Raw genomic sequence first — 144,179 nt, forward strand, 5'->3', positions numbered from 1 at the left:
CACACTCCACATAATAGCTGGCAGCCACCATCCCTCTCAGCTCTCAGGACTATAAAAAGCACTTAAGGTTCAGCTTTCAAGACTATAAAAGTGAGAGCCAGGAAACCTGGGGTAGATTCAGCTGCCTTTTTCTTTAATTTTCCAACCACACGTTCACATAAGACTTGGAAGTAAATGGCTGGAGGAAAATGAAACAGGGAAGCCCCGCCCCCACCCCATCAATCTGGCCATTGCTGCAGACCCCTGTGAAGAGTGCTCTGACTGCTTTCTGACTCGTTCCCATGAACTCGCCAGCACGCAGCGGCCAGCCCTCCAGCTCCACTGCGCAGACAAGACCAAGAGCAGTGGACGCTCCCCTCTCCAGCATAATGCTGCGCTGGGCATCCGCCTTAGCAGGGAAGACGCTGCCTGACTTCCCTGTGACTCATATCACAGTGCCTGGGGTTGAGTCCTGGCTTCACTCTCATTCCAGCTTCCTGCTAATGCACACCCTGGAGGCAGCAGGTGACGGCTCATGTAGCTGATTCCTAGCCACCCACTTGGGAGACCTGGGTTGAGTTCCCGGCTCTGGCTTCATCCTGGTCCAGCCCCAGGTGTTGTGGGCATTTGGGAAGTGAATCAGTGGATAGGACACCTCTGTCTACCTTTCAAATAAGCAAAACAATTAAAAAAAAAAAAAAAAGAATGGTGCCAGTCTTCATCCTTCTCTACGTGTTGACAAGGTTTTACAGTGTTGTTAAGGAATGTTTTACAGTGTTAAGGAATGTTTCATTCCTTAAACTTTCCTATTTTCTAACACTGTCTCCTATTTTTCCTTTGGCAGTCCTTTTTTTTTTTTTTTAAGATTTATTTATTTGAAAGGTGGAGCTACAGAGAGAGAGAGAGAGAGATCTTTCATTTGCTGGTTCACTCCCAAATGGCTGAGGCTGGGCTGGTCTGAAGCCAAGAATTTCTTCCAGGTCTCCTGTGTGGGTGCAGGGGCCCAAGCACCTGGACTGTCTTCTGCTGCCTTCCCAGGCACATTGGCAGGGAGCTGGATTGGAAATAAAACAGCCGGGACATGAACCAGCACCCTTGTGGGATGCTGGTGTCACAGGCTGGGGCCCAACCCACTGGGTCACAGCACCTCTGGCAGTTCTGACTCCACCTCTTCCCTCCCTGGCTCCTCTTCTTCCACCAGCTCTTTCCACTTCCTTGAAGGCCATCCTTGATTTCATATGCTCTCCTTCTTCATCCTCTGGTGATTTTTAACAATGTCCACAGTAGCATAATGATCTAATCTACACCTCCAGTGTTTACCTGGGAGCACCACGCCTCTGGTTCTGCTACTGGATGCCAACACTCACAGTCAGCAAACATCTCCAAATCTGCATGCCTCAGACCATACGGCTTGTTTCCTCCAAAGCTTTTCCTCTTCCTGTCTTCCCCACTCCCCTCGTCACCCAGCCTGGAAATGCTGGAGCATCACTTTTTTTTTTTTCCATCTCTTGGTCTCCACATTCAGTTCATCTTATTTCTGACAAAACCCTGAGGATGTGTCTCTCCATAAGTACCTTGCCTTCTCTCTTGTCTCCCTGACTGCAGGTGCCCCTCTCCTTGCGAAGCCACACTGCTACTAGAATCCCTCTGTAACACAGAGATATGATGAGTGTCTGATGCAGTGGTGGGGAACCTTGTTTGTGCCAAGGGCCACTTGGATATTTATGGCATCATTTGTGGGCCATACAAAGTGATCAGCCTAAAAAAATAGCCTGCTATATGTTTAGTGAATTTTAGTGAGTCCCACCTGTGGTCACCTTGGCAGGGCCAGACCAAGTGATTTCATGGGCCATATATGGCCCAGAAGTTCCCCACCCCTCTGGTTTAGAAGTTTCCCAAAGGTAGATGACTTTATGGGCCGACTAACCTGGAACAGTACTGTTTTCTGGTGAGAGATGTGTCGTTCTATCAGGTTAGCATGCCCCTTCACCCTCCAGCATGGCCTGCTTGGATGATAAATTACGTGGTCACCCTGTCATGGCTAGCAGGCTAAAACCTGGCCCCATGCTCACTTTCTAGCTTCATCTTCCTCCACTCCCTCTGTCCACCTGTCACTCCCTAAACACACCAAGCTTTCGCTCACTTCATCTTCATTGTCCATGCTGTTCTCTCTTCCTGAACACCATCCCCCCATTTCCCACTTGTCAGCTTCCCCTTAGCCATCACTTCCCTGCCAAGGTAGCACCTGTTCTGTGAAACTACATGTTCTGTCTGCCCCCAACCCCATCTGTCAAGAGCCCTCCACTCCTCCCCCTGCTCCCCAGTGATCCAATAGCAATTTGTTCAAACCTCTGTCAAGTATCCCACTTTGAAGCTGGCTCAACACCTGGCACATTGCAGGTCCTCAAAGCGTTTCAGAAGAGAGGCTTTGAAGAAGCATCCAGGCAGCCGTACTTTCAGATGGCTCTGATTAGAATTAAACGCTTTTATCTTCCGTTTGGGACTTGCTTGAGAAAATCCAACATGTCACAGCCAAGTCTATTTCTTCTTCATCTGTAGGGTAATAAGAAGAATAATTGCTGCTGCCAAAACCTACCCATGTGAACTCAATAAGGTAATAAAAGCAAGCCCCGCTGTTGGAGAATAACGTGTTGAAATGGAGAGTGAGATGAACGTCCCGCCCCCATCATCTCTCTCCACAGCTGACATGGCCTGCAGGGTGCAGGCACAGGAAGAGAAGTCTGGCAGATGGTTAAACACAGCTGCTGCTCTCTCCTTCCCTCACTCATTCGTTTCTCCTGTGCCCCCAGTCGCACTGAACAGCCTGCTGGGGAGGTAGACAAACACAAGGCCAGGTGAAGCGCTATCCCAAGGGCCAGGAGAGCCCAGAAGGAATTCTGACGCTCAAGTCTGCTTGAAGAAGTCAAGGCAGATGGATGGCTCGGAGGATGCTGTATTGGACATCAGCCTTAAGGATAAAGAGGAGCACTTAGATTTGTTGACAGGGATGGTGAGCTGCCCTGGGTAAAAAGAGAGTTCTGTGCTCGTTACAAAAGTGGGGTCCACAGAATTTTAAGCTGTAACAGATTATAGAGATCTAATGGATCTGGTGGTTTTCAAACTTCTTTTGACTACAGCTCACATTAAGAGACACTTTCTATGACTCAGCTCAGTCTATATATAAAGTTCAGGAACCAATGTTTACTGATTCCCTTTGATATTATCTAGTTTTTCAATGCTATCTCCTTTCATTTGGACAGAAACTGGTCATGCTCAGCTGAATTGATCGCAACCTCTAGTTTGAAAGATCTTGACCTTATCCCTTCAGTTTTTCCTTGAGGAAACAATGACCCTTGAATAGTGAAACAGCCTAACCTGGAATAGTAAAGAAAAAATATGCTCAAATTCCAGTATGAAGAATTGGTGTTAGAGAGAACCTGTATCTAACTGGTTGTTGGGTATTACAGGAGAACTGCCTTTCCTGGAAGTCCTGCCCATCTTCTGGGGAAACTAAGGCACAACTCTAAATGAGCATCTGGGTATTTTCTATTCCCACTAAAATATCCTGGCCAGTTCAATACTTCTGAGTAGGAATTCCGCTTAGCTTGGTTCAAGGAGGGGTGATCCCACCTGAGGGGAATGGAGGGCCCTATTAGAGCCAGCTAGGACCTGGTCTGGATTGTATGACTCTCAACCTTTTTTGTTTGTTTATTTAAAAGGGAGAGAGAGAGACAGACAGACAGACATAGATCTTCCACCTGCTGGCTCATTCTCCAAATGCCCACAAACAGCCAGGGCTGAGCCAGGCTGAAGCCAGGAGTCAGAAACTCCATCCAGGACTTTCACATGAGTAGTAGGAACCCAAGTACTTAGGTCATAGACCCCTGCCTCCCAGGCTTATTAGCAGCAAGCTGGATCAGAAGCTGGTATGGGCTTGGTCCCAGGCACTTGGATGTGAGATGTGGGCTCCCAAGAGGCAGCTCAACTCTCTGCACCTCTATGTCTACCTCTCCCAGCCATTTGGATGCACATCCTCGTCCTCCAAGAGCCCCCAAAACTCCGCTGATAACAAGCTTTTCAACACGCTGGCTAGTGGGGGTTAATCCTATCGCTCCAGTGTATTGGGACAGGGACAAAAAACCAATATAATAACTATTGATCAACTTGAGTAATGGCTTACCACCTTTTAGATTTCACAGATCATTAAGAATATAAAAAGAGTTTAGGAATCATTGCCAGGGAGCCAATTTTTCTTTGTCCCAGATAACACTAAAACGAACAAACTCAAGAATCTCTTCTCCCCAAATTAGTGTGATCTGGGAGTGTAGCTACGCTACGAGTAGGAAGCATATAATCCTAAAGATATATAATCCTAAAGTCTCAGGTGTTGAGTACATTTAGCTTTTTTAGAGCTCACAAAACAACTGCTGCACTGTTCTGATTTTTCTTTCTTTTCTTTTTTTTTTTGTTTTTGACAGGCAGAGTTAGACAGTGAGAGAGAGAGAGAGAGAGAGAGAGACAAAGGTCTTCCTTTTTCCGTTGGTTCACCCCCAAAATGGCCGCCACAGCAGGCGTGCTGTGCCGATCCGAAGCCAGGAGCCAGGTGCTTCCTCCTGGTCTCCCATGCAGGTGCAGGGCCCAAGCACCTGGGCCATCCTCCACTGCACTCCCGGGCCACAGCAGAGAGCTGGCCTAGAAGAGGGGCAACCGGGACAGAATCTGGCACCCCGACTGGGACTAGAACCCTGGGGTGCAGGCGCCGCAGGCAGAGGATTAGCAAAGTGAGTTGTGGCGCCGGCCTGTTCTAATTTTTCTAATTCCACTGTAAAAGCTTCATTACAGAGTGCTGCTGGTCTCCACTCAGTTGCTGGAAGAACGGTTCTGACACACGTACACTTCTTCCAGAGGCTGTTTATTCGTGCTTCAAATGAGGGAATTCGGATTCTTTATGCCTTGCCTACCATGGAAGATATTTTATTTTAAATCATAAAAAAATCCATTAAGTAGTTTGGGAAATTGTACACAAGCCGTTAGCTAGATTACACTAATATGAAAAACAAGATGGTTCTTGTTATTTAGTTTGTCAAACCATCAGCATTTCAAGTCTGGCCTAGATCAGAATTGTTCTAGCGTTGTGTGCATGGACACTGGCTTCCCTTCCCTTCTCTGCGTGTTGAATGAGTTTACACAAATACCCCAGGAGGTGGCCTGGTTTCTCTGAAGTGTGCATGTGTCAAGCTAAGTTTTCCATGAGGTGGAGATTTTCCTTTTTATTTTTGAAAGTTGTACACCCTACATTCCTGTGTGAGCTCCAGAAGAAATTCTTTTGCTATTGAAACTCATGAGCTATTACCAGCAAATAAATATAAACTGACATTTAATTCAGAATGAAAACCCTTATGTATGAAAATGAAATGCTAACAGCAGCTGTCACTCTCCTCATTCACATTGGTCTTGATGGTATTTGTCACTTCTTTGCCCAATCACTGGTATTAGGGGTGGGGATGAAGCAACAGGGTAAGATTTATTATTAGGAGGCCATCTGCTAAAAGATAGACAGAAGAAACCAGAGAGATATGCAGTACATGAAAATGTTTCACCGAAATGTTACTTTTTCCTGAAGAAATTCTAGGTCTCTTCTAATGCTGCCCTGGAATTTCGATGAATCAAGATTTCAATTTATTGCAAACTCTAAAAAGTAATAATCCATCATTTCCAAACCTTTGACTTTTCTGTTTTCACAAGTTGTGTCCTTCCTAAAAGTGAATTTATCTTTTCCTTTTTTTTTTTTTTTTTTTTGCTTGCATTACAGGAACAACTGAAGTCTGGAATTTTTTTTAACCTCTTTCACATGTTTCTGATGATCAAAGCAGAATCAGAAACCTCATGGAGTTTTTTTGCTTCTCTTTTTGCCCTCTCTCTTTTAAACCTGTGTGGTTTTGTGTAGCACATTTTGTTTCCCAATCTGTGTGATTTTCTTGAAGCTTTGAATATTTACATGTCATAAAAAATGTTCTACATGTATGAAGGACAACACATTTTCTTGTAACGTCTGATCAAGTTGTTGCCTGATGCTTAGGTCTGTTTCAAAGAGGGAGACTGTAGTAGTGTTTTTGGCATTAGGATTCTAAGAAGTTTCAATATTTATCTGCGCTTAGTCTGTACATTTTGCCTCTGAGAATGATATGAAAATGTGTCTGCATTTGATCATTTTATCAGTTCCATGGACTTTTCTTCCATTCCTACTGTTACTGCTGCCGTTCAGGGCCTGTACCACGTTTTAAAACATTGTGTTAAGATACCTGCCATAACTTAATATTTGCCATCTAAACATTTTGAAGATGCAGCTCAGCAGCATTAAGCCTGTTCACATGGTTGTGTAATCCCTTCATCATCTCTTTTTTTTTTTCTTTTTTTGACAGGCAGAGTAGACAGTGAGAGAGAGAGACAAAGAGAAAGGTCTTCCTTTACTGTTGGTTCACTCTCCAATGGCAGCTGCGGCCAGCGCGCTGTGCGATCCAAAGCCAGGAGCCAGGTGCTTCTCTTGGTCTCCCATGCGGGTGCAGGGCCCAAGCACCTGGGCCATCCTCCACTGCACTCCCAGGCCACAGCAGAGAGCTGGCCTGGAAGAGGGACAACTGGGACAGAATCCGGCGCCCCAACCGGGACTAGAACCCGGTGTGCCAGCGCCGTAGGCAGAGGATTAGCCTAGTGAGCCGCGGCGCCAGCCTTCTTCTTCTTCTTCTTCTTCTTTTTTTTTTTTTTTTTTTTTTTTGACAGGCAGAGTTAGACAGTGAGAGAGAGAAACAGAGAGAAAGGTCTTCCTTCCGTTGGTTCACCCCCCAAATGGCCGCTACGGCCCACGCGCTGTGCTGATCCGAAGCCAGAAGCCAGGTGCTTCTCCTGGTCTCCCATGCGGGTGCAGGGACCAAGGACATGGGCCATCCTCCACTGCCTTCCCAGGCCACAGCAGAGAGCTGGCCTGGAAGAGGGGCAACCGGGACAGAACCGGCACCCCAACCGGGACTAGAACTCAGAGTTCTGGCACCGCAGGCGGAGGATTAGCCTAGTGAGCCACGGCGCCGGCCCCCTTCATCATTTTTAACTTGAATTACTGCAACCCTCTTCCAGGTCTAGTCTTGCTTCTAAGTTTTCAGCCATTAAGAAAGAACATAGACGTGCTATCTCTGTTGACTCATTTTCACCTGTGCATATAAGAAAACTGGAAAGAGCATTCTTTGTCATTTATTCAATGCTGTTGGCTTCAGAGCCACTGAGTGTTGAGTGCAAAGTTCTCAGGCCAAGGAAGCACAGGGACCTGCTGTTCTGGTTCCATCCCATGCTGCAGGTTGTTCCTGGCTCAGGACATCATAGCCCAAACAATTGTCCTGAGAATATAAAGGAAATATACATGCTCTGAAAAGCCGGAAGCAGAGATGACTTTACACAGTGAAACTTTGAGCTTGAAATCATGCAGAAATGAAGAAGGTGAGAGTCAGCCTGTTAGGCCAACCTCTTGCTGTGCATGTGAAGTTGCAGACACATGAACAGCCCGGATCCCCACCAGGACAGCTGATGGCGACAGCTGAGGCTAGATCCCTCTTGGGAAGTGGTGCTCCAAGAATGAGACGCAGCCCCCGCTCCCACCACGCAGGAGGGCTCACGAGGAAGGCGCCCCGAGAACGAGCAGCCCGCTGACACATGCTGCTGCGCTGGGAGCCGTTGGCAGTGCAGTTTCACATCACTAGATGTCAGTGTGGACTTTGCCAGGCGCCACCTTTCTGCCTTGGCAGCAGGTACACCAGGCATCGCCCAGGGCCCTTCCTCAAGTCCTGGCCAACGCAAGGGCTATTTTTGGAACCGTATTCTCACCAGCATATTTTGTCTACTTACAGATTTTGACTTTGCAGAGTTTTGAAAACCACTGACAGAAACCCTGAACCGAAGGTGGTTCTTTTGAACCCCGTGACCTTCTCATGTCCACTCCGGCATTTGGAAGGCAGCCTGTGGGGATGTTGCAAGGCAGCCGACGGAAAGTTCCACTTAGGGTCTGTTGAAAGCAGCATGCTAACCCGTAGGGCCGGCTTCAGGAAACACAGCAGCCTGAGCACCGTGGCTCAAAGGTAGGAGCAGGAAGCCAAGAAAACATGTTAGATTAGCCACAAAAGGAATTAGTGTCTGTGTTTCCTAGGTTTTTATTTTGAGGCAGTTTGTAATCATTGAGCACCTGAAACCTGAAAGAAGAGCCATTATATATTTTTGTTGTCATTGCTGACGTAATGAAGACTACAAATTTAACCGCTGAAAACGACGTATTTATTTTACAGTCCTAGAGGTCAGAAGTCCGACCTGGGGCTCAGTGGGCTGAAACCCAGGTGTCAACAGGGCTGCACTTCTCCTGCAGGCTGGGGTGGGGGGTCGGGGGTGGAGATCCTTCTCCTGCCTTTTCCTGGCTCCTAGAGGCCACCTGCATTCCTTGACCCTTGGTCTCCTTCTGCCTTCAAAACCCACAGTGGCCGATTGAGTCTTGTTTTGCATCACTCTGCCTCTGCCTCTCCTGCCTCTCTCTTTCACTCCCCAGGAACCCTGCGATTACACCCAGATAATCCAGGATCTGCTTTTTATTGTCAGATCCTTGGCTTCTTTACATCTGCAACATTTCTCTTGCCATGCCAGGTGATCTAGTCACAGGGTCCGGGGTGGGGTTGGGGGATATGAGGACAGGAACATCTTTGGGTGGATGGGAGCTACTGGAGTCATTCAATATGAAGTTTTTTAGGCAATGAACTGTTTGTTTATTAGAGGCGGACAGAGAGATGGGGAGTTGGAGGAAGGGGGAGGGAGAGAAAGGGCTCCTATCCTCTGGTTCTCTCCACAAATGCCCACAACAGAAGCAGCAGTCAGACACCAGAGCCAGGAATTGAACCCAGCACTCAGAAGTGGGACAGCAGCATCTTCTCTTCACCACTAGGACAAATGCCCACTCTGTAACAACCTCCCACCTTCAAAATAGTATTCATTTATTTGAAAGACAGAGTGACAGAGATCGAGCGAGCAAGTGAGAGAACAGGAGAGAGTCCTTCCATTAGCTGGTTCACGGCCAGGCTGAAGTCAGGAGCCAAGAACTCCACCTGGATCTCCTACGCAGGAGCCCAAGTACTAGGGACATCATCTGCTGCTTTCCCAGGCACATTAGCAGTGAGCTGGATCAGAATTGGAGCAGGTGGGTTTGAAATAGCGCTTTGATATGGGATGCTGGTGTAGTAGGTAGCTTAACCTGCTGTGCCACAGTGGCCCCTCAGTGAACTCTTTAATAGGCTAATTCAGGGTCATAGACAACTGCTGTTTGTACAGGAGACTGTGTTGGAAAAATAACAAGGCCCAAGTTGCCTTCACTCATGGAATGTTAACAACGAAGAGAAATAAATTTGCCACACCCAGCATTCATATTTGGTCTCCCTCCAATCTGACCGCACTAAGTCCACTGCCCCTCTTGACCCCTATCATCCTAGGAATAGCAGCCTGTTGGCACAGGAGGGGCACACAGAGAGGGCAGGAGAAGCACTGAGCAAACTGAAATGCAGTGCTGTGGCAGTCAGGCCGGGGTAGCCTGTGTGTGCTCCCATGCAAGTCCAGCACAGAGCTAGTCCTGTGTCTTGCCACAACCCACCCAAGAAATGTTTTATCTGTTGAGCCGGCGCCGTGGCTCAATAGGCTAATCCTCCACCTTGCGGCGCCGGCACACCGGGTTCTAGTCCCGGTTGGGGCGCCGGATTCTGTCCCGGTTGCCCCTCTTCCAGGCCAGCTCTCTGCTATGGCCAGGGAGTGCAGTGGAGGATGGCCCAGGTGCTTGGGCCCTGCACCCCATGGGAGACCAGGAAAAGCACCTGGCTCCTGGCTCCTGCCAGGATCAGCGCGGTGCGCCGGCTGCAGCGGCGGCCATTGGAGGGTGAACCAACGGCAAAAGGAAGACCTTTCTCTCTCTGTCTCTCTCTCTCACTGTCCACTCTGCCTGTCAAAAAAAAAAAAAAAAAAAAAAAAAAAAAGAAATGTTTTATCTGTTAAAGATTTGTTTATTACTTGAAAGGCAGAGTTGCAGAGACTCACTCCCCAAATGGCCACAATGGCCAGGGCTGGGCCAGCTGAAATCAGGAGGCTGATGCTTCTGGGTCTCCCATTGGGTGGCAGGAGCCCAAGCATTTGGGTCATCTGCTGCCGCTTTCCTAGGTGCATTAGCAGGGACCTGGATCTGGAACAGGGGGTTCTCAAACCAGCACTCATATGGAATGCTAGTGTTACAGGTGGCAGCTTAACCCCCTGTGCCACAACATAGGCCCAAGAAATGGTTTTGTGCTGCCCACCTAGAGTTCAGCTCCTTGCTTCTCCAGTGTGCTGTTTCCCTCCACATTGCTCCGCAGCACTGGCACCAGGAACCAGGAAGTGTGCCTGTCACTTTTGACTCAGCCTTCTCGGTCACACACAATAGCCAGTTGGTCTGCAAGACCCATGGAGGCTGCTGTCTCTCGAGGGTGCTGGAATCTGCCCCGCCTTTGCTCCAGTTCAGTTTCTCTTCCCTTCTTGCCTGGGTGACTACATCAGCCTCCTAACGAGTCTTGCATTTGACCAGCTTTCCTCTTTCAGATCAGTCCACTCCCCACAATGCCACCGAGCCATCTTTGCAAACCACAGGCAGGGTCATGCTACTTCCCTCTTTAGGAAAGCTCATTCGCAGCTGAGCCCAGCACAGCAGGCTGGTTACACGGTGCCCAGGCCTCCCTCTCCAGCCTGTCCTCTCACCTCTCCAGCTCTTCTCCCAGCTGTCAGGAACTGCTTGCAGTTCTTCAGACAACACAGCTCACCCCACCACATGTGCCCTTGATCCTGAGCGTCTTGGCCAGTGGACATCAACTGTCTCTCGAGACCTCCTTTGCTGTCACCCAGGGCCTGCTTCTTTGTCCCACTGCCCAGCTCCAGTATGAATTTACCACAGTGCAGTGTAATCACCTCTTTATTTATATCCAGGTCCCCTGACTATAAGTCATAAGCTTTTTGAAGGCAGGGACCGTGTTTGGTTCAGCTTCCCATGCCCAGTGTCAAAGCACATTTCATATGCTCAGCTGCTCTGTTTAAAGAATGAAGACCTCTCCAGGGTGGATCCTAAAGTATCCTGTACACCCGAGATGACCCCGCTCAGGGCCACGTTCCAAAATCTACTCAGTTGAGACTTACATCCCTAGAGTTGGGCCAGAGCCCCAGGAGCTTCTGGGAAACAGGGTGGGGCAAGTGGACCAGTTGCTCTTATTACTTTATTTTCTTTCTTGTTACTGGGGAAAGACAGTCCCTCAGCTACCTTACCTTTCCCACCCTGGTCTGACTTGGGGGCATAGATCGTTCAGTAGCCGCACAAAGGGAATTGGCCCCCTAAGGTATGGACTGCCCTGGCTGCCAAGTGGAGAAGACCGCGGACGTGACACCGGGCTTAATGTGGTGACAACAGTCAGCTATGGCGGTGGTATTACAGCTGCTGGCCTCTCACGGTCCACAGCAGTTACTGGAAGTCTCCTGTGTGCTGAGTGTCTTGGAGCTCTCTAGAAGCACGGTGGGGAGTTTAAAATAAAACAGAAAGAGCTCCTGTGCTTGGGAGGCTTCCAGACCTAGATTTAAAATATGAGCCTTGCCTTTGTTGGAGAGTTTTGCGGGAAGAGGTGGTAAGGCCAATGTCTTCTAGGACCTTCAATCATTCACGTACAACCGTGGTGATTTGAGCAAGTGGCAGGAGGCAGGGAGCAGAGTGCGTGTGCACTGGCAGGGAGACTGTGGCGTGATGCAGCAGAGAGCTATTTTCCTTCTAAGCTCGTCTTTCCCTCCTGTAGGGTGGGAGAACCCCTCAGTGCTGACCCCATGACATGCCTTCCTACGCCCCAGGAAAGAGCTGGGATTCCTTTCAAACACTATTTGTAGAATCTGAGCTTTCTCTGTAATGGAGGAGAGCATTCTAGACTGGGGTGCTCTGTGTTGAGGGTGTTTAAATAAGGGACTTTCGAGGATTTTGAAAAATATGTATTGTTTGTAAGCCAAGGTGAATTGGGAATAGAATATCTAAATTTAAGTTCTTATTAATACCCCATCCCATTTTGATAAGCAAGAATTAAGTTATTTTTGTTGGCAGGTGCTGACATTCTGTTCAAGCTGTTTTCTTTTTTAAACACTGTCCTCTCTGAAATGCATTTCTTGTTACTTAAACAATTTTTAATTTACTTGAGAAACATAAATAGCTAGATGGAAATTTCCTATCTGCCAGTTCAATCCCCAAGTGCCTGCAACAGCTGGGGCTGGGCCAGGCTGAAGCCAGGAGCCAGGAACTGAATCAAGTCGCTAAGTAGCAAGCACTCAGCAACTTAATTCATCACCCCTGCCTCGCAGGGTGTGCATTAGCAGAAAGCTGGAATTGGAGGGAAGCAGGGAATTGAACCCAGACACTCCAGTGTGGGATATGGACATCTTAACCACGATTTCAAACACAAAACAGCTCCTCAAGCTGTTTTTAGATAGCAAAATGATCCCTACATCTGTGTTAGACATAGCATAGGGCTCTGGCAATCAACTGGTTAACATGAAATTATTTTTTTTTTAAAGATTTACTTATTTATTTGAAAGTCAGAGTTACACAGAGAGAGGAGAGGCAGAGAGAGAGAGAGGTCTTCCATCCAGTGGTTCACACCCCAGATAGCCACAACAGCCGGAGCTACACTGAAGCCAGGAGCCAGGAGGTTCTTCCAGGTCTCCCACGCAGGTGCAGGGGTCCAAGGACTTGGGCCATCTTCCACTGCTTTCCCAGGCCATAGCAGAGAGCTGGATGGGAAGTGGGGCAGCTGGGACTAGAACCGGTGCCCATATCAGATGCCGGCGCTTCAGGCCAAAGCGTTAACCCGCTGAGCCACAGCACCGGCCCCATGAAATGATTCTGTGACACACTTAAGCCTATTCTGGACCCTAAAGGCTCTTTAGTCCAAGTGTCTAACCTGTAGAATCAAGAGAAATTAAAAGAAGAAGAAACGCTTTCAGAGCTAGTGATTTCAAATAGCTCATCTCTGGTCTCTTAATGACAATGTCTTTTTCAAATTCCGTCGATCTACCTGTCTCTATACATCTATTCATTTCATAGCCGAAAGACACAGATTTGTCATTATGACATGTAATATTATTATTATAACAGTGATGGACATACTTATTAGTACAGTATGCTAAACAATTATCTAATAACCCATGTCAATAATGCATTAAAATGATACAAAATGATGTAAGTTTCAGTGAGTAGTAGTATACATTAAATAGCACAATATCACAAGCTGGTAGAGAAGAGGTGCAATTTATTACAACCTGCTAGGGATAACAAAATTGAGATTAAAATTTGTTTATGTATTAACAAGTTTCACAGTAGTCACAGGTAGGGACTGAATCTTTTGTGACTCATAACCACCATGTGAGACTGGCATTATGATCAGGTACATTTTTCAGAGGAAACAGGTTTAGCCAGGTTAAGTGGCTTGCCCTAAATCCCTCAGCCAGTGTCAGAGTGAGCTAGGGCCTAACCCTAGTCTGAGCTCACCGACGTCATAGTGTGGGTTGATAATCCTGTTGTGATTGGCTCCTGTTGCTTGTTCATTAAAGAATCAATGAAAGTACAGAGAAGGCAGAACAAAAGTTTGACAAAGACATACAGACTACTGAATTATCTGAGAAATTACCCAACTATGTGATTTCTAAGTACTGTAATTTTAGTTTTAGAATTTAAGATACAAGTTTCTAATCACATTGAAGTCTTTTTTTTTTTTTTAAGATTTTATTTGAGAGGTAGAGTTACAGACAGTGAAAGAGAGAGACAGAGAGAAAAGTCTTCCTTCCGTTGGTTCACTCTTCAAATGGCTGCAACAGCCGGAGCTGCAGCGATCCGAGGCCAGGAGCCAGGAGCTTCTTCCTGGTCTCCCACGCATGTGCAGGGGCCCAAGCATTTGGGCCATCTCCTACTGCTCTCCCAGGCCATAGCAGAGAGCTGATCTGGAAGAGGAGCAACCGGGACTAGAACTGGCGCCCATATGGGATGCCAGTGCGCTGCAGGTGGAGGGTTAACCTACTGCACCACGGTGGCGGTCCCCACAGTGAAGTCTTGCATAATATTTTCTTTTTGGGAGGTGCAGAGAGGGAGTGGAAGAGAAGGGAAGCACAAATTTTTATGCACTCTAAAAAGTGAGCCTGGCTGGGAAGAACCCAGGGCCAAGTATCTCAATCAGTCATTTGTTTGCACACACTTCCGCAGCACTTACACAGCTTCCTTCTTCCTCATCTTCTTGCCTTTAAGTTAATCAACCAGGTTCAAAATCTTTGGGGAAGATGCAAAGCCAGTTTCTGAGTCAATAACCCATTCCAAAGCCTTTCTAAACAGACCCAGTTCATTCTCTGCACAACCCATGGCCGTTGTGGAAACTGGAGTTGTGGCAAGGCTCACCAGCATGCAAATGGGTCTGGAGCCATTTCTGTAACTGGTTATACAAGGACTTCAAGACACTGTTAATGATGAAGTCCTCCTGCATGTCGGTGGGGGCACTGCAGTAATGGACATTGTAGCCAGGCTTCTGCAAGTGCTCCAGGTCCCGTTCCTCCTGCACGCAGTGCGTCATCGGTAGCTGGAGGAACGCCCACCCATGACTATCAGTCACCGAGCTCATTCTTCTCGTACTGCCCTGCACCTGTGAAGAAACAGAACTCAAACACAGCCCGGACTGCTTCAGCAGTGCTTTCTGTAATGTGTATTGAGGCAAATTGTGTTAGACAGTCCATTTATTTAAAAATAAAATATCATAATAAGGGCGAAAAAGGCCTATTCAGGTAATTCTACAAACAGTCCTATTTTGGTGAAGAGACCAGGTAGTGCATAAACGCATGGTGGGTGGGGACATGGTGGGGAAGGACCATGGCCACCTTCTAAACACTGTAATGACAGAAGACAGAATGGTAAGATTTAGCAAAAAATGTAGTCTTGGAGCTGGCTGCAAGACAGCCTCTTTGTGAGACTGGGCCTGAAGGAAAGACTAATTAACATCACAAGCTCTTAAGTCCTATACAAAACTGCTGCCCCACATCTCAAAGGTCTGATCTAGTGCAGCTTTAAAAGAGGGGGTGCAGCAGGTGGTGGCTCAAGTACTTGGGTTCCTGCTACCCATGTGGGAGACCGGCTTAACCCACTGCACCACAGTGCCGGCCCAAGGAAAGCATCATTTAGGACCGGTGCTTCTCCGGGTGCAGTCTGAGGTCTGGTGGCAGCACCACCAGCATTTTGGGATGTAACCTTGAAAAATGAGAACCACTGAGTTGTTGATAAATGACAGTTCAAAATTGCTTACTAAATTTTCGCTTGAAATTAAAGTCACTGACCGTAAGAAGTAATTATAATTCAATATATGGAAATTAAATTTTTGAAACATTTATTCAATAGCAGAGTTACAGAGAGAGAGCTCTTCCATCTACTGGCTTATCCTCCAATGGCCACAATGGTCAAGGCTAGGCCAGGCTAAAGCCAGGAGCCCATAACTCCATCTGGGTTTCCCACGTGGGTGCAGGGGCCAAAAGTATTAGGGTCATTTTCAACTGCTTTCCCAAGCACATCAGCAGGGGGCTGGATCAAAAGTGGTGGGAATCAGTGCCCACATGGGGTGCCAGCACTGTAGGCCATAGCTTAACTCACTGCACACAACACTTCAATGTCATCTTCAGATGATTCCTCTGTGTACTCAAGTTTGCAAAGCACTCATTTAGACCATCATTTGTCAACTGCAGATTAAAACCCATTAGTGGGTTATAAAATCAGTCCTGTGGGTGGTGAGCAGGATTTTACAAAAGTAAAATAGAATGGAACAGAAAATGGAGTGGCTCCATGTGACATGGGCATTATCTCATAAAGCTTGCTTCAGTTCTGCCAAGGGGTGTACACCCCTGTGGACTGATTTGGACGACATAGTACTTCAGTTTTTGCAGAACCGGAAGGGTTTGTTAATGAAGCTATCCATTTTAAGTGAAGTCTGAACCATTTGTTGGATGATGAAACATCTTGACAGTTTCATGGGATTGCCGTTAGGTTCAGGGATTCAGAGGGCTGAGGAGAGCAGAGGGTGGAGACAGAGCGCCCACCACGAGGGAGCCGTCCAGGAGTCCGAAAGTGACCTCAAGGGAGGACTAGGGAGGAAGTACCTGCATGCACTCGATGATTCATTCTCATTTACTGTGCCATCACAGGTCTCAGGCGTTGTGTGAGACAGAAGGGGTACAGATGTGAGCTCCACCCTGGGTCCCACTGTTTAGTGACAAGAGGTCTAATACTGCAATCCGTGCTGCTCTACAGCACTGAACGGACACACAGAAGGCAGTCTGTGATGGTGGGCCGGGGTAGGGGGGCTGCAGGGGCATCTGTAGGGAGAAGATGCTCAAACGAATGACGACCACATGTTAACGTGATATTCCATGTAAAAGCATTGAGTCGCTTTGCTCTCACACTTAGTGTGCATGTGTACATCCATAACCATTCATATATTCTTCATGTACATATATTCTTGTTCAAAAACGTGATTACCATGCCCTTTGAAAGAATGAGAAAATCATTACATAAATGGCTCATTGCAAACATGGGGAGCGAGGAGGGAAGACCAAGTATTTCTGTCATTTGTACAAAAATATTATTTTCTTTTTTTAAATATTTATTTATTTACTTGAAAATCAGAGTTACACAGAGAGAAAAGGAGGGAGGGAGGGACGGAGGGAGGGGGAGAGAGAGAGAGGGAGAGAGGGAGAGAGAGAGAGAGGCTTCCAATCCCTGGTGCACTCCCCAAATGGCCTTAATGGTGGGAGCCAGGAGCTTCTTCCAGGTCTCCCACATGGGCGCAGGGGCCCAAAGACTTAGGCCATCTTCCTCTGCTTTCCCAGGGCATAGCAGAGAGCTGTATTGGAAGTGGAGCAGTCAGGACTCAAACTGGTGCACATACGGGACGCTGGCACTGTAGGCGCCAAACCCATATTATTTTCACATAGAGGATACGTCAAGGCTTTTCAGCATAGGTGGGTCGAATGTCCCGACCACGCTCGGCAGTCAAAATGCCACTCCATAGTTAAGAACACACTGGGAATTTTATTAAATCCCATTTTAGAGAAACGACAGGATTTTATGGCAGCAGACGCCCTAGGGTTTTAACACAAATATTCCAGGCAGGGAAGCTAAAACCCAAAAAGGTTAAAAAAATTGCTCCCTATCCATAACTTAGCCCTAAGGGGCAGGTGGGATCAACCTTAGCTCTCCCAGCTCCGCTCTGCCCCAGGCCCGGGGCTCCTTCAGGTCCGGTGGGCAGCCGCCGCCTTGGTCCTGTCTCCTGATTCCGCTGTTCTGTCAGTGTTAGCAGCATTGCGGAGCCTCTGGTTTTCATCTCTTAAATCAGCGTGTAAGGTAACACACACCCAAGTCAAACGCTCGGGACACAGGCACAGCCTTCACGCTCCAGCCTGCACACGCTCTTCTCCCGGGTCCGCGGGCCACGTGTGGAAGGAGGGGCCGCCTTCTGATTGGCGCCCCGAAGGACTCTATCCTCCAATCGGCGTAGGGCCAGAGGTGGCGGAGGGGGCGCGCCCTGGCCGGCGGGGCGGGGCCGGCGACTTGTCCATCATCGAGTCCGCGGGTGGTGGCAGCACCTACCACACCGCCTTACCTTGTTGAGGCGGGGCCGGGGCCGCGCGAGGCGGAGCCAGATCGGCGGGAGCCAATCCACGGGACGGAGCGAGGGGGGACGGGGGCGGGGTCTTCGCACGCAGCCCAAACACACGGGCCCGGGCGCACCCTGCAGCCGCGCGGTTTCTCGGCCTTCCGGTGTGAAGCCGGGGGAGCCTCCTCCCTCCTGGGCGCCCCCGCCCTACCGGCCCTCCTTCGGCCTGGAGAGGGGAGGGGGAGGCCGGGAGGCGGTTGCCGGGAAGCGCGCGCCGCCCCTCCGTCGCCTCCTCCCTTCACGCGCCACCCGTTTTCCCTCTTTCTCCGTTAATAACAGCTGGGTGGCGGGGGGAGGAGGGAAGGTGGCCCCGGCGGAGGCTGGGCGGGCGCCTCCCACTCAGCCGCGAGCCGCCGTGGGAGCCGGAGGATGGCGGCGGTAGCAGCGGCCGCCCGGGAGGAGGCGGTGCCGAGGCCCAGGGCGCAGAGCGCGGCGGCGGCGGCGGCGGCGGCAGAGCGCGGCAGCGGCCCGTCGTGGCGCACCAGAACCGAAAGCAGCGGCAGCCGCGCGGCCACCTGAGCGAACCCACCCCCGCCTCGGCCGGCGAGCGGCGCCCGCCGCCGGGCCCTCCCTCCTCGCCTCGCTTCGCCTCCCGCGCCCGCGTCAAGTCACCGGCCTCGGCCGCGAGAAGAGCGCGCGCCGGGCACCGACCGCCCCTCGGGGCGCCGGGCGGCGGCCCTGGACGTGCGGGGGCCCCTGTGGGCCGGCCGCGGAGCCTCGGCCCTGCCCGCTCGCTCCCGCCTTCCCGGAGCTCGGGGCGCCGCGCGCGGGCCCGGCCCGGGGCGAGGCGGACATGGGCGCCAAGCAGAGCGGCCCGGCCGCCGCTAACGGCCGCACCCGCGCCTACTCGGGCTCGGATCTACCTTCCAGCAGCAGCAGCGGCGGGGTCAACGGAACGGCGGGCGGCGGCGGCGGCGGCGGCGGAGCTCGGGCCGCGGCCGCGGGCAGGTTTCCGGCTCAGGTGCCCGGCGCGCACCAGCCTAGCGCCTCGGGCGGCGCCGCGGCGGCCTCGGCGGCCCCGGCGGCCCCGCGGAGCCGCTCCCTCGGCGGGGCCGTGGGCAGCGTGGCGTCGGGGGCCCGCGCGGCGCAGTCCTCCTTCAACATCCCCAACAGCAGCAGCGGCCCGTACGGCTCGCAGGACTCGGTGCACAGCAGCCCGGAGGACGGCGGCGGCGGTGGCGGCGGCGGCAGCGGCAGGGACCGGCCGGCGGGCGGGGGCCCCGGCGGGCCGCGCCTGGTGATCGGCTCCTTACCAGCCCACCTCTCGCCGCACATGTTCGGAGGTACGGCCCCCTTCCCCGCGCGCCCGGCCCCGCACGTGGGCCGCGGCCACCGGGTATTTTTGCCCTTCTCCTTTTCGCTTACCGTCTTTGGGTGCTGGGTCTCCGGCGCCCGGGCCGCTCACAGGGAAGGGAGCGCACTTAACCCCTGCGGTGCCGCGGCCGCCGGTCGTGCACCTGCACGCTCACCCGGTGGCTGCCCCCTGGAGAGCCGTGAGGGCGGGGGGAGTGGAGCAGGTGCTTCTTTAAGACCGACCAGCATCTCTCGTGGTTGTGGCTTGCAGCCCCCAGGGAGGCAGGAGGAGACCCGGTGCCAAATGTGGTTCTGTCTGGGAACTTGGTGTGGGGAGCGGCACTAAGGGCCCGGAGTCAGGGGCTCTCCGACATTGGGGGATTCGAGAAAGCGGGGAGTTAATAGCTCTTTGGAGCGAATGGTTTCACCTACTGTGTACTTTTTAGTTGCGTGAGGGCGGTAGCAAAGTGTGTTCTTTAACCCAGCAAACCGCTTCTACAGACTATGGTTAATGTGCTTAATTTGGACGTAAAAAAAAATTAATGGGCTTAATTTGGACGTAAAAAAAATCGCGACCAGTTTCTTAAGGAGGGACGCTAAAAATGATTACCACTCTGCCCACAAGGTGCAGTAGCTGGCCAGGAGCTTTAGGAGAGCAGGGTTGCCTGGAGTTAAGTGGCTGATGAGACAGGGACGTTCTTGCTAGCAAAGCCATGTTCTGGAGGATGCACTGGGTCTCAGGAAACTGAGCTCGGCCTGTCCAGTTGTGTTTTTTGGGCTGACCTCCTTCCAGTCGGGCAGTAGTGTGTGACTGTCCTCCCTGCCCCCCACCCCCGACCTGATACCAGGTAAATTCATGATGGAGTGCGGTGGAAATCTCGTCTGTCCCCCCCCCCCCCCCGCGCGCGCTTTGGCCCCTTGGGGAGCGGAGTTGGTGAAGTGCAGTGTTGTGGTTAGCTACCCTGCCTGCTAGCCTGAGTTAGGATGGGAACCTCGTGTGTCCCGGCTCTGCAGTCCTGCTGTCACACTCACTGCACGACCATGCCTGCCTTGCTTTGTTGTAATTTCTGCGTATGTAAACTGAAGTGTTGGTGTTTACTGAAACTGGTCCATCTTTTAAAACTGTCTTGTTTTCAAGGAGTGCTGCTTGTGTCCTTACGTGATTTGCTCACAGCTGACGCGGGTGAAGGTGCTGTGGGCACCGTGGGGAGGAGTGCTGGTTTCCTGGGAACTGCAGACTGGCTGAGAATCAAGGATTACTGGCTTTTAAAGGGACTTATGTTTTTGAAATGAAAATTCTCACTTAGCAGTTATGATCATCAGAAGATACGGATGTTGGAAACTTGCTAGAGGGGAAAGGCTTGTCAAATTAATAGTTAATAGTTATTCAACATACAGACGATTTTTCACTTCTTAAAGTGCTGATCTCTCCCTTTGGCAGTATATTCATATGCATTTAGTGTAAATATATTCCATTCAGAGCTGGAGACAGTTGACACCCACAGTAAAGTAGCCAGTGACAAAGACCTAGTTGCTGAAAGTTGAAGGAAAAGTATATATCTTTTTTCTTAACTGAGTTCTTAGATTTGTGCACTTGGAAAATAGTTCTTTTGGTGCTGCCGGGCTTAGGATGACTTGAGGATTTTTAGCAGGACAGTGACACTGTCTGAGGACCTCGTGACAGCCTTCTGTGTGGGTCCTTGGAGAGAATTGAGCCCTAATATCCTAAGGTGTCTGTTGTGTGCAGTGAGGTGATTTTTCTCCAATACCATGATGCAGGTGAGAAAGCTAGGTTGAGAAAGGCTGGAAGCAGGTCTGAGAAATTACCTGTTCTTATATGATGGAATCAGATCAAAGTGCCACGGCCTTAAATGCTGTTGGGACAGGGAGATGGAATAAGGCACTGCCTTAATGAGATTTGTGGATGAAAATTTTTTTAATTTTATTTATTTATTTATTTGACATGTAGAGTTATAGACAGAGAGAGACAGAGAGAAAGGACTTCTGTTGGTTCACTCCCCAAACGGCCGCTATGGCCGGCGCTTGCGCCGATCCGAAGCCAGGAGCACTTGGGCCATCCTCCACTACCCTCCTGGGCTACAGCAGAGAGCTGAACTGGAAGAGGAACAACCTGGACTAGAACCCAGCGCCCATATGGGATGCTGGCGCCACAGGTGGAGGATTAACCAAGTGAGCCACGGCGCCGGCCTCCATGGATGAATTGTTAAGGAAAATAGAAACATATTTCTCTTCCTCCTTAGATTTCAGGAGCTAGGTGATAACTCATTTTAAAATTAGATGTTCTTATACTTCAGGTCAGTTTTTTAGTATATGTTATACTATGTGAATGTGTTTATGCAGTTACAAATTGTACAAATGTTTGCACATATATAAAGTAATTCCTGAAAATCGAGGGAGTATTTTGAAGTAATGGAAAGTTATTATTTTAATTTGGAGGTTATTTTGATTTTATTATTAATGGCTCCAAATAAGAAAAATTTAGTGAAAATTAACCTCCTTTTTTGGACTGTCATAATTTATTGAAAATGAAACACTAAAGGTAAACAATACCACTTTTTTTTTTTTTTAAAGAATCTGCCAAGTCAAATTGTTAGTAGCTCCATCTTAATGAATCACCAAATTGAAAAAGAAGGTTTTCTATGTTGGTTTTAAGCTTTGCTCTTATTTAGATATATTTAGGCTGCATGCACTCTTAGTTCTTTCTAGAGAACTGGAACACAGCTGCCTAATTCAGATACTTCAGTTTGCAGAAATTTAGAATTGAGTTATGGGGCATCGGTATACAATTACAAAAGAGTTTTTGGGTGAAGTAGGTCTTTTGTTATTTGTTTACTGGTGAGTTTGATACTATTAAAAATGAACCAGCGTGTTCTCCTGACTACTACTAGTATTTATCTTTGTTTTAGAACAGGGTTCAGTCCAATATTTGTTAGCCTAGGTAGTATCTTAGAATTTGTTTGGCTTTATTGTATGTCTGTTTTTCCCACTATGAAGTTGCTGATGTTCATAAAACAGTATGGGTAGTGAAAGAACCTCTGTTTCTACATCAAAGATGCAAGTGTGCATGTGTTGGACTATAAACATATACCAGTGGAGATTATTTCCAGAGGAATTATGTAGACTTCCATATGGATGCTGGGTTCGCAAGTAAGAAACACATAAAATGAATTAGTTGGAGATAATCAACCCTTGGTACTGTGTTGCTTTTGTCCTCCTAAGTATCTGGCGCTTGGTGGGGGTGTGGTTTGCTTGATTGTAATTGAGGTACCTCCTGTTACTTAGGAAACATTTTTGCTTGTATTGAAGGAGCGTGTATTATTTCTTAAAACTGAGTATGTTTAATCTATTTCTAGAGAAAGATTTATTTCTTTAAATTTTCAAGACAGGTGTCGAATTTTATGGTGTTGGATTATCTCCATTAATTGTTATTGAATTTTTCTCAGTTGTTACTTCTTACTAGTATCAAGTACCAAAATGTTTGAATTTGGGATACTGTAATTAATCTTCCAGTTCTTTTATTCAATTGAAGACTTTTCTGGGGAGTGGCAGAAAAGCAATGTCTGCTTCTGCCTAAGAAAAATGACACTTCTGACCACAATTCCTGCCACCCTTTAAAAAAAATGAGACCTTCAGTGATTAATGTTTCTCATTTGTAATCTGGTATATCTATTCTATTTTTAATTTTTAAAAAAGATTTATTTATTATTTGAAAGGAGAGTTACAGAGAGGCAGAGGCACGGAGAGTGGGAGAGGGAGAGAGGGAGAGAGAGGGAGAGAGAGAGACTTCCATCTGCTGATTCATTTTCCAAATGGCCACAACTGCAAGAGCTGGGCTGATCTGAAGCCAGGAGCCAGGGTCGTCTTCTGGGTCTCCCAGGCAGGTGCAGGGGCCCAAGGACTTGGGCCATCTTCCACTGCTTTCCCAGGCCATAGCAGAGAGCTCGATTGGAAGTGGAGCAGCTGGGACTGGAACTGGCACTTATATGGGATGCTGGTACTGCAGATGGTGACTTTACCTGCTATGCCACCGCGCCAGCCCCCATATATCTTTAGATATTATAGGGGAGACCCCTTACACTGTATGCTGTGCTATGCTAACATGTGACCTGTGTCGTGGAAATTTTTGAGAGTGCTCTTGACTGCAGAGTAGAAAGTGGCCTGGAGAGAGGAACGGCATGATGCACAGGGCAGCCATCATGGGCTCTGAGAGCCGTGTGACCAAAGAACCCGGGTGCTTTGCTGGCTGCTGTGGTGCCTGAGAGACTAGGAGCTCTGTCGTCTTACTAATGGATCATGTGTCCAGTGAGTTCCTTACTTCCCTTTAGTTTGGATGCTTCATCTGCTGACCTCTAAGTGGGTTCTTATTTCTAGTTACCAAAGTGGTCAATTAGAGCCATTTGTTTCATATTGTTCTGTGTTTCTAAGGAGAATTGCTTTAATGTTATTTCATGTACAAGGTATACATACAGTTGGGTGTATTCAAAATAGATTGAAAGAGAACTGTGGTACATGCCTTATATAGCAAAGTACTTCCCAAGTTTTACCTTGTTATGTAAATAATTCTTAGTACTGTTGCTTATTTGAAATGTTTTAATTTTGCATATGCTTGTCTGATTCCACATGTATTTAGGTGTTTAGAAATTGTGGGAAACATCAACTTTGGCGCACTGCGCTGATCTAAAGGTAGGAGCCAGGTGCTTCTCCTGGTCTCCCATGGGGTGCAGGGCCCAAGCACTTGGGCCATCCTCCACTGCACTCCCGGGCCACAGCAGAGAGCTGGCCTGGAAGAGGGGCAACCGGGACAGAATCCGGCGCTCCGACCGGGGCTAGAACCCGGTGTGCCGGCGCCGCTAGACGGAGGATTAGCCTGTTGAGCCGCGGCGCCGGCCCTGATCAGAGAATCTTAAGACTCCATTTTAAATGACAGAAACACATCCCAAAATAGCATTAAGTAGAAAGATGATATTGTCTCAAACCATTGGAAAGGGTTCTAGGGTAAGTGACAGAATTGAAAAACAGGTGCAGGAAGGAAGGTTCCTGGAGCTGAAATGTAGCAGTTCTGTGTGTGTGTGTGTGTGTGTGTGTGCGCGCGCATGCATGCTCCCTAATGTGTTTGCTTCTCTAGTTTTCTGACTCTTCCATTGAATGCAGGCCTTCTTCAGCCTGATGGCCTGCGGCTCGCAGTTTCAACCACAGGTGATCCTAGAGGACTGAAGAGAGTATGTCCCTCTGCCTTCAGCAGCAGGACGCGTGATAGCAGGGTTTGAGTCCTGTGCCTGTTCATAAATCAGTCACCAAAGAACAGGAGATTGGATTCGGTTCACTCTGCTGTTGTAAGAGCAGTGCCTTCCAGTTGGACAGCTGTGAGGTCTTGATTTGGAGTCTCCAGGTTTCCTGTCTGTCAGAGCACTTCTTCAAAATCCGCCCATCTGGTCTCTGAAATCTCAGTTCCTTAATAACTCTCCGCTTATCCAGTCTTTCCACCATTTTGTCATTTACAGACTCCTGCAGAGGGGTGCCGTTGGTTTCTCTGAAAGTCTTACTATTACAAATTTAACTGTCTTTATAGAGGTTGAGCTAAATGACTTTTATCAAGTAATTTATGGATTGGGACAGTTAGTGATTTTATAAGCTCAGTCTCCTTTGAGTCTCATGAGAAGTAGGTAGATGTCTTTCGTCTGTTTTCTGTTGCCATAACTGAATACTTGAAATTGAGCTTATTTAGGTCAAGTTGCTGGAGGCCGAGAAGTCCAGGGACACAGTGGTGGTATCTGGTAAGGGCCTGTGTGCTGCCTCCCAAGGCGACACATGGAGAAAGCAAGCCTGTGAAGTTGGGTCTCACTTCCTCTTCTCATACAGCTGCTAATGCCATTGTGAGGGCCCCACCCTCAGGCCCTCACCTAATCCTAATTACCTCCCAAAGGCCCCACCTCCCAGAACCATCAACAAGTGACTTTGAGTATTAAGTTGGCAACTTGTGAATTTAGGGAGACACACCCTGACCATAGCAGTAATTTCCTCAGTTGTTACTTGGGGATGAGACTCACCAATTAGATGAGCTGCTTACATAACATTGATTTCGTGTTGTAAAGTATATGGAACCTGATTTCTATTAGTAATTTAGAGGCCTGTTCACAGTTGATTTTCTTTCCTATGCAGTTTCACATTTATCTTTTGTGCTTTTTTAAAAATTGACTTTGTTTTTAAAAAAAAAAGTGGTTTTTTTTTTTTTTTTTTTTTTTTTTTTTTTTTTTTTAGATTTATTTGAGGCCGGCGCCGTGGCTCACTGGGCTAATCCTCCACCTGCGGCGCCGGCACCCCGGGTTGTAGTCCCAGTTGGGGTGCCGAATTCTGTCCCGGTTGCTCCTCTTCCAGTCCAGCTCTCTGCTGTGGCCCAGGAGTGCAGTGGAGGATGGCCCAGGTCCTTGGGCCCTGCACCCGCATGGGAGACCAGGAGGAAGCACCTGGCTCCTGGCTTCGGATTGGTGCAGCGTGCCGGCCGCAGGGGCCACTTGGAGGGGTGAACCAAGGGAAAAAGGAAGACCTTTCTGTCTGTCTGTCTCGCTACTCTGCCTGTCAAAAAATTTTTTTTATTTGAAAGCATGACAGAGAAGGAGAGCAAGGGAGGAGTGTGTGCATGCTTTGAGCTGGTTCTCTCCCTACATGATCAGGACAGCTGAGGCTGAACCAGGAACGCCATCTGGGTTTCCCACATGGGTGGCAGGGGCCCAAGTATTTGGGCCGTCTTCTCCTTTCCCCAGATTTATTAACAGGGAGCTGAATTGGAAGCAGAGCAGCCAGGACTCAAAGTGCGCTCCATTTGCACCTCAAGTGGGGCTTCACTTGATGTGCCACAATGCCAGCCTAAAATGTGTTTAGTCTTGCAGCTCTCCCTCAGTTGTGTAAATAAATCCCTGTTCACACAGGTATTGTGTGAATTTCCTGCTGAAAAGTCTCTTCTGGGATCCCCTGGCTCGTTCTTTTCTCAACTATTTCTCCTGAGATCTCTGCTCAACAGCTTGGAGATTACTTTTGCTTCTCTCCTGTTCTGTCTGCTTTCCTGATCTCCTGTCTTTTCTTAATGTTCTACATTGTTTTTGGTGGAACTCAACCCCACCATGTCCTACTGAGAAAAAATGTGTATAAACTAAAAGGCTTTCAGACTATAATGTGTGAAAATACTCTATTTCTGTCCTTACTCTGGCTTGACAACACATTCTAGGTTGGAGATATTACCCTCAGAATCTGTAACGTGGTGCTCTGTTGCCTTCTGACCCTTAATGTTGCTGTGGAACACACCAAAGTGGTTTGTATGGAATCCCCCCAACCCACCTGTTCCCACCCCCCAGGCTTTTAGAATCTGCTCTCCTAGGGTTGGAGCATGTCTTAGGTGGATCTGTTTTCATTCATTGTGTATTTGGTGGGCCCTTCCAGTCTGCTCTTTTGTTTGGGGCAGTTTTTTTTTATTTCTGTGATGATGATTTGATGTTGGTCACCTAGAGTGATCCATTGCTTTTTGTTTTTCTCTTCTGTTTTTCATCTCTTTGCTTTTGTTACTTTTTATAAGGCCTCCTCCCCCACAACATTATCTTGTAAACCTTTAGTTGATTTTCATTTCAGTAATTTTTAATTTTTAATGTTTTTAAAAATTTCCAAGAGCTTTTTATAAAATTGTTTTTTTCATATATGTCCAATTTTGTTCTGTGGCTATAAGATCTTTTTCTGTTTCTAGTATGTATTTGTATATGCATAAGTTTGTGTATATGTATGTGCCTATATATATGCACCTGTATATGTGTTTTTGCATATATGTACCTTTGTATATTGCATGTATGTGCACACACCTACATATATATGAATGTATACATGTATTTGTATCTGTACCTACATGTATAGTTATTTTGCGCGTGCATACATGTGCTGATGTGTATTTGTACATGTTCATACCTGTGTTTATGTGCGTGTGTGTGTATATATGTACTGGTGTGTATGTATGTGCATATATGTACCTGTGTCTGAGTGTGCTTATGTATATGTGTGCTGTTTTCTTTTTCCTGGCCACCCAGTTTCTTAGTTGTGTTTTCTTTTTGCTTGTCCTTAGTCTTTTGTTTGATACTTTTCTCAAATGTTTGCTACTCTTCCGCTGATTATTGAAAGAGGGTCATTAAAAAGCTGACTGGAAGCTCTCTATGCAGGTACAGTTATATGTCTAGGATCTTTGTAATGTTAAATTATTGTCTTTTTCTCCTGGGTTGGTCATATTTTCCAGTGGCTTTCCTTGCCTGGAAGATATAACTTTTTATGCCAGTGTTCTAGGAGCAGAGTGAGGAGGTTGAAGAGTCATACTCAGTACCAATGTGATACCTCTGCCTTCAGCTACCCATTGTCCTCAAGTCCAGAAAGTTTTCCATCTCCAAATAACAAACCTCCAGTCTGATGCTTGGGTCAGGTCGCCCAGCTTCTGGAAGTCAGAGAGGACAACTAGGGAGGTTTAATGGCTTCTTGCACAGCCTGGCGGTGAGTCTTTCTCTTCAGATCCGCCTCATCCCTGCTTCCAGGGATAACTTAATGCTGGGTGTAAATCTGGCTGCTTTTCTGGTTCTGCAGTGGAAGTTATTACACACTTGCTTTCTTTTAGTCATTTTTAGTTGTGCATTTGGGCTGAGCAGGGGCTGATGGATGTGTCCAGCTGGTCAGCTCTAACAGGAAGTACTCATTTTTAATTGCATTTGAAGTAGGAACCTACCTGTTCACTGTGGAATAATAATATTCAGTCAGTTCTCAATCCTCAGGTGATCTATTTTCTTCCCAAATGTAACTGTTGTCATTTTTATATATGTTTCCTAGTTTTTTAAATCATTTACTTGCTTATAAATGCATTGAGGAAAAAAGTAGTTTCATTTTGTGCGTTACTGGCAAGAATGTGGTCATTCTTCTAAAACCTGCTTTTTCACTTCAATTTGTGTGGAGCAGATTTTCCCATGGATGACTATATACATGCAACTCTTCTTTTCATTTGCTGTGTATTTATTGTTCTATAGTATGTACCATGGTTTCTTTGATCATTCTTCCATTAGTAAACATTTGGATTGTTTATACTTTTCCAGTGTTGTCATAAACATCTTTATGAATATGTCTTTGTACATATGTACAGATTCTTCTAGGATGGGTGCTGTTCTGACACTAACAGGTAGATTGCAATATAGTTAGTACACTGACCCCCTGGAGTTGATGTCAGATATCATGGGTTTAAGGGCACCATCTGAAGAAGGCTGCTGTCACTTCGGATGCCAGCCACTCTTCAGGGGTCCTAGGCCATCTGCATTTCTGCCCACATGACTACAGATTTGGGTGGTCCTATGACCCCTCAGGCTGGTAATTCATTAGAGTGACTCACAGGACTAGGAAGGTGCCATTGTTGTGATTAGTTTCATTGCAGGATACTGGTGGATCAGGACCAGCCAGATGGAGAGGCATAGTGTGAAAGGAGGATCCTGAATGCAGAGCTTCCCTTTGGAGTCAGGCTGCCTTTCCTTCCTGGCACATCTCTGTGTTCACAAACCAGGAAACTCCTCTAAGCCTCAATGTCCAGACTTTTTACTTGGACTTCACTGAGTAATTAGCCAAGCAGTTGACTAAACTCAATCTGCAAGAAGCAGAGAATGTAATTTTCCCATTTTACAAGTGGGAAACCAAGATTAAGATATTGAGACTTTGCTTTGAAGGTGATGTAACTCCTAATGGCACAAAACCCAAGACTTTTTTTACCCTTCATTTTACCCCCATTTTTTAGCTTCCTACTGGTGCTGTTAGGAATCAACACAAGCCTAGAGGTTTAAAACTATGTAATTTAAAAAAAAAAAAGATTCATTTAATTATTTGGAAGAGTTATGGAGAGGGAGAGACAGGGCTATCTCTGATCTACTGGTTCACTCCCCAGATGGCTGCAACAGCCATGGCCTGGCCAGGCCAAAACCAGAAGCCAAGAGCTTTATCCTAGTCTCCCATATGGGTGGCAGGGGCCCAATACTTGGGCCATCTTCTGCAGCTTTTCCTAGGCCATTAGCAAAGGAGCTGGGTTGGAAGTGGAACAGCTGGGATGTGAACCCATGCCCATATAGGATGCTGGGTCACAGGTGGCAACTTTACCTGCTACACCACAATGCCAGCCCCAAAGCTACACCTTTTGGGTTTTCTTTTAATTTCTAAGTCAGAAGTTCAAAATAGGTCTGACCGCACTACAGTCAGGGTGTTGGTTGGGTGCTTCTGGAGACTGATGGAGTCCAGGGAAGGCCAGAATGATAAACTTCTTGAATATCCTTATTGTCTAAGGAAAAATGCCATGCTTTTGCTTATATAGTGAGTTATCAGGAGAGAAAGAAAGATGAGATCATACTGAAAGAAAATAATTTTGGTAAACTTTAATGTGCTGTTAGCTTTCTTTTTCTTTTTCTTTTTGACAGGCAGAGTGGACAGTGAGAGAGACAGAGAGAAAGATCCTCCTTTTCCGTTGGTTCACGCCCCAATGGCCGCTGCCGCCGGTGCACTGCAGCCAGCACACCGTGCTGATCCGAAGGCAGGAGCCAGGTGCTTCTCCTGGTCTCCCATGGGGTGCAGGGCCCAAGCACTTGGGCCATCCTCCACTGCCTTCCCGGGCCATAGCAGAGAGCTGGCCTGGAAGAGGAGCAACTGGGACAGAATCCGGCTCCCTGACCAGGACTAGATCTGGGCGCCGGCCGTCATTAGCTTTTCTATCTAGAACAGTTATGAATCCTTTATCTAAAAGATGATAAATGAGAATTCTTTAGAGCGTCCTTAAAATGCAGTATAAATGAGTGGACTTGTAAAAATGATGAGAAAAGAAAAATCAGTGATCATCTAATGTAGTCTCTTGAATGATTCAGAGCAGAGTTGTCTGTTCATTCACACAAGGTAAAATATTAGAACTGTTTGAAGTTACAGAAGGAGGTTCTTTGGAACAGTCACTATATCCTGAAGAGTCCATGGGAAAACTTCAAGGTGGTCCAGAAAGCTTTGAACGTTATGTTTGATTTTCTGGAGGAATAATGTGTATCTCAAAGGTGTTCTGTGATTCTGAATTGAGTAAGAACCATCATTCTAAGAATTTTTTTTCATGTATCAATTTCTTACTTTTGGGTACAGTTCTCTTGTTTTTATGTGGTTCTTTTGTACTTTATATACCAACTAATTAAGCTTCTGCTATGTACTAGTGGGTGATAGTAATAAATGTGATAGCTCATCTTCATGGAGCTCGGTTGTCAGTTTCCTGAAATGGTTTTTTAACGTTGCAATATTTTTTCCTGAGCCTTCTCTGATTTTACCATCGTTGGGCACTAGTCGCTCTCTTTTTTTAAAGATTTATTTATTCATTTGAAAGGCAGAGTTACAGACAGAGGTAGAGAAGAGAGAGAGTCTTCATCTGCTGGTTCAAATGGCTGCAATGGCTGGAGCTGCACCAATCTGAAATCAGGAGCCTCTTCTTGGTCTCCCACGTGGGTGCAGGGGCCCAAGGACTTGGGTCATCCTCTGCTGCGTTCCCAGGCATGTTAGCAGAGAGCTGGTTTGGAAGTGGAGCAGCCAGGACTCAAACTGGCACCCATATGGGATGCCAGTGCTGCAGGCTGGGGCTTTAACATGCTGTTAAAGAGCACTAGTCTCTGAATTGTGGATTAGTTTGCATACAGTGGAATATATAGATGTTAAGTGTGTATTTAATAATTTTGACCAATGTGTAAACCTTATAACCAACACATTCTCAAAAACAATACTTTCGTCACCCCAAAAAGTTCACTTGTGCTCCTTCTCGGTACATCCTACCCTAGTGAAGAGATAATTAATATTGCCTGTTACTGTTACCATAGACATGTTTTGCCTGTGTTGAACTTCATGTAAATGAGTTCATATAGCATGTCAGGGGTTTGTGTGGTTGTAAGTGCAGTTAATAATTGATGTCATTGGAAATGCCCTACCTTTTTTTTTTAACCTCCCAACCCCATAAGTTACTGTATAGACACTGTAGACAATAGAAACAATACACATGCAGGTAGGTAGGTTAGTATATGTGATATTTCAAATAAAAGAGGAACTTAATTAAAATTTAGCACTAATTTATCTATGTTTTGCCCATCCTTTAATTTTAACATCTCATTGGAAAAGTTTTTAGATTTAATGTTTTAGAAAGGATTTACTTAACAAAGTGGGATGTAGCAGTTGCAGATTGTCTGCAGATCCTCAAGAATAGGACAAAGTTCAGGAAAATTTATTTTTTTAATTAATTAATTAATTTATTTAAAATACACAGAGAGAAGGTAGGCAGAGAGAGAGAAAGATGTCAGTCTTCCATCTGCTGATTCCTCCCCAACTGGCTGCAACAGCTGGAGCTGTGCCATACCGAAGCCTGGAGCCAGGAGCTTCTTCTGGGTCTCCCACACAGGTGCAGGGGTCCAAGGACTTAGGCCATCTTCCACTGCAGGGAAATTTATTTTTAGGGTCAGTGTTTCCAAGTCTGGAAATTTCATTTGTCCAGGGAATATAGGGACATGGTTGAGCAAGGATTCAGAAGTTTGGAATTTATTGTTCTTGGTTTAGTCCAAGTCTTTGTAAAAATTGGGTAGATAATGGCTAACTAGCCAGTTTTCTTTTTGCCTATAATGTTTCTTTTCTATTTGCTTATGTAAGCCCAGAAAGTGTAAATGAGTAAGAGATAATGTTACATTTTGTGTATAATTGAAGTGTAATCCAGAATACCAGCTGAGGCTAAGATAAATCTCAGCCTATACAAGAGAGACCAGAAAGGGGAGTTCTTAGGGCAGTGGGGACAGTGAGACTAACTGTTCTGAGTCTTAAATATGAACTCCACATTCAGCCTTCCTTAACTAAGCAGCCTGGATTGAAGAAAGTGCCTGGGATGGCAGAATCTCTGCCTGGATTCTGTTAGTATCCATGGGGAAGAGAGTGTTTTTAAAAGGTAGGAGAGGAGCTGGATGCAAATTTCCAAAAGCAGTCTAGGGCTGCATGCACTTGATGTAAGCAGTCTTGGGAGAGACACCAGTGATAGAACAGTGTTACTTAAGATCAATCACACCAGCTTTATGGCTTTCCTCTTTGATTTTCTTGGGCTTCAGTTTCTAATATGGGCTATAGAATAATGAGGCTTTTTTTTTTAATGTCCATATCTTGGCTGTAAATACACAAATGCAAGGAAAATCTCATTATAAAAGTCTTTGCAAAGGTAATTAAATATGTTAAAAACAAGAGTCCAGCAGCGGCCGGCGCCGTGGCTCAATAGGCTAATCCTCTGCCTGAGGCACCGGCACATGGGTTCTAGTCTTATTGGGGCACCGGATTCTGTCCCGGTTGCCCCTCTTCTAGGCCAGCTCTCTGCTGTGGCCCGGGAGTGCAGTGGAGGATGGCCCAGGTCCGTGGGCCCTGCACCCGCATGGGAGACCAGGAGAAGCACCTGGCTCCTGGCTTTGGATCAGCGTGGTGCGCTGGCCATTGTGGGGGTGAACCAACGGCAAAGGAAGACCTTTCTCTCTCTCTCTCTCTCTCACTGTCCACTCTGCCTGTCCAAAAAAAAAAAAAAAAAAAAAAAAAAAAAAAAGTCCAGCAGCCTGAAGTGTCGTCTCAGGGCTGGGGCACTGGAGGGAGTCCTGACGAGACGTGGAACGAGGGGCCTGTTCAGACAGGGAGCTGGTAGGGAGCTGGTTCTCCTTGGTGCTCTGAAAGCTGTGTTTACCTGTTTGGGAGTTGGGGCTTTGGAGGACTCTGAGAAATCTGACAAGCTTGCTCTTCAGAATGCCGAGGTCTGTTGTCCTCGCCCCGGTGTCCACTGCTCCATTGACTTTTTTTGTTGAGTTTTTGCCGTGTGTCCACATAAGGTCTTAAGGACTTTTTACTTTTTTTTTTTTAAATTAATATTATATGTAGCAAGGTTTAGAGACAAATGTTCCTCAGTCTGCTTATGAATATGTAATAGTGAACTTTTACAAGCATAGGACTTAGATATTCCTTTGTGTTTCAGCTGGCTTTAAAATTGAGCATGGAGGAAACTTGACATGTTCTCTGTCATACATAGTCTGTGTATCAGGTTTTTCTAAGTATTTTGTGTCTGTTGCAGTAGGTTAGACAGGCTTTCTGGGAATGCAAATATCAAAGAAAAACTTTAATCATTAAGAAAAGGATAGACTGGTGGTTAGAGAGCCTTGGAAATAAACCATAGTGATGGAAGTTAATTAAAGTGCCATGGTTCTTGTTTGGTAATTCTGTTCCTAAATTAGTGTGCATATCTGTACTTAAAGACAAAAGGGTCAGAGTTATACACTAACAGTTGGTTCTCTAACGAGTAGGAATATTGACATTCTGTTTTTTCCTCATGCTTTGCTCTGTTTCTATGCACATAGAGCTTGCTGTGGTGTGGTTACCACTGCTGCTCCCATCCTGTGCTTGTAACAACCCTTCCAGAGCTCAGATTCACTCTCCTAGCTCTCTAACTCCCAGCTGGGTCCCATTAACGCTAGGCCCAGGGGGCAAACTCTACTTTGGACAATGTCATTGAAAATGTATCTATAGAGCCGGCGCTGCGGCTCACTAGGCTAATCCTCCGCCTAGCGGCGCCGGCACACCGGGTTCTAGTCCCGGTCGGGGCGCCGGATTCTGTCCCGGTTGCCCCTCTTCCAGGCCAGCCCTCTGCTGTGGCCAGGGAGTGCAGTGGAGGATGGCCCAGGTGCTTGGGCCCTGCACCCCATGGGAGACCAGGAAAAGCACCTGGCTCCTGGCTCCTGCAATCGGATCAGCGTGGTGCGCCGGCCGCAGCGCGCCGGCCGCGGCGGCCATTGGAGGGTGAACCAATGGCAAAGGAAGACCTTTCTCTCTGTCTCTCTCTCACTGTCCACTCTGCCTGTCAAAAAAAAAAAAAGAAAGAAAGAAAGAAAGAAAATGTATCTTATAGACCACTGGCCTCATGTGATTCTTCTAGAAGGAAGGTTTTTGTAGCCAAGCAAGTTTGTAACATATTAAAGTAATGTAATGGAGAAAGCTGGTTAACTCATTTAAACTCAGCATTGCACAAATTTAATGGCAACTTCTTTTTGCTGATGCTCAGTGACTGTCTCTAAAACTTTAGTGGGCTTGGCCCCATTCCTAGACTCTCTGATTCAGTAGGTTTAGGGTGGGGCCTGAGAGAGTGCATTTCTAGCAAATTTCCAGATGTTTCTTGTGCTATTTTGCCTTGAGATGTGATATAAGCTCATAGAACTCTGATGATAGACATTGGTGTTTGCCTACTGAAAGAGGGTATTTTCAAAGTAGGAAATAATTGTGTTTAGGTTTTTTTTTTGTTTGTTCTGTGAGCTTCAACTTAGTCATCTGTTGATGGAAGTAATTATGCCTACTTTCAAAAATTACAGTAAAGCTTAAGTAAAGTAGTGAGTGCTTGGACTAGTCCGGGTCCTGTCCTAAGCACTTAAAAAAAAAAAAATAAAAGATTTATTTATTTATTTGAAAGGCAGTTAGAACGAGAGGGAGAGGAGAGAGAGGATCACTTTCCAAACAGCCACACTGGTCAGGGCTGGGCCATACTAAAACCAATAGCCTGGAACTTCATTTGGGTTTCCCACATGAGTGGTGGGGACCTAAGCATTTGGACCATTTTCTGCTGCTTTCCCAGACCCATTAACAGGGAGTTCAATGGGAAATGGAGCAGCTGGACTGGAACCAGCATTCATATGGGAAGCTGGTGTTGCAGGTGTGGCTTAACCCACTGGGCCACAGCACTAGCCCCTGTTGTAAGCACTTTTACAAATATTTTTCTGTATGGTTGCCCTTTTGTCCCAGCACTATTTATGAACCCCAGATTTGTAGGGTCACCTTTACCATAAAATAAATGTTTGCCGCTTCAGAAGCCTGGACTCTTAGATCCCTCCACACCAGTGGTCCTGGCAGTAGGGTCTCAGAGTAGCATAGCAGTAGCATCTGGAACTTTCTGCATTGATAATCGGGCTCACCCCAGACCAGCCAAAGACTTGGAGGTAGAGAGGGGCAGCCACAGTCTGTTTTAATCCTCCCCTTCCCTTAGGAACCCTAACCACCTAGAAATTACGAGTTCAGACTGTAAAATTAACAGGAACTCTGTTTGTGGTTTAATTCTCAGTAGTCATTTTTGTACCCCTTCCCAACCACCTTGAATTGATTTTTCTTGAAATTGCCTGGATGGCAATGGTAAAGGAGAGGAGGGTTATTTCTAGTTTACTCTGAATAGTGGAATCATGGTCTTTTGGAATACATTCTAGCTCAAGGCAAAAATCTGTTCTTGTTTATTTTATCTGTTTGGGTTTCCAACCTCCTCTCATTTACTGGCTTAAGAATTTGTAGCCTTCTTGCTAGTTTTTTTTTAATATTTTTAAGACATTTTTAAAAACCTTGGGTTTTGAGTTGTTTTTATTAGGATAGTGGACCCAAATTCCTATTCCACTCTATTCCTGAATAGCTTTCTCTATTATTGAATTCAGTAGATTTTCCAGGTTGCTTTCTAGGGAAGTGTAAACTGAAGTAGTAACATGATAGCACTTTTTGCTTGTCAGATTGGCAGAAAATAAAGTAATAACATATCATTGAATTTGATACAGGTTGTAAATGATATTGGTATAAATGTAAATTGTTCTGGTCTCTTAAGAAACTTAAAAACTGTGTGCAGCAAAAAATAGTCTTGATGTAAGGGGAATAGGTGGGGGAAAGTATATTTACAGCAAAGGTACTTGGCCATTGCTTTCATTGTTTGGTGGTAGTACTGGGAGAAAATATGGATAGGTATTGCCAGCTTTTTATGTTTAGTGTCTGTTCTGGGCCTTGTTTGAACACTGAGGATAGTTGGATTTAGGGATCACTCATAATAGGCTTGGGAGAAATCTGGGAGAGATCTGATTGATGAAAATATTATGATTTTTTTCTTTGCTAATACACCAAAAAGTAATAGGAAATTAAAGAGGACTGGGTGATTTTTTTTTTTTTTTTTTTGACAGGCAGAGTGGAGAGTGAGAGAGACAGAGAGAAAGGTCTTCCTTTTTGCCGTTGGTTCACCCTCCAATGGACGCTGTGGCCGGTGCATCGCGCTGATCCGAAGCCAGGAGCCAGGTGCTTCTCCTGGTCTCCCATGTGGGTGCAGGGCCCAAGGACCTGGGCCATCCTCCACTGCACTCCCTGGCCACAGCAGAGAGCTGGCCTGGAAGAGGGGCAACCCGGACACAATCTGGTGCCCCGACCAGGACTAGAACCTGGTGTGCCGGCGCTGCAAGGCGGAGGATTAGCCTGTTGAGCGATGGCGCCAGCCTGGTTGAATTTTTTTAAAGATATATTTGAAAATCAGAATTACAGAGAGAGAAGAGACAGAGATCTCTCTGGCTCACCTCCTATTGGTGCCAACTGCCAGGGCTGGGCCAGGCTGAAGCCAGGAACCAGGAGCTGCTTCTGGGTTTCCCCATGTGGATTATTTTATTAAATTTTACTATTAAAAATTCAATGTGTTTTATCCAAAATGGCTTGGGACCAGAATTGTTTTGGATTTTGGATTTAAAAGACACTGGGAATATTTGCATACACATAATGAGGTATCTTGGGGATGGGACCCAAGTCTAAACATGACATTCATTTGTGTTTCATATGTACCTTATACAAATAGTCTGAAGATAATTTTGTACAGTATTTTTGGTATGCCTGTGTTTTGACTGTGCCCTGTCACATCAGGTCAGGTGTGGAATTTTGTGTTGATACTCAAAGAGTTTGAGATTTGGAGCATTTTGGATTTGTTGCTCAACCTGTATCTCTGTTCTTGAGGCTGTTGATACATTTGTTGTATTTGTGATGGAGATACTGTCTAAAAATGTGCTCAGCTCTCTTCAGTGATGACACAATGGAGATAACCATGAAAACCAGCAAATACTGTAAATCAGTATCGTTGCTGTAACAAAAACGTGAGATAGCTACTTAGGAAGAAAAAGGAGGCTTCTTGAGCTCAGTTTGGAAGTTCCTGGGGGTGGTACTCTTGACTGCGTCACATCAGGTGGATGCAATGGTGACAGCAGGTGCAGGAGGAAGTGATTACCTAAGGACAGACCAGAGACTGGCTGAGGCAGGCTCAGGTTTCTGTAACAGCTCTTGTGAGAACTACCTAGGAGTTGCAGGAGGGCTGTCTTGATTCTTTCCTAGGGTAGGGTGCCCAGTGACCTCCCACCACCCCAACACTACTACACTGGGAATTGAGCCCCCAGCACAGGGACCCTTGCAGGACAAAGTGTCACTTATTTTTTTCACTCACCACATCCAAACCATAGTGGTTTTGATTTTTTGGATCTATAGTTAAGCCTTTTTACTTTGACCAAATCATTTAAACTCTGTAAGCCTCCTGTTCCTCAATATTGAAGTGAAGATGATGATAGTACTTCATACAGTGGTTTTGAAAACTATTTGCCATAGTGTTTGGCTATTAGTAACATGCTCTCCATATGGGAGCTAACATCCTTAATACCAAATTCTTTTATGTATAAGTTGCTTAAAAGGTAGGTATGAGAGTTAGTAGTAAGTGAAGGCATACATAAAATACTTAAATAATGAAAGCAGATGAAGCAAAGGCAGATTATGTGTAAGGTGGGCTAAGTATTGTCACCTTTGTTTGTTCAGAGTAAAGGTTAAATACCAACCATACCAACAAATAGTAAGACTATCTCTTCATTACTGAAATACTAAACCACTGCTTCAGTTATGTAGATAGATTATGGGTAAACATAGATGTTTTTCCTAAAATATTTTGTAGTCCAATTGCTAGAGAATAGAATTTGGATAATGAAGGGATTCTTAGTTCTTTTAGTAGTATAAGTTGCATATTGGCCTCTTAGCCATGTTTAAAATTTCACAATTTCCCTTTTTTGCCTTCTCAAATCTGTTCTTTGGAATAGCTGTTAAGTCATTCAATGTCCACATAATAAAATGGAGTAGGAGGCAGAAAAAGGAGTGTTGATAATCCACCTCTCAGTATTACTAGGAAGTTGTATTTATTTGCTATTTTGTTCTAGGTGCCTAGATTTGATACTGTGTTGCCGCTTTTTATCCCTAGTATTGATTGGGTTTTCCCTCTTTTTTCTACTCTGCTACCTCTATTCCTTCTGGAACCAGTAGTATAATGGTAAGTATATAAATAAAATTTACAAAGTTTTTGACCTAGTGAGGATTTTTTTACCCTCACCTGTTTTGGTGAAAACTTTGTAGACTCCAGATGGTCTCTGTGGTTTCCCAGGTTTTCATTGTTGCTTTGTTTGTGTGTAGATTGGTAAAATTTTAGTTTTGAGGTACTCCTGTCCTTGCATGCTGTGTCAGATAGCATCCGTTGTTTGTGTGTTTCATTGTCATGTTTATCTTGGAGCTTGCATTCTCCTTTTTCCCTTCTTTCTGCTTTCTCTCTTCTAGTGGAGGGGGCAAATGGGTGGGAAGGAGAAAAGACTTCTATTTCACACATGCACTGCTTTTATTTTTTGCCAGGTTTTTGCCAGCTACATCTCTGTGAGACGTTTGCTCTGTACATATTACAAACATAATTGCTGTTATCTTTGAGCAGAATTATAGATTGAGGTCAGCGCCGCGGCTCACTAGGCTAATCCTCCGCCTTGCGGCGCCGGCACACCGGGTTCTAGTCCTGGTCAGGGCGCCGGATTCTGTCCCGGTTGCCGCTCTTCCAGGCCAGCTCTCTGCTGTGGCCAGGGAGTGCAGTGGAGGATGGCCCAGGTGCTTGGGCCCTGCACCCCATGGGAGACCAGGAGAAGTACCTGGCTCCTGCCATCGGATCAGCGCGGTGCGCTGGCCGCAGTGCACCGGCTGCGGTGGCCATTGGAGGGTGAACCAATGGCAAAGGAAGACCTTTCTCTCTGTCTCTCTCTCTCACTGTCCACTCTGCCTGTCAAAAAAATAAAATAAAAATAAAAAAAAAGAATTATAGATTGAGCCCACCATTAAATGATACTTTTTTCATTGAAACCAATTTCACTCTGCTAAATTTTCTATCAAAATCTGTGTTGTGTAATTTCTTGTTTCTAATTTTAAGATTTTTGAGCTTTTAAAGTATTTCTAAGAGAGATGTTTTTAGAATTTATCAAAGCAAAATCTGTTACGCTGTTGCCTTAAAACTTTGTATTTTAATTTAATGAAATGTGATTTACCACCGTGCCTAATATTTCATTTTTAAGACATAGTTTATGAATTATAATTTAATTGGTTAAAGCAATGAGGCTGAGAGCTAGTTGTGGCACAGCTGTTTTTGGTGCTGGCATCCTATATTGGAGACCGGTTTGAGTCCTGGGTACTGTCCATCTGATCCAGCTTCCTGCTAATGTTCCTGGAAACAGCAGATGTTAACTCAAATCCTTAGGCCCCTGCCACCCATATGGGAGACCAGGGAGTTCCTGGCTCCTTGCTTTGACCAGGCCAAGACTTGGCTGTTGCAGCTATTTGGGTAGTGAACCAGAGAGTGGAAGGTATCCCTGTCCTCCACCTTTCCCTCTCTCTGCTGCTGCTCTGTCTTAAATAAACAAATAAATCCCTTTTGAGGCTAGATTTTGAATACTAAAATTCAGTTAACTTTGAGAAGCCTCTTTCATGAAGTTATACCATCAAAGAAAATGTCTTAATGTTATTTTTTGTGAAATACAAGAAATTGCTTAAAAGAGCAGACAGGTACAAAATGGATACTGATGCAGTTCTTAGCAGTGCATACAAGTAGAACCTTGCCAGCATCCCAGAGACACTTCGCTGTATCTGGTTATAAAACTCTTTATTCTTTAAGTAGTCATAATCTATCTTTATGAGTGGTTTCTCTCCTTTGTTTTGTTATTTATGTATGCATTTTTAAAGAATCTTTAATTTGGCTGGCTTGATATAAATGGAATCATTGTTTTTTGTTTTGAGTCTTGCTTCTTTCCCTCAATATTATGTTAGTGAAATTCATTTGCATTATGTGTCACTGTAGTTAATTTTCATTACTATGTAGTATAGAGTATGTAATACTGTAGTCTGCTCTGTCAGTATATCAGAATTTATTTAATTATTCCATCGTTTGGTTTTTACTTCCATTTTGCTATTGTGAATGCTGCTACTGGGTGAATATTGTGTTAGCGTGAATTCTACACATGTGTACAGATCTCTTTAGGACAGTATTTGTGTGTGGTCCTAAGGCCCTTACATTGGTGTTGTCACCTGTGTGAACCTACTAGACATGCAGATCCCTAGGCCCTAGGCTCAGTCAGTATCTCTGGGAAGCTGAATCATGTTCTGTAGATGAGTCTGCTCACAGTTGAGAAAATTTGAGAACCATGGCTGTGGAAGATGCACAGGCCTAGAAGTAGAATTGTTGAATCTTAAATTGGATACCTTTAGCTGCTTCTTCCTTTTTATAATTTTTTTTCTAAAATTTGAGAGGCAGGCAGACACTCCCTAAACACGCACAATGGCTAGGGCTGGTGTGAGGCTGAAGCTGTGAGTGGGGAACTCAATCCAGGTCTCCCAAATGGGTGGCAGGGATCCAGTTATTTGAGCGGTCACCACCACCTTCCAGAGTGTATGTTAGCAGGGAACTGGAAGAGCTGGGGTGAGTGGGTATCCAGCCTAGGCGCTGACACTGATACGGCACCTCTATGTCTGAACACCTGGCCAAAGGCTCCTTTGTTGTACTTTCATTCAGCTTCACGTTGTTAACGGGTTTCCACTGTTTTCTCAGTTTTTCACTTAGCACTTGGAGCCATTTGAGAGTCTATTTCTCTGCATCCTCTGTAATGATAAAAATGATAAATATTGTCAATGGTTTTTTTAAATTAGAATTTAATTGTTTTGTGAGTGTGTTTTTTTTTTTTTTTTTTTTTTTTTTTTTTTTTTGCCAGGCAGAGTTAGACAGTGAGAGAGAGACAGAGAGAGAAAGGTTTTCCTTCCATTGGTTCACCCCCCAAATGGCTTCTACGGCCAGCGTGCTGCGCTGATCCGAAGCCAGGAGCCAGGTGCTTCCTCCTGGTCTCCTATGCGGGTGCAGGGCCCAAGCACTTGGGCCATCCTCCACTGCCTTCCTGGGCCACAGCAGAGAGCTGGACTGGAAGAGGAGCAACAGGGACAGAATCCGGCGCCCCGAATGGTACTAGAACCCGTGGTGCTGGCGCCTCAGGTAGAGGATTAGCCTAGTGAGCCACAGGGCCGACATGTGAGTTCATTTTTAACTACAGTTGAATTTTGGCTTTTCAGATGGACTTCTTAGATTTACTGAGGAGTTTCTAAAGAATATTATAAAAATTTTCATATGTACATGAAAGTAGAAATACTATTATGAACCAATAAACTTCCCCATTATCTATACTCAGTAGTTGATTATAATTGGCCATATTTGTTTTGTCTATCTCTTCTCTAAATTACTTTAAGAATAAATAAAAATCTCAGATATGTCATTTCATCCCTGCCTGCTTTAAGCTTGTTTAAAATGCTATACACTTTATATGATGATAATGTCATTTGCTGAGGATGTTTTTTATTTAAAAAATTTAGAGAGGCATCAATCCAGGTTTTGCTGTTAGGAATAAATAAAATTTTTAGAGTGCTTAGAAATGTGTCACTTCTTTGATAAAACTCATTGTGTGTTATGATCCTGTCCTGGTTAATGACTACAGTAGATAGCTAAGACATTATTCCTAGAAGCAGCTCTTGGAAAGCCCAGGCATACAATCTTTTTTTTTTTTTTTTTTTTTTTTTGACAGGCAGAGTGGACAGAGAGAGAGAGAGAAAGGTCTTCCTTTTGCCGTTGGGTCACCCTCCAATGGCTGCCGCGGCCAGCACGCTGCGGCCGGCGCATTGCACTGATCCGAAGCCAGGAGCCAGGTGCTTCTCCTGGTCTCCCATGCGGGTGCAGGGCCCAAGCACCTGGGCCATCCTCCACTGCACTCCTGGGCCACAGCAGAGAGCTGGCCTGGAAGAGGAGTAACTGGGACAGAATCCGGCGCCCCGACTGGGACTAGAACCCGGTGTGCCAGCGCCAAAAGGCAGAGGATTAGCCTATTGAGCCACGGCGCCGGCTCCAGGCATACAGTCTTTCACTTTACCTCTGCTGCTGGCTTGCTCTTTACTTGTACCAAGTTCAGTACCTTTTTGTTTTGTTTTGTTTTGTTTTAAAGATTCATTTATTCACTTTAAAAGCAGAGTTAGAGATTTTGCATCTGCTGGGTCACTTCCACTAATGGCTACATTAGCCAGCCCAAAGCCGGGAGCCAAGAACTTCATCCTGGTGTTCATGTGGGTGGCAGGAGCCCAAGCACTTGGGCCATTTTCTGCTGCTGTCTCAGGCACATTAGCAGGGAGCTGGATCAGAAGTGGAGCAGCTGGGACTTGAACTGGTGCTCACATGGGATGCTGGCATTGCAGGTGGCAGCTTAACCCACAGTCACAATGCTGGCCTCAAGTTCAGTACCCTTAATTGGCACATCCCCATCTAAATTTGCAGCAGAATGAAGAACACAGAATTTTATAATTAAGTAGTATTTTTAAGTGGATCTACTGTGTTGGACATTGTTAGGTAAAAATGGAAATATAGGAAACCTTCAGGGTAGATAGGAAAGCACAAATTAAATAATTTGCTATTAAACAGTATGGAAGGGTGCTTAGTAATTTTTGGTGGCTTTTGCATTATGGTTTTTCAATTAAATACTAAATCATGCTGATCAGGAAACACAGGTATGTAGTATGTGTTAATATAAAAATGTAAATTAGGTGTTGGAAAGGAATGAGGCTAAAGTTGGGAGAGAACAGATGATACAAGAATTTGTATAATGAATAAAAAGTATGTGTTTTTTAAAAGATTTCTTTATTTATTTTAAAGTCAGAGTTACAGAGAGGGAGGGAGAGACAGAGATCTTGTATCCCTTGGTTCATTCCCCAGATGGCGACAATGACTGTGGCTGGGCCATGCCAAAGCCAGGAGCCAGAACCTTCATCCAGGTCCCATACATGGGTGGCAGGGGTCCAAGTACATGGGCCGTTTTTCACTGCTTTCTCCAGGCGGTTAGCAGCCAGCTGGATTGGAAGTGGAGCAGTTGGGACTTGAATCAGGGTCCATATGGATGCCAGCGACACAAGCGGTGGCTTTGCCCGCTAAGCCACAATTGCTGACCCCTGTTGTGTGTATTTTAAACAGTGGAGTGATAAGATCAAATTTGTGTTTTGAGGATAACTTGTAAGATCAGTTTTGGAGAGAGGGAGGGCAAGGGAAGGTATGTGGTAGTGCAGGAGAGAACAGTAGTCGATACCACAGGGAATAATAGGTAGTGGTGGTTAGATGTTGGGTGGAGATGGATGTCTATAGAAGTGGTTGAATTTGACAGATACTCAGGAGGTGAAAATCCACCAGGTTGGTGAGAGCTAGAGATTAAACAGGTATGGCTACTGAGAAGCAGTGATAATACTGGCTTGACTGGTCTGTCATAGTTTTTTTTTTTTTCTTAACTCTTTGATAGACTAAACTTTTTAATTAAGCTCACTAGCAGTCAACAAATGGAATTTTTGTCATAAACAAGCTTTTTCAAATGGGTTTTCAAATCCTCTTGCCCCTTTTAAATGTATGTATTTAAGAGACAGAGAAACAGTGACACAGAGGTCTCCCATCTATTGTTTTCTCTCCAAATGCCAGCAATTACTGGGACTGGGTTTTGCAGAAGCCAGGAGCTGGGAACTCATTCCAGATCTTCCATGTGAGTGGCAGAGACCCAACCACTTGAGTCATCACCTGCAATCTCCCAGGCTCAGCATTGGCAGGATGCTGGAACTGGACACTGAAGCTAGAACTTGAACCCTGGCACTCCAGTATGGGACCAAAGCATCTTAACTACTAGACCAAACATCTGCCCCCTAGTTCTCCTGTTGAAACAGATATTCAGATATTTTGAACAGTTTTTAATGACTTATATCAGGAGTCAGCAAACTTCTAGGAAAGGGACAGATAGTAAATATTTTAGGCTTTGCAGACCTTTTAATTTCTTTGCCTCTTTGTAATGTGAAGTGAGCCATAAATATATAAATGAATGTATGTGTTCCAATAAAACTGTACTAGTGGGCACTGTAGTTTTAATGTGTCAGTTTTTTTTAAAGATGTATTTATTTATTTGAAAGCCAGAGTTATAGAAGCAAAAAGAGACAAACAGACGGACACACACACACGCGCGCACACATCACACAGAGAAAGATCTTCTGTCCTCTGATTTACTCCCCAAATGGCTGCAATAGCCAGGGTCAGGCCAGGCTGAAGCCAGGAGCCTGGAATTCCATCCAAGTTTTCCACATGGATGGCAGAGGCCCCAGCACTTAGGCTGCTGTCCACTGCTTTCTCAGGTGAGTTAGCAGGGACGTGGATTGGAAGTGGAACATCTAGGACTTGAACTGGTGCTCGTATTGGATGCTTGTGTTGCAGGCTGCTTGACACACTGGGCCATGATGCTGACTCCGTGAAATTTTCTTGTGTTTAAAATATTTTTTTTTCCAACCATTTAAAATGTGGGAAATGTTCTTGATTCAAGGACTCTGCAAAAACAGGCTATGTGGGCAGGTGACCCCTGGGCCCAGACTTTACCAACTCCAGAATTAGTCCATCTGTTACGGCTTTATAAGAAACTTAAGATCGGGGCCAGCACTGTGGTGGATTAAAGCCTTGGCCTGAAGCACCGGCATCCCATATGGGCACCGGTTCGATTCCCTGCTGTTCCTCTTCTGATCCAGCTCTCTGCTGTGGCCTGGGAAAGCAGTGGAAGGTGGACTAAATCCTTGGACTCCTGCACCCATGTGGGAAGACTCAGAGGAAGCTCCTGCTCCTGGCTTCAGACTGATGCAGCTCCGACTGACGCGGCCATCTGGGGAGTGAACCAGTGGATGGAAGACCTCTCTCGCTGCCTCTCCTCTCTGTAACTGTTTCAAATAAAATAAAATATTTTTAAAAAAGAGAAACTTTTAAGATAAGTAGGCTGTTTTAAATATTAATTCCTTTCATTCCCAAGGAGTCATAAGTCCTTAAGTTTATAATGCTATATTTGATTCTTCCACTTGCCAGTTTAGGGGACCCAAGAGACAGGAATACACGTAGAACTAAGGAACTACTAGCAAACCCAGTATAGATACGGGAATATTTAATACAGAGAGAATTTCCCAAAGAACAGTATCTTTAAGAAGGTAATTAACACATTCTGAAGAGAAGTAGTTAGAGGTCAGCCATTGGCGGAAAGAAAGTTAGCATTTGTCAGACAACAAATGTGCTGAGAAAGTAGAAGGAAGGTAGAGTTGGGTTCCAGTGCAGTCGCAGGTTGCTTGATCTTGAGGAGTTGGTATACCTTCTGTTAAACTTGAAAACTCTTGTAGAACCAGCCCTGTAGTTCTAACTCAGTTCTTGACACGATAAATCACAGTTTAAATTATGTATGTATTGTATTAGGAAATTGTAGCAGCATTGTTTCAGTGTAAATAGTAGTACCTCAGGTTTTATTTGTGTAAACAATATGATTACTGTCTAGCCAACTGCTGCAGTTAGAACTGAACTTTTAATTATGATACTAAACTGTTAATGTGGATTTAGCCTTCATGGTCACCTGTTCATTTGTCATGGTACCTCTAAAAAATTAAATTATTGACAGTAACAGAGAGCACTTTTAACCAAATACATATAAGATTGTGAGGCATCAATGCCAAAAGGGTACTAAAGAAAAAAATCTTACCTGGGCAAGCATTTAAGGGTGCTCGCATACCACGTTGGAGTACTTGAGTTTGATGAATGCCTCTGGCTCCTATTCCAGCTTCTGGGAGGCAGCTGGTGATGGTTCAAGTAATTGCCACCTACTTGGGAGACTTGGATGGAGTTCTTGGCTCCCAGTTTTGAGGAATGAAGAGGCAGATGGGAAAACTCATGTTCTCCCCCATCCCCGATATATATATCTGCCTCTCAAATATATACATGAAAAATTTTAAAGCCCTATCAAATGCTAGGGACATTTGCATTTGATTAAATATCTTAAAAACACTTATTTGGTAAAGAATGTAGTGTTTGTGATAAATTTATGTGAAATACACGAAATACTGAATGGAATTTATGGTCAGTGGCAAATCTCTGTCTACAACATCAAAACCAAGTAACTTTCAGCTGAAAACAATTCTTTTAAATTTTAAAACTATTTATTTGAGAGGTAGAGTTACAGAGAGAAAGATCCCATCCACTGGTTCACTCCCTAAATGGCCACAATGGCCAGAGCTAGATCTCTCCAGAGCCAGGAGCCAGGAGCTTCTTCCTGGTCTCCCATGTGATGCAGGGGCCCAAGCACTTGGGCCTTCTTCTTCCACTTTCTCAGGCCATAGCAGAGAGCTGGATCAGAAGAGGAACAGATGGGACATAAACAGGCGCCCATATGGGATGCCAGCACCTCAGGTGGAAGCATAGCCCACTACACCACAGCACCAGCCCCAACATTAGACTTTTAAAAAAAAATTTTTTTTTAGGAAGAGAAAGAGAGCAAGTATGTTCCCATCCCCTGGTTCACTCCCCACATTCTTGTACTAGCCAGGAGTGGGCCAAGCTGAAACTGGGAGTTAGAAACCCAATCTGGGTCTCCTAGGTGGGTAGCAGGGACCCAACCACTTGAGCCATCACTTACTGCCTCCTAGGGACTGCATTTGCAGGAAGCTGGAATCCAGAGTGGAGCCAGGACTTGAACTCAGGTCCTCTGATTTGGGACACAGTCGTCTTAACCTCTAGGCCCAATGCCACCACTTGGTAATTTTTTTAAAGATTGATTTATTTATTTGAAAGGCAGAGTTAGAGGCAGAGAGAGAGAGGTCTTCCATTGTTGATTCACTCCCCAGATGGCTGCAATAGCTGGGGCGCCAATCTGAAGCCAGGAGCCGGGAGCTTCTTCCAGGTCTCCCATGCGGTTGCGGGGGCCCAAGGACTTGGGCCATCTTCTACTGCTTTTCCAGGCCATAGCAGAGAGCTGGATTGGAAGTGGAGCAGCTGGGACATGAATCAGTGCCCATATGGAATGGTGGCACTGCGGGTGGCGGCTTTACCTGCTGCACCACAGCACCAGCCCCCACTTAGTAATACTTTTTGAAATCGTGGTTATTATTTAAAGTTTTAACTTTTATTACTTTTATCTTCTCACTTGCTAAATTAGTATAATAATATAGGGAGAAAGACTTATTTACAAGTAGGATGCCCAGTATTTTTTCTTTAATCCTTTTTTAAAAAGTCTGAGATACTTTTCATTGGGAAATCCAACCATAGAAGTGGGACAAGATTATTTTTGTTCTTTCCTGTGTTTTCATACATGCCTGTACAATTCTAACAGCAATGCTTTTGCCACTTCTTGTTGGTCTTCAAGCCTGCTGAGCTGGGTTTTTTGTTCATTTGCTTCTTTAAGTAGCTGTTCTTGGAGGGTCCTTTCTTCATCTCTACATCATGAGTGAGTGGATCATTAAGATTTACTTGAGGAGCCAGTGCTGTGGCGTAGTGGGTAAAGCTGCTGGCTGCTCCACTTCCAATCCAGCTCTCTGCTGTGAACTGGGAAGGCAGTAGAAGATGGCCCAAGTCCTTGGGCCCCTGCACCTACGTGGGAGACCTGGAAGAAGCTTCTGGCTTTTGGCTTTGGATCAGCGCAGCTGGCTGTTGCAGCCAATTGGGGAGTGAACCGTTGGATGGAAGACCTCTCTCTCCCTACTTCTCCTCTCTTTAACTCTGACTTTCAAATAAATTAAATCTTAAAAAAAAAAAAAGCAAGTCCTCTAAGAATAACATAGTTTCTCATTTCACTCCCTGCTCTTTTGAAGTGCATATGCTTATGGGTTTACTACCATCCAGGGAGAATTTATACTGGGATTGTTTATCAGAAGAACGTGCCTCATTATGTTGCCTTTCTAGGCCTGGTCCTGTGGTTGAGTGGAGTGTGAAAACATTTAAATGCGTATTTTGTGTGGAACAGCAGTAGAAGGCACCGACTATTACATACCAAATAACTAGTGCAGATTTATGTTGAGAAAGTAACAGAGTGGGGTTAGCTGGGTTAAGCCGCCATCTGCACTGCTGGCATCCCATATGGGCCCTGGTTTGAGTTCTGGTTGCTCCACTTTCGATCCAGCTTCCTAGTAGTGTGCCTGACAGAGCAGCAGAAGATGGCCCGAGCGCTTGGGTTCCTGTACCCACATAGGAGACCCAGAATAAGCTACTGGCTCCAGGCTTCAGATCGGTCCAGCTTCAGCTGTTGTGGGGAATGAACTAGTAGATGCAAGATCTCTGTCTCTGTTTCTCTCTCTTTCTATCTTTTTGTAACTACCTTTCAAATAAATAAATCTTGAAAAAAAGAAAATAATAGACCTTGTGGTTTCTGCTCTATGGTTGCCACCTCACCTTCTCCTACTTGATAGAAATTTTTTATTTGTTTATTTTGCCTCTGATTCAGGTTACATCCTGGTAGTTGGCAGCATAATAAAGTCTCCCTAGTGTGTGTGTGTGGGGGGGGCATGGTGAGCCATTGCTTTAAAAATGTCATTAAATTGTTCAGAGCTACCTTTTAAAAAATTACTTAGAAAAAGAGAAAGATCCATCTCCCCTGGCTCACTCCCCGGATGCCCACAACAGCTGGGTGTGGGACAGGACCAGGGCTGAAGCCAAGAGCCAGGAACATAATGCAGGTATCCTACATGGGTGGTCTCCAGTCATTGTGCTGTCCCTCTGCCTCCCAGGATCTGCATTACTGGGAACTTGGAGTCACGGAGACAGTGTAGTGAACCCCCAGTACTCAGGTGTAGGCTGTGGGCCTCTGACCCAGTAGGCCAGGTGGCTGCTCTCAGAGCTACTTTTTGATTGCAAAGGGGAGAATTGTGGAGAGGAAAAAACTCAAATTTGGTCAAGAAGGAAGACCTATTTGTTCATTGATTCCATGAATACTTAATTGAATATCTACTTTGCGTTAGTATAGTTCTATGAAATAGATATTTTGATATGGATACATGAAGATCTCTTTTTGAAAACCTTCCTTATGTTGTTGAATTCAGGAAAATTTTTTAAAAAGTTTTTATTTGGAAGTCTTAAAAATGTTGAATTGGTAGTTTCATTAAGATTATAACTGTTTCTATATATCTTTAATAAGTTTTTTTTAAAGATTTATTTATTTATTTGAAAGGCAGAGTTACATAGAGAAGGAGAGGCAGAGAGAGAGGAGTTGGCCTTCCATCTGCTGGTTCATTCTTTAGTTGGCTGCAGCAGTTGGAGCTGTGCCAATCTAAAGCCAGGAGCCAGGAGCTTCTTCTGGGTCTCCCACGTGGGTGCAGGGGCCCAAGGACTTGGGCCATCTTTCACTGCTTTCCTAGGCCATAGCAGAGAGCTGGATTGGAAGTGGAGCAGCCGGGACCCATATGGGATGCCGGCACTGCAGGCACCGGCTTTACTTGCTACGCCACAGTGCCCCTGTAATAAGTTTTAAGTCTAATGAATTTGTTGCCTGGTTACTATACTAATTTTGCTTTTAACTACTAATTAACTACTAATTTTGCTTTTATTTTCTTTAAAGAGACCAAAGAGTTTCTTTAGTTTCAGTAGTTTTTGAAAAAGGTACACACGGTAAGACTACAAATATAGGAATGATATTTATGTATATCCTATAATATGATAGAAATTATTTATAAGCCTTATGAGCAAAACCTAGAATAAAACAACCAATTGACAACTAATAAAGTATGTGGCTTTATTCCCAAGTTGAACCAGAGCTCATTATTAGTCTTTGTCATAATATTTTATGTAACTGAAGAGAATTGGAAATGGGTGTTTAGAAACAAATTATTCTTGGGTATTGAGCTTAATTGGGAGTTTTAACTGTGGCTGGTACAGATTTTTCATAGAGTTTTGCTTTAAGCCAATGAATGTAAATAGTAATGGCAGTGGTTAGAGTTCATTGTAATGATACTGTGAAGTAGGTAACATTTTTATCTCTTCATCTGACTCAGTAATCTACACACCATGGGAAACTCATGCATTGCTCTTGTTAGACTTAGCTAGCTCTGCAGGCTAGTGGGTGTTAGGTAGCTTTGTAGTGTCTTGGTGAGAAGCTGTGCCTGAAAGGGGCATTTCTCTATCTAGTGTGTGCATTCCCACAGCAGGTGCTATTACTTCTCCCCCACACACTCCACTGAGAGAAAATCCCCAGAGCAGAGGCTATGGCCCCATTGATAAAAAATAAACAAATAGACTGACTACCACTGGGTTCCTTGGATGTGTAGTTAAGTTTCTAAAATTACCCCTAAGAGCAGAGACCTTGGCAGTGAAGCATCTTCCTCCTCTTCTGGAATGAGGTTGTTTTTCACTTCATTGAAGAAGTAAGAGCTCCTTCACCTCTGTGTCTCTGGTGGTCATTCTGTGCCCTGCTTCGCTGGCCACTTTGAGGTTTCTCGTGGCAGAGAGTGTTCAGGGTGCAATAATAGATTTTACAAGTCCCGTTTCTGTTAGTGAAACCCATGGGTCCTTGTTCTGTTATTGGCTTACTTTCACACTTTTATTATAAATCAAGACCACCTTGTTGGTAATGCCACGTGGATTTCAGTTAGTTTTCCGTGGACCTGACTTGTCCCAGACTACTGTACTTGAGTTTCTCTGTGTTTTTGAATAGTCATTTGTTACTGCTCCTATCATCAGGTATTCGATAAGAGCAGTTGTGTCTCCTGTTTGACATTCTTCTGTAAGATGGGTACATTTTTAATACACTCGTGCAAATTCAGGAGAGACGTTATATTATTTGTTCATTTTCCTAGGGAAATAACCATGCTGCTCAGGGTGACCTTTATTTTCTAATCAAGTTGTAATTTTCATTATCGGGCACACATAAATTACAATGACAGGCACACATTCTCTGTCAGTTTGGCACACCATTAAGATCATTTGTAGTTACTGTAATCTGTAGGATTTGCAAGTTATGTATATTTAAAGTATCTGGACAACAAACAAGCAAGGGTATAGGATGAGAAATAAAGCTAATGGGATGTTTTTGGGAGTGGGAGGTGAGGGAGACAAAGTTGATTGATAGGCTAGAAGACAATAAAAGGATATGCGTACTAAGTAAGAAACAAAAGCAAAAAGGTGGTCATCTTTGCAGTGCTATTTTTAGGATTGTGAACATGCTAAAGGCATAAAATGTATGCACGCTGTTCTTGAATTTTATGACTTAAACAGTGGATGTAAAATTATTTCCAATTGGGCAAGGACGAATTATTTGATCTTCAATACTTAATCTCTTCTGGGTTTCTGAATTGTTTTCCAAATATGGGAAGTACATTTGTTAGAGATTGTCCAGAGTTTGCTCCTGGTGTAATTTTTTATATGGTTTTGTGGTACATAGACTTTTTGTGATGGTTGTAGCTTTTTTGTCTATAAGGTATTTTAACCTGCCTGCTCATGAGAGAGGTCTGGTAAACAGATGTGTGGGCTGCAGTTCTGGCTGCATGTCGACTAGTTTCAGGACGGGGCAGGAATTTTACCACCCCAAGTTTCCTCATATATAAAGGGAGATTAAAGTTGTGCCCCACCCCCACCCCCACCCCTGCCGGGCCCCCTTAAGGACCACTTACATTCTCCTAGAGTTGAGTCTGAATGTTGTGGGAGTAATTACAGTGAACATGGAGAAGTAGCTGTTTTTGGGCAACACTAGGGGAGTTGCTAGGTGTATAGTATGGCTTTTAAAATGTCTAATACCATTAAAATTTCTGTTCTGTGTTTGTTTTTATGAGGAACTAAAAGAAGGAAAGGAAATTACTTAAAAATATAAGGAAACCTTTAGTGCATATTTAAAGAATCATTGTAGGATATTTAATGTGTCATTCCAGCATGTTGATACTAATGTGAAGAAATTTGGAGTACCTTTCATTTATTCAAATATGATTCATAATAGGCATACAAGTTGGCATTAGGACTACCAAAATAGATCATAATTTTTACTTGAAATTGCTTCACTCATTTCCTCTTTGGCTTCCCATTAAAAATAGTAGTTTTACCAAAAAATGCCTGAAAAAAAATAAAGTAAAAGGATTGTCAACAAATGGGTAGGTAGAAGGGAATTATGAGTTTTTCTAATGCACTTAAAATACAGTTCTGACATAAACTAAGCTTTTAAAGCACGTCTGTGCCAGTTGGTATTACTGATACTAATTTTGTGTGTTCATTAAGGACTGCTTTTAATGGATTATTAGAGAATTAGGTAATGTAAATGGTAGTCTGGTTGAACAAGGTTGGCATGTATTCTACCTTGTTTTAGAATGTATTCTATATTGTGTTAGGATATTTGCTATTCTGCCATTTGAATTTTGCTAAGGTATAGTTTAACCCTGTCATTTTTTAAAAAGATTTATTTATTTTTATTTGAAAGAGTTACACAGAAAAAGGAGAGGCAGAGAGAGAGAGGTCTTCCATCTGATGGTTCACTCCCCAATTGGCTGCAACGGTCAGAACTGTGCCAATCTGAAGCCAGGAGCCAGGAGCTTCTTCTGGGTCTCCCACACTGGTGCAGGGTCCTAAGGACTTGGGCCATCTTCCACTGCTTTCCCAGGCCACAGCAGAGAGCTGGATTGGAAGAGGAGCAGCCGGGACTAGAACCGGCGCCCATATGGGATGCTGGTGCTTCAGGCCAGGGCATTAACTCACTGAGCCACAGTGCTGGCCCCTAACCCTGTCATTTTTAAACAGACGAGGTTTCACTTAGCTGCTGCTTCTCTGCCCCTTCGGCATCTTTACCACAGTAGCAGAATTTTTTAAAAGTAACCATCATTTATTGTAACTCATGTATCTGTAGGCCAGCAGGGCTTGGCTGATCTAGGCTTAGCTCCACAGGGTAACTCCCCTCCCTACAGATGTGGGGACAGTGAGAGTGATTGCTTCATTTTTCTTAAATGCATGCATTAGATTGGGCTTATACATCATCATTTTTATTTTTAATGACTTTTTCTATTCGTTTGAAAGGCTGAGATAGAGAGGGAGAGACAGAGGCCTTCCATCCACAGGTTCTCTCCCCCGAATGGCCGTAATGACTGGACCTGGACCAGACCAAAGGCAGGGCTGGGAGCTTCCTCTAAATCTCCCACATGGGTGCAAGGCCATCCTCTGCTGCCTTCCCAGGCTCACCAGCAGGGAGCTGGATTGGCAGTGGAGCCGCCAGGACCTAAACTGGCACCTTTTTACATGAGATGCTGGTGCTGCAGGCGTAGCTTAACCTGCTGTGCCACAGCACTTAGCCCTGGTAGCAGAAATTTTACCCATTAAAAAGTCATGATAGTTTAGAGAAGGTAGGAGTGTGCATCTGAGCCTGCTGTGGTTATTCAGGTTAGCATGTTTTCTGGAGAAATTTTTCTTAATAGCTAGTCCCATATGTATTTTCCACAAGCAAATGGGGAGTCTTCTCAGTTTAGACTCCAGACCTTCTATTGTGTATAATGCATCACATAACCATCAGACTTCTTAGCTTATGGCTTATGGAGCTTGGTTATATTTCCCTTCTGGTGGTTGTGGTAGTGGTGTGTTAGAAGCAATTTTACCTTTAAACTGAATTGGAAGAAAAGGTGCATTGTATTCCCATAAGCAATGCTTTGAGCCCTACTAACTGTGGTTGCAACTAGCAGTAATTAGAATTTCCCATTTTGTCTTTAATTGTGCCACTTTTGCCTCTGTTAAACTCACGCTAATGATATATTCATTTATGCATCCATTTAGATATTTATTGGATGTTAACTGCATGCTTGGGCAGAATGGAATATATAGAAGAAGAGCATCAATTTCTGCTCCACAGATACTATCACATTCAGGAGATGTACATGTAAGAAATGCTCTCATTGTTACAGCAAATGAAAATTATCAGTAAAAGGAATATACAAGGACATTTTGGTTTTGAGTTTTCTTAAAGGTTTCATTGAGGTAGAATTGATCTGGGCTTGAAGGAATAGAAGTAGATTTTTTACCATGAAGAGAAAAACAGTCTTTGCTTAATCAGGAGCAGATGCAGAGAGGTGTGAAGGACATGCTGTTGGAGGGAAATACACCAGATTTGTAGAAGGATAATGACGATAGGTGACTGAAAAGCCCCATGTGGGAAGGATGGCCTGCATGTGTGCAGTGATGCGAAAGAGCATCAAGAGCGGCACTGGGAGGGGCTCCAGCAGCTTAAGAACTGGAAGAGCTGAGTCCTGTCACTTTGTGTTTCTCTCCGTTTGTTCTCTAAGTGAACAATTTAAACCAAGAGAGTGTGCCAGCTCCTATTACTATGCTTTATTTCCATTACTGAAGATAGGAAATGGCAGCTACTGTTTTTTTATTGTCGTTAGACGACGTATTCCTTGGTAGAGCAGAGGGAGGCCACCTGCTCTAAGTCTCCTGGACACATTCCTCTGTCATTCATTGCTGTCACATTCTGTGCCTGTATACCTCAGGAATACCTAAGCCTCTGATCCTTTCCTTCTAGAGATCCTTTAACTTAGAGTGCCTGGCTGAGATCACACAGCATAGATGTTTGTTTTAAGGGCAGTAAAAGAAAGGGAACAAGGAGCATCGGCTTCAGGTAGAGAACATGGATAATCGGTGAAGGGGAAGGGGTGGAATATTTGATTTATGAAAAAGGTTAACATAGAAGAGACTGACATCTGTCTAGCCAGCACAATGTAGTACTTGGTCATTTTTCTTTGTTTTTGGATCATGGTGTTGGTGAGAGGATATCTTCTTTCTCTGTTGTCTTCTTCACCGTCAGGGAGTTCTTGTAACTAAGCAAGTTGTGTTTTGATGACCACTTGGAGTGGTAGAATGATGACTTGAAGTGCCAATCCTAAAGTAGCATCTGGAGCTTTCATATTCTGTCAGCTCCAGCAGATTCTTCTTGTAGAAGTGATTTTTCTACCATTAAAAGCCCCTCAAATCTCACCTTTATTTTTCTTGCCAATAAATGTCTTCAGCAGACTCAAGTTTAGGGTCATCTTTTTTGCTTGTTATTGGTCCCTAGGAAGAAAACAATTAGAAATACTGAGAAGGGTTGGACCACTGGAGATATAAAGAAGAACCTTTTGGCCTTAGTCATCAGCAGTGGAAAAGTATTCACATTTATTATGTTGAAGATGTTTAAAGTAGCTTTGATGTAGCAGGTATGTCTCGTTTAGTTGTTGGGGAAAATTTTCCTTTAGTTGGTGGGAGTCTGGATTTTATTATTGAAGAGTACCTATTTTTTGGTTGGTACTGTTTTAAGACTAAGTGCATTGTCTGAAAATTGAGAAGGGGAAACTTGGTAAATGATAGCCATTGTTTACTAACTACCTATTGTACTTCATGCCCTTCGTATACATTGTAGTCTTTATCCTCACCAGGGTGCCAGTGTAAGTACTGAGAAGTCAGGCCTGGGGGCTTGCAGTGCCCAGATCACAAAAGCTTATCATGGAACTGGGATATTTGTAACCAGGTCTTTAGGACTCAAAATCCATATTTTCACTAGACTGCAAAGGCTAAAAAGTAGGTAAAAGTATAAATACATAATTGCCACATTGTCTTGGTGGAAATATGTATGAAGAAATACAAAGGGAAGGAATGATTAAGTCTGCTTTGGGGTGGAGCGTTTAGAGAGAGACTTCCAGAGAAGGGTGACACTTCAGCAGGATCTTGGTGATAGTCTAAGGGATCCTTAGGGACAGGTTTTTGGTGCAGGGGTTCAGATGCCCACATCTCTTTCGAAGTGCCTGGCTTAGGTTCTAGCTCTGCTCCCAGCGTTGGCTTGACCCAGACCTAATGTTGCAAGCATTTGGGAATGAACACCTTTCTCTCTAGAAATATGTAAGTAAATACAGCTCTTTAGGGTAGAAGAGGGAAGAGAGATGACACTGGTTTCATTATTGCTGCATATGCTTAAAAGAGAAGATGATGATCAGGCTCATCTCTGCTGTTGACTGCCAGTATACCGACAGGATCACGTTGCTCCCATCCCAGTGTTAGGTCAGTCCCATTTTCACATTGTGAACATTTGTAATATTTATATACTGTGTTGTAGAGATAATCTCTACAGTGTTTACATTCATTCTTTCTTTTTCTTTAGATAGCATATTTTTATTTACATATATTTCTGCAATTAAAGAGAATCATGTTGTGTGTACTATGTATGGATATTAATATAATTACTTAACCACAGCTTGATCATTTCTGAATTGTCTTTTGATTCAACTCTGGTTGAATCTTGAGTCCTTGAATATTTGCAGATATAGACTTCTTGTGCTCCCTCTCCCCATGAGTTCTGAAGAACCCTGCATTTATTCCGCCCTGTGTCACACAAGTAACATCTGTTATTCTGTGGACACCTCCTAGACTTTCTTCCCTCCTTCCTTTCCTTCTGTCCTCTACTCTCTAGTCACTTCTGGACCTGTCACAGTTACTGTATGTGGACTTCCCTTCAAATTTGTTTCCAAGAGGAATTTGGTTTTGTTTCCTTGTTTTGGTGAAGTGGAAGCTTCTTGAGACTGTATAAGAAGGGAGGTTTTGATGCCTTGTGTGTCTGGGAAAAAATATCAAGTGTGAATATGTAATACTCTGGTTATGTACTCTAAGTGAAATAAGTTTTCTTTCAGAATTTTGGAATAAATGTTACATTGGTTTTATAGCTTCAAGTGCTGTTGAGCAGAAAAATGCCATTCTGATTCTGAAACAGTTGATTCTAGACTCTCCAAAGATATTAATGTCATGAAAGATGAAAGAAAGTCCAGGGAGATATTTTGATGTTTCACTTTGCTCTTCTTTTCATTTTGGAAAACTTGTAGCCTTTATTCTCTATCCTAAATGCCCTGTTACCTCAGAGTAACAGACTTTGGTGTAACTATTTCTTTTAACTTGTTTTACTTATGTTCTTCCAGTCCATATATTCGTGAACTTCAGTTTGGGAAAATATATTATTTCTTTGATAGTTTCTTCTGTTTTCTGAATTCTGTGTTTATAATTGGTTGGATATTAGACCACCTGGAACAATCCTATGATTAATCTATTTTATTTGACTTGTGGTTCTACTTCCTGGGAGATTTAAAAGGCTATGTAGAGTAATGGTTAAGGAGTTAGGTTTCTAGAGCCAGAATTCTGGTTTTGTCAGTTTCTAGCTATACAACCTTATTATACAAGTTAAATTCAAAAGATGTAAATACATGCACGTTAATTCATCCAATGTGCTGAGATAGTTTTCTGGTACATAGTAGATGTTAATTTTCTTATTTAACATCATTATTACTTCAAGTTAATATCCCAACTGGCTATTTGAACTTTTAATTTCTACCAAATTTTATTTTTTAAGAGTTTTCTTCTGGTTTGCTGTTACTGTTTGATAGCCTCCTGTTTTTGTTTGATGGATGCAGTATCATCTTCAGTTACTGGGCTAATTGAGGACATTTGGAAAAAGCCTCTAACATAGAAGATGGAAGCCAAAACAAATAAGTAGAAACAAAATCAGATAAATAAAAAGAACAAAAATTCCAAATAGATAGAAATCTTTAGTAATTAATAAGATTTGTGATAATTATAGAATGGCAGAGGTTATGTTGAAATTTTCTTGTTTCCTGCATTGACTTTTATCATGGTCTCTGTGTCTGTGTATTTTTTTTTTTTTTTTTTTTTGACAGGCAGAGTTAGACTGTGAGAGAGAGAGAGAGACAGAGAGAAAGGTCTTCCTTTTCTGTTGGTCACCCCCTTAATGGCTGCTGCGGCCGGCGCGCTGCACCTATCCGAAGCCAGGAGCCAAGTGCTTCCTCCTGGTCTCCCATGCGGGTGCAGGGACCCAAGGACTTGGGCCATCCTCCACTGCACTCCCGGGCCACAGCAGAGAGCTGGACTGGAAGAGGAGCAACCGGGACAGAACCTGGCGCCCCGACTGGGACTAGAACCCGGGGTACCGGCGCCGCGGAGGGTTAGCCTAGTGAGCTGCGGCACCGGCTGTGTATTTGTTTTGATACCTGTCATAGATATTGGAGACTTTCTCCAGATTTGCTCATGGTTAAGTTCAAATTGGTAAGTATACTCATACATCGTGCATGTCATGTGCTCAGTGCATCACGTCCGTGATCACATAGTGTCATTTTGTCCTTTTGTGATATTAAGTTTGAATATTTGTTTAAGGTGACATCAGCCAGTATTTTCATTGTAGAAGTACCCTTTTCTGTTAATTACGTGATCTTGGGTTGAAGCTTTCAGAATATGTCATTATCTACGTGCACTTTTGTCTTCTTTTTTAAATTTAGTATATTATAGTCTACAATGTCATTACTCATTTTGATTCACAGATTGTCCAAATTTGGCCAACAGGAGCCCTTTGAAGCCGACTCATGTTTATGAGTGTGTCCGTGACCATTTCTTAGGCTTGCAAGCTATCCTGGACTCACCTTATACTTTCCTTGCTCCAAACCTAGAATCAGCCATTTCTCTAACGAGTTGTGCTTTATTTGCTTGGGGGGATGATACTCGGAGATCTAAGATCTGGGCAGCTTCCTGCTACTGGAGTGTCATTGCTTCTAGGCCCTTTCAGTGGAGGGAGGTATGTGTTTCTTTCTGGCTATTTATTTTATACGTAGTTATGTTAATGTGTTTCTTTTTATATCAACTTTAGGTAGGCATTTTCCCCTCATCCTTGTTGATTTATTTTTGAGTCTGTAAATTAACATTGTTCAAAAATCAAATTTATTAAAAGGATTATCTTCTTCCCTGTGTGTTACAACACATTATCTGTGTGAAAGCTGCAGCTCAAGTTTATCCTTTCTAGTTTTCTTGCTGTGATAGCCACATATACCTGCATCCTTGTTTACTCTTCTTTCTTGCACGGCAGCCAACACAGTGTATGCACTGAAGATTGTCCTTTGAACCTTGATAGAATCTGCATATTGCTGCAGAGATACTCCTCATTTCTATCTTTCTTCTTATTTTTTTTTTAAAGATTTATTTGAAAGGCAGAATTACAGGGAGAGACAGAGATCTTCCCATCTGTTGGTTCACTCCTCAAATGGCCACAGCGGCTGGAGCTGGGCCCGTCCAAAGCCAGGAGCTTCCTCTGGGTCACCTATGTAGGTGCAGGGGCCCAGCACTTGGGCTGCCATCCACTGCTTTTCTAGGTGTATTAGCAGGGAGCTAGATTGGAAGTGGTATAGCTGGGCCTCAAACCAGTGTCTGTATGGAATGCTGGTGCCTCAGGCAGTGACCACCCACTGTGCCACAGTGCTGACCCCCTCATTTCTTCTTCATGGCTGCACAGTACTCCATTGTGTAGGTGATGCTTCTTGGGTCATTCTCCAGATCTCTCGTATGTGGTCACTTAAATGATTTCCTATATTGTGCTATTTCAAATAATGCCACAGTAAGTGTGTGTGTGGGTGTGGGTGTGGGTGTGGGTGTTGCTGAGAACATAGCTTCAGGAGAGTTTCTTGTACTTGATCAGAAGAGAAATGTATAGCTTGGTGAGATACTGCCAAATCACTCTTCCATAAAGAAAACTGTACCATATCAGCAGTGTTGAAATTACCTGTTTGCCCACCACTTAAGATGTGTTCTTAAGCGTTTTAGTCTTTGTGGACTTGGGATGAGAAACTGTCATTGGTGAGATGGAGTAGAGCCTAGGGAGGGAGAACAGCCTATTTGTATGAGCACTTCCTGGCTTTCTAGTTGAACACAGTAAACTAAACAGAGATTTCTCTCTCCTTTCTCCTATAGCCATTAAAACAGGAATAAAGAAATACAAAGAAAGGGGTGTTAGGCATAGTGGTTAAGACGCTACTTGGGATGGCTGCATCCTTTATCAAAGTGCTTGGCTTTGAGTCCAGCTCTGAGCCCTTTTATACCTTCCTGCTGAGGCACACTCTTGGAGGCAATGGGTGATGGCTCCAACTAGTTGGCTTCTGCAGATCCTGACTGAGTTCCTGGCTCTTGGCTTCCACTGGCTCAGCCTCAGCTATTGTGAACACTTGGGGGAATGAAAGGGGTAGGAGTAGACTGGATTGATCTCTCTCTCTCCCTCTCTACCTTTCAAATAAAACATTTTTTAAAAAAGAAAATATAAAGAAATTGAAGGGTTCTTTTATTCAAACACTACAGTTTTAAATTATGGATCGTTTGCATATTACTTGGGGAAAATGTCTCTTTTAGAACTTTTGCCCATTTTTTTCCTAGTAGTATTTGGTTTTATTTTCCTCAATTGTAAGAATACTTTATAAATGATGTTATCCTTGTGTTTTTTATATATATATATATAAAATTTATTTATTTATTTATTTATTTATTTATTTATTTATTTTTACTTATTTGAAAGGCAGTGTTACAAAGAGAGGAGGAGAGGAGGAGGGACAGAGAGAGAGAGAGATCTTCCATCTGCTGGTTCGCTTCCCAGATGGCTGCAAAGGCTGGTGTGGGCCAGACTGAAGTCAGGAGCCTGGGGCTTCTTCCAGGTCTCACATGGGTGTAGGGAACTAAGCACTTGGGCCATCTTCTGCTGCTTTCCCAGGCACATTGCAGGGAGCTGGATTGGAAATAGGGCAGCTGGATCTTGAACTGGTGCCAATATTGGATGCTGACGTTGCAGGCGGAGACTTAACCTACTACACCACAGCACCAGCCCATGTTTTTTATATGTCTGCCAAATGTTTAAAATTTCCCTTTTAAATTTATGTCTTGTATGTTTTTCCATGAAATTTTTTTTTCCCTTTTGTTTCGTGATGCTTAAGAAACAGGCCCTAAAATGCTGATGGAAAGCTTTATGTGCAAGGTTAGGCGAGGATCTTGGTGCTTCGTGCTGTGTGATCTTATGGTTTAAGAGAAGAATCTATATCCTCTTGTGGAGATGGGTCTAGAGATGGAGGCTGTGTAGAGGGACTTTTTTTTTTTTTTTTTTTTAAAGAGATTTATTTACTTATTTGAAAGAGTTACAGAGAGAATGAGAGGCAGAGAGAGAAGTCTTCCATCTGTTGGTTCATTCCCCACCTGGCCACAACGGCCAGAGCTGCGCCGATCCAAAGCCAGGAGCTTCTTCCGGGTCTCCCACACAGGTGCAGGGGCCCAAGGACTTGAGTCATCCTCTACTGCTTTCCCAGGTCACAGCAGAGAGCTGGATCGGAAGTGGAGTAGCTGCGACTTGAACCTGCACCCTTATGGGATGCTGGCACTTCTGGTGGCGGCATTACCTGCTACACCACAATGCCAGCCCTGGGACCTTTTTGATATATAGATTTTTAATGATTCCCATTGGCTTTCTTGCCCATTGCCCTGCCTGGTGTCCTCTGTTCTGAACCTTCTCTGGTTCTTTTTCTACAGTAAACCTCCATTTGCTCTAGTGTCAGTTGTGTGACAGTACGTCATGGACTGGGACTCTGGGGGTCTGGTTTTTCTTCAGTCTTTGAATCCATCTTGACTTTAGTCTCATGCATCACCATTGTCTTGGGCATCCGTGGAATTGTAGGTTCCTAAGTCCTAGGAGTATTAGGTAGTGAGAATTGGCTTAACTTTTGTTAGCACTTAGTCTGTTTTCTCAGTCTTGTTAATTTCATCTGTTTTCTTCTCATTAGCTGCTGCCACTTCTCAAACTCTTCTTTATGTCATTTTTATTTTATTATTTTAGTGGGAGAGAGAAGTGCCTCTGTTTAATTCACTTTATTTAACTAGAAAACCATGTGGTTCCTTATTCATAATGTATTTTTTTCTTCTTGGGCTGTGCTTTGTGGGGAGTTGAGTGGCACTCAGCTTTTTAGGGTCACAGTGTTGCACTGTGTTTGAGGATTCTAGGTTTGAGGATGCTAGGACTCAGATGATTCTGCTTAGTGGCTAAAAAATTGACTGGCTGGTTCCCTCTTGTATACCCTGTTTAACTCCAGGGATGCAAGTTTTTCAAGTTCCAAGGAAATTTGATACTGAAATCTGGCTTCGCTTGAAATTTCTTGATCTTCTTCCTGGTTAATCAAATTTTACTGTATGGGGTAGTCTGTGTTTGGTGATTATAGTCATCTGTAGTTTCATTTTGGATGAATCATCTTTCCTTTTTCATTTTGGTAGTTTTCAAGAAATTGAAGTAAAGATGCTTTTATTCCTTTATTTTAAAATGCATTTGATACAGTTTGAAAGATAAGCATTCAAAATCATATATTTCATTTAGGAAGTTCTATACCTGGGTAAGTCACCCTGCCAAAACCTTCCTGCCGATTCTTGACTCATTTGATTGCAGTGAGTTTTGCGTCCCAGCCAAGGGAGCACTGTTCCTGTGCGAGTACACCTGTGCAGGGCTGGAGACCAGCCAAAGCAGGCTCAGTGCTTCTGCTGCTCTCCACACATCTGCTTCCTGCTTTGTGAACCACTTTCCTGTGCTTGCCTGTGCTGTGGTTTCTGTTCTCTGCTAAGTTCAGCTTACACCTGAGCCATCATAGATACGCCAGTCTCTTTACCAACATAGGACCATTCTGCTTCAGCTTTTACTAACTAGCCAGTCTAGTCTGCTGCTGTTTCTTAGTCATATTTTCAAGAAAAACTGATTGGCCCAGCACATCTTTGTGTTCCACTTTTGCTTTGTACCTAGCCTGGGTCAGGTGTCCAGCAGTGTTCACGCTGCTGTGGAAGGGGGCAGGGGAGGAACAGTGGGATCCAGGGAAACCAGGCACTCCTGTAGATGAGCACTGGCTGAGCAGCAAGGGAGCCAGGGCTGGACGGCTCCCTTCAGTGAGAGGGCTGCAGAGAGCGAAATACAAAGCCATCTGTCCTCGGCTATGCCAGTTTACTTTCAGTGGAGTACTTCATGCAGATGCTTAATACTGCAGATTGAACATTGCCGGAAACGAGCTAAAGTGTCAAAATTAACAACAGAGTCTGCCCTGGTTTGATGCTGTTTTCTATTGCATTGTGACTTAAGTAGCCTGGTGTGGCAGAGACTGCTAAAGAAGATATTAGGATCTTAGATTCTAGACCTGTTTTTGCTGTTGGGAAAGGCTTTACATTCCTCATAAGATAAATTTTTGAAAGATTGATGAACTAGAATAGTTTCTAACCTTATGTCAAGCTATAAAATCTTATTTCTCAAAGTGTACTATACTAAATCTGGGGATGTAATTTCCTAAAGAGTAGTCAGAAAAATTAAGCTGTTATATAAAAATCATAAGTTTAAGGTGACATACAAAATTAGAAATAAGTGGGGAATTAGTGGATTAGTACTCATTAGAAGGTGATTTGGGAGTTTAACATTGTTAGATTATACCTTCCTCAATTGAATTTGTTTTATTTGAAGATGGGATTGATGTTTATGAACGAATGAAAAGTCAGGTATTATAGTCACAGACTCTCCCCAGTTTGAGTTGCAAAATATGTCACTGTAAGTTTAATATTGGAGTTTGAAGTTTGTTTGCTCATCCATGATCTTTAAAGATCACAGATGGATATTCAGAATGCTCAAGTAACCTGTGTTTTCTTTACCATTTAGGATTTAAGTGCCCTGTATGCTCAAAATTTGTACCATCAGATGAAATGGATTTGCATCTTGTGATGTGCTTAACAAAGCCAAGAATAACCTATAATGGTAAGTCTGATGCTTTAAAATAATATTAAGTTAGAATTTCCTTACGTTTTATGAATTTTATGTTTCAAGTGTAATTTGAAAGTCAGGAAAGACTGTTTCTTCTGTCTTTACTACTCCATTAAAGCAATGGTTCTCAACTTTTGGTCTCAGGACTCCTTTATACTTTAAAAAAATTATTGAGGACTTCAAAGAGTTTTTGTTTATCTAATAGCTAGCTTTGTCATATTAGAAATTAAGATTTTATCGATTCATTTAAAACCAGATATATTGACATGTTTTAAATGAAAATTGAGTAAATTTTCTAAGGCAAAACATTTAATGACAGGAGTAGCATTGTCTTATATTTTACAAAGTTTTTACTGTCTGGCTTGATGACAAGGAATTCTCACCTCTGTTTCTGCTTTCTGTTTGTTGTAATATGCATGGCATGTGTCGTCTAGAATGGGAATGAAAAAAGCAAATGATGTCTCAGCAGTATTATGAAAAGAGTTTGTAACTCTTTAAGGAAAAGGATCTCAAAGACTCCCCTACCTCCCCTATTCCACAAGATTCTTTGGACCACACTTTGAGAACTACTGCATTGAAATACAGCCTTTTAGTTTAGACCTGAATAAAAATAATGCTGGTGATTGTCGTTTTCAAAAATAAGCGCATGTGGTTGAAAATGCAACTTTTTTCTTTTTGTCTAAGAGTATATAGGAAATGAAGGGTACGTATTTAGGAAGAGAGAAAGTAAAGGTTTATTCAGTAAATATAGTAGATGGATGATGGGGGAAAAGTCAAGAAATGAAGAGAGACCCAAGTTCTGTGGAAGCTTCCGTATTTCTCTGTGTTTCTTCCTGTAGACAAATTGTATATTTCAGGTTGTGAGCCCTGGAGCCTTACTGGTGTGTGTGTTAGATCTGTCTGTCCCATTCTTTCCTGACCAGAGTCTAGATGTTCAAGACCCCTGGGGAAGTTTTCAGTGTAGTACTCTCAGTACACTTTGGAATAGACTTGGGAAAAACAAAGTGAAAAAATTCTCTCATGACTAATACATAGAATAAAATAAAGGAAAAATGTAAGGTTTGCAAAGAATTTTATAAGCAGAGAACAGATTTCAAAAGCTTAAGAGAAATTTCAGATTTTTTAGATGTAAAATTTGATTTGAAATAAAATGAATAGGAAGAGAATCAGTAAAAAAATGATGCCAATTGAAAGATTGAATTAATTCACCAGATACCATTTGAACACCTGTTACATATTTAGGTGTTGTGTTACAGTATACTAATAATCACTGATTTCTTTGAGCTGAGATTTATTGATTAAAGAAAGGTAATAGGGGCCGGCACTGTGGCACAGTGGGTTAATGCCCTGGCCCGAAGTGCCGGCATCCCATATGAGCACTGGTTCGAGACCTGGCTGCTCTACTTCCAATCCAGCTCTCTGCTGTGGCCTGGGAAAGCAATAAAGATGGCCCAAGTCTTTGGGCCCCTGCATCCATATGGGAGATCTGGAAGAAGCTCCTGGCTCCTGGTTTCGGATCGGCGCAGCTCCTGCCATTGTGGCCAATTGGGAAGTGAACCATGGGATGGAAGACCTACCTACCCCTCCCTCCCTCCCTCCCTCTCTCTCTCTCTCTCTCTCTCTCTCTCCCCCCCTCCCCCTCTCCCCCCTCCCTCCCTCCCACTCCTCTCTCTCTGTAATTCTGACTTTCGAATAAATAAATAAATCTTTAAAAAAAAAAGAAAGGAGGGTATTAAATGAAAATATAATGCTTTCTTAATTGGAGTTTTATCCTCTAGTAACAGAATCATAGAGAAAGGTGGAATTTAACATTGAAATGTGCATGTTACTGTGGCTAACATTTTACAGAATGATTTAGGAATCTTATGCACACACACACGCACTATAGTCTTTTTGGTCACACTGTTAGAGCACGTTCCCCATTCATTTGCCAATGAATATGTGAAAATGCCATGTAGCAATTATGTCAATACAGTGTCTTTACGGTGTCCTTAAATCTTAAGCCTCTGGCCTTGAATTTTTAAAATGCACATATATTTCCTTTGATGTTGTAATATAGCAATTTTTTTTATCATATTCTGTCCAGTTACTTTTTGTGTAACATAATCTAGAATACAGTCTTAGGTGTTTTTGACAATTTTTTAATTTCCTGATTTAACTTTGCTTAAGCCACTAAACTTTTCTGTTAATCACTTGTTTGATGTCTTAAAGAATCAGTATATAATCTGCTTGGAGATGCTGTAAACCAGATTGAAATTTTAAATTTGATAGCATTCCAGTTCAGAAATTAGAGATCTTCCATCCATTAGTTCACTCTCTAAATGTTCTCAACAACCAGGACTGGGAAGTACTTGTGCCATCATCTGCTGCCTTCGGAGTCATGTTTTAGCAAGAAGCTGGGTTGGAAATGTAGTAGAGCCAGGACTCAAACTGGTACTCTGATATGGGGTGTACATGTCCCAAGTGGTAGTTTAATCTGCTGTGCCACAATGCTGGCTCCCTAGACTCTGATCTTTTAAATATATGTTAACTGTCTATAAACATTCACAATTAGAAACAAAAATAACTTCATAAAAATTATATCTAGTTTTTGAAGTTTTAAAAGTAAGCCCTTTGGTACCAGTGGTGCTAAGTTACCAGTAGATTAAGCTGCTGCCTGCTGTGCCAGCATTCCATATGAGTGCTGATTCAAGTCCCAGCTGTTCCACTTTGGATCCAACTCCCAGCTAATGCACCTGGGAAAGCAGCAGAAGATGGTCCAAGTGCTTGGGCCCCTGCCACCCATGTTAGAGATCTGGGTGGAGTTCCAGGCTCCTCGCTTCAGTCTTGGTCTGTCTTGACTGTTGCCACCATTTGTAGGGTGAACCAGTGGATGTAAGATCAATCTCTCTCTCTCTCTCATACTTTTTGCCTCTCTCCCTTTCCCTCCCTCCCTCTGTCCCCTCGCCCCCCCTTCTCTTGTCTCTCCTCTCTCTCTCTCTCCCCCTCTCCCCACTCTCTTTACTCCTTCCTCTTCCCCCGAGTCTCTGCCATTCAAATAAATAGACTTTTTTTTTTTTTTTAAACTAGCCCTGGCGCTGGCCTTGTGGCATAGCAGGTAAAGCCGTGTCTAGATGCTTGCATCCCATATGGGTACCAGTTCATGTCCTGGATGCTCCACTTCCAATCTACCTCCCTGCTAATGGCCTGGGAAAAGAATGGAAGATGATCCACTTTCTGTAACTCTTTCAGAAAAATTAAAAAAAAAAAAAGCCTAGTCCTTAGACCGTGGCCAGCTATAGGCAAATGAAGGAAGGAGCTGTGTGGAAGGCAGTGTGGTACAGCCCACATCCCATATCAGAGTGCTGGATGCCAGCTTCCTGTTTGCCTACATTGGTGAAGGAGTCAGATGATAGCCTGCCACCCACACGGGAGACTCGGATGGGGTTTCTGACTCCTGGCTTTGTTCTAGCCCAGCCCTGGCTGTTGTGGGCCCGTTGGGGGATGAACCAACGGATAGGAAACCTCTCTGTCTGCTTTTGAAATAAATGAATAAGTAATTAAGAAAAGCATTTTGAGTGGATTGATTTGGAGGATTACAAAGGGTTGGTAGGTTGGCAATGTGCTTTCCAACTTAGGCTCAGGGAATTCTAAAACTACTGTGTTTTAAAGGCAGAGCCCCCAAAATACCACTTATCACAGATGATGAGCCTGTATGAAAACTGGCCTCTGTAATGCGTAAGAAAGTCATCTGGGATTATTATAAATTTTAGAATAAGTGAGTCAGAATATCTGAACCTGAGTCTTTTTCATTATGTGGACCCCATACAATTTCATATTTGAATTCCTAAATGTTGATTGCATAAAAATATGTATCAGATTGGGCCTCTAAATTGTATAAATGCTCAAATAAGAAAAGTTTTTTCAGCATAATTTACTAACTTACACCTTTTGTAACTTTTCCTAAGGTAGCCATGTCTGAAATTTTTGTTTTTTGCATATTGATTTAATGATCTATGAATATTTAGCAAGGACAGTAGTTTGGGCTACTCTTTTCACCCTGGTTATGTTTGTAGACAAACTACCAAATAGAATGAGTTCAGAGATTTCAATATAAATTGGTGATTTAATTTCAAACGTATTCTGACAGGGAAAATGTTTTAAATATTGATTTTGTTTTCAGACTAGCCCATAGATTACTTATTTTTAATCCATAGATTGGTCAGAATATGCAAATCCTGGTACCTAAAGAAGAGACTTGACTAGCTAAGTGGATAAAGCTGTTTGTTGCAGGTGATATTTTGGCAGGATGGAAAATTTTTTAGTGCCACAATGAGTTTTCATCAATATGTATTGCTTTTTAAGTCAGGAACTACCTATTTCAAGTAATTTTATCTCTTCTGTGTACTTCATTGTTTGGTTTATGGACCTAGTAATTCCTTGTGTTGTCTATGAACCTTATATAAAATTAATGAATTTAGAGTCTTTTCCTTGTTCCTCATCCTCTAAAATGTTTAAGAGTGGCGAACAAAAAGAAAAAAATGAATTAAATGTTATTTAATTTGCCACCTTGGTCTTTAAACTTTGCTGTATCATGGTGTGTCTTACATCATACCAATGTCAGTTTTTACTTTAGACTTTGAGATTAAAAGCCATAAGATATATATATTTAAAAGCTCTTTGTTCTATGATTATGTGTGCATGTGTATCTGGAGGAGGTACAACCTGAAGTTGTCTTCCTAGAGTTGAATTTTAAACTCAAATGTTGAATCAGAGCAATGCTATTCAAAATCATGAGCAAACCAACTCTGCACTGAGCAGGATTTCACTATTACTCTGTAAACATATTTGAAGAAAGATTGAATGAAACTGAAGGCCACTTGTTCTGTAGTGAAAATGAGACAAAAAGACCCCAACTTAAATGCTGTCCTTGGGAGAATTTGATCTTGTCAGGCTCACCCAGATGCTGCCAATATGATGGTATCTGGCAGTTGGCCTTGATGGGTCCCCTTGTGCGCAGGCAGCCCTGTTATAGTTCTAATGATCTGGATTCCCACATTGCGTGTTTGCAGTAGACAGTGTCTCTCCCCCTCTCTGGGTACCATCTGGTCTTGCAGATCGTTGAGGTTCTCATTTTAAGTTATACACTTAACTCTCTGCCTTATATTCTACATTTTCTTGGTTTTAACACCCTCTCCCTCTTATCTTTCTGAAAACAGAATGTTTTCTGAAATTGGCATGCCCCTAATAACTGAAGTTTAAAAAAAAGAAAAAAAAATCTTGGCAACCACCAAGCAGAGTTTTAAGAAAGAAGGTAGTTAGCATTTGCCTGGGCATGTGTGAACTTTGCCTTCTGTGCAAGGGCACTGTATCTGATTTGATGTGTATGTGAATTTATTTGCATTGCTGTTTTCTGTGGTTGAGATTTAACCTAAATGTGGATCCCTAATTGTAGGTTTAAACTGACTTCATAAAGATTACATGATGAGAAAGCATTCAAATGAGGAGTTAATGAGGAGTGTTTTTTTTTTTTAACTGAAAGTATGGCTGTTATCTTTAGAGTGAAAAATGCAATAGAAAGTATCAAATCCCTTACATTATAAAAGTCTCAAAACAGGTGATATCCCAGAAGAGCTTCTCAAAAACAAAAGCAGGAGCTGGACTAATGGCGTAGTAGGTTAGGTCTCTGCCTGCTCCTGGAATCCCATGTAGGCGCTGGGTTGAGTCCTGCCTGCTCTACTTCTGATCCAGCTCTCTGCTAATGTCCTGGGAAAGCAGTAGAAGATGACCCAGGTGCTTGGGCCCCTGCACCAACATGGGAGATCCAGAAGAACCTCCTGGCTCCTGGCTTTGATCTGGCCCAGCTCCAGCCTTTGCAGTCCTTTGGAGAGTAAACCAGAAGATGGAAGATTTCTCTTTCTGTCTCTCCCCCTTTCTCTGAATAACTGTCCTTCAAATAAAAAAAATCTTAAAAAAAAAAAAAAACTGTTCTAAAACCCTTATGAGATTCCTATAGGAAAATATACTCTGTTGGGGTCTGTGCTATGGTGTACTAGATTAAGCATCTGTCTGTGGCGCTGGCGTCCCATATGGGCATCTGTTTGTGTTCTGGCTGCTCCACATCTGATCCAGCTCCCTGCTAGTGGCCTGGGAAAGCAGACAAAGATGGCCCAAGTACTTGGCCCCTTCACCCTCTTGGGAGACCCAGAAGAAGCTCTTGGCTCCTTGCTTTGGATTGATGCAGTTCCTGCCATTGTGGCTGTATGGGGAGTGAGCCAGTGGATGAAAGACCTCTCTCTCTGGCTGTAACTGTGCTCTCAAATAAATAAAGCTTTAAAAAAAATTGTATATACACACATACATTCGCTCTATATAAAAGGGATAGCTGTGATGAAAAATTCAGAGTCAGCAAGTATAATTAAAGTCACTACCTCAAGAGTCGTGAAAGTGACTGTAATATGTTTACTTTCAAATCATGAAAGTTATAAAAGAGAATAGGAAACAAAGGGAAAAATAAGACCCTGAGTAAAGATTTGAAGAATACTTAAATAAAGCTTTTCAGACATTAGTCATTGGTCTTAAAGTCTGGGGGCCAGTACTGTGACATAGAGGGTTAAGTCTCCACCTGCAGTGCTGGGATCCTATATGGGTGCCAGTTTGAATCCTGGCTGCCCCACTTCTGGTACAGCTCCCTGGTATAGTGCCTGGGAAAGCAGCGAAAGATGACCTAAGTCCTTGGGCTTCTGCACCCACTTGGGAGACCCAGAAGCAGCTCTGGGCTGCTGGCCTCACTAGGCTGTTGGCTGCCATTTGGGCAGTGAGCCAGTGGATGGAAGATCTCTTGTCTCTCTCCTAACTCTGCCTTTCAAATTAAAAAAATAATTTTTAATTAAAATCTCAACAGGGTAAACACAAATTCCATACACCTGAGAGGAGAATTACTGAAGTATAAGGTCTGAGGAAATGATACTGAATGTAGCAGAATAATGAAAAATGAGAGCAAGGTAGGTGACATGGAGCCTGAAAGGAAGGCATCCACCTTATGTGTAACACCAATAGAATAAGAATGAAATTGGGGAGAGGCAATACATGAGGGCAAATGGAAGAGAAGCTTCTAGAATTGCTGAAAATTAGACATTCTCAGATGATCTCAACTTGTATAAATAAAACTGAATCCATACCTAGGGACCCTGTGAACCAATAGAAAGAAAAGAATATTACAGTAATCTATAAAATCTAAAAAATAGTATTGAACCCTGTTCCATTTGTGTTAATACTTTAAGAAGACATTGTTTTGTGGAGTAAAGTTCAGCAAATTTTTACTTTATAAAAAATAATGGGGGGGTGGTGGCACCATGTCGCAGTAGGTTAATCCTCTGCCTGTGGTGCTGGCATCCTATATGGGTGCTGGTTCTAGTCCTGGCTGCTCCTCTTCCATTCCAGCTTTATGCTGTGGCCTGGGAAAGCAGTAGAAGATGGCCCAAGTCCTTGGGCCCCTATACCCGCATGGGAGACCAGGAAGAAGCTCCTGATTCCTGGCTTTGGATTGGTGCAGCTCCAGCAATTGCGGCCATCTGGGGAGTGAACCAGCAGATGGAAGACCTTTCTTTCTCTCCCTTTCATTGTCCGTAACTCTACCTCTCAAATAAATACAATCTTTTAAAAAAATAGTAAGAAATGGTTATGTAAGAAATTTTACCATGGTTAGAGTCTCATCCAATTCCCAAAATTATAAGCCTATTTTGTATTGCATTAAATTTCTTGTTACTGTCCTTTGGTCATCACAGCTGTCCAAAAGTAGCACCAATTTGTGTTTAAAATATTGTAGTACTTTGTACAGACTTTAAGCTTACTGAGTTCAGATCCTGGTTCTTTAACTTAATAACTATAAAATCTTGGTGTTCTCTATAGTAAAAGTGGGGCTAAAACTGATGAATATTTTCAGAGTTGTTTTGAGTATCAAATGAGAAACCATGCCTAGTTCTTCATAGGTAGTGAGTGCTGAGTAAACAAGACCTGCTGCTACATGGAGAAATAGTAACCTTGGACTTGGAAAGGTAAACATATAGTAGGGTGTCCAGTTGTCTATGCTAAATGCCCTAACTGTTTAAGCCCAAGTTAGTAGTCTTAAAAATATTGTTTGACAGTATCATTCTCCACAACATGAAAGAGTTGGGGGTTGGAGGATAATAGAGAACTACCTGTCATCATGTGGTATGACAATTTAAATGGAAAAAATACAGTCCTGCTTTTTATGTGCAACGTGGTGGCATACACAGCTGAAACCAGAAGTTTAAATTTGATGACAAGTAGGCTGCCTACTGGAATTTTAGCAGAAACTAATTGTTGTAGCAGCATAGGTGCTTTGATATTCTGTAGAGAAAAAGAAATGCTATAAAAAGCTGACTATTTGTGGATAATGTGTTTATGTTGGGCACATTCTTTGCTTAGAGTTTATTATAAAAGGACTTGTTACAAGAGAAGTTAAAATATTTACTTCAAGGAAGCAGGTTTCTGATAACCATTTTTGATTTTGTAAATGACATTTGAGAAAGAACATAGCATTCTTTATGTACTGATCCTTAATTTCTCATCATTTCACAGATATTTATATAAACCTTGCCTTTATTGAGGTTTTCTTTTTCTTCTATCACTTTCATAAGGTTAATTTTTTTTTTTTTAAAGATTATTTATTTGAAAGTCAGAGTTACAGAGAGAAGGAGAGGCGGGAGGGAGGGTCTTCCATCTGCTGGTTCACTCTCCAGTTGGCCACAATGGCCAGAGCTGCGCCAATTTGAAGCCAAAAGCCAGGAGCTTCTTCTGGGTCTCCCACACAGGTGCAGGGGCCCAAGGGCTTGGGCCATCTTCTGCTGTTTTCTGAGACCATAGCAGAGAGCTAGATTGGAAGTGGAGCAGCCAGGACTTCAACTGGCACCCTTATGGGATGCTGGCACTGCAGGTGGTGGCTGTACCTGCTTTGCCACAGCACCAGCCCCCATAAAGTTGATTTTTGTGTCATTCCAACATACCAAGTAAGCTTGCATGGGTGTAGGATGAAATCAGAAGAGACGAAACAGAATACAGTCCAAGGGAAGCAGCCCAACTTGTCCTCAGAGGGAGACAACTTGTTTCCCACTGGCCACCCCTCTTACTCTGGCTAAGATGTTGTGTTCGCTAACTGATTTTAAGGAAATTCTAATACAAATATTAATAAAACACATTTCCAATTTTATTTTTACATTTCCTCTATTAAGGAGAAAAGCTGTGACTCCTTGTGAACAGTGTTACCCTTTTACAAGGTTGTTTTAGATATATGTATCTAATACTAATATATTAATGTATATTAATAATAATAGATATGAAGTAAAAGTAAATTAGCTTTTATGTAGGCATTTAATTTAGAACTTGAAAGAATGAAGAAGAAGGCATGCTTAGAAGTAACTAGGCTGGTATGGTATATTTGGGAGCAAATGAGAATTATAAAAGAGGATTAAAGGTGGAAAGATAAATCAGGGCTGTAAAATGAAGTTGTTTTCAAACTTATTTTGGATTTAGAAGGCTAATCTTGTATTAATATACAAAAATGTAACAAAAAGGATTTGTTTAAATAGCAATTTGGAGATGAGTACAGTGCCTTCTGTGTACAGAGGCTAGGTGCTGAATTGAGACAAGAAACACAGGGGTGGCAAGAGATTTAGGTGAACTGGGTTTAGTGAAGGCTGGAAATGACGCAAGGGTTAACAGTGGAGTTACTCAAATTGGGGGTCATTATAAAAGAGTACCTGACCTGTGGCTGGTGCTGTGGCTAAGCCTCCACCTGCAGTGCTGTTATCCCCTGTTTGAGTCCTGTCTGCTCCTCTTTCAGTCCTCTCTGCTTTGGCCTGGGGAAAGCAGTAGAAGATGACCCAAGTCCCTGGGCCCCTGTACCCACATGGGAGACTTGGAAGAGGCTTCTGGCTCTGGATCGGCCCAGCTCTAGCCGTTGCAGTCATTTGGGGGGGTGTACCAATGGATGGAAGACCTTTCTCTGTCTCTTCCTCTCTCTGTCTATACACTCTCAAATACAGAAAGAAAATCTTAAGAGAGGGAGGAAGAAAATTTAAATGCTGTAAACAATATGCCAAGGAAGTTGATCTTTGCAAAATGTAATGATTTGGGGGATTTATCCAAAATTGAGGAGAGTAAAATTTTGCAAAGAATCTTAGCCTATTTTGTTGAGTTCAAGAAAAATGTTAAAGAAATGACTTGTGGCCGGCGCCGTGGCTCAATGGGCTAATCCTCCACCTAGTGGCGCCAGCACACCGGGTTCTAGTCCCGGTTGGGGCGCCGGATTCTTTCCCGGTTGCCCCTCTTCCAGGCCAGCTCTCTGCTGTGGCCCGGGAAGGCAGTGGAGGATGGCCCAAGTGCTTGGGTCCTGCACCCCATGGGAGACCAGGAGAAGCACCTGGCTCCTGCCTTTGGATCAGCGTGGTGCAAAAGGAAGACCTTTCTCTCTGTCTCTCTCTCTCACTATCCACTCTGCCTGTCAAAAAAAAAAAAAAAAGAAATGACTTGAGTGTCTTTTCAGTGATCATTTGTCACATACCATACATGACATTTTTTAAAGTACTTTTTTTCACATTCAAGTCACTTTTGCCTCAGATTTGCCTCATAGGAGGCCTTGCTTTGTCTGAGAGAGGGCACTATTAACACAGTGACTGTGCTTTTTGGGGAATTGTATTTGGCTCTTAAAATTTTAAATATATTAAAGTAACATAATAAAAATAATAAAGGAAAATCTTCTACATAGTCCCATTATTTTTCCATCTACATATTTATGATTTGCTAAATTTCTTCCAGTGTCTGGCAGATTGATTTTGAAATTTCAGCTATCTTGTTCCCCAGCACTTTACTAGATTGGTACTTTTGTTTTCTTTTAATCTGTGAACTCTGTTCCTTAGTGTTCCCCCAGTTCCTAGGCTTTTTCTTATAATGTTATTTTGATATGAGGGACATTAGCTAAAAGTCTTTGAATTTCAGCATCCAAGTCTGGGTTTCTAAATATCTTTGTCTGGCAAAAGAAATCAGGCCCCCTGGAGTCAAGTGGCTGGTTCTCAGGCTGTGCAGGGAAAATCAAGATGAGCCTGAAGCACAAGGAAGTGCTTAGAAAGCGAGAGGCTAAAGGCGCCCATCTAAAGGAGCTAGAACAAGCTGAGCATTAAAATGAATACAGCATAATAGTGGATTACAACCCGGATTACAAAATAAGTGTTTTGAATCTCTACTGGTATCAGTAATTGAGTGATGGAAATTACCAACTATTGGATTAAAGTATATCTCTCCTTTTAGGTCTATTAATGTTTGCATTATATAATTGGGTGCTCCAGTGTTGGGTGCTTATATATATTTACATTTTATTATTTTCTTCTTACTGAAGTGATCCCTTGAATCAGTATAGAGAGATCTTTGTTTTTATGGTTTTGTCTTTCTAAAAATTATTTATATGTATAATTTAATAAAAGTTTTATTTATTGCTTTGAAAGTCAGTTACAGAGAGAGAGGGAGAGACAGAGAGATCATCCTTCCACTGGTTCTTTCCTCAGATGGTCACAACTGCCAGGGCTGGACCAGGTCAAAGCCAGCAGCCAGGAGCTCCATTCAGGTCTCTCACAAGGGTGCAGGGACCCCAACACTTGGGCCATCTTCTGCAGCTTTTCCCAGGCCACTAGCAGGGAGCTAGGAAATGGAGCATCTGGGAGATGAACTAGCACCCAGCAGGCAGTTTAACTCACTGCTCCTTAACACCTCTGTGGCTTTTGTCTTAATGTCTGTTTTGTTTAATCTAAGTATGGCTACTTATGCTGGCTTTTGCTTTCCATTTGCATGGTATATCTTTTTCCATCCCATAACTTTCAATTTGTGTCTTTACTGGTGAAGTGAGTTTTTTACAGATAGCACATTGTTGGATCTTGGTTTTCTTCATCCATTAGAGTATTTTAAATCATTTAATTGGAGAATTTAATGTTTACATTCGAGGTTATTGATGAGTACAGACTTTTTTTGTTTCTGGGTTTTTTTTTTGTTGTTGTTTTGTTTTTTTGTTTTTTTTTGTAGATGCTTTGTTCCTTTATTTCTCTTCTGTTGTTCATATCTGTGGTTTCTGTGGTTTTCTGTATTGACAGAGATTCTTTCGGATATCTGTTCTATTGTTGACTTTCATACTTTTACCTGTTTTTTTTTTTTTAAAGATTTATTTATTTATTTGAAAGTCAGAGTTACAGAGAGAAGGAAAGGCAGAGAGAGAGAGAGAGAGAGAGTGAGTCTTCCATCCACTGGTTCACTACCCAATTGGCCGCAACGAATTGATTGCGCTGATTCAAAACCAGGAGCCAGGAGCTTCTTCTGGGTCTCCCACTAGGGTGTTGGGGCCCAAGGACATGGGCCATCTTCCACTGCTTTCCCAGGCCACAGCAGAGAGCTGGATCGGAAGTGGAGTAGCTGGGATTTGAACTGTCACCCACATGGGATGCCGACACTGCAGGTGGTGGCTTTACCTGGTATGCCTCAGCTGTGGTCCTTTTTACCTGTTTTTGTAATGGTAGTTGTTTATCATTGTTTTGCTTCTAATATAGTACTCTCTTAAACGTTACTTACTGAGCTGGTTTGTGGTAATAAAACCCTCAAGTTTCTGCTTGTAATGGGAAGTTTTTATCTTTTCTTCATTTTGGAGGATTGCTTTGCTGAGTATAGTTTGGTTGGTAATTTTTTTCTTTTAAGACTTTGACTAGGGGCTGGCACTGTGGCAAAGTGGGTAAAGCTGCTGCCTGCAGTGCTGGCATCCCATATGGTGCCAGTTTGAATCCTGGATGCCCCCTTTTGGTTCCAGCTCTCTGCTATGGCCTGGGAGAGTAGTGGAAGATGGCCCAAGTCTTTGGGTCCCTGCATCTGCGTGGGAGACCCAGAGGAGACTTCTGGCTTTGGGTTGCCCCAGCTCTGGCTATTGTGGCCATCTTAGAAGTGAACCAGTGGATTGAAGACCTCACTGACTCTCTGCCTCTGCCTCTCTATAACTCTGCCTTTCAAATAAATAAGTAAATCCTTAAAAAAAAATAAAAAAGACAACTTTGACTGTATCACTCCGTTTTCTCTTGGCTGTAAGGTTTCTGCTAAGAAGTCTGTCGTTAGTCTATGGGAGATTCCCTTATGGCTGACTTGACGCTTTGCTCTTTATGTTGAACTTTTGACAGTTTGAGAATAATTTGCCTTGGGAAAGATATGAAAAATTTTTAGCACTTATTTCATGAATAAGTTTTCTATAGTTTTTTTTTCTTTTGCCTTCTGAAACACCTGTAACGAGAATGTTTGCCTACTTAATGATGTGCCATAAATCTTGGAGGCTTTCTTTATCTTTTTAATCTTTTATTATTATTATTATTATTTTTTTTTTTTTGACAGGCAGAGTGGACAGTGAGAGAGAGAGACAGAGAGAGAAAGGTCTTCCTTTGCCGTTGGTTCACTCTCCAATGGCCGCCGCGGCCGGCGCGCTGCGGCCGGCGCACCGCGCTGATCCGATGGCAGGAGCCAGGAGCCAGGTGCTTTTCCTGGTCTCCCATGGGGTGCAGGGCCCAAGCACCTGGGCCATCCTCCACTGCACTCCCTGGCCACAGCAGAGAGCTGGCCTGGAAGAGGGGCAACCGGGACAGAATCCGGCACCCCGACCGGGACTAGAACCCGGTGTGCCGGCGCCGCTAGGCGGAGGATTAGCCTAGTGAGCTGCGGCGCCGGCCTTATTACTATTTTTTAATTTGAGTTATTTCAAAAGACCTGTCTTCAAGCTCAAAACTTTATCCTTTTGCCTGATGAATTCTACTGTTGTGGCTCTTTAACTTTATTTATTGAACTTTAGCTTCAGGGTTTCTGAAAGATTCTTTTTAATAAGTATTTATTTATTCATTATTATTTATTTGAAAGACAAGTAGAGACACATACACAAAAAAGAGATTTCCCACCCACTGGTTCACTCCCTAAATGCCTGCAACAGTTGGGGCTGGACCAAGCTGAACAGAGGAGCCTGGAACTCCATCTGGTTCTCCCGTGTTTATTTTTATTTATTTGAAAGAGTTAGAAGGAGAGAGAGACAGACAGACAGACAGACTGCATCTGATAGTTTGTTCCCCCAGTGGCCACAGCAGCCAGGGCTAGGCCAGGTCGAAGCCAGGAGCCAGGAGCTTCTTAACAGTCTGCCAAGTGGGTGCAAGGGCCAAACAGTAGCCATATTCTGCTGCCTTCCCAGGCGTACTAGAAGGGAGCTGGTTTGGAAGTGGAACAGCTGAGTCTCAAATCAGTGTGTACATGGGATGCCTGTGTTTCAGGCAGCAACTTAACCTGCTAGGCAGCATCGTCAGCCCCAAGACTCCATACTTGAGCCATGAACTGCTGCCTCTCAGGTAGATGCAGGAAGCTGGATTAGAAATGGAAGCAGAGGGGGGCTGACATTGTCGTATAGTAGATTAAACCTCTGCCTGTGACACTAGCATCCTGTATGGGCATCGGTTCAAGACTTGGCTACTCCATTTCTGATCTAGCTCCCTGCTAATGTGCCTGGAAAAGCAGCGGAAGGTGGCCACAGTCCTTGGGCCCCCGCACACATGTGGGAGACCTGGAAGAAGCTCTGGGCTCTTGGCTTCAGTCTGGCCCAGACCTGGGTGTTGTAGCCATTTGGAGAGTGAACCAGTGCATGGAAGACCTCCCCCCACCCTGTGTATGTGTGTGTGTCTGTGTGTGTCTATGTGAGTGAGAGAGAGGGAGAGACAGGGAGGGAGGGAGAGAGAGAGAGTTCTTCATCCGCTGGTTCACTCCACAAAAGAGATGGCTACAGTGGCCGGAGTTGGTCCCATTCAAAGCCAGGAGCCAGGAGCTTCTTCCAGGTTTCCCATGAGGGTGCAGGAGCCCGAGGACTTGGGCCATCTTCTACTGCTTTCCTAGGCCATAACAGAGAGCTGAATCGAAAGTGGAGCCGCTGGGACTCAAACTGGTGCCCATATGGGTTGGATGGCTTTACCCAACTCAATGTGCCACAACACTGGGCCTATGAATTGTCTTTCTAATTTTATTGAATTGTCTGTATGTTTTGTTGATTTCCTTTTGTTTGAGGGTTTCTAGATAATTGTGTTCCTTAGGAGTTGTTGTGTTACCTTGTTTTTTTATTCTTTTTATTTCTGTACTTTGGTAGGTCAGGAGCCTCTACCAATTTTATTGGGTAGCTTTTACAGTAAGACTTAATGCTGGTGATGTGTGTATCCTAGGGTGTTGATTGGATATGCTGTGTTGGCTTTGGTTCAACGTGGGCTCTTTGGTGTAGCAGCCCTGTAGCTTCTTCAGCTGTACTCAACACTGCCATGTGTGTGATTATCTTATTGACCTAGGCTGCAGGGGTTGCCATGCATCAGCTATAGGTTTGGGATACCCATCAGTTTCCACAGGTCCTGTGAGGGTGGGGGCCCCCTGGTGGGTGCCACACAGTGTGCCTAGTGGTGGAGTAGGGTGCCTGTTTGTGTCTTGAGAATTGCCTGGGAGCTGCTCTCTACCTGTAAATCCAGATGGGGCACTGTCAGTGACTGAGGATCACTGGGTAGGCTTCTATGAAGGGCTCCTGGGGGCGTGCCCACTCAGGGGGGTTTTCCACCTTCTTCCAGGGGCCCACCTTCTGATTTTCCGGGTCTCAGTGATGCTAGCTGTGGAGAATGGGCTGCTCAACTGCTTTCTGGAGCCACAGGAGAATGGATTGATTCGTAGAGTCCTTAGTAGGCCAAGTGGGAGAGGCTGCTTGCTTCCCTGGGCTTGTGCAAACCAAGCCACTTAGGGCAGGCTGCCCCTATTATGTTTTCCAGCAAAGAGTGAAAGGGAAGACCTTCCTTGGCCATTAGGAGACAGGGCAGGGCCAGTTGGCTGCTTCCCAAGAACCAGACCTAGCCACTCTTGACTGAATGCCCATTTGCTTCCCTGTGAGGAATGAGTGGTTTCGCTTATCTCTGCAGCAGTGGGTGGATGGGTGGGGCTGCCCAACTATTTTCTGGGGACTCTGCAGACCAGGTGTTTCAAGATGGGCCATCTCCACTGCTGGGGTGGGAGACTGGTTGGCAACGCTGAGTTGGTGGAGCTCCTACAGAGCAGCTGTCTGGCAGATTATTCTTGTCCTTTTCACAGTTGTACCATGTTGTACCCAATTCCAAACTTACGTTTTTGTTTTTTTTTTCGCCTAAAACACATGCTGACAACTACACAAATGAGGTTCATCATTTTCTTAAAAAGATTTTTATTATTTATTTGAGAGGGAGACTTACAGAGAGAGAGAAAGCTCTTCCATCCGCTGGTTCACTCCTCAAATGGCCACAGTGGCCAAAGCTGAGCTGATCTGAAGCCAGGAGTCAGGAGCTTCTTCCAGGTCTCTTACACTGGTGCAGGGTCTTCCGCTGTTTTCTCAGGCCATAGCAGAGCTGGATTGAAAGAGGAGCAGCCAGGACTTGAACCGGCACCCATATAGGATGCTGGCACTGCAGGCAGCGGCTTTACCTGCTACGCCACAGCACCGGTCCTCTATCTTTCTTTAAAGTTACTTTATATTTCAGAGTTGGAATAAAGTATAGTTTGTAACCAGTCTCTTGTAAGTGAGCTTTTTTTTTTTAAAGATTTATTTATTTATTAGAAAAAATTACACAGAGAAAGAGAGACAGGGTTTGGGGAGAGGGAGGGAGAGGTTTTCCATTTGCTGGTTCACTCCCCAGTTGGCCGAAACGGCTGGAGCCACGCCAATCCGAAGCCAGGAGCCAGGAGCTTCTTTAGGTCTCCCACCTGGGCGCAGGGGCCAAAGGACTTGGGCCATCCTCCACTGCATTTCCAGGCCATAGCAGAGAGCTGGATCAGAAGTGGAGCAGCTGGGACTTAAACCAGTGCCCATTTGGGATGCCAGCACCACAGGGGGCAGCTCCACCAGCTATGCCACCACGCAGGCCCCGTAAATGAACTTTTCAATTATCCTGGGGTTTTGTATATACTTGTGGGATATATTCCATGACACCTTGCTTGGTCAGGGGTGTGTGTACATTTATGTTTCTGATAATTATTTGCCAGAATCCTGTCCAAAAATGCTGTGCTGGTTGTAATTCTCACATGCAGTGTTTGAGAGTGCTAGTTCATACCTTCACCAATATCTTAGCAAATCTGTTAAGTACTCATCAAATCTGAAAGTAGTTTTTATCTAATTTTGGTGTTCATTTTTAATTTTTGTGACAATGAAATATTTTCAGGTATTCTCATTTGAAATGTGTCCTTTGATTCAGCATACTCTCATAGATATTTGCGTATTTCTGGACTTCTTTTTCTGTTCCATTTAGTCTTGTTCCAGTGTCACACTGTTCTAGTCAAGGTAGATTTTTGAGTTTGTTTCTAAACTTGTACTTATTTCTTAAGAGACAGAGTGAGTGAGCTTCCATCTGCTGCTTCACTCCCCTGATGGCCCGCAAATGGCTGGGACTAGGTCAGGTGGGAAACTAGCTAGAAACTCAGTCTGGGTCTCCCATGTGGGTGGCAGGAATCCAACCACCTGCTGCCTCCTACAGGAGGAAGGACTATAGCAGGAAGTTAGAATCTTGTAGGAAGTCAGGACTTGGTCTTGGGTAGTCCAGTACCGGTTTGGGTGGCTTAACTGGTAGGCTTAAATGCCTGCCTCTCAAGGTAATTTATGCTTGTATCCTGATATCCACGCATTCTCTCAGTTATTCCTCAGTTTTCCTTTCATCGTCCTTCAAATTTGTTGGCCATTCATTCTTGATTATTTTCTCATGAAGTTTCCAATTAACTTAGCTAATTTTAAAAAGAAAATCTTCTGAATTCAAGATTGCGTTCAGTTTATTGGTTATCATTTGATCCTGAATTTTTTGGTATTAGGTCTTCTATTCAAGAATGTGGTTTGCCTTCCCTTTTGTTTGTTTCTTTTGTTTTGCTTATGGAGGTTCTTGTGGTTACTTTATATAAAGCATTAGACATGTCATATTTCATTCACTCTTAGGTGTTTTGTCCTCTTAATAACTCTAACAGATTGTGTGTTGGATTCTGTTATTAATAATGTTCCTAATCTTTCCTTGTCTTTTTAAACAGGCAGGATGGACAGAAAGAGACAGAGGGAAAGGTCTTCCTTTGCTGTTGGTTCACCCTCCAATCAGCACCGCGCTGATCCGAAGCCAGGAGCCAGGTGCTTCTCCTGGTCTCCCATGGGGTGCAGGGCCCAAGCACTTGGGCCATCCTCCACTGCACTCCCGGGCCACAGCAGAGAGCTGGCCTGGAAGAGGGGGAACCGGGACAGAATCCGGTGCCCCAACCGGGACTAGAACCCTGTGTGCCGGCGCCGCAGGTGGAGGATTAGCCTAGTGAGCTGCGGCGCTGGCTCCTTGTCTTGTTTTAGTAATAGCTTTTCATTGTCTTTGATTTTCTAAGTTATACCATCGTTATCATTAGTGATAATTTTAGCTCCTTTATCCAACTGTATACCTTGACTTTCCTTTACTTATTTATTTTGGCTTGTATTTCCAGAATAATGTTAAATTAAGGAAGTAGTTGACATTCTTGACTTGTTTTCTTACCTCTTTGGGAATGCTTCTAGTATTCACCATTAGTATAGTGCTAGAATGTATTTGCTAGTCGTTTATTTAAGTTTTTGGAAAAATGAGGTTAGACTAGTTTGGAGGTTATCTTTTGAGTTTTGAAATCAATGTTATGCTTCAGAAAAAATAATTTAGGAGATTTCTGTTTCCTATGTTCTAAAGCTATTAAATAGCTTTGAAATCATGTTTTCAATGTTTAGTGTAATTCCTTATGGAAATGACTGAGCCTCATTCTTTTTTGTGGAATCATTCTTAAGATAGTGGTTTTGTTTTTTTTTTTTTTTTTTAATGCAAAGTAACCTTGAAAGATTTCTGTCTAATTTGCTTTGCTTGTTTGTATTTCTCAGAAAATTAATTTCTTCACTACTGCATACAGTTGATCAAAGTGATTTCTTATGGATTCTTTATTTTCCAACACTGATTCATTTGCTCTAAATGTGCCCCAACAAGCTGCTAGGTTGTACCAAAGCCTGGATTCAGTCTGCGTCTCCTCTGTGGGTGTCAGAGAGCCAGCTACTTTGAGCCATTATCACCTGCTGCCTCCCAAGGTGTGCATTCCCAGTAAACTGGAATTGGGAGCTAAGACAGGGCCTGAACTAGGCGCTGGGATTTGCGAGTATCCCTAGTGCTTCTTAGCTGGTATGCCGGATGCTCCCCGCTAACAGTTGATCTATTCTGATTGTTGTTTTTCTTTCAGAGAATCTGCTCTTAGATTCTTTTGCAGTTGCCATTTTTTCTGTTTTCAAATTAATTTAGACTTTCCACTTATTTATTTTGCTTTCTTTTGGTGTGCTTTTTCTCTGTTTATTGTGGTGGGTTTTTTTTTATTGCTTAATATTCCTCCAAGATTTAATAAGAAATAATAGTTCATGATCTCTTAAAGGATAGCTTCCTTTACAACATAAAATGCATACTTTTAATCACACTAAATAAAAATTTGGAAATCCCTATTAAATTGTGGAAAGTAAATAATCTGCCATTTATAAAGGAGATTCACATTAATCTTTACCTCTTTGCAATCAAGGATCAATTATGGAAGGAGGATTGGGGTTTTAATTCATTTATTTTCTTCCTTTTCTGCCTTAGTTTTCAGTTTAAGTATGCAAGGCTTTGAATTTTTTTGAAGATGTTTTAGCTCTGTTTTGGAAGTGTTTTATTATTACCCCCCACTTTTTAACAAAGAAGATTTTTATTTTGGGGATCTCTCCTTAATCAAAAGTTTGGAATGTCTTTAATTATTGAGGTATTAGGGAGCTCCTCGTCCTCGCCTCCTTGTTTTACTATTTGTTTTCTAGTTTTGCTGTGTTGTGCTCAGAGGGTGTCATTTGTACTAGTTTTAGATTTTGTAGTTTGTTATATTCTTTGTGGTTTTAGTAAATAGTCATTTTTTGCAGATGAGTCAGTCATATTCAGCTTTAAAGGTCTTTAATCTCTAATGTGTGTGGTTCCCTTGATCTGATAGGCTAGGGTGAATTAAAGTTTGCTACTAATGTTTCTGTTTTTCTGTTGTATATACTCTTTGCTTTATGAATATGATGTTACTTTATTTGCATATAAATCTTAATTGTTTTAACTAATATAGAAGCCCTGTCTCCTTTAATGCCTTTTGTCCTTTATTCAGCCTTATCTACTAACATGATATAATTCATTCTTTTAATTGGTATTTGCTTGATAAATATTTTCTTTTTATTTCATCTTGATTGGATGTTTTTGTTTCATATATACGTTTGTATGCAGTGCAGTACCCATCCTTGTATTTTAGACACTATTAATTTCTGTGAGCACTGATGATACTAGTTTCTTTCCTCTTTTTCCCTTTCCTTCCTCTCTCTCTTAATCAACATTATTACATTATCTTAATGGTTTATTTTTTTTCATCTACTTGAAAGGTAGAGGAGAGAGAGAGAGAGAGAGAGAGAGAGATCTTCCATTCACTGCTTCTCTCCTCAAATGCCCACAATAGCCAGGGCAGCACCAGGCCTAAGCCAGGATCCCAGAACTTTATTCCAGCCTCCCACATGAGGTGCAGGGGTCCAAGCACTTGAGCCATCATCTTTGATCTCTCAGGATGCATCTGCAGGAAGCTGGATTAGAAGTACGTTAGGCAGGACTTAAACTGGAATTTAATAGGGGATGCAGGCATCCCAAGCATTGTGGTTCAACCTGCTGTGCCATATCCCTAGGTTAAGTTAGTTTTAAAAGGCAGAGGCATTCCAGTATGGCTTGTTAACATCCCAGGCAGCAGCCCCAAATACTCCCCACCTTTTAAAAAAGTTTTATTAAGATTTATTTTTTTTGTGTGTGTATTTATTTATTTTTGTATGAAAAGCAGAGTTAGCAAGAGCCCTACATGGCTGCAGTGGCTGGGACTGGGCCAGGCTAAAGCCAGGAACCTGGAACTCTATCAGGGTCTCTCCATGGGTGGCAGAGGCCCAAGGACATGGACCATCTTCCACTGTTTTCCCAGGCACATTAGCAGGAAACTGGATCAGGAAGTAGAGCAGCCTGGTCTTGAACTGGGATGCAGGTATTGCAGGAGGCAGCTTAACCTGTGCCACAATGCTGGGTCCCCCAGTCAGCACCTTAACCATTAGACAAAATACCCTCCCAGTTTACCTTCTTTAATGTGTACCTTTAAATAGATGTTTCTCTGTTGCTCTTAGAAAAGTAAAGGTTTCCCTGTGATATATTTGTTCACATCCCTCACCTTTACCACTCATTGCTCCTGTCTCTTAAGTCTTAGATCTTAGGATATAATTTAGGCTTCACATTCTACAGTGAATTTTTACTGTTGGGATATTTATGTCAAAAACTGTAGGTTTGTTGTAGCTTGAGTCACAGTATTATCAATTTAGATTTAAATTTCAGTTAAGTACATGTTTCCTTGCCCATTGCTATTTTCTGACTTTTTTTTTCTTTCTGTACATAAAGGGTTACCTTCTTATTTTAGTTTTCTTGTATTGGGAGCAGTACCATAAGTAATATCCCGAGACCACATCCACGGGTAGTGTTTTCTGAGCTATTAGATGTCCAGAATGGTTTTTGTTTGCCTCTATCTATGAATACTGTCTTGGCCAAGTATTGGATTTTTAAATTTCAGGGCTTTTTTGCCTTAAAGCTGTAAAATTGTTCTGATGCCCAAGTGTTATAGATAAGAGGCCTGGCTTAGTGTCATTATTTTTACATTTTCCTGATCTTCCCACGTGGAAGCTTAGAGGATAATTTCTATTTATGAAAATCGGACTCAGCCTCCCACCCTCCCCTCATGTAAATGTATCAGCTATTTCTCATCCATCTTCCCTTTGTTCCCTTTCAGACGAGGCCGGTGTGTGCAGGGAGGTATGGCTGTAGTTCATATTCCCTCTCAGTTGAAAACTCACATCTTACTCAGCCCGGCATTTTCCTCTCGTTTCTCATTGATGATTGTTTCCTTCCCTGCTCCCTTTTGTCTTTCTGTGACTTCTGTAATTTCAGCACTAGAATTTCTGGATTGTCTTCTCTGTCTTATATTTTCATTCATAAATTTGGGTTCTTTGTGGTTACTTGGATGATACTCATTCTAGGGCACTAATTTAATTTTCTGCAGTGACCTTTCTTTTTCTTTTTTAGATTTTCATTTATTTATATGAGAGGCAGAGTTACAGACACAGAGAGGGAGAGACAGAGAGAAAGGTCTTCCATCTGCTGGTTCACTCCCCAGTTGGCCACAATGGCCAGAGCTGTGCCGATCTGAAGCCAGGAGCCAGGATCTTCTTCCAGGTCTCCCATGTGGGTGCAGGGGCCCAAAGACCTGGACCATCTTCCACTGCTTTCCCAGGCCATAGCAGAGAGCTGGATTGGAAGTGGAGCATCCGGGACTTGAACCGGTGTCCATATGGGGTGCCGGCGCCACAGATGGAGAATCATTCTACTGAGCCACAGCGCCGGGCCCGACTTTCTTTGTCCTTTCATGAGTTGAAGAATTAGGAACTTTTACTACTCAAGTAGTTGTCATTGTGCCCTCCTTCCCTCTGACCTCCTTCATTCATTCCTATGAGAGATGCCTGATAACTTTTCAGCCTGATCCTTGTGCATATTATTGTGTGGACAGCTAATGGTCTTTCTCAATTACATGATGTTAGGAATTACAGAATCTCTTTAACACTCAGTTGGTCAAACTGTCAGCTTTTTTCTTAAGTTGAAAAAGAAGAGTGCAAGATAATCTTCTCTTAGGAGCCTCCAGGCCATAGCTTGGCACACTAATACTTTTTGTCTGAGGTCATTGTTGAGTGCAGGGAGAATTCTGATCCTCAGTCATCTCTGAGGTTTCTTTTCAGTGCTCCAGCTAGACTGCTGCTTCTCTTTCCCAGTGGAGTCCCTCTTGCTGCTGGGCAGTTTAAGCATTAGCAGGCCTAAACCAAGCCCATTGCAGAGCAATGTATTTCTCACCCACTCCTGACAATGATTAAAAACCATGGCACACTTAACTCTTTCTCAATTTTCATGTGGTTATATTACCTGAGGTGTCAGGTGAACCTAGATTTACATTGTCCAAGATTTAGCAGTTAGTCTCGGCTATTTCAGTAGTTTAGTAGCAGGGTAAAAGAGAATTAAGGCAGAATTCTCAGCTCTTAATGTTGCATGTCTGTTAATCTCAGAGCTACTGGTTCTATGTACCTTTTTCAGTTTTCAGATGTGTTTGAATTTCATATTTTTTTATTATCGCAGGAGTAAACTTTTTTTTTTTTTTTTTTTGGACAGGCAGAGTTAGAGAGACAGAGAGAAAGGTCTTCCTTCTGTTGGTTCACCCCCCATATGGCCGCTACAGCCAGTGCTCTGCACTGATCTGAAGCCAGGAGCCAGGTGCTTCCTCCTGATTTCCCATGCAGGTGCAGGGGCCAAGCACTTGGGCCATCCTCCACTGCCTTCCCTGGCCACAGTAGAGAGCTGTACTGGAAGAGGAGCAACTGGGATAGAATCCGGAGCCCCGACTGGGACTAGAACCCGGTGTGCTGGCGCCGCAGGCAGAAGATTAGCCTAGTGAGCCGCGGTGCCAGCCAGGAGTAATTTTAATCTCTTTCCTGTACATACTTTTAGTAGTCTACCCATATATACTAATAAACATAGAAGCATTTACTGATAAATTTTGGTTGATTGACATAAACCAATTAGATAAAGAAGCCAGTATCCTTGACTTTAGCTGAGTCACCAAGACTGCACATAGACCCAGCTCACTGGTACCAACTGACTGAATAGGCACTTTTTACTTCTGTTGCATAAAATCAAAAAATTTTGAGTATTTTGAAAATAAGAAATTTCACCTATAGTCCTAAATTTCCAGCTGCTTGAAATGTGTGCTGTCTGGCTACACTGGGCCTTCATTCCTGAATGGCATTGTGCTTTTGCAGTAAGAGCCTCTTAAGACTGCCATACTCTTTTACCTTGATTCCCTAGAAATCCCTGAAACTGAAGCCCAATTCACTTGGCATTTAGTGTCACCATTGTGCTATTCTTTTTTCTTATGAGATAGTTAATTAGATGAGCTATATCTGAGTTTTCTAGCTATTCCCTTTTCTTTAAGATTAGTTTATTTTTTTTTAATTTTTTAAAAAATTTTTGACAGGCAGAGTGGACAGAGAGAGAGACAGAGAGAAAGATCTTCCTTTTGCCGTTGGTTCACCCTCCAATGGCCGCCGCGGCCAGTGCGCCGCACTGATCCGAAGGCAGGAGCCAGGTGCTTCTCCTGGTCTTCCATGGGGTGCAGGGCACAAGCACTTGGGCCATCCTCCATTGCATTCCCGGGCCACAGCAGAGAGCTGGCATGGAAGAGGGGCAACCGGGACAGAATCCGGCACCTCAACCGGACTAGAACCCGGTGTGCCAGCACCGCAAGGCGGAGGATTAGCCTATTGAGCCACAGCGCCGGCCAAGATTTGTTTAAAAGTCAGTTACAGAAAGGGGAGGGGAGGGAGAGAGAGATCTTCCATCTGCTGGTTCATTCCCTAAATGGCCACAGTGGTCAGGGCTGGGCCAGGCCAAAGCCAGGAGCTTTATCCAAGTCTGCCTCATGAATGCAGGGACCCAAGCACTTAGACCATCTTCCTCTGCTTTCCCAGGCTCATTAGCAGGGAGCTGGATCAGAAGTGGAACAGCCAGCACACAAACTGGTGTCCATATTGGATGCCAGCGTCGCAGGTGGTAGTTTTACCTGCTTCGCTACAGTGCCCATCCCAGCTATCCCCTTTTGGATATTTGAGTTTGTGACCCTTGTACTTTATCAGCCACCCTGCTGATTATCACAGCTTCTAGAAGAACAAGTGAAAGAGCCTTAATCTTTAGCATCATACTTTAATATTGTGATTTTTCTTCTCAAATTCATTCTAACAAAATCATATTTAGAATACTAATTTATAAATCTGGTGGCAGTGCTGTTGTAACATGATACAGGAATTGCGTGCTGTTAAGAAGTAGAGTTACAGACAGAGAGAAGGAGAGGCAGAGAGAAGGGTCTTTCATCCACTGGTTCACTCCCCAAATGGCCACAATGGCCAGAGCTGGACCGATCCAGAGCCAGGAGCTTCTTCCGGGTCTCCCACATAGATGCAGGGGCCCAAGAACCTGGGCCATCTTCTCTGGCTTTCCCAGGCCATAGCAGAGAGCTGGATCTGAAGAGGAGCAGCCAGGACTAGAACCAGAACCCAATGGGATGCCAGCCCCGCAAGCAGAGGCTTAACTTACTCTGCCACAGTGCCAGCCTATAATGTTGTTTAAGTTGATTCCGTTTACTTCCATACTACTACAGTACAATTCTGTTTATGTTCAGCTAACATTTAGTTACTGCTTTTAAGGTATTTTCACATTCATTAGCTCTTTTATTTTTAATCATCAGTATTATAGACCATATGAGAAATAGGTATCATGACTTGTACTTTCAAAGTAATAGAGGTTTTTGTGATGTGTCCAGAGTTCAAGCCCGTTCTTCCATAGGCCTCCCTTCATTTGCATTCTCTCATCAGATCTTCACAACAGTCATAAGGTCCTGCAAATGTTGTCATTATTACCACCTTAAACTACAGAAAACAAACTCAGGATGAGTCCTTTTTTGCCAGAAAATCACATAGTGTTCAGAACATACTTGTTCTTGCCAGGGATAATGCTAGATACTTGACAGGTGTTATGTATCCTTACTTCCACCCTATGAGGTGTGAGTTTTTTCTATCCCCGGTATATTTTTAAATAAATTGGAATTAGAACCTAGAACTGTCTGTATGTAAGCTACACTCATGGGTGCTGGGTTTTTCAGGGAATAAATTATATTACTCAGATAGCTTGACCTCTTCTATTGCCCTTAAGAGCTTGTATATTGCACTTGGCCTTGTGATGCTGTGGGTTAAGCTATGTTTGGAATGCCAGCGTCCCTTGTCAGAGCTCCAGTTCGAGCCCCAGTTGCTCTGTTTCTGATTCAGCTTCCTGCTAATTTGCCTGGGAAAGCAGAAGGTGATGGCTCATTTACTTGGGCCTCTGCCACCCACATGGGAGACTGAAATGGAGTTCCAGGTTCCTGGCTTTGGCTTGGCCTGGCCCTGGCTGTTGTGGTCATTTGGGGAGTGAACCGCCCCCCCCTTCTCTCCACCCCTCACTCTGCTTTTTGAACAGATAAATAAATGTTTCTTAAACAGCTTATATACTGTATATTTATACATTAATTTAAAAAGGCATACAGTATTAACTTAAACCTAAAAATCAGATATATTAGCTTGCTTGGTTTCCCAAGGACTGGTGCTTTTGTCTTAGTGGTTCAAGACAGGAAACCTGACTATTTAGTTTGTAGTTTAGTTCATTTTTGTATTATTCAGCAGTTTCACAGTTGTTTTCTGTTATAGACAACTCATTTTATGATAATCTTAGTTTAGGATTGTGTAAATTAATTTAATAGATTTAGAGTTTTGATTTATTAATTTGTGGCCGGGGAACATTGGAGGATTATCATAGTATGATTTGAAGATTAGAAGATAATTTGATAATGTCATTCTTCCTTAGGTAACTTATATAACTTGTCCATGCCATTTTGAGTACCTAATTTTATAAAATATTTAATTCTGAGTTAGTTTTTGAAAACAAGTTATGAACACAAAGCTTAAGAATGCTAATTTTAGAGTTAGTGTTCATTTCATTTTTTTTTAATTTATGTTCCTTTTTATTTTAGTTGTACTTTTTTTTTTTTTAAATTTTTTGACAGGCAGAGTGGACAGTGAGAGAGAGAGACAGAGAGAAAGGTCTTCCTTTTGCCGTTGGTTCACCCTCCAATGGCCGCCGCGGCCAGCGCGCTGCGGCCAGCACGCTGCGGCCAGCGTACCGCGCTGATCTGATGGCAGGAGCCAGGAGCCAGGTGCTTTTCCTGGTCTCCCATGGGGTGCAGGGCCCAAGCACCTGGGCCATCCTCCACTGCACTCCCGGGCCACAGCAGAGAGCTGGCCTGGAAGAGGGGCAACCGGGACAGAATCCGGCGCCCCAACCGGGACTAGAACCCGGTGTGCTGGCGCCGCTAGGCGGAGGATTAGCCTAGTGAGCCGCGGCGCCGGCTTTAGTTGTACTTTCTTAAGGATGGCATTAACTGCCAGTTTCTGGGATATTTGCAAGAGTACAAAATGTTTTTAAGTCATGAACAAGTCAAAAGTTGTATCTTATCTCCTTTTGTAGAGTTAGTCTTAATTTCATGCTCTAACAGTATAGATACAAAGAATCTTATGTTTAATGATCAAGTCTTAGTTATTTTTAAACTGAAAAAACATTGAGTAACTGTACATGGAATCTAGGTAGAGAGACCAGTCCTTCCTGGTTGAACTGGAATGATAAGGCCCTGCAAGGGATACAAGCTAACACTACCTAAAAGTTTTCAGTTTTAGAAAGATTAATGAAGATTATTCCCTTGTTTTTATTGATATATTTATCTTATAGAGAAAATGACAGCTCCCCTTGTTAAATATTTCTAAACCCCCTTATGATATTTGAGTGTAGTCCGTGCTCGTGGATCTGAAATCTGTAATTTAATGTTGACAACTACTGTTTCTTTTTTTTAAAGATTTATTATTTATTTGAAAGGCAGAGTAATAGAGAGGCAGAGAGAGAGAGGTCTTCCTTCTGCTGGTTCACTACCTAGATGGTCATAACAGCTGGAGCTGTGCTGATCTGGAGCCAGGAGCCAGGAGCCAGGAGCTTCTTCTGGGTCTCCCATGTGGTTGCAGGGGCCCAAGTACTTGGGCCATCTTCCACTGCTTTCCCAAGCCACAGCAGAGAGATGGATCAGAAGGATAGTAGCCAGGGCTCAAACCAGCACTCATATGGGATGCCGGCACTGTAGGAGGTGGCTTTACCTGCCAAGCCACAGTGCTGGCTCCTGACTACTACTTTTAAGCCCATTAGAGATAAGTTAATATCCAATAGTGTGTATTAATAAATGTTGTGAGTCCCAATTTTTTGTTCTTTGAGTAAATTGCTTCTTACTAATGTTGTGAATTTTTTTAATTCTTGATTTTTCTAGGGATTATTTCACATTTCAGCTGCTTTTGTTTTCTACTGCTATCATTGAGGGTTCAAGAACAAAAAATAAGTCTTCAGGTAAAATGCCTGATCCACATTAGTAGTGCTTGGCATTGTATTTTGCTGAAAAGATCATATACTTGTTTGGATGCTTGATCTGAAAGCCAAGTTGTGATGACTATGAAATTTCGCATGGAGTTTTTTTGGCTGCCTCTAACAAATTCAGTCTTATTTGTTGGTTTGGTTTTTCATTTATGTGTTTGTTTTAAAAGTTTGGCTGTCTGCTTTTTTTTTTTTCTTTTTTTTTGGGGGGGTCTTGATCTGCAATAACTATATGGATATGTGCTTGGACCTGCCAAACATTTTAATTTTGCATATTTGACTGCCTGAATTTTAAGTAATTTCTTTGGACAATGCAAATTTAAGAACTTGAGAGGCTATAAGTGAAATATAGCCATTTTACAAAAGTTTGTAATTAGTTTATAAGTATATGCTCATCACTTATTTTTTGTATGTATATATATGTAAACTTGAAAAACATGCAGATAGGTATCTCCTTATCTCCTGGCTCACTTTAAATATGCACAATAGTTGGGGTTGGGCCAGGCCAAAGCTAGGAGCTAGGACCTCAATTCAGGTCTTCCCATGTGAGTGGCAAGGACCCAAGTGCCTGAGCTATCACCTGCTGCCTCCAAGGTGTACATTGTCAGGAACCTGGCACTGGATCAGAGCCAGGACTTGAACACAGGCATTCCAACACAGAATGCATCTGTCCCTAGTGGCATGTTATTGTTATACTAAATGCCTGCCCCTAGTATATATTTTAAAGTTTCATATGGTACCAAAACTAAATAAAATTAAAAATTTATTTCATCACTAGTACTGGTCTTATTTCAAGTGCTGTTTTCTGACTGTATGTGGCTAGTGGCTGCTGCTGTGGACAGTGTAGATAAAAGACTCTCTTCATCACAGAAGATTTGTTGAACAGGGTTCTCTTAAATTCTGTAAGCAGTTATGTATAAACTCATTTATGATACCAGTTTTTATAACAATTCAGTCACTCCAGAAGATAAAGAATGTGATCATTCTTGAGGATACATCCTCAAAATATGTGGTCATTCTCTACTTGAGCATTTGGACAACTTCAGGTTGTCTAAAGCAGTTCATTTGCATCTGTGCTTATACTCCTTTAAAGTGAAATTGTTTCTTTTAGCAAAATTCATGAAATAAGAAAAAGGCCAAGCAAGGACTTAGCCAGCTTAAATTTGAATCCTGATCCCCAAGAGTAATTTCTGATAACTTACTGACTTCTTAGAGCCTCGGTTTTCTTCCGTGTAAAATAATAATAGTTCCTTCATAGGGTTAGTATAAGGCTTAAATATGTCTAAAAGCATGTAACTAAGTAGGCATTTGTAACTGAAATATAGAGTGAAGCCAAAAACATTTAATAAATCAAGCGACGTCTTTTGCATGAAGTTGTTCCCAGCCTGTCAATTGTAAGAGTCTAGAAATGGCTAGGACAGGAGTATCCCAGAGAAGTTCCTGGTCTTCATGGGGTTATTTAATGAAGCAACTAGAATACTAGAGTGAGAAGAAAAAGAAACAGGAGGATGACCATCTTTGTCTTTAGAAAGCTCTGTGAAGAACTTCCTGGTAATAAAAATTAATTTTGTGTTTAGTGTTTTTTTATTGTTTTTTTCACATAAAATTCTTTACAACTTCATCTCTGTAATATTTTGAGCACCATTAGAACACTGATATTTAATAAGAGTAAAAGAAAACTCAAGGGATTGACTCATTTTCAAGTTACATAGCTAACTATTAGTGAGACTGGAAATTTATATTGAGTTTTCAACTTTAAATCTGCTGTTTCTGTTTCAGCATACAATTCCTTGGCTAGCAGTCATGTTTCTTAGGCAGGCGTACTTTTCAGACTCTCTAGGAATGGGACTCATGTACATATATTTTTTTCTAAGTGGAGACAGAATACATCCCCATATGATTTTGGTACCCACATCTTCTTGAAAATTATTGCTGTCTTCCCATTTTCCTTTTCCTGTGTCAGTATACCTAAAGTAGCGCTTAGACCATGTAGGATGAGTTAGACTGACAAGCAGTGCACTTAACCTTTTCTGCTACAGATGTTTAAGAGAAGCAAGGATGCTTGAAAAGACAACAAAACTGTAGTTTCCTATCTACAGCCTCAATGTGTCCTTTGAACAGTTCTTGTGGAGAGGAAATCCAGACTAGCTGACTCTGGTAGTTATCTGTTCATTTTCCCTTCTCTGCTTCTCTGAGCTGGCGAGGTGGTAGTCTGCTCCAGTGTATTCTTGTCTTAAAGTCTGCCCCCTCCCCCATGCCTGTAGGTAGTATCTACTTGAATGCTTTTCAGTGGATTAGCTAAAGAATTTTAATATCTTTACCTAACTGTCTTAAAGAAACTTCATGTTGTGGATTGATTGATACCTTTGGACTCTGTTAACTAGTTATATTGTATTACTAACAACTCTTGCAGTTGTTCCCCTTGCCTAGTTCCCCTTATGAAGCTGCGAGCTCAGGCATAAGCGGGGTGGGATAGAGGAATACTAGGCAAACTGCCAGATAGCAACATGTAAATCACAGTGCACAGGGAGTTTTCAAAACTGAAAATGTTTTCATATATACAAAGACATTCTGTTGGAAATGAGACTTTAAAACTTTGAAAATTAAGCATTTGCTGTTTGAGACCGTAATTCTGCGGTTTTGCAAGAACGGTGAACTGTCTTCCGATTCAGGTGATTACCGGAGTGCAGCTGAGCAGAAGCTGCAGACTGTTCACAGTAGCTCTCGTTCGGTGAGCAGAAATAAGTTCACTAGAAGCCAGTTATAGTGAATATCAGGCTGCTTCTGCATTCAAAGTATCATGTTGGGGATGTCTTAAATATATACTTTTATTGATACAGAAAATGCAATTTTGATTCTTTTACATTACTAGGACTTAAGAGAGTTTATGTTGAAATGCCTGCTTTTAATATAGCATTTTGAATTACACCATATATGATTTTTAAACTTAGCTCAAGCAAAGTTTAGATTAAATTGCCCCTGTCAATTTAAAAATTAGTATTATATTACTAAAATATATATCATTCATTATTTATATGAAAATTGAATTTGTTATAGTTGCACTGTAAGTTTTCTTACAAATGGGGTAAAATTTAACATTTTAAAATGTTAAAATGGGCCGGCGCCACGGCTCACTAGGCTAATCCTCCACCTGCGGTGCCAGCACCCCGAGTTCTAGTCCCGGTTGGGGCGCCGGATTCTGTCCCGGTTGCCCTTCTTCCTGTTCAGCTCTCTGCTGTGGCCTGGGAGTGCAGTGGAGGATGGCCCAAGTCCTTGGGCCCTGTACCCACATGGGAGACCAGGAGGAAGCGCCTTGCTCCTGGTTTTGGATCTGCGCAGTGCGCCAGCCATAGCGGCCATTTGTGGGGTGAACCAACGGAAAAGGAAGACCTTTCTCTCTGTCTCTCTCTCTAACTCCGCCTGTCAAAAAAAAAATGTTAAAATGATTCTCAACTCCAAGGTCTTAAAAACCTGTTTCAATAAAGTAATAAGACCTCATCATGTCAACATAAAAGTGTTGTGACACTTAATGCATTATATTCAGAAACATGTACTTAAGGGGTTTCTACTTATTTCCATTTGGTATTGGGAATCTATCACACAGGCTTATATGGCAAAAATGGAACAAAACCTTTTTTTTTAAGCTAATTTATCTCAGTTTTTGAATTTATGATACACACAGGGGATGGTTCATTTATACTTAAATCAGGATGCATTATCAATGATGTTCTAACCACTGAAAAATGCTCTTGTCCATCTGTTCTAAGACAAACTTCTTTGCACACTTTTCAGCTCTGAAAATGAGATGTTTGTAAAATCGTTGTCATCATTTAACAGAGGTGTTTTCTCACCTGGTGGCATATAGAACTGTCGGTGCATCTGTCTCATTCGCTGTTGCCTTAGGTTTGTAAGTGGAGGTTGAATTTTTAAAGTTTGCTCTGGAGCTTGCATTCATATAATCCCTTATGATGTTGGTATATCTTTGTGGTGAGAAAAATCCTAGTAGTAGGATTATACCACATTATTTGAAATTATTGGCCTTTTTTCACATCCTTTTTTCTTTATTTTCACTGTTATCCTAATTTGGTGCTTTATGTTAAACTGATTCTCTATCTGAATCTTACATTGAGAGATACCCAGAACAGTAAGAGAAAAATGGAAATAAAGAGGAGAAAAGGCTTGGGGTCCGGGTAGGGTGCAGTAGGACCTGCAAGGTGAAGAGCAGGAAACAGGAAAGGGAACCTGAGGGAAGTGGCAGTCAGCAGCACTTGCTCCCTGATTCAGCTTAGCTTGTCCAGAAATCTCTCCCTGATGAAGTCTCCGTGTTGCACAGCAGTAGCTAAAAGCAGTGTTAACGTCCTGTGGACCTGGCCAGCAAACCCTTCTGACCAGAGCTTTTTCTTGCTTTGTGAGTGGTGCTTTGTTACCTCCTTTAGTTGGTGCCTTCCCTTTTGTAGACCAAATAAAGTTTGTGTTTCTTCTTAATGTTCTGCTTCAAATTAAATAAAGGGGAGAACCAATTACTATAGCATGCATTTTTTAAAAAAGATTTATTTATTTGAAAGGCAGAGTTACAGAGAGGCAGAAGCAAGGCAGAAGCAGAGAGAGAGAAAGAAATATCTTCCATCCCCTGGTTCACTCCACAAGTGGCCACAATGGCCAGAGCTGAGCCTGTCTGAAGCCAGGAGCCAGGTGTTGCTTCCAGGTCTCTTTTATGTGGGTGCAGGGGCTCAAGGACTTGGGTCATCTTCTGTTGCTGTCCCAGGCCATAGCAGAGAGCTGGATCAGAAGTGGAGTAGCCAGTTCTCCAGCTGGGTCTTGAACTGGTGCCCATATGGGATGCCGGCACTGCAGGCGGCAGCTTTAACTGCTACACCACAGCACTGGCCACTATTATGCATTTTTCTACAAGGAACTATTACAGATATGTGTACAATTGAATTTTGTGGGTTTTACAGGAGGTTTGGAAATACCAAACAAATATTAACTTTAGAAAATTTCCCTACCTTTCTCCATCCCTATAGAGATTGGTAAAGTCTTTCCCCTTTAGTTTATTTGATTTTATTATTTGATTTTTATTTCCAAAAGCAGTAATTTGTGTATTTATAGTATAAATTTATAACACATTTTCCTACTTAGTTTTCTGTTCTCTAAACTCACTGAAATTATATACTCTTCAACAGTTTTATCCATACTCTTCAGCCCTGGAATGTTTTAGGTATTCTGCGTTGAAAAAGTAAGTTACAAACAAAGATTATTTGGCTTACATACTCTATTAGGTAAAAAAAACACACACACACATACACCTTTTTTCTTAAAAATTTTGACAGGTAGAGTTACAGATAGCGAGAGACAGAGAGAAAGGTCTTCCTTCCATTGGTTCACCCCCCAAATGGCCACTACAGCTGGCGCTGCACTGGCCCGAAGCCAGGAGCCAGGTGCTTCCTCCTGGTCTCCCATGTGGGTGCAGGGCCCAAAGACTTGGGCCATCCTCCACTGCCTTCCCGGGCCACAGCAGAGAGCTGGACTGGAAGAGGAACAACTGGGACTAGAACCCGGTGCCCATATGGGATGCCAGCACTGCAGGCAGGGGATTAGCGAAATGAGCCACAGCAAAAAAACTTTTAAAAATTAAATTGTAGGGGCTGGTGTTGTGGTGTAGTGGATTAAACCTCTGCTTGAGATGCTGGTATCCCATATGGATGTCAGTTTGTATCCTGGCTGTTCGAGTTATGATCCAGCTCCCTGCTGATGGTCTGGGAAAATCAGCAGAAGCTGGCCCAAGTTTGTGGGCCCCTGCCACTCACATAAGAGACCTGAATGAAGCTTCTGGCACCAGGCTTCAGCCAGCATTAGCCATTGTGGCCATCTGGGCAGTGAACCAGCAGATGGAAGCTTGTTCTCTCTTTCTCTGTAACTCTGACTTTCATATAAATAAATAAATTGTCCAAAAAATTAAAGTATAATTTAAATTTTTAGTATAAAACTTGAATTGAGGGTACCATTTTTCCCACTAGATAGAACTTTTGATTTATAAAGGGGTTTACTCTTGTAGTATTTTGAACACACCATAGGAGTTTTGTGGTTTTTTTTTGACAGAGTGAGAGAGAGACAGAAAGACAGGTCTTCCTTCCATTGGTTCACCCCCAAATGGCTGCTATGGCTGGTGTGCTGCGCCAATCTGAAGCCAGGAGCCAGGTGCTTCCTCCTGGTCTCCCATGCGGGTGCAGGACCCAAGCACTTGGGCCATCCTCCACTGCATTCCCGGGCCACAGCAGAGAGCTGGACTGGAAGAGAGGCAACCGGGACAGAATCCGGCGCCCCAACAGGGACTAGAACCCGGGGTGCCAGAACCGCAGGTGGAGGATTAGCCAAATGAGCCGCGGTGCCAGCCAAGTTGTTTTTTTTTTTAATACTCCAAAGGGCAATAAGGAATTGTTGCATCCAATTTCAGATGCTGTACAAAAGTTATGATCTTCCTGGATTTAAGCAGCTTTTTAAAAGTCTCATATTCATAATGATTAACTTACCCAATTTGTTTTATAATTAAAAAATTTTTTTTAAGTTTTTTTTTTATTTATTTATTTGACAGGCAGAGTTACAGATAGTGAGAGAGAGAGAGAGGCAGAGAGAAAGGTCTTCCTTCCATTGGTTCACTCCCCAAGTGGCTGCAATGGTCAGAGCTGCGCCGATCCAAAGCCAGAAGCCAGGTGCTTCCTCCTGATCTCCCATGCAGGTGCAGGGGCCCAAGCACCTGGGCCATCCTCCACTGCCCTCCCAGGCCACAGCAGAGAGCTGGACTAGAAGATGAGCAACTGGGACTAGAACCAGTGCCCATATGGGATGCCGGCGCTGCAGGCGGAGGATTAACCAAGTGAGCCACAGCACCGGCCCCCAGAATTTTTAAAAATTCAATAGAATTTTACTTTTATGTTTTTGAGTCACATTACACTCTACACTTTTTTGAACTGTCGTGGGTCTCAATCCATACTGATGAGGATTTTCCAAGTCACACAGTCCTTAGCAGCACAGTCCTTGGCCATTTGGGGGATTTTGTATTGTTTTGCTTACTGTCATGCCTCAATGAGGTAGACATATGAAATAGTCTGTAAGTAAAGGCAAATCTTCTTCACTCCTTTATATTTCAAAAGCAGAAGCTGACTTTTGTATATTTTTCACAAAAAGATATGCCAAGTAAGATTTTTCAATTTGGATAATGTTATTGTCCTGAACTTCTTTTCTCTTTCTTCAGAGGATGTACTGAGTAAAGATGCTGGGGAATGTGCAATATGTCTTGAAGAACTGCAGCAGGGAGATACTATAGCACGGCTGCCTTGTCTATGCATATATCATAAGGGGTAAGTTTCTTTTGATGTTAACCAAGTTGCTAATAGAGTAAAAGGTTGTTGTCACAGTTTCAAACATTGTAGTTAGGGCTGAAAATATTTCTTCAATCAACAACTCCCCCCTCTTTCCTGTGTCCAGTGCATGCGTGTGTGCACGTATACACACACACACAGACACACACAAGCACACATGCACACATGCATCTTAAAAAATAATGGCTTTTTGTTCCTGTTAGGACTAAAACTCAACCCCACATTTGTTTATAGCTAAAAGGTTACCATTTTTAAGTATTTCCTATGATGCAGGCATTGTCCATAGCTTCTTAAATAGGTATGTTGTGAAAGCCTTATGACAGCCTCATTTTATAATTGAGGAAATCAGCTAAGGGACAGTAGGGAATTTCTCCAAGGTTCCATGGCCAATAAATGGCAGAGCTGAGACTGCAGCAGATTTGCAGTCTGCTGGACTCCAAAACCCATCTGGTTTCTTACACAGTCATCTTGCTTTCAGACCAATAAAGGAGAATTGTTATGTAAAAATAAAACAAGGGGTGGACTTTTGGTGCATTGGTCAAGGTGACTGCATCCCATTTTAGAGTGCCTGCATTTGAGTCCCGGCTCTGCTTGATTCCAGCTGCCTTGCTGATGCAAGACCTGGGAGGCAGCAAGTAATGGCTCATGTACTTGGGTCCCTGCCACCCAGGTGAGAGACCTGGGTTGAGTTCTGAGTTCCTGGCTTCAACCTTTCTCAGCCCAATTGTTGTTGGCATTTGGGAAGTGAACCAGTGGATATAGGATCCTTGTCTTTCTGTGTCTGTCTCTCTGCCTTTCAAATAAATATAAGAAAATAATTTTTAAAAACTTTAGAAAAAAAAAGGTAACTAGAAAACAAAACAGCAAACCATAACTTTCAAAACAATGGAGAAATGAGGTAGAATTTTGATTAAAGGTGGTAGTGCAGGAAGCATAGGGAAAACAGAGTAATAACATAAATAAGGAGGCAATAGTAAATCCAAATATATCAGTCATTATAATAAATTTGTATAGCACAAACTCATCAGTTTGAAAAGTTATGGGGGCCAGTGGTGTGGCATGGTGGGTAAAGCCGCTGCCTGCAGTGCCAGTATCACATATGGGCACCAGTTCACGTCCCAGCTGCTCTACTTCTGATCCAGCTCTCTGCTGTGGCCTGGGAAAGCAGTGGAAGGTGGCCCAAGTGCTTGGGCTCCTGCATGTGGGAGACCCAGAAGAAGCTCCTGGTTCCTGGTTTTGGGTCAGCCCAACTCCGGTCATTGCAGCTATTTGGGGAGTAAACCAGCAGATGGAAGACCTCTCTCTTTTTCTCTCTCTCTCTCTCTGCCTCTGCCATTGCCTCTCTGTAACTTTGCCCTTCAAATAAATTAATAAATCTTTTTTTTTTTTTAAAAAGGTGTGATATGTTGTTGATAAGTAACACCCAAGGTTATAGAAAAATATGAAAGTAAAAGGACAGAAAACTGTGTCAAGGTACCTACTAACAAAAAGAAAACTGACAAAGTAAACTAATCAGATAAAGTAAGCTTTATATCAGAATGCATTGTTAGGGATAAATGGACTCACCATGTAATGATATGTTAAATTCTGGGGCAGGCATTTAGCTTTAGAAATTAAGGCACCAATTAAGATTCCCACATTAGATATTGGAGTTCCTGGGTTCAGCACTGCCTCTACCTCCTGATTCCAGCTTCCTGCTGTTACTGCCCTTGAGTGGCAGCTGGTGATACAGTCAGGTGATTGGATTCCTGCGACCCTGGTGGGAGATAGGCCCACAGAAACAGTTTGGTAAGATAACAGACATCCAGACAGCACCATGTTAACAATCTTACATTCTTTCAAAAAGGACAAAAAGAAGTCCAACTGCTTGGGACACCCACATCCCATATTGAAGTGCAAGGATTTGAGTCCTTAACTCCACTTTGAGTTCCAGCTTCCGGCTAGTACATGCTGTGGGAGGTAGCAGCTGATGCCTCCCATTTGGGATACCTGGGTTGAGATCCTGTCTCCCAGCTTTGACCCGGCCCCACTCCAGGTATTGTAGGCATTTGAGGAATGAACCAGCAAATGGGAGATTTCTGTCTCCCTACCTTTCTAAAAAGTTAATTAATTTTTTTTATTTTTTATTTTATTTATTTATTTATTTGACAGGCAGAGTGGACAGTTAGAGAGAGAGAGAGAGAGACAGAGAGAAAGGTCTTCCTTTTGCCATTGGTTCACCCTCCAATGGCCGCCGTGGCCGGCGTGTTGCGGCCGGCGCACCGCGCTGATCCAATGGCAGGAGCCAGGTACTTATCCTGGTCTCCCATGGGGTGCAGGGCCCAAGCACTTGGGCCATCCTCCACTGCACTCCCAGGCCACAGCAGAGAGCTGGCCTGGAAGGGGAGCAACCGGGACAGAATCCGGCGCCCCGACCGGGACTAGAACCCAGTGTGCCGGCGCCACAAGGCGGAGGATTAGCCTAGTGAGCCGTGGCGCCGGCATAAAGTTAATTAATTAAAAAGAAACTTTATTGAAAGATCTAAAATGTGTTGGCGGCCGGCTGTTAGGCCCTGCACCTGCATGGGAGACCAGGAGGAGGCACCTGGCTCCTGCCATCGGATCAGTGCGGTGCGCCGGCCGCAGCGGCCATTGGAGGGTGAACCAACGGTAAAGGAAGACCTTTCTCTCTGTCTCCCTCTCTCTCACTGTCCACTCTGCCTGTCAGTAAATAAATGAATAGAATAGAATATGTTGGCGTACCCTGTGTGGACAGGAGGACTCACAGCTATCAAGGTATCATTTCACCCCAAGTTATGTAATTAATACTCTATCAGTCAAGTCCTATTATAGTTTATATAATCAGACCACCTGATTCTAAAAATACATATGGATCAAAGAATAATCAAAACACTCATAAAAAAGATGTCCATGTTGCCAGGGGTTGTTGTGCTGAGCAAATTTATCATTAAGACAGTATCAGTTTGATAATTTGGAAATGGTACATTTTGGGGATCGGCATTTGCGGTTCAGCGGGGTAAGCCACTGCCTACAGTGTGGTTCAGGTCCCTGTCGTTGCACGTGGGAAAGCCATAGAAGATAACCCAAGTGATTGGGCCCCTGTACATGGTACATGAGGATGAAGCTCCTGGCTTCAACCTGGCCCAGCCCTAACATTGCAACCATTTGGGAAGTAAGCCAGTGGGTGGAAGATACCTCTTTGTCTCTCCCTCTCTCCCTGTAACTCTGCCTTTATAAGTAAATCTTAGAAAAGAAAAAAGCCACTGGAACAGAGGGGAGTCCATAAATACTCCTGGCTGTATGGAAAACAGTATAGTGTGGAGGTTAAATCATGGATTCTGGAGTCAGGACTCCCAGGATTTGATTCTCACCTCCTCTACTCATTCACTGTGCTCCTGGTCAAATCACTTAATTTGTTTCCCTCTCATTCTATAAAATGAGGACAGCAGTACCAACTTTATAGAATTATAAAGGTTTAAGCAAGTTCAGTTTTGGAACTGAGGCAAATATTGTGGCACAGTGGATTCAGCCTCTGTTTGGGACGCCTGTATACCATATTGAATTGCCTCTGCTTCCAATCCAGCTTCCTACGAGTGCTCCTGGGAAGCAACAAATGATGGCGCAAGTATTTGGGTCCTTGCTACCCACATAGGACACCTGGCTGGAGTTCCTGGATCCTGGCTTCCACCTGGCCCAACCCTAGTTATTGTGGGCCTTCGGGGAATGAGCCAGCAGATGGAAGATCAGTGTCTGTCTGTCTGTCTGTCTATCTCTCTTTCTCTCTTTCTCTTTCTCTTGATATGTGTGTGTGGTTTTGTTTGTATGTGTTTGTGTGTGTGACTCTCCCTTTCAAATAAATAAACAAAACTTTAAAAAGCTTGGAATGTGGAGGCACCTAGTAAGTAATGTAAAGTGTTTGAGTACATTAAGAAATGATTTGCTAGTGATGATATAGCAGTAGAGTAAGGAAAGAACAGATTGTTATAAATGGTGTTAGGATCAGTTGGTTATTGTATGGAAAAACAGCTGAATCCCTATCTTAAATCTCAGAAATCAATTCCAGGTTGACTAAATGCATACCTATAAAATGAAAACCTGAAGTGACAGGGAAGTGCTTTTGACCTCCTAGTAAGGAATTATTTTGTTTTAAATGAACCACTCCCCTCCAAAAAAAGAAAAGCTTGAAAGACTTATATTCCCCCCGAAAAAAGCTTCAAAGGTAACTTTGTCTATATTAAAATTTTAAAATTACTTGAATCTTGACTCTGCAGAAAAGTAACAAACTACATCTTAGAATGTTATCAAAGGTTTTATATATAAAATAATGTTTTCTTTCAGTGATTTTTCTGTAATATCTCCCTAATACATTTTAAAAATTTAGAGTGCGTATGCAAAAATTAGAAAAAGTATGTTACTCAATTGTATCATTTATATAAGCTTCTTAAAATTAATTAATTTGGGGGTAGAAAGAGCTCCCATTCATTGTTTCATTCTCCAAGTGTCTGCAGTGGCAGGAATCCAACAAGGTTTAGGACTGGGGCAGAAGCTGGGAGCCAGGACACTTAATTTAGGTTTCCTGAGTATCAAGAACCCAATTACCTAAGCCATCATCACTGCCTCCCAAGGTCCGCATAGTGGGAAGTTATAGTCAGGAGCCAGAGCCAGATAATGCAGTTTGATACTTTGATATGTGATATGGGTAGTGTGCCTTAGCCACTAGGCTAAACACTCGCCCCTTATATAAAATTTTAAACATAGGAACAGTACTGGATACTGTTTTGGAATACACACATACATAGTTACAAAGTAAAAAATGCCTAGGAATGGAAAACACCAGATTCAGAATAGTGAGTTCATAATGGTGCTAGGTGAAGGGAATATAATATTTTAAATAGTCAGTGAAAATTATTTAGAACAGAACATAGGTGGATTGCTAGTAGTTTATGTGAAAAGGACCTGGGGTTTTAAGTGATTCTTTTCTCCTGATGGGGTAAAATTACATGGTAAAAGAAGGGGCACCCATTTCAGATCACATAGGCACTATTCAGATGTACTGTGAATTGCTAACATAGCTGGAGTATTTTGTTCCATTCTCAGGACTTTAAGACGTGTTCTGGTAGAGCAGGGGACTTTTGAAGTAGTGGAGACAGACTGAAAACATTGACCTGAACCAAACTGGGGATGTGCTTAGAGAACAAAACTCTTAATGGCTATAGACATTGCAAGAATAATGCGGATGAGATGCATTACTGTTTTCTTTTTAATTCAGTTATTTTTTAAGTGAAACACTTTTTTTTTTTTTTTGGGGACAAGCAGAGTGGACAGTGAGAGACAGAAAGAAAGGTCTTCCTTTTCCATTGGTTCACCCCTCAATGGCCACCGTGGCCAGCGCACTGTGGCCAGCGCACCATGCTGATCCAAAGCCAGGAGCCAGGTGCCTCCTCCTGGTCTCCCATGCCGGTGCAGGGCCCAAGCACATGGGCCATCCTCCACTGCCTTCCCGGGCCACAGCAGAGAGCTGGACTGGAAGAGGAGCGACCGGGACTAGAACCCGGTGTGCCAGCGCCGCAGGTGGGAAGGATTAGCTTATTGAGCCGCGGTGCTGGCCTAAGTGAAACATTTTTTTAAATTTTTTGAATTTATTTGAAAGGCAGAGGGATGAGGCAGGCAGAGAGATCTTCTATAAGCTGGTTCACTTCCTAAGTGCCCACAGCAGTCAGATCTGGGCCAGGTAAAAACCTGGAACTCAGTCTGAGTCTCCTACATGGTGGCTGGGACCCAAGTACTCGGACCATCATCTGTTGTCTTCCAGGATGTACAGTAGCAGGAAGTTGTACTTGGAATTGAAGCCAGGACTTCAACTCAAGCACTCAGATATGTGGGTGTCCCAGGTGGCATCTTGAGTACTGCCCCCATCTATACTTTCCATCTACCAAACCAACCTGTTAGGAAATAAGACTGATAAATACAAACTTTCCCTTTCAGTGTATTGGCTAAGCCTGCCATATCTGAGTTTGAAGTGCATCACTAATGAAAATGTAGAGCAGTTTGAATTCTGCTTGGGTGCCTTATTAGCTGTTGGGCAAGTTACTTAACCTTGGAAGAGCTTGGTTTTAGTCACCTCTCAGGGAGCTGTGAATTAGGACTTGTGCTCTATGGAAACTTTCTGTGTTGTACAGTAGGGTACCCACTAGCCATATTGCTGTTGAGAATTTGGAATGTGTCAATTGTGGTTGAGAAACTGAAATTTTTACTACATTTTAAACATTAAATAACCACGTGTAACCCTTGTCTATTTTATTGTACAGTGCAGATTTATAATTGTTTAATTTTATGTACCCTAATGTTTAACTTCTAATAACATCATTAAATAGTTTATAAATGCAATTGATCGTATTTATTTGTGTGTGTATATATTGCAAGATAGGACAGAATATGTTCAGTAATTAAATATAATTTTAAATGATTTTAATATTTATGATATAAACAGTTGATATAGGTACATAAGTGACTATTTTGAAAAGAAAAATCTCCAAATTTATCACTTTTGTATATTTGTAAAGAGGTAGTTCTTCAGGTTTTGTTTTTGAAGTAATTTTCTTTGAACTTAAAATAATTTATTGTAAAATTTTGTAAAGATCTTTTCTTTAATGGCTTAATCAAAATATAATAAACGTACCCCCTTTAGATTTTTTTGTAACGGTGAAGTTGAGAAGTAAGTATTATGATGACTGTCATGATATAAATAATTAAACGTAAGTATTTCCATTTTTTCCTGATTTTGTTCTTTCCTAGGTGTATAGATGAATGGTTTGAAGTAAATAGATCTTGCCCTGAGCACCCTTCGGATTAAACATTGATTCCTGTTTTATAGGTAATTCTCCCTTTTGTTGTAATTGCTCTTTAAAAGTGTTGTCTTGAACTACACATCCTCAGCCATCATTTGTATTCATTTACTCCCTGAGGCAAGTGAGGGAGTGTATATATGTGGGAGTGTATGTTCCAGATACTTTGTTAGACTACTATGTAGAAAACTCACACTCAAAAATACACTGAAATAACTTTCTTGATTTGTGCATAAAATCAGATACTGAATGTTAACATTCTTGGTACTTCAAGAACACATTTGCCTGTTGAATTTTAGGTGATTACTGAAAAAAGTACATGAAGTACATATCAAGACTTCATTTTTCCAGTGACAAACCTTTGGATCTGAGTAGTTAAATTCCATGATTTTAATATATATAATAAAATATAACATATTTTAAATATGTAAAGCTTTTTTATGGGATTCATCCCTCAAAATGATTTAAGAAAAAAAAGAAGCAGGTTCCACATCATCTAGCTAGGAGGTAGAGTCAGATTTCATACTCCTATCCAAAACTTCCTAGCTTGTACAATTGTATTATTCTGATTATTTAGCATTATCATGTGTCAGGCATTGTTCTAACCATTTTAGTAATTCATTTAATTGTCATCCTGCCCCTTTGAGCTCTTATTATGCAGTTGAGGAAATGAGGTACACAGAGGTTAAGAAACATAGCTTGTCAGGCTCACGTAGCTTGATGGGTGGAGATGGGATTTGAACACACATCCTGGCTCCCAAGACTGTCAGCACGTTGAGGCACCAGGTGGAAGCATTACCTTCTAAAGTTGTGTCACAAATTTGTTCATTCAGTTCAGTCACCTACCTATATCTGCAGCGTGTAATAAAGCCCTTGTCTATATAGTAGGAAAAAAGGGAATTCTAAAACCAAATAAAGAATTCGTTTTGCTCTGCTGATTTAGCTTGTGGTTCTGCACTATCTGAAAATGTTTAGCGAATTGAACGGAAGCCTCACTTGAGAACTGCTTTTTCTCATACTCCATGAAGTAAATTAAATGGCATTATTCAGCTTTGAAAAGTAAAGGTTAACTTAATTACCGTCTTCCAATATATGGAAAGCTTTTATGAGGAAACTTGCAGAAAAGACAAAGCATTGAATTTTCACCTCGGGGCCGAATGTTTTTAGCCAATCCTGGAGCGGTCTGAAGGAGTTCACACTTCTGTGTTCTCCACTGGAGACATTTCCGGACAGCAGTCTTTTCTGAATGGCTGAGACTGAAGGTAGAGAACCAGACCAGATAGCATCCAGAGAGGTAACTTACCCTCAGTTACGGCAGTGGGAATGAGCACTTGAGTGCAGACCTCTCACACAGCAGTAAGCTCCTGTAAGTTGTGAAAACCGCAGAAAACAGGTTACTACAGACTGAGCTGTGCTTCGCTCAGATCAGGCCTGGCACCCTTTCAACAGGAATTGCAGTACGATTGCTGGCAAGAGCAGTGTAACAGTGGAGTGGTGTTCGGAGTCTGTGTACCATGTGTTTGATTTCACTGTGAAAAAGGGTTGTGAAGAGGAAGATGCTTTGGAATGCCTTCAGTGCCTTCCTGGAGCTAGGTCAATAAAGTGAAGCTGTGGCTAGGGTAACAGAAGCATTTTCAAAGAAGTGCTGCAAACGAAGCTAACAAAATGAAATTTTCATCTTAGTATTTTAGGTGCCAACATAATACCTCTAAATCCTTCACCAAAAGTACAATGAGTCTTTAAAGTCTTAGTCCTTGCTCAGGCTGCTATAACAAATGCCTTAGATGGGTCTTTGGAAACTAGAGATGTGTGGCTCACAGTTCTGGAAGGCGCCCCAGGTCTAGTTTCTGGCGAGGACTCCTTCATCTGTGGAGAGGACAGCAGGCTGCCTCGCGTCCTTTGATACGGGCACTAATGCCACCCATGAGGGCTCTGCGGACACGGCACAGTACTCTCACACTGGAGACGAGGTTCCACATTCATGTTCTGAGAAACATGAACATTCGGGTCATAGAGAGTTGGTTAAATTTTTGTATGTGTAAGATGGAATTTTATGATGTACATTTTTTCTTTTGTGGTCTTGTCACTAACTTTTTTATTTGCTGTCACAGTGAGCTTATGGGATACATAGAATATGCAGCTCATAGGCAATATGCATTCATATGTTGGTCTTAAATAACATTTCTGTTCCTTCATGCTATGAATCATTGTTATCTTTGTATTTTTATTTATTTACTTATATGTGGAGCTCGAGTTTGAAATGTCTAGTCATCTGCGCACAGAAATCTGAACCAATGAGGTCTGCCTCTAAGCCCTAAAGAGTCATTTTTAAGAACTTAGAAGGGCCAGCTCTGTGGCATAGTGGGCAAAGCCTCCACCTGCAGCACTGGCATCCTATATGGGCACCGGTTGGAGTCCTGGCTGCTCCTCTTCTGATCCAGCTCTTCGCCATGGCCTGGAAAAGCAGAAGATGGCTCAAGTCCTTGGGCCCCTGCACTTGTATAGGAGACCTAGAAGAAGCTCCTGTCTCCTGGCTTTGGATTGGCCCAGATCTGGCATTGTAGCCATTTGGTGGGGAGTGAACCAGCAGATGGAAGACCTTTCTCTCTGTCTCTTCCTCTGTCTGCAACTTTACCTCTCAAATAAATTTAAAAAAAATCTTTTTTTAAAAGATTTTTATTTATTTACTTGACAGGCAGAGTTACAGACAGTGAGAGCCTGCATGTGTGACTGGTGTCAAAGAAGGGTCTGACAGGGGAATTCAAGGAGTCAAAATATCTCCATGAGGGAACTCTTCAGAATTTGCATTTTACTCCAGACAGCCTGTAGATTTCTCTATATAGTGAGGAAACGGGGAGGTGATCAACAGACTGTAAAGATTATCAGTCTTCACACAGAAATGTTCTCATATTCTATCAGTGTTAGTCTCTTACCCAGGAATCCTTACAGACGCTGAAGCCCAGGCCCCAGAGTCGTTCACACCCAGCTTCCACAAGTGTTTCCGGAGGTGACACCCACAGCTCTGCCAGAAGCAAAACAGATGTCAGAATCCAGAAATGGATCCTGATGGTCAGCTTCTCATTGTCAAGTAGCCTGATATTGTAATTGATAATTTAATTATTGAAAGAAATCAGTACTTTTAAAGCAATCGAACTTGTTTATCAGTCCAGTGATGGAGTCTGTACTGAGCTCAAGATTTGCAGGCTGGTTTTTGGATTCAATCCTTATCAATATATCTCTGAAATCCTGGAGCAGCTCCACATCTGTTTTTTTTTTGTTGTTGTTGTTTTTAAGTATTTATTTACAGAGTTACAGAGAGGCAGAAGAGAGAGAAAGAGGTCTTCCATCTGCTGGTTCACTCCCCAGGTGGCTGCAACCACCACAGCTGGGCTGATCTAGAGCCAGGAGTTTCTTATGGGTCTCCCACATGGGTGGAAGGGCCCAAGGACTCGGGCCATCTTCTGCTGTTTTCTCAGGACATAGAAGAGAGCTGGACTAGAAATGGAGTAGCCAGGACTCGAACCAGCAGCCACATGGGATGCCAGCACTGTAGATGGTGGCTTTACTGCTGTGCCACAGTGCCGGCCCATTTATGGCACGTTTCTTCCATTCTTTATACATTTCTTTCAGCTGATCTCTTCATTCATTCTGGCTTCATTTCGCATGAACTGTTGCAACAGCTTCTCATCTTCTTTCTCCAGCCTCTGTGTACTCAGAGACCTGGATGCATGCTCCTGCGTGCATCCCCACTCTCCCCTTTCTGTAGCTGCTCCGGAACATCCACAGGCTGATACTGCTCTCATTTGGGTTTCTCTGAGGTTGAGTCTTTTCTCAAAAGACCTCATTTACTTGAAAAGTGACCCGCTGTATTCCTCAGCAGCCACATCAACGGGGCTGTCTGTGAGTCAAAGCAGAGCACACGCAGCAGGCTCCTGTCCCACACCAAAGACCTTCTTTGTCTCCTTGGAGGTCCTACACGTATGCTTCTCAGAATTCAGGAACTAGTGGAGACGAGCCTTTCTGGCAGGGGACACCAGGTTTCTCAAATGAATATTTGTTTTCATGTCTTTCTGCCGTGATGATTCCTTGCACGCTGGACATCGGGCAGGACGTTGGGCTTCTTCACAGGAGAGAGAGAGACAGGGCCTACAGAAACTGTGGCCACAGTGAATGGGGACAGTGCAGGCAGATGAAGCAGCTGAGTTCTTTCTGAAAAACTTGGGGGGGCCGGTGCCACGGCTCAATAGGCTAATCCTCCGCCTTGCAGCGCCGGCACACCGGGCTCTAGTCCCAGTCGGGGCACCGGATTCTGTCCCGGTTGCCCCTCTTCCAGGCCAGCTCTCTGCTGTGGCCCGGGAGTGCAGTGGAGGATGGCCCAAGTGCTTGGGCCCTGCACCCCATGGGAGACCAGGAGAAGCACCTGGCTCCTGCCATCGGATCAGCGTGGTGTGCCGGCCGCAGCACGCTGGCCGCGGCGGCCATTGGAGGGTGAACCAATGGCAAAAGGAAGACTGTTCTCTCTGTCTCTCTCTCTCTCTCACTGTCCACTCTGCCTGTCCAAAAAAAAAAGACTTGGGGGATGTCTGAGTCCATTTCTCTAAGGACTGTATCTGCGGTCTCACCAACATTGATGTAGAAATCAAAGTATGAAGCCAGTTCAGGGATCAGTTCAGCCCTCTCTGTGGTGCTGGTTGCTGGCAAATTTCTGAAGCCTCCCGGGCGGCTCCAAAGGAGGTGTTCAGGTTTTAGAGCACAGCCTAAATGTCCACCGTAAGAATTTAATGAAAAACTGAAGTAGAGCTGCATAAACGCATGAATATCTGACATCTTGATTAGTTAAGAAATTGTCTACTGTTTTTATTTTGGACTTTGTAGTTACTTGGAGAGAGACTATGAAATAAATTGTATGTGAGCGTGTTCATGTTCTCTGGTGTAGTCTTTATTGTGGGTGAATGACTGATGCGTATTGGCTATTTTTGTGACTATTTTAAACTTTGGCCTTTATTTGTCTTGATCTGTTCTTCCGCAGGACACTAATTTAATAAATTTCTAAAATAGAAGGGTATGAACATCTTAAAGCAATGTCTGGGGAAATGGATATTGCATTTTGATTTGTATTACTATTATGATCACTGCATACATTTATCTATTTTTTACACAGGTTTTCTTGTCTTTTCAAGATACTTGAAAAATCGAGAGGATATGAGAATCTGTCTCTGGATACACAGAAGCCTGAGTTCTGTGAGATGTGGTGATACAGAGAAGGACAGCGTGCAGGAGAGCAGTGCTGTCGCACGCAGATGGCACACTTAGCACAGAACTCAGAGCACCAGACCCACAGAGAAAGGACACACAGGGATTCTGAAAATGCTGCACATCCCTTACTAGTCATCCACATAGGTACACTGAGAAACATTTTGTATTCCGACGCCAAAGTTAACTGCTTTAAAAGTTGATTTACTTTTTATTAAGTTCTCTAGAGCTGCGCAACTCATTGTGTTATGGTTTGTTCTCCTTTTCTAGTTTGGGGTCTCTTTTCCCCAGTGTAATGTTTCTGCATTCATCTATTCTTAAATTGCAAACCACATAATTCTCATAAATTAAAGTCTTAAATGTGAAACCAAGAAATGTAATCAAGCAGTAAAATGTTCTCTGAATGAAGACTATGATCTCAAGTTCTTCCATTTTCCCCCCAAGAGTGGAAAATAGACTTCTACATAGGAAAGCTAAAATGTGTTAGTATTTTTAAATTAAAGGTTTAATATTATCAGAATGTAGTCCAAAGAGTAAATCAAATTGCATAATTACATCTTAATTAAATGTGGCATTGTCTACTGAACTGCAGTTTATGGAATATGTCGTTTCTTCTTAAATAAAACTGCCCAGCAGTTACTCAGCAGTGAATCATCTTGCAGCTATGCAACTTTTCCAGAAATATGAATTACCAGTTTTAAGTACTGCCAGATATAATAACTTTGTTTTAACGGGTATTTTTTGTTTATTCTTTTCATGTAATTATTTTATTGTACTTTGCATCTCCAGGCAGTTTTCTCAAATTTGGGTCAAGTGTTTAGTAGTTTGTAAACATAATAACTTATGAAAAGGGTAAACTAAAACTTTCTGGGGTGGAGCCTGGAATAATTTGAGGGATATTTTATATACCTTTAAAAATCAGAATTGTGATGCCAGATTTATAGCAATTTGCATCTTTAATTTTCCAGATACTCTGGAGATTAGCATTTGATAAATGATTTTTAAAGCAAATATGATAATTTTGTTAATTTATAATTTATTAATGTTATTACTGTAATTGAAAATGTTATAAAGACTTTAAATTCAGTCATATAGAAAGAAATGTATTAAGCAAAATTATGTGAATAAATATCCCCATAAAATATATCTGAATGGTTAAAAATACTGGAAGAGAGCTATCAAGGCTACAATAGTGAATGTCTTTTTCTTTTCTTTTTTTTTTAAATATCAAAAATACCAGTAAGAAAGTTTGGTGTTTTCAACATAGGGAAAATGTTATCAGTTATTAGGCAGTGCACTTTACTTGGTATAATTGAAAGTTGCACTATTTCCTTATTTTAAGCTTTCTTTTATGTATTTAAGTATAGCTTTTTTATTTAATGCTGCTCTTCTCTGAATTTTTTTCTCTATTGCTTCTGTTTCATATTTTTTACAAGGGCAAATACAGGAGCAACTGCTGCTACCCATTAAAATTTGTATATTATAAATAATTAAAAGAATTTTTAATTGCTTTCTGTGTGATTTGAGACTGGATAACATTTTCCCTAAGGCTACGCTGTGAAATGCCTTTTGTCAATGCTGCAATTGCTCAGAGAATCCAAGACCTCCATTGTGACAGCTGACAGCACAGTTCGCATAGGTGCTTCTCAAGTAGTTTTGGAAAATACTCCTCCCTCGAGGGAAATAGTCTTTCCTTCCATTCTTTCTGTTACCATGAAATCTTAATTTGAATCCATTTTATTTCACACTTTGAATTTTGTGAGCTTTCACACTCTTCCCTCCCCTGAGTAAACGCTTTTAGGATGTAAAGAACCAATTTGTTTTCTACTGTTGGTATGTTACTGTGATCATGATAATTTTGTTGTCTTCCTTTCTTAAAAGACATTTATTACAGCTGTGGTAATCAGCTGTTTCTGTTCTCCTGGGAGTTGATTTTCTGCTACAGGTTTTGACGTGTGCTGCTTAAGTTCACCTCTTCTCCTTTGTTTTCTCTGTCTTCCTAGACTAGCCTCTGTCATAAGCTTCTGTGCTGTGGCTGCTCCTCTGGTTTTAGAGAAAGCTCAGCGTTTGTCAGTTGCTGCTTGATTATTATATTTGTCTCAAACAGTAGTTACTTAATCTGTTTAGAACAATCCCTTTTTTGTTAAAATTTACAAGGTGGCATTTTTACTTTAAATTCCATCTGCAATGCCTTCCTAAAAAGAATTTAGAAAATGGAAAAAAAAGTTTATAAAGCCCAAGTGCTCCAATTTTTAATCTCAGTCGTTACTCTGGAAAATATTATAAGTAGTATTCTATTTAATGTCACTTATAATATTTGCAAATCCATATACAGATACAGAGTAGTGTAAGAAAGACATAAAATCATGTTAGATTTTTAAATATTTAGCTGAAACTGTAGACAACTAAATATTATAGAGACATAATAAAGATTGAAAGCTTTGATTTTCTTTTCAAGTGGGGTATGGCTTTCTAGAATCTTCCTAAGTAATCTTCATGTGAGATCACCTGCGTGTGTATGGAAAGCAGTATGTTCTCAGATTTCATTTTTGTGCCTCTCTGCCTCTGTAGTGGACTGATCACCAGTTTTGACTCATCTTTCTTGGTAGGGCACTTTGTAAAATTTGCCCTTGCCAGAATGTTGAAGAGACAGTAAAATTATACTCTTACTTTTGGCTGCTTGCCAGAGAAATAGAGTAAGCTTGGTCTTAATATATGTTTCTCAGATTTGGTTACAAATCAGTTTATAGATTGTATATTAAGAGATGTTTATGGTTGCAATATTAATAGTGGTTTTTATAATTGATATTTTGTGATCACAAAAACAAGATTTAAAGTTATGTTAACTTTGCATTACATATAGCTTTTGACTTCTTAATGCACATCTTATACTTTAAATGCTGTGCTGCTGTTGCCTTTTTCGCCCACCAGTCCAAAAATGACTGACAGCCGCCTTGCGCACATCTGCAGTGTGCGTCTCCTAAAGAGTGCAGTCTGAGTCAGTTCACCCAAGTGGCCGATTCCTTTGCAAAGTTTGTTGGGCTCACAGCTGTGTTTCTGTGTTTGGGTATAGTAAAGTTTAAGGGCAGTCATTAGATAATGATACTGTAGCAAGCAGTGGGGATGTTCCTGTAAATGAAAGATGATAAATTCCATGTAAGTGTTACTTAGCTTCACGCACTGACTTAGTGAAAGAAGGGGATTTTCCCAGCAGTGGGCTACATTTGAACAAAGCATGAGACTGCCTGAAACTTGAGAATAATTGAGTTATCATCTAATTGACATCCACACTATGCATTGATGATATCTAAAGTATTCTCAGAGGAAGTTTCCCTATAAATCAGATTGTCAGAAACTATTTAAAACTACCAAGAGGCCAGTGATGCTTATGTGAGTTATATGAGAACTACGCTATATATAGCTGCAGGAGATCTTACAGTTCATTTGGGCCATTTTCTTGCAATTTTGATTTATCCTAAGATGAACTCTGTGTGTACTGACAATGGATGATTAGATGTGAAGTATACCTTGTCTTAATGTATAGATATTTTTCTTAGTTAAAAAAAATTCTAGCATGCCAGTTATCTTATCTTTGGCCCATTCCCTGTTATTATTTTTTTTTCTTTAGAATTATCCTTGCTGTGTTGTGAATAGCAATAGTTAAATTGTATCTACCATCTTTCTCTGCCATATCTTCTCATTTTGAAACTAAATTGCTGCTTGGTCCACTCCTAATAGCATTTATATTCAGGAACAGCTGGTAAAACTTTTGGTAATAACTTACACAGACAGTACTCTGAATACCAGATCTGTGAATGGTATACTTGAGCCAGGAAGCTGAATATCCTCTTTATGGTCACAAAATTCCTTCTTTAAATGAGAAATACCTTGTCTCCTAAGTCAGCTGATTCTCTGTGGAAAGTAAAAGGCATTAAAGAAAACCAAATATAGTAATATTTAGTTGTAGTTGAAAATGCAGCATTACAGTAGTTAAGGGAGTTGGTTACTTTCAGATGTTTAAGCTTTCATTAATTTTAGACCAATGATTAAAATGAGATAGATTTTTAGCTGTTTATTCCTAATACTCAAAAGAACAGCATGGCATAAACTAACATCCCAAATGAAAAAAATGGAAGTGACTTTGCAGTCTCTGTTTATCAATAGTCTTTCTTAGCTCTGCCCTGTGCTGTGGAGCCACTGTCAGGGCCCAAGTCTTGGTGACAGAAGTATCTAAATTCTCCCATTACAAATTCTTCAGGCCTTCCTTTTCTGACTTGGATATGTTGAATAGGTACTGGTGATTTATGTTTGATAGCTGTATACCGTTAGTAAAGCTGGTGCCAGAATCTTAAAACATGTAATTGCCAAGTCAGTAGCATTTAAGTACCCATGTGCATAGAATGCAGTTAGCAGACCCTGTGGGGAGATGCAAAAGAGATTTTAGACTTAAGTGATGACACACATAATCAGTTCATACATTTTACTTCTTTGCAGTGTTTTTTTAATTTGAGTTTCATTGTTTGAAAGTCATAATAGATAATAATAGTAATAATAATTTCCTCTGTTGCTTTATTCGTGGTTTCCAAAACACTTCTGTAATTATCTCTTAATTTCTCCTATTTGAAAGTATTTTCCTGTTAAATAAAATATCAAAAGCATCAATCACAAGAAACAGAAAGTGTATCAGTAATAACTTGTGTTAGTATGTTCTAAACTGAAATGGGACAATTCATTATTGACATTTTAATAAATAAAACTTCTAAATGATCTTGATAAATTTTCCCTTTTTTAGATGTAGAAAATAAAAGAATACTTTGAAGGAATTTGTCATAATCCTCCCTTATGTCTAGAAGTTGATGTTACATTACAATAAAACAAAAATATCTCAATGCTGAAAAATCACCATAAATAACTGATGTTATGGCTTCTTTATTTTCGTATGCACTTGACCATAAAATTGAATCCAAAATTAAGTACAATTCTGTAATGACCTAAGAAATGACTGTTGTAGTTATAATGGAAAAATAGGTTTTCATTGTAACCGTAAGTAAAGATGTACTCTGAAATTTTAAATTTAAAACTTATTTGTAAATTTTGTAACTGAAATGTGACTGGAGAGCTCTTAAGTTTTGGGGACAGATGATCTAGTACATAATCATAACTTTTAAATTTAGTTGTATATTTGGTAACATTCCATTATGTTTTAAAAAAGAAGAGGAAATCTTTTGTGAAGCACAGCTTTCCTGATGAGTTGAGTTTTGCAGTGAGGTGGTTAAGAACATGGGTTCTGGAGCCAGACTGCCTGTCCTAGCCATCTCTGAAGATCAGGCAGCATGGTTTCTCTGTGCCCCACCTTTGTAAAAGGAAGTAATAACCCTATTTCACACGTCAGGGTTGTTGTAGTCAGTGGAAAGGTACATTTGTGCAAGACTAGACACATAGTAAACACTTAATGATGTTAGTGGCTATTATAAACAGTAGAAATATTTATATCCATTTATGAACAATTTTTGTACTCTCCAGTCATGAGGTATAGTAGTAATATATAAGACTTTAACTGATGTGTGTAAAGAGGCATGGGTATAATAAAGAACATTATGGGTTGTGATTCCTGCTGTTACTGCAGCCTAGTAATAAAAAGCAGCTATACATTAGGCACTACTTGATTCTGTGGACTGCAACTGACCAACAAAATAGCAGTGAAATACAACTGACCCTGCAATCGAGAGAATGACATATGCTCTGAGAAGACATAGACATCAGCTGTTTTGAAGGCACAAAGAAGAGTTAGTAAACTCAGACTAGGCAACAGAATGATTAAAGCCTTTAGAACAACAACAAAAATCATAGCCTAGGGTATGTGGATAAAGGAACATGTGAAGTGGAAATTTGGGAAGGGTTTTCATATGCAAAAATTTGAGAAACACATAACAGTCTTGGAGAGCTACTGTGTTTAGAGAGGTAAGCAAACAACAAGTCATGAAGAAATGTGTGTGCCAAGCTGATTAAGCAAGACTCTGATTCTAGAGGAATGAGACTGGAGGCAGAGAAATCTGTTAGAAAATGTATAGTGTTTCAGGCATGGTGCTGAGAGACTGAACTACAGCAATGGCACTAGGTAAAGCAAAGACAAAAGAACTTAATGGTTTAGGAAGCAGAGTTGACTCATCTTGGCAACCGTTTGGATTTAAGGGATCAGAGACAAGACCTGGACAACTTCTTGTTCTTTTCCGACAGCTTGAAGGGTTAATTTCTACCTGGGAAAAGGTGATTATGCTTGTAGTATCTGCTGGAGAAACAGAGATCAGGAACACCAATTCTAAAATGAAGGAATTGGATCTTGAGGGGCAACAGATCCTTGAGAGAGTAGCTGGACAAGGATAATTGGCAAGTTGTGGGAAAGCGAGCGGTGTGTGTCTGTGTTGTGTGTGTCTGTCAGACCCCACAAATGCCCCAGCAGTGGTTCACACTAAGCTAGCAGCAACAGCTCCTTAGTTGAGTTGGATTGCCCCTGGTATCCCCTGGCTCCTGAGCTCTGTACACCATTAGAATGGGGCGGTCTTTTCCCAGGTTGCTTAGAGAATATGCTGAGATGCACTTTGAATCATTCTTGGGGGTTTTCTCTTTGATAGACTTGTCCCATATCCTTTCCATTGCCAGTCCTGTCAGATCTTTGAAACAAAAGTCAAGCTACTTTTGGAACCAGGGTGTTAAAGAAGTAGACATGGAAGATGGATCCTGTGGTACTACTAATGGATGTTACTCTTAAGGTAGGTTGGATTAGACGAGGTAAGAGGACTAAAGAAATATACTATTGCTTGGAAATAGATGTGTTGCTGCTGGCCACATTATAATTTCTTTTGTTTAGCAAAGGATGGGAAATGAAGGCTGGTCAGCTTGTATTTAGTTCTTAGAGGAGCAGCACAGACTTCGGGATATATCCTTGTGGGTCAAGGAAGCTACTTCATAGATTCCCTAAACTAATCCATGTTCATGGAAACACCATGCAAGCTATCGGAGCTTCTCTTGTGGATGATCTGAGATTGCCCTTAGACCAGGAATTCCCACACACTAAGGCCTGTGAGGATAATGGAGACTTGACACCTCAGAGGGAACTCCCTGTATTTATAAGTATCACTACATGGTTTAAGAGTTGATTTCTCACACATGGTGTGTAAAAGTCATGTTTCTGTACTACTTAAGTGATGCTATGATTATAAAACAGATTTTAAGTTCTATATACTGCCTTACTTGCATACTTTTATTTTCCACAAACTTTTGAATTTGATGTCTTTTAATACGGAATTTTAGGTTACACAACCAAAAGAGAGCTTTGCAGTAAAGTCATTTTGAGATTCTAATGCTTTCTGACTGACTCGATCATGTAGCTGGAGAAATAGTTGGGTAACTGAATGTAGATTGCACAATTGTTATCAATGTAAATTTACTTCAGAAAAACACCAGATAACCATGTATCATGAACCTGTCACAATAACTCATTACTACTTGAATTAAAATGTGAGTAAATTTGTAAATGTCTTGATGATATCAGTCAGGGAGTTCCAATGATGTACAGTTCATCCATTATTAGGTTCAGACATGCGAAGGCTAAAGGCCTGCTGTGGGTATATAAACTAAATATCCCAGCTGTTGGCATTTTAGCTTGCAGTCCATATAGATGATTATCAGATAATACGTTGTTTTTTCAGTATTTGAAATCCAGTGTGTATTTCACACTTAGAGCACACCTCTGATCAGAACTTGATGTTTTCAGTGCTGAAGAGTCGTAGGTGGCCGTGTCAGTTCTGGGAAGTCTGGCACTCCTCCCTCTCATACATATTTTCAAAGGTGTCCTTGGTCGTGAAGACTCTTGGGTCTCAAAGTTGATTTAACTACTCTACAGTAATTACTAGTACTAAATTGAGGCAATTTCTTAATTTTTTCAGTGAGAAGGACTGGTTGTGGCCTCTTCTGTGTGCATTCACAGATAGTGTTGTGCAGATTTTTGGAAAGAACACAGAGTTTGAATAACTAGCCAGTTTCATAGTTAGAGGTTGGTGTGTTCCCGAGATGTTTGCCAAATGATTGATAGGAATTGTGAACACGGCAGGAGAGTGGCTCCAGTCAGATCTGGCCCCTGCGTTGAGCTCTAGGGAGGCGTTTTCATGAGTATTGGACTCTCCAGCTTAGGTGAATTTCTGCCATGTCTGTACTCACACTGTTAAACCTGTCCACCAGCCGCTCATTCACAAAACTGAGACTCTTCAAAATGCAGTGTGAGAGGCACCAGTAGTCAAGTCTAAGTTCTCTTCAGTAAGATGCTTGTTAGTTTGCCTAGGGACTTTGTGCTGATGTGCCATGGTGGCTGGAGATGGAGGTAGGGGTCCGTCGGGAGTTTGTCTGTAAGATCGGGTTACACATGGGGAAGGTAGACAAGGCACTACACACTTCTGCTTTGAGATTTCCATAAGCCAGTGGTTCTTGGCATTTAGCTAAACATTCTCAGGAGGGAGGGAGGGATTACAGAGGAAGCTCTTTATGCACATTGACCCCACCCCCGAAATTCTGAGTTAATTATTGGTAAGATTCTGTTGTAGAGCTAGTGTACAGCTTAGCTAGGATTTTTTCACAGGCCCCCAAATAGGGTGTCAGAGGAGGTGCAGACAGCAGGCTCGCCTCAGACCTCTGCAGCTAGCTGTAGCTGCATTCCCTTCATTTCTGTTTCCTACTTGATTGAACTCTCCGCCCTTTCTGGATGAGAGAGCTGCGTGGATGTCTTTGTGCATTCTCCCACCTCTGGTCTGGGTCAGACTGCCTATTCAGCCACACTCTGGGCTCTGCCTTTCACAGCAAAGCTTGCAGACTGCATATTCATTCATAGTCTCTCTCGCCCTCTCTCTCCCTTTCTCCCTCTCTCCTCTTCCTCCTCCTTTCTTCCCTTTTCCTCTCCCCTCCACCCCTCTCCTTTCCAAATAAATCTTGTTAAAAAACAGTTGCTGGATTCCTGAAAGCCCATTGGCTCCAGCAGATCAAAGCCTTTTGGGTCTCAGGCCCTTATCTCTTCCTTTGGACTTAAAAACCTCAACTTTGACACTCAGAATTGAGTAATGATGTCTCTGTTTTATCCCCCTTATTCTCCCTAAAGTGGCACCTACCACTGAGTCACTAAGTTGTCATAAGCAGCAGAGTACAGGAGGAACGAAAAAATACAGCAGTTAATAATTGAAAATTAGCACTCTGTTACACTCAGCCATTGGAAAGCCACTGAGGCCTACACATGACCGACTTGTCTTTCATTCTTGGAGTGCTGCTGGTAGTCTTTGGAATTCTTACCATGCTGAAGGATGGGATTTATTTCTTGGACACTGATGGAAGATGCTGTGTGAGGCACTGCATATACACTGATGGGGGGAGATAGTTCCTGGCCTTATGGAGCTTAAGAATCAGTGTTCCTAAAAGACTGGTATTCAGTTCGAATAAAACATACTTGACATGCATGTTTGAAACCTAGTTCTTACTAAGTATAGTCTCAGATCGTACAGGCCTTCAGGTAGTTAGTGGAAACCCCTTTATTTAAGGTGATGGCTTCATACCTTGTGCAAGACTCTGCTGTGTCAGCGCTGAAACACGGGAACAGGCGAGAGCAGAGGCAAGCACTGGGAAGAGCGGGCTGCAGGATAGCTGGCCAACCATGGGTTTGTTTCTGTCTTTAGAGGCTTATTTCCAACCTAAGAATGGGGTCACATTTCTGATCACATTTTTTCTTTGCTGCTTTTTAAAAGCAATTTTATTAGACTATAGTTTACTTACAACAGAAACACCCACTGTGAGCATACTGGATGATTTTAGACAGACGTCCACACATAGAGGCCATTTGCATCAGCCCATCCACGCAGCCCCTAGCACAGCAGCCGTCGCTCTGCTTTGTGTTGCTGTAGCTTTAATGAAGCCATTCAATGTGCACTTCACCTGTGTAGGTTTCATTTTGCTTGGCATAGTATTTGTGACAAGTGTCAGTGTTGTTGCTTGAATCAATAGCTCTTTTCCATTGCTGAGTAGTATTCCATTGTACAAATAAATATGCTACAATTTGTTGTCACTCTATTGGTGGGCACACTGGCTATTTCTAGTTTAGGACTTTTTGAATAAAGTGGCTATGAGCATTTGTGTACCAATCTGTGCGTGGACATGTGATTTCATTTATTGTCAATAAATACCTGGATGTGAAATGTCTGAGTCATATGGTAAATATTTAACTTTCTAAGATATGCCAAAGTATTCTTCCAAAGTGGTCATGTGTTGTTGTATCTCGCCAGCAGTGGCTGAGGGTTGCAGTCTCACCACATTGTTGCCAGCACATGGTGGTCGTTTTAACACTGGCCATTCATGTAAGGGATGCTGGGGGGTGTGGTGGTTACAGTTCACTTTGCTTAACCACTAATGACAGACATCGAGTGTCAGATGTGCTCCTTTGCCAATGCTGTATCTTCTTTGGTCTGAAAAGCTTTATTAAGGTATAATTTATACATACTATAAAATCCATCCATTAAAAGTGCATAACTCAAGGTTTTCATTGTATTTCCGGAGTTGTACACTCCTCAGCATAATCTCATTTGGAGTTGTTTTTGTCACCTGAAAGAGCCTAACACTCAGTCACTCCCTGATTCTCCCTCCTTCCCCCTGCTTTCTATGTCCACAGACAGGGCTTTATTGGACATTTATGTAAGTAGAGTCATATAAAACAGTCTGTGTTTGGTTTCTTCCAAAACACACGTGTGGTTAGCATGTTTTAGTAATTCGTTCTGTATTTTTACTGTATGCATGGGCCACATCTGATTTTCCATTCACCTGTTTGATGGAAATTTCATTTCCACCCTGTGGACTGTGATCAGTAATGCTGTGGCTGTATTTATCTGTCTTGGGTAAGGACCTAGAAGTGTAGTTGCTGGATCAAACCACACACCATCCTCACAACTGTCATTCCCCAGGTCTCTTTCTTGGATTTATGGCTGTTCTGTGCATCTACTGCTTGCCCAACCCAGATTTCAGCTCCAGGTTAGCTATAGCATTGGCCTTCCCTGATGGTTTACCACTGGGGTTGATAATTTTCAATAGTACTTCTGCATGTGAATTTTTTTTTTTCATATTCTACTCCAAATCATTCAGCCCCTGCAGCAGGGAGACCTCACAGCCTACCCGCCTGTGGTGGAATCACCTCGCCATTGGGTGGTCAGGGAGGGTGAGATGGGGAGCAAGCTCAGGCCAAAAGCTGCAGCTGCCTTCCAAGCTTCAGTAGGTTTCCCTGGGCAAATGTTTCTCAGTGTGTTGAGTGCTTTTGGTCAGTTTCCAGAGTTATGAAGTGATGGTTCTAATGGCTTTGTCATGTTTTATAATTGCTTTTGGGGCAGTAAATTGGGTGACTTCTTACCTAGTCATTCCTGAAGTCTCACTGGGCAGCTCACTTTTTAATTGTGTATCTTATTATCGAGTTGTAAGAACCCTTTATTCTGAATATCAGCTATCTGATTTTCAAATACTATATGCCTTTTTGTTTTCTTCTTAATAGTGCTTTGAAAGGGCAAAAGTTGTAAATTTTAATAAGATCACATTAAAATTTTTTTTGGCCCTCTTACAGACAGTAAGAGGAAAAGACAGAGAGGTCTTCCATCCGCTGGTTCACTTCCCAAACGGCCGCAACGGCCAAAGCTGCACCGATCCTAAGCCAGGAGCCAGGAGCTTCCTCCAGGTCTCCTACACAGGTGGAGGGGCCCAAGACTTGGGACATCCTTTACTGCTTTCCCAGGCCACAGCAGAGCTGGATTGGAAGAGGAGCAGCCAGGACTAGACCAGTGCCCATATGGGATGCCAGCCCTGCAGGTAGAGGATTAACCCTCTGAGCCACAGCACCAGCCCTCCTAAGAAATTCTTACTTAATACATAGTCACAAAAATTTTTTCTATGGCTCTTATATTTGTTCTTTAAATTGTTACTTATTTGGTTTCGCTTTATTTGAAAGGCAGAGAGAGATCGTCCATCTGCTGGTTCACTCCTCAAATGCTTGCAATAGCCAGGGCTCTCTGCCAGAGCAAAACTGGGAGCCTAGAACTCAATCCAGGGGCCCAGCTACCTGAGCCATCATCTTCCCAGGACTAACAGGAAACGGGATGGGAAGTGGAGCCAGGGCTCGGAACCAGGCACTCTAATGTGGTACACAGGGTGTCATTACCACTGAATCAGTTGCTCAGCCCAAGCTCTTTCATTGAGATTTGGGATATAGTTCAAGTTAGCTGTTGCCAGCTGTATGAGGATGTGGGTCGTTGTATCCATATGGCTCTCCCATTTATTCCAGATCATTTGTTAAAGTATCTTTATTGAAAGGCAGATGAGCTGGTATTATGTGGACTGTATTCTGTTCCGCTGACCTCTGTGTGTGTCCATACTCTTATATCGCACTGTCATGATTAATGCAGGTTTATACTAAGTCTTGAAATAATCACCTTCAGTTTTGAAAGTTTTTGCAGGCACAGAATTCTAGATTGTCTTTGTTTTGTTTTCTTTCAGCACTTTAAAGATGAACTCCTTTCTTTTTTTTCCCTATTTTTACATTAATGCTTTATTATCAGCTTCTACATTAGATCCTCTGACCTTATTTACATTTACTATGAAATTTCTATTAGCATGTATAACGCAAAGGCAGTCAATTCAGAGGTTATAAAGTCCTGAGCTCAAGTAGGAAATAGGGTTCCCAACTAAAACTTGAACATAAATAATTCTAAAGATCACAGAATATGAAAACATTAAAAAGTGTGACAGCTGTTACATAAATAACTCATAACCTAATAATAAAGTTATACAGAATGTCAAAGAAAAGACCATATAAGGCAAAGGAATATCCTAAGAATCAAACTGATTTTTCCCTCATTCAAGTTTATCTGAAGGTCTGAAGCTGATTTTTATTGTTAAAATCCTAGGGAAAAAAATCGTGAAAATGCTTAACTTTAAAAAAATGTTCCTCCACTTAGTCTCCAAAAATGGTGAAAAAATTTAACAAATGAAAACATATTAGAAAGATAATACACTAAAAGGAGGAATCATAAAGAACAGTTGAAAAAGGAGAGCTCTAATGCACCATTTGAAAGTGTATTTCTAGCTTGCCAGGTTATTCCCTTACCATTCTTTTAGCCAGTAAAAATAAATTTATGGATGTATAAATGAGATTCATCAACATTAGGCAAGAAGAGTTTAAGTTAAAAACTAAATCTTTACTTTGTTACAGAGAAATGTGAAATTTACCTACAGCAGTTTTCTACTGATGCTAAATTATGACTTGACATCTTTATAACATAAATGGTTTGACAGATATTTTCTTGGCTTTAAAATGCTTTTTCATATATGCATAGAAATGTAATGAGGGTAGGGATAATCTTCTGCATTGTCTGCACAGTTCATAAGGCCTTTGTCATTGTTAGTCACCTTAGGTGTGAATATCAACAGGGCCATTAAATTAAAGCTGGCCTAGTAAGTTTTCAAAGTGCTATTATTTCCATCTGATGAGATCCTCAGTTTTCTGTATTTTCTGGGTGAAGATTATTTTCAGTTCTTTTTCTCTGATGATACATACAAGAAGTTAACAGCAGATATACAAAGGGAAGATCAGAAGCCTGCTGTCCAAGTTCATCACCACTTGCTCCTGATCCTTTTCAAGTGTAAGTATTTGATAGCCAGTTGTTCTACTACATATTAGTTTCCCACTACTGTCAAAAGAAGCCAAACGTAATCTAAATGCTATGCTCCTTCGAGGCTGCAAACTGACAGATCCACTACACGGCTGGTTCAGTGTATTGCGTTTGAAAATGATGTATCGATTGGTGTATGTCACAAGTAAGTCAAAGCCGAAGTTAAAACCTGTCCACCGCCAGCAGTATTCACCATCTTTTGTAAGCTTTCTACCACATCTCATGCTGTTTCCCTCTAGTTCTTCTTTATTGATTTCTTGAGGCCCTACTTCACTGTCTTGTTCTGCACGGAGCATGGCAAGCCACTGTTGTTTATACACACAAGACAGCCATTCTGAAGGTACTAGGGAATCTTGTTCAATAATTTTCGCAGAAGCCAGATCACTAATAATATGTTGTAACCTTAAATGCCTGAATACTGACACAAATGGTTTTCCTTGCTCAGTTTCAAGGAAGGTCATACCTTCAAAATCTTTTTTCCGCTTAGAAAACCAGACATCTGTTTCTGTCAAAAGTTGTTTTAGAGATCCATTCCAGGAAGGCACAAGTTGAAGGAACATCCACTTTTTAAGAGCTGTGTATATACATCCATCTCCACTCGCATCACAAGTAAGTTAGATGACCCAATGAGCTGTCTCATGACATGTACACTGAGCTCTTCAGAAAGCTCTCCATTCTGGTGAGTCATTAAGTTATTTAAAAGCCATTCAAGGCACTTCTTCTTAACGGAATCTAATCCATAGGTCCCTGCTGTTGTGTAACAGCCACACACAGTTTTCACATTAATGGTTCCCTTCATTGTCTCACCACACTGCTGTATTAAACCATCCAACTGCAGCATACAAGCTGCTGCCAAAATGGCAATAACTCGACTGGGCTTTATTAAGACATCATCTCGATACAGTGACCCAAATGCAACCTGCAGTGCTTCTATATCAATATTCTGGTCAGGAATCTCCAATTCAATAATATTCATGTTTGATTCTTTCCAAGAACCACTGAACATACTAGAAAAGTAGCCAGATTGACATAAATATATTTTGTGTAAGCTCCACTCTTCTCCTAACGTCACTATTTTCACCATTCAAAAATAACATTTGGTAAATATATTTGGATGTACTCTTTAATTTTTTCCTCCATTTTTTCCTCCGAGGGGTGTTGAGCCGCTGCTGCCCGTCCCCTTCCTCATCCTCGTCTGTCTCGGAGTCGGGGTGATAGTAGAAGGCCCCGCTGCTCTGCTTGCGCTTACGGCTGACAGGGTAGAACAAGCCGTGACCGGACGCGTCGCCTCCAGTTTCAGGCCTTCGGGCAGAGGCCCCGGGCCCCGGCTCCTTGCTCCTGCTGGGCTCGGGCTCGCCCCGGGTGGCGCAGAACTCGGCTGCTCAGCGAGCCCATGGGACACGGCTCCCCGGGACTTCAGGGAGCGCGCCTCAGGGATCCCAGCCATGGCCCGGCCGCTGCCGGCCTCCCCGCAGCTCAGGTGCCTGCACTGCCACCTTCTCACGCGCGGCCCCAACCGCTGCAGCGGACGCTACCACCTCCATCCCCGCCCCGCGCCAGGACCGCAGGGCCTCGCCCCCTTGCCTTCTCAACAAAGCGCGGCCGGGCGGCGCCTGCCGAACTCCTTTCTTTTTGACTTAGTTTCAGGAAGAAGTTTGCCATCAGTACTTTTTTTGGATTTTTAATTGAAACATAATTCACATGACATAAAATTTATTTATTTAAAGTGTGCAGTATCTTTTAGTATATTCGCAAGGTTGAGCAACCATCATCCTGGATCCAGAACATTCACATTACTCTTAAAAACAAACCCCAGCTGTGTTAGCAGTCACTTGCCTTTCCCTCTTCCTTCTTTGCCCAGGCAACCACTAAATCTGTTCTCTTTCTCCATGGATCTGCCTGTCCTGTGTGTGTCATTAAATGGAATCATACTATACACGGTCTTCTGTGTTGTTTTCTTTGACTTTGCCTAACATCAAGGTTCCTCTGTGTTGAAACACATCCCCATACTTTTTAAGATGGAATACTGGCCGGTGCCACGGCTCAACAGGCTAATCCTCCACCTAGCGGCACCAGCACACCAGTTTCTAGTCCCGGTTGGGGTGCAGGATTCTGTCCCGGTTGCCCCTCTTCCAGGCCAGCTCTCTGCTGTGGCCCGGAAGTGCAGTGGAGGATGGCCCAAGTGCTTGAGCCCTGCACCCCATGGGAGACCAGGAGAAGCACCTGGCTCCTGCCTTCGAATCGGCGCAGCGCGCTGGCCATGGCAGCCATTTGGGGAGTGAACCAACAGAAGGAAGACCTTTCTCTCTCTCTCACTGTCCACTCTGCCTGTAAAAAAAAAAAAAAAAAAAAAAAAAAAAGGAATACTGTTCTGTTTGGATTCACTACATTTTGTTGATGGATGTTTGAGTTGTTGCCACCCCCCTTGGCTGTTGTGAATACTGCTGCCATCTGCATTAGTGTATAAGTCCTTGTGGAAATGTTTTTAATTCTCTTGGGTATATATACCTAGGAGTAGGATTGCTGGGCCCTGGCATCCTGTTGAGCATTCTGAAAACTGCCAAAAACTGGGCTGCATCGTTTTACATTTCCATCAGCCATGTATGAGGGTTCAGATTGCTCCATATCCTTACCAACACCAAAACTTGTCTGTCCTTATTATACCTATCCTAGTGGCTGTAACATTGCATCCTGTGGTTTTGATTTGCCTTTCCATTATGACGTTATATTGAGCATCATTTTATGGCTTATTAACTTTGTTTATCTCTTGTGGTCCTTTTTTTTTTATTTTCAATTTTTTGCCCATTTAGAGGCCAATGTCTTGGCACAGTCAGTTGAACCCTAGCTGTGATGCAGCATCCCGTGTGGGTGCTGGTTTGAGTCACTGCTCTGCCACTTCTCACCCAGCTCCCTGCTAGTGCACCTGGGAAAGCAGCAGCAGATGGCCAAGTGCTTGGGTCCCTGCCACACCTGCAGGAGACCTGGATGAAGTTCCAGGCTACTGGCCTGCCCAAGGCTATGGCAGCCATTTGGAGGGTGAGGCAGCAGATGAAAGATCTGTCTTTCCCTCTCTCTTACTCTGCCATTCAAATAAATCGTTAAAAAATACATTTTTGCCTATTTAAAAACTGTCTTTCTGTTTTTGAGTTTTAAGAGTTTTTTATGTGATTTGGATACTAGATCCTTATCAGACATGATTAGCAGATATCTTCTATCATTGTGTGAGGTTTTTTCTTTTAATATTTATTTGGAAGGCAGAATTCCAGAGAGAAGCAGGGGAATGGAGAGAGAATCTTAGTCCAGTGGTTCATTCCCCAATTGGTCACAACAACTAGGGCTGGGCCAGATGGTAGCCAAGAGCCTAGACCTCCATCCTGGTCTCCCGTGTGGTTGGCAGTGGCCCAAGCACTTGGGTCAACTGCTGCTTTCACAGGTGCATTAGCAAGGAGCTGGGCCAGAAGTAGAACAGCTGGGACACAAACTGGTGCACATATGGGATACTGGTAGCAGGTGGCAGCTTAATCTGTGCCATTATGCCAGCCCCGCCCCCTGTCCATAATACCAGCCTCAAGGGTGGTGGTGATTTTCCACTTTAAATTTTATTTCTGTGGGACACTCAGAGAGCACCCATCTCTTGATTTACTTCCAAAATGGCCTACAGTGACTGGGGCTGGGCCAATCCAGGAATCAGGACCTCAAGACTAGTTCTCCCACATGAGTGACAGGAACCTAATCCCTGAGCCATCACTGTACTCTTGCAGCATCTGCATTGGCAGGCAGCAGAACCCAGGTACTCTGGTGTGGGACCCAGGCATCCTGACTGGCGTCTTACCCTCCAGGCGCAATGCCCACTCCTGTGTCACTTTTTTGGAGGTAGCTTTTGCAGAACAGAAATTCTAATTTTGATGAAGTTCAATTTATTTTTAATTTGTTTCCTTGTGCACTAGGTGTCCTGTAAGAAACCACTGCCTAATCCAAGGTTGTTAAAGATTTAAGCCTGTGTTTTCTTCTAAGAGTTTTATACGTTTAGGTTGTACATTTAGATCTTTAATGATTTGCTGTTAGTTTTTAATGTTATGCGCTGTTAACAGTCTGTCTTCCTTCATTTGCGTGTGGATGTCCAGTTGTCTCAACACCATTTGTTGTAAAAACTATTCTTTCCCATATACCTGAGACTGTAAAAGATGAAGGGTGGCTTGTGACGCACCAATCCAGATTTGGGTTCCTGAGTAGGATGCTGCCATTAGAAGACCTGAGACATGGCATTGACTTGAGGGTAGGCAGCAGGTGGAAGCTGAAGAGCTTTGAGCAATCTGTTGACAGGGGCTTGATGGATCGCAAGGGACCTTTAAATGTCAGTGCACTTAAAGTGCTATTGAAGTTGAAGGAAAGGAGCTCCTTGCTGTGTGAAGACAAAAGTCTTTGCGATACCATCACATTCAATATCACGAAGACTAAGAAATGTACCTAGTATTTTGGGGCTGGCTCCGTGGCACAGGAGGTGAATCCTCCGCCTGAAGTGCCGGCATCCCAATTGGGCGCCGGTTCTAGTCCCAGTTGCCCCTCTTCCAATCCAGCTCTCTGTTGTGGCCTGGGAAAGCAGTGGAGGATGGCCCAAGTGCTTGGGCCCCTGCACCCATGTGGGAGACCCGGAAGAAGCTCCTGGCTCCTGGCTTCGGATTGGCGCAGCTCCGGCCGCTGTGGCCATTTGGGGAGTGAACCAGCAGATGGAAGACCTCTCTCTGTCTCCTCTCCCTCTTACTGTCTGTAACTCTACCTCTCAAATAAATAAATAAATAAAATCTTAAAAAAAATGCACCTAGTAATTCAAAGTTTCACCATTGAAATCCTCAGGTTGTTGAAGGGGTCACATGCCTCTTAGCGACCCATGATAATATGAGAAAAGAGAAGCATGATATAAGAAAATAAAGTAAGACTTGATTTTAACTCTTTTTTTTGGAAGACAGAGAAGAGATTCTCATTCACTGGTTCACTCTCCCTGTATACTTGCAATAGCAAGGTCGGAGCCAGGAGCCAGGAACTAAGTCTACGTCTCCCACATGGGTGTCAGGGACCCAACTTCCTGAGCCATTGTTTGCTGCATCGTTTCCAGGGCACACATTAGCAGGAAGCTGGAATCAGGAGCAGAGCTGGAAGCTGAACCTAGGCACTCTGGTATGGGATGCAGGCATCCCGAGCAGTGTCCTGATTTTTTTTTAATTTATTTTTTTAGAAAACTCGCTCATCTGTAGCCCCTTCACATGCAAATTACCATAAAATTAAATGATTCCTGGCCAGAGAAAGAACCCAGGAAAACGTGTATGTAAAGATGAAGCCCAGATGTCATGGGAAGACCTCAGAGACATTTAAAGTGGGGGCCAAGCACCCTTCTAAAAAGACCATGGCTGCCTAGGAATGTGCCTGTGGCTCGTCCTGTTAAGGAACAGGGCTCCTAAGAACCATGGTATTCTCAAAGCAGCTGTGATAAGGAACTCACTGGGGAAGGCTTGTCCCAAAGAGGTCTATCGATTTGGCCTTTGTCTACTGCAGTAAGTCCCCAGTGAGCATCATAGTAAAGCACACATTTTTAGCAAGAGTGTATTGGCAGATGTGTTACAACAAGGACCAACTGGGAAGGAGCCAGTGCAAAATAAAACAAGACCTCTGAACCCCAAGTGGGGAAAAGTGGCCTGCACCAGCGCCTTCGTTTTGAAGTAGGAAGGGATTCAGAGAGAGGACTGTGAGCTGTGAGGACGGAGGCCGAGGCCGAAGCCCTGGTGACCCCCCGAGAACCCGGGAGGGTTTCCGAGTTGCTGCGGGTGAGTAGCTGCATGTGCCTCCCGATCCCCCTCCTATCCTGTGCCATCGTGGCACACTGGGTGCTGTGGGGACCAGCAGCGCGTGGCCTGTTTCCAGTGTGTGCTCAAAGAGCTGTGCCCGAGGCGCCTCTTCACCCCCAGGACAAGCTGCAGAACATGGTCCAGAGATGCGGCCCCAGGTTCTAGAACAGGGTGTCAGTCTGGTCCGCGTATTCTCTACCTTTTTCCTGCTGAGGGGTGAACTTTCAGTTTCCCTCTTGGCTACAGGCTGGCTCTGGTAGCTTGTTTCTTGCACAGCACAGTGGCGGTGGGGCTGTGTAGCTTCTGCGGTGTCGGGGTCATGAGAACAGGCACTAAGCTTCCCCTGGGCAGTCTCTGGGGAAGCGTCTCTGGATCCAGCTTCCACGCCCTGAAGAAGCCTGGACAACTGCAGCCCCATCGCGATCGCGTGGGAGAGCCCCCCAGTGGAGCTGTGACATGCTGATGCCTGGGTATTTGTGCACCAAGATTGGGATGATGGCGGACACTAGAGAGCAACAGCCTGGGCTGGCTCTGCTCGGCTGCTGCCCACTGCCTACGCTTTCTGCCGAGGCCCTGGTGAGCAGGCAGCTCTCGCCCACCAAAAGCTGCCCGTTGTCCAGAACTTGACACGGGCGGCATTCTTGAAGTTGAGAGAAGTGCGCAGACCTAGCACCCAAGCACTGGCGGAGTGACACCAGTGCGTGCTGCTGCGGCAAGGAGCAAGTGCAGGTTCTGTGTTCTCAGCCTCAGAGCTGCAGGGGCTGTCCACATTAGAGCTTAAAGTAAAGCAGAAAAAAGGGCTGATTTATGTCCCTAATTCACACTTCAGATGTTTTACAACTTTTGTCACTGCAAAACAATGCATACTTTTGGTGGGAACTTTTGAAAATCTAAAAGCAAAACACAGAGGAAAAACCTATTTCTGCTTCCCCTGTTTCCACAGAGATTTTCTCCTTAATTTCTTGGTGTATGTTTTTCCAGACTCTCTTCTTGGCATATGTAATACTGAGATCTCATTGTAAATGGTGTTGTAGGTCCACTTCTCTCATAGGCAGTCCATTTCTCATGACTTTTGCATTTGCATAGTATTCCATCTTGTTGTATCATAATATATTTAAACTCCCTATTGTGAGAGAACTTCTCACTTGCTAACTGCTATAAATAATGCTTCAATGAACATTCTGGGGGCTGGCGCTGTGGTGTAGCGGGTTAACGCCCTGGCCTAAAGCCCTGGCATCCCATATGGGCACCGGTTCGAGTCCTGGCTGCTCCACTTCCGATCCAGTTCTCTGCTATGGCCTGGGAAAGCAGTAAGAAGATGGCCCAAGTCCTTGGGCCCCTGCACCCATGTGGGAGACCCGGAAGAAGCTCCTGGCTCCTGGTTTTGGATCGGCACAGCTCTAGCCATTGCAACCAATTGGGGAGTGAACCATCAGATGGAAGACTCTCTCTCTCTCTCTCTCTCTCTCTCTCTCTCTCTCTCTCTCTGCTTCTCCTCTCTGTGTAAGTCTTTCAAATAAATAAATCTTTTAAAAAAAATTCTGGTCTAAAGTTAATGGATTGGGGTGGCTGTTATGGCATAGCAGGTTAAGCACTACTTTGGATGCCCATGCCCCATATTAGCCTGATTCAAGTCCCAAATGCTGTTTCCAATCCAGTTTCCTGCCAGTGCGTCTGGGAGGCAGCAGATGATGGCTCAAGTATTTGGGTCTCCGTTACCCCTGTGGGAGACCCAGATGGAGTTCCTGGTTCCTGGTTTTGGCCTGGACCAACCTTGGCTATTGTAAACATTTGGGAAGTGAATCGGTGTATGGACGATTTCGTTCATATTCATTCTCATACTGTCTCTCTCTCCCTTTCAAATAAACACATAAATCTATCAAAAAAAAAAAAAAAAGTAATGGACTAAGGGCCAAGTTCTCAGCCAACCATACCAGGTTCCTGTTACTCCTCTCCGGCAGATCCCGCGTGGCTCCCATCTTACTGGGAGCCAAAGCTGAGATCTTTGCTGTGATCTCAAGGGCCCTGTGTAGTGCATGCACGTGCAAATACAGACAGGTTCACGCCACTGCTGCCGCCGCCTCCTAGTTCCTCTCTGCCCCGACGTGTCCCCTGAAACTGTTCCTGAAACACACTAGGCAACCAGCCCCTGCACCACGGCCTGTGACACTCCTCCAGGTGTCCCCAGGCTTCCTGTTTCACTTTCCTCACTGCTTTGGCTCAGGATGACAGAACCCTTTCTTAACTATACAATGCAAAATAGGGGTCTCTCAGCCCCCCAGCAGTCTGCTTCCTTCCCCTGCTGTGCTTTCTGCAAGGCTGATCTGACAACTGTTACCTTCACTTACTGTCTTCTTCCAGAATGTAACCACTGACGGCCAGGAGCTCTGTTTTGGCTGCTGTTGTATCGTGGGGGCTAAGACACCACCATGTAATAAGACTGATGTATGGAGCCTGTGGCAAAGCAAGTGTAGTTCGAGGGATATGGTCTGTTTAAGGCTGTAGGCACACATTGGAGGGTGTGAACCATGAAGCAGAGATATAAGGCTTATTATTTGGAAATATGGAGGTTAGGACGAGTACTGAAAACATCTTTATGATGATGATTAATTCCAGGGAGTAGGATTGGGTGAGATTAGAGTCGGCTTGAATAGGGGAGTCATGGAGAGGCTGTTTGGTGTCCTCTATAATTTGAACTTTTGCCACATGCATCAGTTACTTTAATAAGAGCACGTTTGGATTTGCAATTTCTGGTGCTAGCTGGTTACTTAAAAACAGCAATATTAAAATATTGGATTTCTTTAAAGTGAAGAAATGAAAAACCAGTGAGGAATTCCCAGACCAGTTTCTGACTGAAAGTGTAACCAGGGAGAGAAACGGAACATTGGAGTAAAGAGCTGCCTGTGCTGAGGTGGCCACTGCTTAAGCCACAAACCCCGGGTGCTGTTTCTATGGCCTTGCTGAACCAAAAGACATGACACAGCAGAGCCCACAAGAGACGGGTGATTTGTGGGAGACCCTGCCCACGTGAAACTGGGGTGCAAGGTGTGACATCGTGAAGATGCAGAGGAGCCCGAGGTAGACCCCACAATTGAGATGAACTCTGGCCGCCTCCTGCTCTCAGACCGGGGCAGGAAAAGAAACAGAAAAGGCAATTTCTCTGGAAGGGCTGGGCTCCTCAGGCACGTGAGCGCACTGCACTGCCTCAGGAAGACGACACATTGCAAGCCTCGGGTGCCCCGCCTCCCCGGCCATTAAAAGCTTATCCAAGGATAGTGTGTAGCAAGCAAGCAAGATCTCAAATTATGCAAACAGCCTGAACACGAGGGAAAATCGACAAAAACCAGACTGCAAAAAGTAGATCTACATACATTTGTCATTTGAAGGTCAAGTTGAGATAATTAACATAAGAAAATGTATCCCTTTTATAGTTCTGAGTTTTGATGAATGCTCATGATTGCACACTCACCAACACGCTCAAAACATGAAAGATTTCTGTCATCGTAGTGTTGCATTAGTTGTAGGGTTTTGTGTGGAAGTTCCCTGCTGCTGATTTGCAAAGATAATTTATTATCAATGGATGCTGAGTTTTGTCAAGTGCTTTTTCTCCATCAATTGAAATGACTGCATGATTTTCTTCTTTAATTAGATAATACAGTAGGTTCCTTTGATTGATTTTTGCATGTTAAATCAACCTTTTTACATATTTGGGCCTTTAATTTTCTAATGTTTGGTTAAAGAATTTTTTATTACATTTATGTGCACGAGGGATAAGGTCTGTAGTTTTTTCTTGTTATTGTGGTCTTTGGTTTTGGATCCAGGAAATGGAGGGTTAAGTAAGAGGGTTGGGAGGGGGATGGCACTGTGGTGCAGCAACTTTAAGCCATCACATAAGATGTGGGCATCCCACATTGGAGCACTGGTTCAGCCTCATGCGCCACAGCGCTCCTCTGCTTCCTATCCAGTCTCCTGCTTATGCACCTGGGACCTGCCACCCACACAGGAGACCTGGATGGAGTTCCAGCTTCGAGCTCAGCCTGGCCACGTGGGGAGTGAGCCTGTGGGAGGCAGCATGCGCTCCCTCACTCATGGGCACTTGCTCTCTCTGCCTTTTAAATATACATACATATATGTGTGTGTGTGTAAAATATATATACACTATATATATAGTTGAAGAGTTCATTCCATTTGATTTCCTTTTTGATTTTTGCTGGCTATAAGTTTCCCTGTATGCACTACTTGAGCTGCATCCCACAAACTTTGATGTGTTGCTCGGGAAGTAGTGCAGGCTTGTGAAGATTGTGTGGTGTAACACCTAGCACAGCAGCTATGACCGAACAGCTTGATTTTTGAGGTGGGCAGGTTTCGTGAGTGAAAGCCAGCAGTTCCTGTAAGTCAGGCTGGAGAGGTTATGAATAGAGCAGGCTGAGCCTGGCACCAAGGTGCGCAGTCCACTGCTGCCTGGGCGTTAGCTCCAGAGGCTGGGGCTAACTAATGAGAGAAGTCAAGAAGGAAACCAGCCTCTGAGGTGCTGGGTGAGTGCCTGTGGAGCCGCGTGGTGATGACTAGGGGGCACCAAAGTGCAACTCCGAGGTTGGCAGGCAAGGGAACCGCTAGGGAAAGCAGCGTCCTGGGAGTTCCCCTTGCTGGCAGCAGTGCGCTCTCCCTTCTCTTGCATCTGACTAGGGGTCAGCAGTCCTCCTTGAGGGCTCCTGAGACCCCCAAGCTGAAGGTGGCCTGAAAAGACGCATGTTTCATCAAGACTCTGATGTTAAAGCAAGTTTTAAAATTTGATGCATCAATTTTTAAAATTTTATCCTATGTTTGGAAAACTATAGAACTCTAAGAGTTTTTAGTTAAGAATTGGAAATATCAGGTAAGTCCAATTTTTTCTGTTCATTTGAAAACTGAAGAAGTAAATCACAAGGTGTGTGGCCTTACCAGATAGCTAAACAGTATTGAGTTGTAAAATGCTCACTGAAAGTTAGGTGGCCGGCGCCGCAGCTCACTAGGCTAATCCTCCACCTGTGGCGCTGGCACCCCGGGTTCTAGTCCCAGTTGCTCCTCTTCCAATCCAGCTCTCTGCTGTGGCCTGGGAAGGCAGTGGAGGATGGCCCAAGTGCTTGGGCCCTGCATCCGCATGGGAAACCAGGAGAAGCACCTGGCTCCTAGCTTCGAATCTGCGCAGCGCTCTGGCCGTGGCAGCCATTTGGGGAGTGAACCAACAGAAGGAAGACCTTTCTCTCTGTCTCTCTCTCACTAACTCTGCCTGTTAAAAAAAAAAAAAAAAACTGGCAGTGCCGCAGCTCACTTGGCTAATCCTCCACCTGTGGCACTGGCACCCCAGGTTCTAGTCCCAGTTGCTCCTCTTCCAGGCCAGCTCTCTGCTGTGGCCTGGGAGTCTAGGAGTGTAGTGGAGGATGGCCCAAGTGCTTGGGCCCTGCACCCGCATGGGAGACCAGGAGAAGCACCTGGCTCTTGGCTTCGGATCGGCGCAGCACACCAGCAGTAGCGGCCATTTGGGGGGGTGAACCAAAGGAAGACTTTTCTGTCTCTCTCTTACTAACTCTGCCTGTCCAAAAAAAAAAAAAAAAAAAAAAGGTTATTCTCAAGTAGGGAGGGGCAAAATGAAGAAGAGCTGGGGAATGGGCATCTGGCACAGCAGATAAGATGCTGCTCGGATGCCCACATCCCGTATTGGAGTGCCTGAGTTTGAGTCCCCGCTGTGCTCTGGATTCCTGCCCGTGCACACCCTGGGAGGCAGCAGTGAAGGCTCAAGTGCTGCAGCCCTGCCACCCACACGGAGACCAGGATGGAGCTCCGGCTCCTGGCTTCGGCCTGGTCCAGCCCTGGCTGTTGCAGGCATTTGAGTAGTGATGGCAGATCTCGCTCGCTCGCTCCCTCTCTGCATTTCAAAAATAAATTTAAAACAATCTCTAGGATTTAAACTCTGAAACTCTTGCAACTTAATTATGTGAAATTCTTATATAAGACAACATAAGAATGTGTCTAATAGTGATACAGTTAATATTTGGACACCTTGGCAATTCATAAGATTAAAAACACTGGTCACTAAATGTGATTTTTGTCTTGTCTCCTATTTCATACATTCTAGAATGACTAAATAGTGACCAAATGTAAATGCTTCTGATAACAATCTATAAAAAGATACAAAGTAACAGAGAAAAATACTGAGAAAGTGTTGGTGTGATGTGTTCTAGTTCTCTGTGGGGGAAATAAAATGGGTGGTTTTAACAGTAGTTATAAATGGTTGAGATGACACTATAAGACATTTACAAAATAACACATCTCATACATGAGATAATGTGTGTGGTGTAGCTCTTTATTAGGGAAATTCTAAGTTAAGATGGTATATTCAATATATTCTTGTCAGTTTATTTAATTTGCTAATGAAGGTAATTGTATTATAAAGATGAATGTTTACATATTTACTTATTTACAAATACCTAAGCAGATGTTTAGTAAGGTTTTAGTAAGATACATTATGAAAGGCAAATCCTTCCTAGCAAATTATTTGGATGATATAAGAAGGGACTGAAATGCAAATTAGGATTTTCTTTCTGTAAAATTACTGAACTCACTGTGTCCAGATCAATTCTTTTTAAAATAAAACACTGTGAGATCTCTACACTTTTGGCTGTCCCCACGTGGGTCTCCCTGGGCTCTCCTGTCCACTGGCGTGTGCCCCATCTTCTCTCAGCACCCACCGTCTTCATTACTGGAGCTGTTAGAACACTGGGGGGCTGCAGCTCCAGCAACTCCACTTTTCTGTTTTCTCACATTTCCATAGGAATTTTTTAATTCATTTATTTTCATTATTTGGAAGGCAGAGATGGACAGGCATGAAGAGAACCAGAGGCTGGGTTACTCCCCAAATTCCTAAGGCCCATTTGATCTGGACAGATCGTCCTGGTCATGTCTGCTCCTCTCTCATACCTGGTGTTGGCCTTTACTTCTCCCTCCCCCTCTACCCCTCTCCCCCTTTCCCGTCGCCTTGCTGCGGCTCTGTCAGTTACATCAGTCTTTTCAAGGAACAAACTGTGTTCATTGGTTTTCTCTATTGTTTTTCTGTTTTCAGTTTCAATGCCCTCTACCCCATACCATTTCCTTCTTCCTGCTTGCTTTGGGTTTATTTTGCCCTCTCTTTTTCTAACTTCTTGAGGTAGAAACTTTGTTACGGGTTTGATATTGTTCTCTAATAAGAACATTTAGTCCTGTAAATTCCCCTGTAAGCACTGTTTGGCTGCATCCCAAAGATTTTTTGTACATTTTCATTTTCACTCCAGCAACTTTTTAAGTTTCCTTGGATCTCTCTGGCCGATGGATTATTTCAAAGTGTGCTGTTTAATTTTTTTTTTTTTAATTTTTTTTGACAGGCAGAGTGGACAGTGAGAGAGAGAGAGAGAAAGGTCTTCCTTTTGCCGTTGTCTTTTGAGATTTTCCTGCTGTCTTGTTTGCTGATTTCCAGTTGGGTTCCATGGTGGACAGGTAGTATACTTTTTACAACTTCAGTTCTTTTAAATTTGTGAAGATTTGTTTTATGAGTCAGGATGAGATGAGGTCTAACTTGGTATCTATTAGTTATTAAGGTCATCCCCTCCCCCTAAGGGACCTGGTCCGAAGATACCATGTATCACTTCTACCCATGTCCCATGGGTTAGAACTAAGTTCTGTGGCCACATCTACCTGCGCAGATGTTAGCCGTGTGCCCAGAAGAAAGCGTGACTGGAGTTTAAGGATCACATAGCACTGGTTCTCGGTTCTGTTCTTTTTATTTTCTCCCTTTATTCCTACTTCCAATCCCACAGGCACACATCTCACTGTGTTTCACTACATCCCTCTGGTCTACTTTCTTGGTAATTAATGAAATTGTTACGAGTCTTTGAAAAATACATTGAATTTCTGAGTATATTTAAAATGCATATGAATGTTTATCATTCTGATTACTAATTTTTTCACTGTATATCAATGTTTTTAAGATGTTTATGTTGCTGCATATAAATCTAATTCATCCCTTCTGGCTACTTAAAAATACTCTTTATCCATAGTAACTCAGCATTTTACTTACTCATTCCCCTGTGTACAAAACAAAAAACTTTACTAATAATGTCATGTTCTAATTATCTTGGCTGCAAAACAAAGCACCCCTCACTTAGTGACTTAAGATGACAGCAAGCATTTATTCTACTCACAGATCTGCAAACTGGGCCAGGACTGGCAGGGACAGCACCATCAGCTAGAGCTGGTGGTGACTCAGCAGGCTGGGGCTGGGGCAGGGAAAGCCTCTCCCGTCATCTGGGACCTCAGCCAAGGCTCACTGCCAGACCCGCATGAGGCACGGCCGTGTCGCCGTGGTGGCTGGGCTCCGAGAGGGCCAGGCAGATGTGCGTGGTGTTCAGGATCCAGGCAACCAAGTCTCCCTGAGCCGCTCCGCTGTGCCCTGTGCTTGGGGAGGGCGGGACGCTCCCAGGCTCCGAGGCGAAGGTAGCCCCTCACGACCTGCTGCAAGGACAGCAGGTGGAGCGGGCTCGCCCGCAGCACTCTTTAGTCAAGACGATTTGGTGCATTTGTGAACGTGAAAAATTAGATTTGGATATAACTACATGGCTTGAGGCTGATGGGCGAAGATGTTTAATTGTGGAATTCCAAATAGGCTTTTATTTTGCCTTTTTGCCAGAGTTCTAGGGTGTAGCCAAGAAACGCTTGCTCCCTGTATCCCTGGACTTTTTCCTGTGGTTATCAATACCTTTCCCTGGGTTCGTTCTTTGTGTGAGATCCACCAGTTCATACAGGATGATCACTAAACCTGTGCACACTGAATGTAATAAGGAAAAGTAGAGTTTTTTTTTTTCTTTCTCTCCTTTATAAAATGTATCTGGGGTGGCGGTGCCGGCACTGTGGCATAGCAGGTAAAGCCACCAACTGCAGTGCCGGCATCTCATATAGGCACTGATTGCAGTCCTGGCTGCTCCACTCCTGATCCAGCTCCCTGCTAATGCACCTGGGAAAGCAGTGGAAGATGGCCCAAGTGCTTGGGCCCCTGCACCCGCGGGGGAGACCTGGAGGAGGCTCCTGGCTTTGGTCTGGCCCAGCCCTAGCTGTTGCGGCCACCTGGGGAGTGAACCAGCGCAAGGATCTCTGTCTCTCCCTCTAACTCTTTCAAATAAATATTTTTTGAAAAACATGGAAGTAGGCCCATAATCTTTGCAGCGCTCATGCCTTCTCTCGGACCTCTCCCGAGACTGTTAACCTGACGGTGCCTGCACAGGCAGCATCGTCGGAAGAGCTCGGCCTGTGGTCTGGGGATGCGACACGGTGAGGGCACGAGTGTTCTGGCAGTCAGGACAGGGCGGGCTGTAGGGCGTCCATCCAAAATGGGGGACGTGAGGAGAGGGGAGAAGGGGCAGGGGGAAGGGGAGAGAGGTCCTACTTCTTGAATGGGCCCAGGAAGGTTTTCCATTGGCTGCCCTCGGCACCGTCTCTGCAAAGGTTGATGTTGCCTAAGATGACCTTGGAAACCACACGCTGAAGCGGGCAGAGCCAGACCCTCTGACCCTCCCCCTGATCTGAAACCTCCTGGGACGGCCTGGGCAGTGCTGTTGTGCATCAGCCATTACATAGTTAGGGCGTCCTTGTCACAGCAGTTAGCCTTCCTTCAATTCCGTGCATCACCTCGACTATCCTCTCCCAGTTACAAACTACTCCCCAAATGCGGCGACTTAGAAGCCTAGTCTCAATTAACTTGGAGTCTCTGGGTCAGACACTGGGGTTCTTGCCTGTGCTTGTCCGTGTAACTCCATGCAGCACGTGGGTCATCTGGACCAGTTGGTCCGGTGCTACCTCACTCACACGCCTGGAGACAGGCGCTGGCTGCTGGCTGGACCGCTGTCTCCAGCAGGCTTGCCTGCGATCATTCTTGTGACGGTGGAAGCGTTCCCAGCAGCAGGGGCGGGCAGGCCCCGATCTGCAAGTACTTCTCCAGCGTCTGCTTGCAGTGCCTTTGACGGGGAGCCTTGACCTTGCAAGTCACATGGGAAGAGGAAGCCATCTTATTGGGCCATATGTGTTACTATACTAATGAAAAAACGAGGCATGTAAGATGTATATTCACACATATACATCTTAGTTGCCTATCTGAAAAGAGCCAGCCATGAGGCCGTTGTCAGAACCAGTGAGCTCAGTTCTAATTTTAGTGTTGGGTATGATAAAAAAATCACTTGGTTTTATTTATTTATTTATTATTTATTTTTTGACAGGCAGAGTGGACAGTGAGAGAGAGAGACAGAAAGGTCTTCCTTTACCGTTGGTTCACCCTCCAATGGCTGCTGCGGCCGGCGCATCGCACTGATCCAAAGCCAGGAGCCAGGTGCTTCCTCCTGGTTTCCCATGTGGGTGCAGGACCAAAGGACCTGGGCCATCCTCCACTGCACTCCTGGGCCACAGCAGAGAGCTGGCCTGGAAGAGGGGCAACCGGGACAGAATCCGGCGCCCCGACCGGGACTAGAACCCGGTGTGCCAGCGCTGCTAGGCGGAGGATTAGCCTAGTGAGCCGCGGCGCCGGCCGCCACTTGGTTTTATTTTAAAGTTACTTTTCAGATCTACAGAAGAAAACATTTACTAATACATCATACATTAGATGAGCAGAGTCGGCACTGTTAGTGAACGCTATTCATTTCCTTACACTGCTGAATCCATTGTCTGAGTTATCTGACCTGTACCAGTGGGTCAGCTCCTGGTCCACTCTGCCTGACACTGAATGGGACCAATTTCCCAAGGCCCTGTGGATTTGTGATCCATACACTAACTAAAGCCACTCTTACAGGGTTAGTTACGTTGGCCCTTATGTAGACTAACTGGTAAGTAAATAAACGATTAAGGTATAAATTCAGTACTTTGTCCCTTTCATGCAACTTTTATTGTGCCACACTGTCGCAGAAGGCTTCCTTCCGTCCCCAGGACAAAGTGTTCTAGAATGCTCTACCTGCATGCTGACAGTTTAGCCCGAGTTCTGGAGCCACAGTGCCCAACTGCAAACCCCTGGAGATTGAGTTGCTCAATCCCCAACTGTACACATCTGAAAACTGAGAATGATTACTGTGACCTTCCTCCTAGGGCTTTGTGAGGATTAAATAAGACAAACTACCTAAAGCCCTTGGATCAGAACCTAGCCCAAGCTATAGTCATACCAACTTCATTTTTAAATGACTTTGCAGATCTGAGAAAGAAACATCTACATAGACTGAGGCTTTGTAAGAGGCTGGCTGTGTTTTTAGGAGCTGGAGAGCTGGGACGTGTATACCTTTCAAGTGCTACCCATCGGTGTGCACACAGAACGAGAAAGGTCACTGCAGAGGGCCAGTATCTGCTGAGAACGCATTCAGGAGATGCGTGCTCATTGCTCGGCAGGTTCTCTGCAGCCCTGAAATTCGCCATAAAGAAGACCTGGGAGGAGGGTGGAAACACTCCCCCAAGTCTCCCTGCAGGCTTCTTGTCTCCTCTCACCGTGCAGGATGTCTCCATGCTGTACCTGACTCAAGTGGCAGCAGAGCCTCAGGGTTCCACAGGTGATAACCAGCTGGCATCGCCTTCTCTGACTTGGACCTTGCTTTAGATTCTCCTTAGCTCCATCTGCGCTGCCTCCTGGGGTTAGTGTGAGGTAAATGACCAGAGGAGGGGCTGGGGTGTTGTGGGAGGGCCCTCAGCAAGGTCCCCGCGTCCCTGGAGCTCTTCCATCCTGTTGAGGGATGTGAGACCTGGAGGCTCGCTCCCAAGAGAAGGAACTGGGGGAGATGGCAAAGGGCTGTTAAACCTTTTTTTTCTTTGAAACAACAAAGGAATTAAAATGAATAAAAGTGATGTTTACATGTTAAATTTATATACATATATATATATATATATAAAAATAAATAAAAGATTTTGGGGCCAGCGCTGTGGCGCAGCAGGTTAAAGCCCTGGCCTGAGGCACCGGCATCCCATATGGGTGCCAGTTCTAGTCCCGGTTGCTCCTCTTCCAGTCCAGCTCTCTGCTATGGCTTGGGACAGCAGTGGAAGATGGCCCAAGCCCTTGGGCCCCTGCACCCACATGGGAGACCTGGAAGAAGCTCCTGGCTCCGGATCGGCTCAACTCTGGTCATTTCAGTCCATTAGGGAGTGAAGCAGCAGATGAAGACCTCTCTCTGCCTCTCCTTCTGTCTCTGTGTAACTCTGACTTTCAGATAAAGCTTTAAAAAAAAAAGATTTCATTTGAAAGGCAGAGTGACAGAAAGATCTTCCACCCACTGGTTCAGTCTCCAGACAGCTGCATGGTCCAGGGCTGGGCCAGGCTGAAGCTGGGAGCCAGGAACTCCATTCAAGTCTCCTTTGTGGGTGGCAGGGGGCCAGTCCCAGGAGCATCCGCAGGGAGCTGGACTGGAAGTGGAGCGGCTGGGACTTGAAGTGGCACCCAGGGATTCTGGCACTGCAGGCTCCCCCACGGAAGATCGGGTACCGTGCCCCTCCCCGGATTCCACATGCCCTCGGGGCAGCTGTCCTACCCTGTCTCCCTCATTGCACTTCTTGAAAGATGGCCTCACCTTCCAGTTAATTCGTGACTGTCTCCAGTCTGGCTTCCTTGCTCTTAATTTACCCAGGCGGCTCTTATAAAGATGAGCCAGGACCTCAACATTGCTAAATCCACGGGCACTGCTCGGGTCTAAATGTACTGCAATCTTACTACAAAAACACACAGTTGTAACTGTCGCTCTGTAATCCCCTCAGGGAAACCCATTTATCTCCACTGGCCTCCTCAACACCACATTACCACCACCATTGTTGTTCCTTCGACCTTTCTGGTCTTTGCCAGTCTCCTCTGAAGGTTCACCGTCCTTTGCCATGTCTGCTCTCTCCTTGCATTGTCTCCTTCATGGCCATGAATGTATTCATTTGACTGGAAATCTCTCTGCATTTATGTCTCTTAAAAGTTTTTTGGGGGGCCAGGGCTGCAGCGTAGTAGGTTAAGCATCCACACGTGGCACCAGCATCACATACGGCTGCCGGTTCGAGTCCCACTGCTCCTCTTCCAATCCAGCTCTCTGCTGTGGCTCAGGAAAGCAGTGGCAGATGGCCCAAGTCCTTGGGCCCCTTCCATGTGGAAGACCAGGAAGA

The 144,179-nt window shown here is 43.3% G+C and overlaps 1 protein-coding gene, 1 long non-coding RNA gene and 1 pseudogene across 4 annotated transcripts; 1 reads left to right on the forward strand and 2 right to left on the reverse strand.

Annotated features, from left to right (window-relative positions):
- Window positions 1-12,601: 12,601 nt before the first annotated feature.
- On the reverse strand, window positions 12,602-19,266 carry LOC138845868 (uncharacterized). The gene is made up of 2 exons (XR_011383132.2): window positions 19,146-19,266; window positions 12,602-13,001 (listed from the first exon to the last, which is right to left on the reverse strand). It is a non-coding gene; the product is annotated as an uncharacterized LOC138845868 (long non-coding RNA).
- On the forward strand, window positions 18,126-116,348 carry ZNRF2 (zinc and ring finger 2). Of its 3 annotated transcripts, XR_016223002.1 has the most exons (6): window positions 18,426-19,063; window positions 63,623-63,718; window positions 91,862-91,938; window positions 99,215-99,320; window positions 106,137-106,215; window positions 111,348-116,348. XR_016223002.1 is itself a non-coding variant. In XM_070059696.2 (5 exons), the coding sequence occupies exons 1-4, from the start codon at window positions 18,574-18,576 to the stop codon at window positions 106,192-106,194; spliced, it is 750 nt and encodes a 249-aa protein (XP_069915797.1). In that variant the 5' UTR covers window positions 18,126-18,573; the 3' UTR covers window positions 106,195-106,215; window positions 111,348-116,348. The 3 variants fall into 3 exon arrangements, 2 of the variants coding, with proteins under 2 accessions (XP_069915797.1, XP_069915798.1); XM_070059696.2 differs by lacking the exon at window positions 91,862-91,938 and having other exon boundaries at window positions 18,126-19,063; XM_070059697.2 differs by lacking the exon at window positions 91,862-91,938 and having other exon boundaries at window positions 18,415-19,063; window positions 111,367-116,348.
- Window positions 116,349-124,862: 8,514 nt separating this feature from the next.
- Window positions 124,863-126,704, reverse strand: LOC149121768 (germ cell-less protein-like 1; annotated as a pseudogene).
- Between the last annotated feature and the right edge of the window lie 17,475 nt (window positions 126,705-144,179).

The sequence above is a fragment of the Oryctolagus cuniculus genome, chromosome 16, assembly GCF_051225735.1.
Source record: "Oryctolagus cuniculus isolate XC-2025 breed Fujian yellow rabbit chromosome 16, ASM5122573v1, whole genome shotgun sequence".
Taxonomy (NCBI): domain Eukaryota; kingdom Metazoa; phylum Chordata; class Mammalia; order Lagomorpha; family Leporidae; genus Oryctolagus; species Oryctolagus cuniculus.

Bases quoted from the DNA above. Each gene is read 5' to 3' on its own strand.
- ZNRF2 (XM_070059696.2), top strand. From the start codon at position 18,574: ATGGGCGCCAAGCAGAGCGGCCCGGCCGCCGCTAACGGCCGCACCCGC. The intron at 19,064-63,622 runs GTACGGCCCCCT...TTTACCATTTAG, and splicing joins CTCGCCGCACATGTTCGGAG to GATTTAAGTGCCCTGTATGC. The intron at 99,321-106,136 runs GTAAGTTTCTTT...GTTCTTTCCTAG, and splicing joins CTATGCATATATCATAAGGG to GTGTATAGATGAATGGTTTG.